Source organism: Erinaceus europaeus, chromosome 4, assembly GCF_950295315.1.
Source record: "Erinaceus europaeus chromosome 4, mEriEur2.1, whole genome shotgun sequence".
Classification (NCBI taxonomy): Eukaryota; Metazoa; Chordata; class Mammalia; order Eulipotyphla; family Erinaceidae; genus Erinaceus; species Erinaceus europaeus.
In genome coordinates this window covers 111,059,420-111,203,598 of record NC_080165.1, presented here as the reverse complement: position 1 = coordinate 111,203,598, position 144,179 = coordinate 111,059,420, and the positions used below count along the sequence as shown (strand labels likewise).

Genomic DNA, 144,179 nt, shown 5'->3' with positions numbered 1-144,179 from the left:
AAGAAAAAAAAATAAGAAAAAGCAAGAATAGACAATTATGCAAATCTACTGTCAACTCTTAATTCTGCAGCTAGTGGAAAGAAAAAGGAAAGCAGAAAAAAGAAATACACAGGAAGAGAGAGAGAGACAGAGCAGAGACAAATAGAGAGAGAGAAAAAGAAAGTACACTCTGAGTGAGATTTCTTCCACAAGATAATTCACAACAGAATGCCAATGAATACAGAAAGTAAATGAGAAAAGAAAAAAAAAGCAGCTAAAGGAAAGAGATTATTCAGATCAGCTAGGAGGAAAGAAAAAGAAAAATGGAGGAGAGAGAGAGAGTGAGAGAGAAGCAAGTTCCTCTCATAATGGGTAGCACACCCAATCACCTATCAACAGAAAAAGCAGCAACAGCTAATATTGATCAACCTGGAGAGGTAAGAAAATAAAAATTAAACTAAATAAAAAAAAAACCTAACAGTCAGTCTGTGCCAGATTGGCTGGACACAGCCTTTTTTTTTTTTCTAAACCAAGCAAAAATAAACAATTACAAGAAACAACTATCAAAAACAACAACAACAAAAAAAAAAAAACAACCTCAAAACGTACATGGAAGAAAGACAGTTAATCAAAGCCCAACAAAACTGAGGCCCTGATTGCTCAGGTATTCTGTCACTCAGAGCTCCAGGCCCCTTCGAAAAAAAAAGGTCTTTGCTTGGGGGAAATATTCCCCCTGTCCCTTGGATGACAGTCCTGCTGATCCAGGAATTTTTATAAAGAAAGTAGCTCCTGATAGAGATGACTGGTAATATTGGGGAGAATGATTTATTTGAGGTCTAGGCCCATCATGTGTGTTTGAGAATCTCAGGACTCCCTGAATAGGGCCCCAGCTGATGGGGTGGCTTAATAGTGACTAAAGAGTCATCATTAAAGTATGCCAGTCTCTTGCCCTTATTCAGATTTTGCATTCCTTGCTTTGATAATATTAACTTGCTTTGGAAAGAGTGAGGGACGAGTAATAGGAAATAGGTGAGGAGGGTATCTAAGTCTAAGTAGATACTATTTCATTAATAACTTTATACTGACTGCACACTATTATGTCCTTTTGCTTTCAGGTATATATTTTGCCCTAATTTATAGATACATGTGACAATATGCTCTATCTCGTGGAACCTGGTCTATATCTAGGTGTGGGGACTTTGTTAGGAAGTGAACCACCTGGAATGCAATTAGAGAATCCTATGAAACTAAAGGTCTCACCTGAGTAATGAGGCTGAAGGACTGACATTCCATGCCTGATGTCTCTGTACACAGTCTGAACTGAAGCATGGTGAGGTGGTATTGCTTGTGTTGATTAGGTTGGGATCAGTGGATGCAATATCATTTGGTATGAATTGAAAGAAGCATGCAGGAAAGTGATCCCCACCCTAGAGGTTCTAGGACTGGGGGAAATATAGGCTCTATAGAAGAAGCAGGAGGTTCCTGCTGTCTTTGGGTTTAAGAAGGCAATAGACAGTTATTGCTATAACACAACAGACCTCTTTGTGGGCCCCTATAGAAACTTGCCCTCAAGTTGGATCAACTAATGTAGGGAATGTTCCATTCTCCGAAGGGAAGATAGACAATATACTCTATGCTCCACCCGAGGAAGATGGGTCCTGAAATTGAGGCAGCTTGGAATGTTCCTACTCATGACCACAGAGTATGAGCTCAGATCTACAGGGATACAGAAGCCACATAGGCCCCCTGGCTGAATATGGGCCCCAGATCTGAACAAATAGATGAGATTTACAGCCAACAATATTAATACAACTTTCCCATATTTTGGAGCTACTCTCTTCCCTGATCCAGATTTCTAGTCCTTTTTCTAGCTATGACATCATCTTCCTATACAATAAATTGGATCCACCTGTATATCAGATTTCAGGCTCAGGGAAAAACAAACAAACAAACAGTATAGTCACTGGCCCTTTGTAATCTAACTAAAATAGTCCTACTAGCTATCTACAAAATGGACCCCCCCCCCAACTCTTCAACTGCACTATTCCAGTATTTAGGCTCATGATTAGTCAACAATTTGTTTGGCTTTGTATGTTAACCCTCTTTTCAGCCACCAGGTACCAGGTGCTAGCATGATGTCAACCAGACTTCCCTGGACAGACAACCCCACCAATGTGTCCTGGAGCCCTGCTCCCCTAGAACACTGCCCCACTAAGGAAAGAGAGAGACAAGCTTGGAGTATGGATTTATCTGTCAATGTCCATGTTCAACTGGGAAGCAATTACTGAAGCCACACCTTCCACCTTATGCATCCCATAATGACCCTGGGTTCATACTCCCACAAGGAGTATGAATAGGAAAGCTATCAGGGAAGGGTATGGGATATGGTGTTCTGATGGTGGGAACAGTGTGGAGTTGTACCTCTCTTATCCTATGGTTTTGCCAATGTTTCATATATATATCAAGTTCACTAGGCAAAAAAAAAAAAGAGAGAGAGAGAGAAAGTAGCTTCACAACAGGGCTACCAGAAATAGCTAGTGTGGGGGTTGTTCTTGTGGCTGGGGTAGTCCATGGCATTATAGCAAAATGGAAAACTCCCAGCTGAATCCTTGTTTCCTTTTTCCTTTTTGGCCTCTGTTTGTCAGCCCCAGGGTGAATTATAGGGCTCTTCCTTGGTGCCACTCTGACCCACCCCTGCACTCCTCCTCCACCACTGGCCCAGAACTCCTGTCCTCACCTTAACTTCCCAGGTTTAAAGCAGCCTCCTTACAGAGCTCATGCCAGGTTTTGTCTCCAAGTGGCCATCTTGGCTCAGCCCTCTCTTCTGTAATATTCTATACAAATGTATTTTCTTAGTATTTACATTGTAGACTTTGGGTGTCCTGTTTACTATATTATTACTAAATGATTGTACCATTATATGTATTACTACAAAGTAAACAAATGAGATTAGTTTTACAGAGTTATTGTCAGTCTAATTCAAATGAAAGTGTGGCGGGAGGGATGGGTCACAGTCCTTTGGTGGTGGGAATGGTGTTTATGTACACTCCTAGCAAAATGTAGACATATAAATCAGTAGTTAATTAATATGAGAGGGTGAAAATCGATTGTATGTCTCAAAGTTTCTCAAAAGACAAACTGAATCTTTTTAATATATAGGCTATGTATTTGATATGCAGACTCTCTCAAAAGCCTAGACCAAGTAGATCAGAAGCATCCAATAGCACAGCTATATACAAGATACTGGATACTGTACAGAAAACCAAAACAAAAGGACTTTTCAAAGTTAACCCAATTAACAAATAATGTGATGATAACATTAACTATCGATTGCCTTTTTGAACCCTAAGACAGCAGGAACCTCACATCTCCACTATAGAGCCTCTACTTCCCCCAGTCCTGGAACCCTTGGATAGGGCCCACTTTCCCATATGCATCTCCCAATCCAAACCAAATAATATTGCATCCGCCGATCACAACCTAACCAACGCAACGATTGCCACCTCAACATGCTTCACCTCAGACTGTATCCAGAGACTTCACATGTGGAATGACAACCCTTCAGCTTCATTACTCGGGTGAGACCTTTCCTTTTATAGTACACTCTAATTTCATCTCAGGTAGTTCACTTTCTAACAAAGTCCCATAACCTAGATATACACCAGTTTCTGTGAGAGAGAGCTTATGTGCACACGTATCCATAAACTACTGCAAAATATATACCTGAAAGCAGAAATACACTAGAGTTTGCAGTGAGTACCTCCCTAACACTTCCTCTCCACTATTCCAAGGTTGGGATCCATGATTGCTCAACAAATTGTTTGGCTTCATATGTTCACTCTCTTTTCAATCACCAGGTTCCAGATGCCACCAGGATGCTGGCCAGGCTTCCCTGGATTGAAGACCCCACCAATGTGTCCTGGAGCTCAGCTTCCCCAGAGGCACACGTTACTAGGGAAAGAGAGAGGCAGACTGGGAGTATGGACCGACCAGTCAACGCCCATGTTCAGCGGGGAAGCAATTACAGAAGCCAGACCTTCTACCTTCTGCAACCCTCAACGACCCTGGGTCCATGCTCCCAGAGGGCTAGAGAATGGGAAAGCTATCATGGGAGGGGGTGGGTTATGGGGATTGGGTGGTGGGAATTGTGTGGAGTTGTACCCCTCCTACCTTATGTTTTTGTTCATTAGCCTTTCTTAATAAAACATTTAAAAAAAAAAAAGAAAGTGTGTCAAACTTAAATTACCTACTTAAAACTTCCAAAAAAATCTTCATAACATTTGTTACATAATAATATTTCATTTTTGTGAATGTACCACTATTTATTTAAGTATCTGTCTCTTATGAGCAATTTACTTACAGCTTATCACTCATCTGTATAATACCAGTAATAATCATCTTTGTAGTTTATTTCCTGTATTTAGAACTAATGTGTTACAAGAGATGCTTAAAATTTATTATTAGGTAAAAAGAAATTAACTTTCAGAATATTGATATTTTGCTTTCCAGGAAATCCCATGGCACTTCTGATATTCTATAAGCAGTTTGCTTCTATAAAAATATTTCCTATCTTTGACTCATGCATCATAAGATACAATGCTTTATTGATCGCTATCTGGTGAATTCACTACCATACATAATTCAGTGCATTACATTTTTAATTCAATTTGTAATCTATAAAATAAGTACTTATTGTAATAAAAACAGTATCTTTTTGGAGGGCATTTTTAAAAGAGTATCCAGATTGTGGTAATAGGTAAAACTTAGTGTAATTTAAATTACTTTAAATAAGTAAAACAACAAAACAATGATGAAAAAGTTCAGCTAAAATCCCTCTTCCTGACCCATGTAAATGTGTTTTTGTTTTTGAATGAAGAATGTATTATTGTTTCCCAACAAAGCAAAATTTGCTCTTGTGTGTTTTGTGGGTGCCAAATGCTATTTGTAGGTAGGACTTTGATCACCTTTTCTGTTTCTAGGATATGCTTTTTACATTGGCAGCAGCTGAAATATATCCCAATAGACTTTCAAAGCTCACAAGTATTCTAAATTTATCTCACTCAATTTCTTTGGTTTAGAAACTAGTTTGGAAATCTCACAAGGCCAACTTGTCTTCAGTAATTTCTAGTGCTTCTTGTTTGGGGCAAGCTAGAAAAAGCTCTGAGATGCTGCTAAATTTGGTGCTTGGCAGAAACCACAATATAAAGGGAGAAATGCATGAAGTGTAAAACCTAAAATATCAAACTCTTTGACATTTCAGTCTAATTTCAAATGTACAAAAAATATAAAATTTTAACATCTACATATATCAGCTATGTGGATAACCTTTAAAGTAAAAGAGGAAATAATAACAGAAATGTAGATTTCTTTAATATACACCAATATTTTTACCAATCTAATGTTTGTATATGAAAAGGATAATTTAACCCAGGTGTGGGGAAGTCTATCTTTTCTACTGATTAAAAAATTATTTCTAGATTTCTATAAACAAAAAAACATCTGTTGCATATATCTACAGGAAGAGGACTATGCTAAGAGATTGAATTGTTATTGTAAGACCTCCCTTTGTGCCCTGGTTTCATACATGCTTTTTGCATAAATTTGGTTAATATACTCACATAGTCTACATCTTAACTGCTTCATTTATCAGATGGAAATAACAATATCCACCACCTTGAATTATTCTTAGAAGCAAAATGAGTAAATGTTCATAAAAGGACTGAAAATTTGAAATTCATATATAATTATGAGGTGCTATTTTATTTTATTTTATTTTATTTTATATTAATTGGAAATTAATGTAGAAGCCTCTGGGATTAACTGAGTGTGAAGTTCTCATGAAGTTTAATGGAAAAAATATAACTTTTAATTTTGTTAATTAGATTGGGGTGTTGTATGTGATCATGTTGTGGGTGCTAAAACTTAAGCAGCAGTTAATGAATTGCAGTTGTTTCCCTCACCCTCTCCTCATCTCCTTTCTTCATTCAGTCACTTAAAATAGGTAGTAGGACTCATTATCTAAGTCTTCCTTTTAATGGCAGCAAAGGGGACAGTGAATAACACATTTTTATAAGCATGTGGACCTAAATCTGGATTTAAGTACCAAATAATATGTGATTAGACAAAAAAAATTATAGGAATATATGTAGACATTCCATTCCCTCCTTCAACCTAGCAGAGTGATGTCACTATGAATACCACTATGAATACAGAGAGTTTGGCAAAAATGATACAATGAAAAAGTGATTGTTCAGTGTTTGGAAAAATTCCAGGTCAATTGGATATTAAGAGGAAAACTATAGATATATTTAAATCCAGATCCAGTTCTAGTCCTTAGTTTCCCAAATTCCTTAGAAGGATAACTCAAAAGTTCTCCTTGATATGCAGAATTCCATTCAAAGGCTGTGTGCCCAAGAGAGTTTGACCATGGTTTGGCTGCCTTTGACTCCAAAGCTCAAGTTACTACTAGTAATAGGCATTTATTCAAATATCTGTCTGTGAGTAATTGTAGTCAATGGAAATTACTAGTGAGTAACAGGGAGATGAATTTTGGCATTACATTTTGAAGAATGAAACAACTGCTTAGTGTTTATTCTGCCTTTGAATTTGGAGTTCAGATATTTGTTAGTCATCCAGAAAACTTCTCATTGGTAAATAATTTTATGAATCCAAATATTTTTTGTTGTTGTTGACTTGGCTTCCTAGATTTATTCACTGGTCTTTTAAAGGTATTTATTTGGGATTGACTTTTTCCACAGGATTATGAATAAGATGCTATATTCTTTTACCCTATGAAAGAACAGTTCGAATTTTGTGATTTTTAATGATATTTTAGTTTTTAAAAATTCTAGCAATACAAGAGATAGCAGAGTGGTTATTTAATATGTATAGTCTTAGTTCTCCTATAGGAGATGAGTTCACAAGATTAGTTGTGTGTATAGCTATGCAAATGTGCTTAGTACTACTCAATTATACACTTAAAACATATAAGATATGGTAGTCTAGCTATCATAATGGTTATACTAAAATACTTGCATGTCTGAGTCTCTGTGGTCCAAGATTCAATACCGAGCATTACCATAAGTCAAAGGTGAGTAGTGCTTAAAAAGATAATATTAAAATAAAAATAAAGTAAGGTAGAGGCCAAGGAAATTGTTCAGACATAGAGCACAGGACTAGTATAGATGAAGTTCCAGTTTTTGTTCTTATCTATTGTGTATGCCAGCTCTAAGTCTGTAGTCTCTACTAATATTTTTATTTTGCATCCCCAGAGCTTTGCACATATATCACTGATCCAGATCAGTGTGTGTGTGTGTGTGTGTGTGTAGATAGAGGAAAGAGGAAAGAACCAGCACCAATACTTTCCCCATGTCCTCTTAGCACTCTTGTCTTCTGTCTAGGGGACTTGAACCTGAATCAAGTGCATGGCAAGACAGGCACCCTTTAAGGTGGGCCATCTCACCAATTCCTAATCCAAAGAAGAAGAAGGAGGAGGAGGAGGAAGAGGAGGAGGAGAAGGAGAAGAAGAAGGAGAAAGAAGGAGAAGGAGAAAGGAGAAGGAGGAGAGGAAGGGGAAGGAGAAGGAAAAAGAAGAAGGAGAAGGAGGAGAGGAGGAGGAAGAGGAGAAAAAAAAACCTTATTTGCATTTTAGCCAATTTAGCCAATTTCTTAAAAAAAAGTTAATAAAGTAAAAAATGAATATCTCCTTTTTAGCCAGATCTCAGTTGTTCTTTTTTTTTTTTTCTCAAGACTGGCTTAGATGTTAGTATGAACAGATCAGCACTGTAAGCTAAGCAGGCAGTTACATTCTGCATAATTTGGGATAAAGGTAGCCCCATCATGAACAAACAAAACTTCACAAAATATCATGTTAGTAACCGTACTTAATAGCTCTTTTTTATTATGTAATCCTACAAGATATTGCAGAATGAATACATTTTGTATTCATGTTACTCTGGTGTCTGATTCATTTTTTTTTTAAATAAAGGAATTTTGATAGTCGAAGACATAGTCACAGATATCATTACTGCAGTTTCCCACTTCTGTGACAGCTAACTCTGGGATTGGGGATACCAAGGAAGGATTTAAAATTGTATTTTAGCTTCCCATCTAGTTAGTGCATGCTTTCTTTTATATAGAGGACTCATCCCTATGTAAATGTTTATTTCACATTATGGACAAAACAGTGGAAATTTGGGTGCTCATCTAGCTGTCTGGGTGGATCTTCCTGAATAACTATTGCATGTCCTGATCCTTGTTCTCTGAGTCATGCCTTCCCTAACTGTGTGTTTTTGCCAAGATGATGCACAAACAAGTTGTTCATTGTTTAATTTGTTAATGGGGTCAGAACTTAAGTTGCTACAAGCTTCAGGTATTCTTTTTTTTTTTAATTCTCTGTTTTACCCTGTCTTTTCTAGTGTTCTCAGCTTCAGAAAGAGCACATTTTTCACATAACTTTCTAAAAGGCAAAAGACAGTTCTCTCTTTGTAAATTTGCTCATAAAATGATATATGTATTTTCAGGGCTCTTTATTCCTTGCTAGAGAAAATAAATATTAATTAGGATCTGTGGTTCATACCTTCCTCACAGCAGTGTGCTCATTAGATGCTGGGTGTGAGTGAGAAGTGTGATGTGACTGCTATGCATGTCATTTGAATTTAGAGGGCAGATAGCTATGTGGTGAGAGGAGTGGGGGAGGGACACTCTTCTCATTTCCATACCTGGAGCTGATGGTCATTATCTTGCCTTCAGAATTGGAGGGGGTGGGGTTTGGAATTTTAGCAGCAGGGTGAGGAAGCCACTTCTTTCATTAAAATAATCAAACATATTGAGCTCATCTTCTGTAATCATTTTCTTTTTTTTCTTTCATTTACTTATTTATTTATTTGCTATGATTCCTTTCTTTTTCCATCCCTAGTGGATATTCAAACTACAGTTTCTTTCTTTTGTCTTTTCTAAGCAGTGAGGATTATGGGGGGAGGAGGGAATACAAAAGCCTTACTCTTCATGGAATAGCATTCTGGGTGAGGTGTAGACTATATGGAGACAAATAAATCTGAGACAATTATAGAGTGTTATGTATCAGGACAGAGAAGAGGTAGGAAATGGGAACAGAGAAATAAAGATTCTAGTTTTAAGACGGTGTTCAGAGAAAACATTTCTGAGGACCTGAGAACATGACATGGGATAACAGTAGGCAGGTAGTTCAGGCAAGTAAAAATGTCCAAAGGCAGTGCTACACACTGAATGCTTCTCTCTTTCTAAATTCATATTTTGAACTTGATCCCCAAAGTGACGGCATTTGAAAGTGAAGCATTTTGAAGGTGAATTCATGATTTGATCACATATGTAGAACCTTCATAAACGGGATTATTGCTCTTATGAAAAAGACATCAGAGATTCTTCGCCTCTTTCATCAGATGACAATATAGTAACAAATAATTATAAACCAGAAAGTGGGTCCTAACCAGATTTACTGGAATCTTGTCTTCAACTTCCAGTTTCCAGAACCATAAGAAATAGAAGTGTTGTTTTTGTTGCTTATAAGTTATCCAGTCTATGGTTTTTATTGTATAGTAAAGAGTAGACAAATATATGAAGGAACTTGAGACCAAGAAAACTTTGAAGCTAAAGTTGGTGAGAAATTATGCAAATAAATAGAATTAGAGAGCTAGCCTTTTGCCATATGATATAAACATTGCTCTTTCTTTAAAGATTTATTTATTTACTTACTTATGAGAGAGGGGAGAGAGAACCACAGTGTTATTCTGGCATATACAATGTTAGGAATCAAACTCATAAATGAGAGTCTAGCGCTTTATCCAATGCTTCACTTCCCAGGCTTCATGCATTGTTCTAGAGAAGAAACATGGTGGTAGGCTGGTGGAAGGTTTTGAGCAGGGAAGTAGTTGATCTATTTCAAAGAGCCACTTTTACTTGCTGTGCAGAAATTGTATTGGAGGAAGCCTGAATTTAGAAACATTATTGGTGTTTAGTGTGTGGAGCAGGCATATCAATGCATGAGTAGGAAGAATATTATTATATATCACTAAGCAGAATATGCTGACTTGATTTTTTTTCATATGATAGGATAGAGAGAAGTTGAGAGGGGAGGTATGGATAGAGAGAGGGAGAGAAAGATGGACACCTGCATACCTGCTTCACCACTGCTTGTAAAGTGTCACCCCTCCAGGTGGGGAGCAAGGGATGGAAGTGGCGTCCTTGCTCATATACTTGCACAGTGTACTATGCACACTTAACAAATACACTACTGCCCAGTCCCTTACTTAATTTTTCAAAAAGAGACATTTCATTTAAATTCAAAAAGGTCTAAACTAAATTTACTTTTTTCCTTCTAGATTTACTTTTGAGATTTTATAATATGTATACACACATATATTATCCACATGTATATGGGTTAATGGAATACAGTGCAGTTGTTGATGCTTAAGTACAATTCTCATTTCCATGTCTGCAAATAAGTATCTGCAAAGTACTGTCACCCCAATTTAGGCCATTTTCCACTATCATGCAACAGGACCCCAGTGTCTTCTTTATCCCTTCTTTTCACCCCTTTCTCCTCTTCCCAAAAGTCCTGTTTTCTCCCATACATCTGTGTATATATTTTTATGAAGGGAAGGCCAGACCACAGTTCATGTAAAACTAGAGGTCAAATTGGGGCCTAAGTCAAATTTTGTGATCTATCACTGAAACATCCTCTGCCCAGCTACTTTTTCTCTTGATTACAGAAGGAATACTTTTTTTTTTCAGAATGTGTGCAAGAAAATTAAAAAGTATAAATTCCCTTCATGACCATGAAGAAATAACTCAGTAATAACTTCTGGCATTTCCTCTATGTCTGCAAACACTTTTGGAGATGAAGATGCAAAATAAGATTATTTCCTGAAGACATGGCTATAATGATTTATAATTTAGCAGTTTCACTTCCAAATATACCACGGGTATTTAAACATTTATAAGGTATTATACACAGTATAGATTTTTACAGATTCTAGACATTTTTTTCAGTGAGAGGGAGAGAGAGAGACCGAGACAGAGAGAGAGAGTAGTGTTACAGTACCAGAGTTACCTCTGTTTTCAGAGAGAGAGAGAGAGAGAGAAGTGTTACAGTACCAGAGTTACCTCTGGTTACACAACATTTCCCATATTGTACCAGAGCTTTGATTTGGGCAACTTACATGACATGGTATGTATCCTACCTGATGAGCTTTTTTTCTGCCTCAAATCATATAGTTTAATTTTCCTATCTTCTATGACATACGTAAACCATCATTTATGGTAAATATTTTCTACAGGTCAGGAATCATAGGTTTTTAATGTTCTTTTTTTATTATAAATAACACTGGAAATACATTCCTGGTATACCTAACCATGATTTATAGCTCTAACAACTTCCTTTAGGTAGATTTTAAAGGTTATTTTTTCAAAGGACATGCACTTTTTATATTATTATTATTATTGAGGGGATTAATAGTTTATAGTAAATACAGTTGTTGATACATATGTCAAATTTCTCGATTTTCTCCCAAAAATAGTTTCACTTCCAGCCTAGGTCCTCTTCCACCACCATGTAGCAAGGACTGAAAGTCCCTCTCCACATTACCTACCCCCATATTCCTTTACATTAGTGCAATACAAGCCAGACCCAGTCCAAGTTCTACTTTGTGTTTCCCCTTTCTGTCCTTATTTATCAACTTCTGTCTACGAATGAAAGAATCCCATATTTATCCTTCATTTTCTCGATTATCTTATTTGGCAGGATTCCTTCAAGATCCATCCAGGATGAGTAGTAAAAGGTGAATTCATCATTCTTACTAGCCAAGTAGTATTCCATTGTATATATACACTATAACTTTAATTTTTATTTAATATTAGTAGTATGTTACAAGATGGTGAGATTACAGTAGATAGTTCCACACTACAACTCAATCAAAATTTTTATACCCATCACCCCATCTCCCAAAGATAACCAACATAGGTCTCAGAAGCCTTAGAAATAGTTTGCTTGCTTCTGTTGTTTTTATTTGGGGGTTTGTTTGTTTGTTGCAAGTTCTAATGATTCAGAACTCTAAATTCCACATATGAGTGAAACAGTCTGGTAGTCATCTTTCATCTCTTTACTTATTTTACTAACCATAATTACCTCCATTTCTATCCATTTTGTCCCCAAAGGTACAATATCAGCTGTTTTGAGTGTCCTTCAACTGTTGTTGGACACATAGGCAACTTTCAAGTTTTGGCTGTTGCAAATTGTGCTGCTATGGACATAAATATACACAAATCTCTTTGGATAGGTGTTTGATTCCTTAGGCTGTATTCCCAGGATGGGAATTGCTAGATTATAGGACAGGTCCATTTTTATCCTTCTGAGAGTTCTCCAGACTGCTCTCTATAGGGGTTGGACCAATTTATATTCCGACCAACAATGCAGGAAGGTTACTTTGCCCCTACAACTTCTGCAACATTTGTTATTACTATCCTTTCTGATGTATGACTTTCTCACAGGGGTGAGATGGTATCGCATTGCCGTCTTTATTTGCATGTCTCTGACAGTCAGTGACTTGGAATACTTTTTCATATATCTGTTGGCTTTTTAGATTTCTTCCTTGGTGAATAATCTGTTCATATTCTCTTCCCATTCTTGAATGGTGTGGCATGCTCATTTTTAAAAGTTCATGACTTTCATTGCTAGTATTTGGATAAGCTGATAGGTCTATAAATAAACATGCTTCATTCCTTCTCCACTTCTAGTTTGTGAAGGTTAAATATGGAACAGACTGTCAGGAAGAAGATCATTCCTTTGCCATAGGAGGCATTTTAGTAGGTGCTGGGCATTCACTTAGATAGGCTATTATCCAGGAAGATCTACTTGAGTATTTAAGGGTTGGCGAGGCTTTAGAATTCCTTTCTAATTTAAGAACTGGGTAGAGAAAAAGAAAGAGAAAGGAATGTTGAATATCTCTGTTGCTTGTACTTTGTTCTATAAATAAATAAATCAGTTGGTTTGTTTCATTATTCACATGAAGCAACAAAAAAGGAAAAGTAATAACAACAGTGGAATTGCTAACAACTTGTTAGCAATTTTTTACATCTTGCTGTAGACTGATATTCTAAAAGACCAAGGAATATATTAGAGGTTGGAAATGTTCTTTAATTAATTATCAATTTAAAATAAATTTTGAATAGATAAAATATGTTTGCTATCCTTTATTCCCAGACTTTCCTAAGTGCAAAACACAGTAGTATATAGTCCATTATTGCCACCTTCATAATTTACTTAGTGGCTTACTTATTTCATTATATATTAATGAAAATATAATCTAAAATAGTTTTTATGTAATCTTAAGGGTCCTGAGGATCCAATGTCAAATAGAACATGATTTTATCATAATGAACTTAATAGCTTACAGTGAGAGGCATGCAAACAATTTCAGTTTGATAAATACTATGATGCATATTCCACAATGTGCATAGATGCTGTGGAGTAATCCACTAGAAAAACATAGAAAATTTCAGGAGTAGTCCACTAGAAAACAGTATTATTTGAAATAGCAAACAAACCCTTTTGCTATAATAAAATATGTTTCCCACAAGGAGTAATTGCAAGTAAGTCTGAGATCAAGACCATGTATAACATATGAATTTTCATAAATTTAGGATACAGGGAGGTATCACAGTTGAACAAAACTCAAGAAGTCAAATTAAAGTTTTCTATTCATAGCACATGCTGGCAGGAGGAATTTCTCTTTGCTCATTATCTCATGTCCTGAGTAGCAGCACATAAATGACTTCTTTATACTTAAATGATTAAGAAGGTCAAGTTAAATTTACAGACAAATAGAGGTAAGGATTCATTCAGTGTGTCAAAATACCACTTCAAGAAAGTAGAAAAGTGCTTTCAAGCAGGGAACACTTAATATAAAATGTTTTAGGATCTATCTGTGCAGATAACAGAATTAAGGACTTTAACCTCTGAAGATGTTCCTGTGTCTTATTCCAGATGCCTCCCCCCGCCATGACACCAAGTCTGATGGTTCTATCTCCAAAGCCATGAGATATATGCTGTGAATGCAACAGAAAAGTTTGCCAAGACACAAACTTCATAGAGCATAAAATCAAACAGGAAATAACATATATTAAAAGTATAAAAGATGACTCATAGGATGTCCAGGAAACTATGAGAGACTCCTGTGCAATAGGGCCCACATAGTGGACATCTAGCTCAGAATATTTCTAAAACATGGTGTAAATTCTGCGATCTGAAAGTCTGTGGTCAAACAGACTATTTTAGTATTAACTTGGTTGGTGAGGTAACAATTAGAATCCCAGAAATCTTCACGCTGTTCTGTTTGTAGTAAAACTTGAACAATTAATTTTGACATGATTCAGTTTCAGAGTCCCCAAAATAAGCACACCCATGTGACAAGGGAAAAATAAAATTGACTGTTAATCAGATGCAAATTTAAATAACATTTTAATTAGTGATGTAATAAATGATTTACAAGATTGTGGGGTAAGAGGAGTACAATTCACGGCAATTCAGTTTCCACCATCATTAGAAGTTTCCCTATTCTATATCACTCTGGGAATATGGTCCAAAGATCTTTATAGGGAGCAGAAGGTGGAAGGTCTGGCTTCTGTAATTACTTCTCCGCTGGACACAGGAGTTGACAGGTCGATCCATATCCCCAGCCTGTTTCTATTTTTCCCTAGTGGAAATGGTGAGATCCTCTGCCCCGGGAAGTCGACAGGTTGGCGTCATGGTAACACCTGCAACTTAGTAGTTGAAAAGCACTAAGATGTAAAGCAGAACATATTGTTTATTAATCAGGAACCTATAGTTAAGAGTACAGCAGATGAAACTTGGGTTCTTCAAGCGGGAAGAAGCTAGGAAGTCCTAAAATGGTATATTCCAAGGGGCACATGACTTTACTAATTTTTTGCCTGAGCCCAACAGCTAATATGCAGGTGGAATAAGACTACTGCTCCAGAAGATGGTGTCAGAGTTGAGAATAGGACTAGAAAGCTGGATCAGAGCAGAAAGAAACTCCTAAATAAGGGAGCTTTTTTTTTTAATTGCCAAAAGGTTTATCTCTGGAACTTGTATGACAAATACACCACTCTCAGTGGTCATTTTTCTTTTTTTCACGTTTGTTTTGTATTGTCTTTTCTTTCTCAATCAGTTGTCTAGACTAAATGTACATAGGCTAACAGGGAGCTGTGCAAGCTGTAGACTCACTGCTTGGGCTTTTTACTCTGTTCTATTTTAAAATACTATTATATATACATATATATCCCTTCCCCCCTATCAGGTGACCAAAATTAACTCTTAGTATACTTTCCATTGCTAGACAACAAGAATTATCACCCACTGTGAGAGAAACTTGTCTCACTTTTCATACCTCCTCTATACACTATCGCCCTTCTCCCACCTCCAAGCCAATTAAAAAAAAATATATATATATATATATATATATATATATATATATATATATATATATACAACTCTCCTTTCATTGTTTTTTTTTCTGTTTCCTTCTTTTTTCTTTTCTCTATTTTTTCCCCCTGTCTTCCTTTCTCCCTTCCTCCTCCCTCTACCTTCTGAATTCACTGATACTTATTTGTGAACTATTTCAGGGAAGAAGTCTGACTCAGAGCAGACTCTTTTTCTGTGTGTCTCTGCTCTACTTCCTCTTCCCCTCTTGCTACCCCTAGACTCTACAGTGGACAGTAGATTTGCATAATTGTCTATTCCTGCTGTCCCTTTTTTCCTTTCTCTTTCTTTTTCATTTAGATTTGGTTGCTATTTTTTCTTGAAGTGGAGACATTGCGGGACTAACTGGTATTGGTTAAACTGCTTCAGTCATTGCTTTTAGTTACTATTGTAATTTCTGAGGGTGGTGATTGCATTTGTCATAAAGGTATTTAGTATAGTGTGGATTGTACATAAAACAAAGAAACTGAGGAACAACAGAACATAAAAATAAAAAACATATTAAAAATGTGTAGATCAAGAACAAATAAAACTGCTAATACAATGAATGAAGACAAGAGCCTAGAAGAAACTACAAATCAGCCAGAAGTAGCCATAGATAAGAAAAGCATGCAAAAAATAATAAATTTATTAATCACAGAAATGAAAACAACTTTGGAGGAAAGGAATAGCAGTAGTAGGGAAACAACAGATGAGACCCTCAAGGAAAATACTAACTACATTGAGGCAATTAGAGATCTGAAAGCTGCAATAGCTGAACTGAAGAAAGAAGTTGAGGGAAGGGAAAGCAGACAAGCAGAAGAAGAAAACAGAATTATCCAGACAAAGGATGTGCTAGAGAGAACTAAGAAAGAGGTGGAAGAGCTCAAAAAGAGATTGAGAGACACTGAAAACAACAACAGAAATATATGGGATGATCTCAGAAGAAGTCACATTCGTATAATTGGCCTGCCAGAGGAAGAAAGAGAGAAAGGGGAAGCAAGCATTCTAGAGGAAATTATAGAAGAAAACTTCCCAGCCCTGAACAACAGAAAGGACATTAAGATCCAAGAGCTCAGAGAGTCCCAAACAGAATCAACCCAGATCTGAAAACAACAAGAAACATCATAGTCACAATGAAAAGAAGTAAGGATAAAGAAAGGATCCTAAAGGCTGCAAGAGAGAAACAAAAAGTCACATACAGGGGAAAATCCATAAGATTATCTGCAGACTTCTCCACTCAAACTCTAAAGGCCAGAAGAGAATGTCAAGATATCTATCGAGCCCTGAATAAAAAAGGGTTTCAACCAAGGATAATATATCCCACTAGACTTTCATTCAAACTAGATGGAGTCATCAAAACCTTCTCAGACAAACAACAGTTAAAGGAAGCAATCATCACCAAACAGGCCATGAAAAAGGTTCTAAAAGACCTCTTATAAACAAGAACATCACTATAATACTTGCAACATATTAAATAAAAACTTGTTGAACAATGGCACTACAACACATTAAATCGATAATATCAATAAATGTCAATGGCTTAAACTCACCCATCAAAAGGCACAGAGTGGGAGGATGGATCAGAAAACATAACCCAAACATATGCTGCTTGCAAGTATCCCACTTGACCCAATAAGATAAACACAGACTTAAAGTGAAAGGATGGAAAACTATCCTACAGCCTAATGGGCCACGAAAAAAAGCAGGAACAGCCATTCTCATCTCTGACAGTATAGATTTTAAATTAAATAAAATAATAAAAGATAGGCAAGGTCACTAAATAATGATTAAAGGATCAATCAGCCAAAAAGATATAACAATTATTAACATCTATGCACCCAATGACGGACCATCTCAGTACATCAAACACCTTCTCAAAGAACTTCAAAAATACATCAATAGTAATACAAGAATAGTGGGAGATTTTAACACCCCACTCTCACACTTAGACAGATCAACAAAACACATAATCAACAAAGAAACAAGAGAATTAAATGAATAGATAGACAGACTAGACCTCTTGGACATTTTCAGAGCTCTTCACCCCAAAAAACTGTAATACACCTTCTTTTCAAATCCACACAACGCATAGTCAAGGATAGACCACATGTTAGGACACAAAGACAGCATCAATAAATTCAAGAGCATTGAAATCATCCCAAGTATCTTCTCAGACCACAGTGGAGTAAAACTAACATTTAACAACAAACAGAAAAATATTAAAAGTCACAGAATCTGGAAAGTAAACAACATACTGCTTAAGGACCACTGGGTGAGATAGACACTCAAGAAGGAAATACAAATGTTCCTGGAAACAAATGAAAATGAAGACACAACCTATCAAAATATTTGAGACACTGCTAAAGCAGTATTGAGAGGGAAACTCATAGCCATACAATCACATATTAAACAACAAGAAAAAGCTCAAATGAACGACTTTACTGCACACCTCAAAGACTTAGAGGAAGAGAAACAAAGGAACCCTAAAGCAACCAGAAGGACAGATATCACTAAAATTAGAGCAGAAATAAACTACATCGAAAATAAGAGAACCATACAGAAGATCAATGAAGCCAAATGCTGGTTCTTTGAAAAATTAAACAAGATTGACAAACCCCTAGCCAGACTCACTGAACAAAAAAGGGAGAAGACTCAAATTCATAGAATTCTAAATAATAGAAGACATATCACAACTGACACCACAGAAATCCAGAAAATCATGAGAGACTTCTATGAAGAACTATATGCCACCAAGCTAGAAAATCTGGAAGAAATGGAAGAATTCCTAGAAGCATAAGCCCTTCCAAAACTGAACCAAGAAGAACTACAAAACATAAATGCACCAATCAAAGACAAAGAAATTGAAACCGTTATTAAGAATCTCCCCAACAACAAAAGTCCTGGACCAGATGGCTTCACAAACGAATTCTACAAAACCTTCAGGAAACAGTTAATACCCATACTTGTAAAGCTTTTCCATGAGATCGAAGACACAGGGACTTCCACTTTCTATGAAGCCAACATCACCTTGATACCCAAAGCAGATAGAGACACACAAAAAAGGAAAACTAGAGACCTATATCTCTGATGAACATAGATGCCAAAATATTAAACAAGATCTTGGCCAACCGGATACAACAGCACATCAAAAATATTGTTCATCATGACCAAGTGGGATTCATCCCAGGAATGCAAGGCTGGTTCAACATCCATAAGTCAATCCATGTCATTCACCACATCAATAAAAGCAAAGCCAAAAACCACGTGAATATCTCAATAGATGCAGAGAGCTTTTGACAAAATCCAACACCCATTCATGCTCAAAAGTCTACAAAAAATGGGAATAGATGGGAAATTCCTAAAGATAGTTGAATCCATATATAGCAAAACAACAGCCAACATCATACTCAATGGACAGAAGTTGAAAGCATTTACCCTCAGATCAGGGACTAGACAGGGCTGCTCACTATTTCCATTACTCTTCAACATAGTATTGGAAGTTCTTGCCATAGCAATCAGGCAAGAGAACGAAATCAGAAGAATACAGATTGGAAGGGAAGAAGTCAAACTCTCACTATTTGTAGATGACATGATAGTATACACAGAAAAACCTAAAGAATCCAGCAGAAAACTCTTGGAAGTTATTCAGCAATATAGCAAGGTATCAGGCTACATAATCAATGTAGACAATTCAGTGGCATTTCTCTACGCAAACAATAAAACTTAAGAAGAAGACATCCAGAAATCACTCCCATTCACTGTTGCAACAAAATCAATAAAATACCTAGGATTAAAACTGACCAAAGAAGTGAAAGACTTTTGTTGCTGAGGACTTATTCTGATGCAGTCTCTGCCCCCAGGTTTTTCTATGCCCTGCTAAATCCTAGAGTGCCCCCTTTCAACCAATCCTGGCTCCGCCCCCAGGTTTTTCTATGCCCTGCTAAATCCTAGAGTGCCCCCTTTCAACCAATCCTGGCCCTACACGTCACCCCTGGTTGTCGCCCAATAAAAAGCCCCCTCACCCCTCCCCTCTCTCTCTCTGGGCTCTCGGCTCTCCCTCTCTGAGGTCTCGCTCCCTGCTCTCCCCCCGTGGTCGGCCATTGCCGGCTGGCCCCACGTGGTCTGAACCAAACCTCCCCCCCCCATCCTATAATAAAGATTTGTGTACCCCTTTGCTCTGGACGTCTGCTCTCTTCTCCGTGGTGCAGCCCGACAGCAGACCGCCGCAACAACAGACTTTTATACTGAAAACTATAAGTCACTCTTCAAGGAAATAGAAACTGATATCAAGAAATGGAAAGACATCCCATGCTCATGGATCAGAAGAATAAATATCATCAAAATGAATATTCTCCCCAGAGCCATATACAAATTTAATGCGATACCCATCAAAGTTCCATCAAGCTTCTTTAAGAGAATAGAACAAAAACTACATTCATTTATCTGAACCAGAAAACACCTAGAATTGCCAAAACCATCTTGAGGAAAAGAAACAGCAATGGAGGCATCACACTCCCAGATCTCAAACTATATTATAACGCCATCATCATCATCAAAACTGCCTGGTACTGGAACAAAAATAGGCACACAGACGAGTGGAACAGAATTCAAAGCTCATATCTAAACCCCCACACCTATGGACATTTAATCTTTGATAAGGGGGCCCAAAGTATTAAATGGAAGAAGGAGGTTCTCTTCAATAAATGGTGTTGGGAAAACTGGGTTATAACATGCAGAAGAATGAAATAGAACTACCTTATCTCACCAGAAACAAAAATCAACTCTAAATGGATCAAACACCTGGATGTCAGACCAAAAACCATGAAATACTTAGAGGAAAACATTGGTGAAACACTTTCCCACCTAAACCTCAAGGACATCTATGATGAAACAAACCCAATTGCAAGGAAGACTAAAGCAGAAACAAACCAATGGGACTACATCAAATTGAAAAGTTTCTGCACAGCCAAAGAAACAATCACAAACAAACAAAGAGACCCCTCACAGAATGGGAGAAGATCTTTACATGCCATACATAAGACAAGAGACTAATCACAAAAATATACAGAGAACTCAGCAAACTTAGCACCAAAAAAGCAAATGACCCCATCCAAAAATGGGCAGAGGATATGAACAAGACATTCACTTCAGAGGAGATCCAAAAGGCTAACAAACATATGAAAAACTGCTCCAGGTCGCTGATTGTCAGAGAAATGCAAATAAAGACAACATTGAGATACCACCTCACTCCTGTAAGAATGGCATACATCAAAAAGGACAGCAGCAACAAATGCTGGAGAGGATGTGGGGACAGAGGAACCCTTTTACATTGCTGGTGGGAATGTAAATTGGTCCAGCCTCTCTGGACAGCAGTCTGGAGAACTCTTATAAGGCTAGACATAGACCTTCCATATGATCCAGTAATTCCTCTCCTGGGCATATACCCCAAGGATTCCATAATGCCCAACCAAAAAGAGGTGTGTACATCTATGTTCATAGCAGCACAATTCATAATAGCTAAAACCTGGAAGGAAGCCAGGTGCCCAACAGCAGATGAGTGGCTGAGAAAGCTGTGGTACATATACACAATGGAATACTATGCAGCTATTAAGAACAATGAGCCCACCTTATCTGACCCATCTTGGACAGAGCTACAAGGAATTATGTTAAATCAGCTAAGTCAGAAAGATAAACATGAGTATGGGATGTCCCCACTCATCAACAGAAGTGGAGAAAGAAGAACGGAAAGGGAAACTGAAAGCAGGATCTGATTAAATCGAGAGCAGGGCCCAATGTAAAAACACTGGTGAAGGGGAGGGTGGCCATTGGGCTTCCTGGCACGGTGGAGGGTGGGGGTGTGTGGGTGGGTGGTGCGGATGGGAAATAGTCTTTTGGTGGTGAGAGTGTTGGAATGTTGTTTATGTACAATCCTATTAAAGTATAAACATTGTATAAACCACTATTTAATTAATATGAGAGGCGAAAAACTGATGATATGTCTAGAACTTCTTAAAACACAGACTGAGTCTTTTTAATACATAGGCTATCTTTGATATGTTCTCTCCCAAAAGCCTAGACCAGGGAGAACAGAACCAACCAGAACAACACAGCTATATACAAGATGCTAGGTACTATACCCCAAACCCTATCAGAGGGACTTTCCAAAGTTAACCCTATCACCAAATAATGTGATGATAACAATAACTATCCATTGTCTTCTTGAACGCTAATAGAATAGGAACCACACATTTCCACTATAGAGCCTATATTTTCCCCAGTCCTGGAACCTTAAGGTGGGGCCCACTTTTCTGCATGCTGCTCTCAATTCAAATAAAATAATATTGCATCTGCGGATCGCAACCTAATCAACACAACAGGTGCCTCCCCAGCATGCTTAGCTTCAGACTGTGACCAGAGACTTCAGGTGTGGAATGACAACCCTTCAGCTTCATCACTCGGGTGAGACCTTTCCTTTCATTCTCTAATTCTCTATTCTAATTCATTCTCTAATTCTCTAATTCTCTATTCTCTAATTCCATTCCTGGTGTTCCACTCCCCAATAAAGTCCCCAAACCTATATATAGTCCAGGTCCCCTGAGATAGAACATAGGTTCACCCATACCCATAAACTAGGGGAAAAATACCAACAAATCTATTCCTGCAATTCCAATTAACTCTATCCCCTCTGAAGATTCCTACAGGTGCTTCCGCCAAGCCATCTTCAAAGCAGCTTCCCAAGCCATTCCTCGTGGGAGACGTGCTAACTATACGCCTTGTCTTGATGCTGAATGCGAGCAACTACTAAAGCAGTATGATGAGTCGGGCGATCCAGATGTGGCTGACCATCTCATTGCCTCCCTGGATGCAGCACGCCAAGCCCGCTGGCAACAACTCACGGAAAGTCTGAACTTCACCCACTCAAGTAGGAAGGCCTGGAAGCTTCTTCACAGACTGGGTGCCGGTAGCCAACCCCCTCCCATCTCCCATCCTCCCGTATCTCCAAACTCAGTGGCCAGTCACCTAACTCAAGTTGGACGTGCTAAGATCGACCCAGTCTGGAAAAGAGAAATTTCCCATGAGTGGTCATCCCACTTCTGGTTATCTTGTCCATCTCCAAAACTCTCTCCCTTTACACTGTCTGAACTGGAAGACACTTTGAAGAGGGTTAAACCGGGAATAGCTGCTGGCTATGATAACATCACCCCAGAACTCATTCTTAACCTGGGTCTCATGGCAAAGAAGTGGCTCGCTTCATTCCTGTCCCACATCTTGGAATCTGAGTCTATGCCCAAAGTTTGGCGTCGTGCGAAGATTATAGCAGTTTTGAAACCAAAGAAAGACCCAACACTGGCCGCCAGCTATAGACTAATTTCCCTCCTCTCCGTGTGTTACAAACTCCTTGAGAGGCTGCTTCTGTCACGTATTTCTCATCTTACAGAGAAATTCCTATCACCCGCCCAAGCTGGTTTCCGCCCAGGAAGATCTACCTGCGAACAAGCCCTGGCCCTCTCAACTTATATCGAGAATGGATTCCAGAAGAATTTAAAGATGGGTGCTGTCTTTGTTTTTCTCACAGCAGCCTATGACACGGTTTGGCACCGTGATCTCCTAGTCAAGATCTCAAGATGTCTGCCTCCATGGGTGGCCAACACTATATCGTTTCTTCTCCAAAACAGAAGATTCCGGGTGCATCTGGGTGACAAGTCTAGCAGATGGAGACTTGTCTCAGTGGCCTCTCCCAGGGCTCTGTTCTGGCTCCTACGCTATTCAATATTTACATCAATGACCTCCCAGAAACTTCTTCAAGGAAGTTCATCTATGCCGATGACATCTGCTGTGCAACTCAGGCATCAAAGTTCGACATCCTTGAGGAAACACTCACGAAAGACATGTCTCTGATATCTGATTACTGTAAAAAATGGCAACTAATCCCTAGCACTGCAAAAACGGTATCATCTGTTTTCCATCTACACCATGCCTCGGCCTCGCGTGAGCTTAATGTGCATCTTGGCGATACGAGAATCCGGCATGAAGCCCAGCCTGTCTATCTTGGCGTTACTCTCGATTGCACTCTGTCATTTCACAAACATCTCATACAAACTGCAGCAAAGGTGGGCAGGAGGAATAACATCATTGCAAGACTGGCCAGCTTCTCATGGGGCACGAGCGCTTCCACACTATGATCATCATCTCTGGCATTATGCTATTCCACTGCAGAATACTGTGCCCCAGTATGGTTCCGTAGCCCCCATGTCCACTTGGTCGATTCCAAATTATATTCCTCCATGAGGATAATTTCTGGAACCATCCGTTCCACCCCGGTTCCATGGCTGCCGGTTCTTAGCAACATCGCCCCGCCAGATATTCGTCGGGATGTGGCATCATCTAAGTTCATTTCCCACGTCTACACTCGACCGGACCTGCCAATATACGCGGATATCTTTGCCCACCCTGTCCAATGCTTGACGTCTCGTCACCCAATCTTGTCCCCTATGCCTACACTGAACTTCTCTGTTCCAGTCTCTTGGAAACAGAGTTGGCAGTCAGCTGAGGTAAAGAACAAACACCTCATCACAGACCCCTGCAAGCGTCAACCCGGCTTTGACCTAGCACGTTATGACTGGGCCCTCCTCAATCGCTATCGAACAGGCCATAGCCGGTGTGCCGCTATGTTCCATTGCTGGGGAGGCAGAGATGACCCGAACTGCCCCTGCAGCTACAGACAGACTATGACCCACATAGTCAACGACTGCCACCTCTCCAGATTCAAAGGAGGTCTCGAAACTTTACATCAGGCTCAACCTGACGCTGTTGACTGGCTATGGAAGAAGGGCAAATGCTAGAAGAAGAAGAAGAAGAAGGGGAAAAATATATACCTGAAACCAGAAGTACACAAGAGCATGCAGGGAATACCCCCATACTTCATCTGCACTATTACAGTCTTTAGGTCCATGATTGTTCAACAATTTGTTTGGCTTTGTATGTTAACTCTCTTTTCAGCCACCAGGTTCCGGATGCTGACCAGACTTCCCTGGACAGAGGACCCCATCAGTGTGTACTGGAGCGCCACTTCCTCAGAGCCCCACCCTACTAGGGAAAGAGAGAGACAGACTGGGAGTATGGTTCGACCAGTCAACGCCCATGTTCAGCGGGGAAGCAATTACAGAAGCCAGACCTTCCACCCTCTGCAACCCACAAAGACCCTGGATCCACACTCCCAGAGAGATAGAGAATGGGAAGGCTATCAGGGGAGAGGGTGGGATGTGGGAATTGTGCGGAATTGTACCCCTCTTATTCTATGGTTTTGTTAATGTCTCCTTTCTTAAATAAATTTAAAAAAATAGAGAAATTGAAATGGAAGAGTGAAGTACAGAAGACTCTAGAATGAGAGACACTTATAGTATTGCTTTACCGTTCATAAATTTCCTTCCTATAGGTGGAGACCAGGAGGCTTGGACCCTGGTCCTTGCAACACTGTGTATGCACTCTAGTGGTACACCATCACCTAAGCCCTTAAACTATATTTTGAATTATCAAATTAAATATTTAAGTAATAGCAATGAGTGCTGATAGTACAAACATACTCCCATAACTGGTGGGAGGGATAATTAGTAATATCTTAAAATAAAGAAAAACTAGAGAAAAAACTTTGTAACACTTATTAGATATTGCCAGGTTTTGTTTATAATTTATTTCATTTTAACACTTTATCCTAAAAATGTATCTCTAGTATAGAGTAAATATTATTACACACTAACATGTTTGTTATAGAATTTTTAAGAAAACTTAAACAATGAAAAAAAGCTAAATTTGTAATACTAGAATGATTGATTAAATTATGTACACATTACATAAGCTTCATGGGATATGGAGCTAATAAAACTGATAAGTACAATGATACTATCCTATTATGTTAATATAAAAGCTGACTTTAATTTGCTATCAAGAGATGTAACTCCTAAAGCATTATTCTTATGCCACCATTTAAGAGTTTAGCACATTGTGTCATGTGACATCTAGTACTATGATTTTGGCTTTCAAATATGCACTGTTAATACAATCACAATTATGTCAAACAAAATAATGAGCTAAAACTTGCAAAATAAGAAAGATCAAAGAAATGTGCCATTTTATTAACAACACTTGACTTTCTGGTGGAGTGTGTGATTCCTTTCCACACATGCTTTCTTCATTGTTAAAATATGACAAACTTAATGCCTTTTTTCTTTTAGAATGGACATATGGACAGTAAGCCTGAGAAGCTTTTTTTTTTTTAAAGCTATGCTGTTTTCTGTTGGTGAAATGAGGCCTGACTGAAGCATTGACTTAATAAATAGACCTCATGTTTTGAAAAAGTCAGCGACCCATAGGCGCTTAGGGTTGAGAGGTCACTAATTTCAAGTCAATACCTCTTTTTTTGATAACAAGTAGACAATTACTTATTGAGTGCCTACTATGTGTGCAACTTTGTTTATATTAACTGCCTCGTGTACTTACCACTGATAAAAGTTTACTTATTTGTCCTAAAGAAGAGTCAAGCGTCCCCTTCATAAATATATTTCTTCAGTTTCATCAGTCTTTTCTTCTCTTGCCCTGAGGGTTTGGACAAGGGGCCCTTCTGTCTATTTCAAAGTAAATTGATTATTAAGAACTTTCTGAGGACAGGTACTATGTCCTCTGGATTTGACATTTGATAAATATGTAGACTGTTGAATGGATAATATTGAAGGTATTTTTTGTTGTGCTATAAAAGCAAAGTAGTACACGATGATATTTGCTCTTAAAGATTTTGTGAATAATTATAATGAAGGAATCTAATTAACAGTGCATATTTTAAAAGTAAAAAAGACAGCAATAGATGTCATATGGTTCAATGTGCTTGTTAAATAAATGGTAGCAGGCAATTAATAATACTTTAGGGGTTGCTTCTTAGAAATTAAAAGACATTGACAAAATAAGTTATCAAATAAATCAGATGTACTTTTTCATGTAATTAAAATATGAGAGTTTTTAAAATAATATTTAAACCAGTAAAACAATAACCTACTTAAATAATATTTTACATGCACACAAAATAATTATCAATTAAACTTTTAATTTTTTGTGATGACTAATCCCAAAAAATTAATGACTTGCTTGAAATTCATCATAAAGAAACTATTCTGGTACCTTTTTTTAATCTAACGAGAGGGGGAGAGTGAGAGAGAGAGACAGAGAGACAGAGAGAGACAAAAAGAGAGAGAGAGGAGAGAGAGGTGGAAATTTTGAGACTCCAGAGCACTGTTCAGTTCTGGCTTATGGTGGTGCCAGGGTTTAAATCTAGGACCTCAGAGCTTCAGACATGAAAGCTTTTTGTATAACCATCATGCTGTCTTCCCAGTCCAAAATACATCTTTTTCATGGAACTGTATAATGAGTCCTTATTGCACATTGAACATCTTTCACTTAAGATAATAAGGTTAGATCTTCACATGGTTTATGAAAAGTAGAACTCTACTCAGTTTAGCACTTATGAGTCAGTCTCTCTATCTCTATTTCTGTCTCTGTCTATCTTTGTCTCTCTCTCATTTCAGTATAAAGGAACCACATTATTTCCATATAGGGTGAAATAAACATTTCCCTCTCAATTTCTCTGTAATAGTGTTTACACAATGATGTGGCAAGGAATAAATAGATCTTTTCATATACTTTTTCTTCACTGAATGGGTGAATTGGCAGATTTTCTGAATTTAATCAGTTTACTTTCCTTTCTACTTCACCATGTACTCAGGGATATTAAAGGTATGATTTCCAACCTTTATATTGCTCCTGAAGACAAATGTCAGCATTTTAAGCTATATATTCTTTTATTTATGGAAACATTTATTCCACTTGCACAGTCTATAAACATAGACCTCAGCTTCATAAAAAAATCCTATGCAAATGGTAATGTAGCTCAACTATGTGGGTGTTCAGCTAACATGGACTTGTTATTAAGGATGCATGAATGTATCTGTCTATTCCTGAGTAATATAGATATAAGAATTTTTCATTCGACAACAGTGGTATTTATAACACAATCTATCAGAAAATTTAGGTGCTAACTTTAAAGCTAGAAGAATATAACATGTATATCAGTGATGCCTAGGAAAATATAACATACAGTTCAAGCAATTAGGTAAAATTATCAACGAAGAGAAACTGTTCCTAGTATTTTGTAAAAAAAATAATAAAATAAAAAGAATAATGAATTCTATTCAAATAAGCAAAACTCTGAATTACTATAAAGCAGTCATCAATTACATAGAAGGTTTAATATTTTATCATATCATTTACATTAGGTTAGCAGTAGCTGGTCTTCAGAAAATTAACTCACGTAGTTCTCTGGGCTATGGAGTAGCTTGTCTCTTTTCTCAGTAAAGGTGATATTGAAGTGATGTCTTTTGTCAAACTTGTTTCAATTTTTTTATTGTTTATAGGAAAATTAAAAGGTGTTGTAGCATGTAGAATTCCTGAGACCCCAGGAGAATGTCATCCTACAGTGGGAATTGTTTTTAGTAGGAATAAGAGAACACCTCTAAATTATTGACAAGTTAGAGTCCCAGAAGAGAAAGATAAGGTTGATGGGGATATCAGACAGAAGACTGAGGTGAAAATGAAAAGATGCAGTGGAATCATTGATCAATATTTTCCCATCCCTGAGAATTTCCCAAGTGGTAGGAGTACCTACAAAGATAATATTGTTTCAGACAGAACCCAGGTCAGTAGATGGCAAATCTGGAGAGGCAGACTGACTTAGAAATTCAGAAAACTATGGTTTTTCATATTACTTAAAGAGACAGCATGAAGCTGTGGAGTCAATAATATTTTCAAATCACTCCATTTTATTTATTTTAACCAGAACACTACTCAAATTTGGCTTATTGTGGTGCTAGGGTTTGAACATGGGACTAGGAGGCCTGGCTTGTGACTATCTTTGCATAAATATTATTCTATCTATCCCCATTCCAGAAATATTTCAAACTCTTGTTTGCATCTTACTAATCATTAATTCGTGATATGTTACTTAGGTCTTTAAAGTGTTTTCTCAACTGCAAAATAGCAATACTTATCCTGGCATTACATTGTTTTAATCAACCTTAAGGATGAAAACACATGAAAAAGCCTAGTACAATTACTATAAGTGTTCATATTTTGTGCTGTTTGTTTTATCATTCAAGTCTCAGTGGCCAGTAGCACAACATTAAGATTAGTAAAGCATTTTTCTATTTCATTTTCTCTTGCTGAGAATATTTCATTTTCTGAGATCTCAAATAACCCTAATATTCTCTGTACTGAATTTCACATGTGCAAAAGGCTTCTTATCTGTCCTAGGTGGGTTAATCATTTATTGTCCAGTCATATATATTCTCTCCAATTCTTATCCACTATGGAAATATCCATTATTGAGGCTGATAGGTGGTCAGAAATGTATAGCATCAGGTTGAAAAGATAACTTTCCAATCTTTCTAACCATGTGCCTTACAATGGATACCATCCAAGTCCGAGTCTCTAATGGAAGTGCTATGCCATTGGAGAAGTCTATGGTGCTGTGATATCTCCTTTTCTGAGTGAAAATGTTGAGCAATTTTATTGTAATATGTCTTTCTTTTCCATCTCAGTTATGACTGTCCTTTTCATTATTCAGAATCTTAGACCTGTCTCTATTCATCTTATTATTACTATTTAATAATGATAGATAAGACCATAGGATAAGAGGGGTACAACTCCACATAATTCCTACAAGAGCTCTGCATCCCTTTCATTGGAAACTTTCCCATTCCTAATCCCTCTGGAAGCATGGACCAGGATCACCATGGGGTTCAGAAGGTGGAAGACTTGGCTTCTGCAATTGCTTCTCCACTGGACATGGGCACTGGCAGGTTGATCCATATTCCAGCCTGCTTCTATATTTTTGTAGTGGGGCAGGGCTCTGGAGATATGGTGTTCCAGGGTACATTGGTGAGGTTATCTGCATAAGGAAGTCGGGTTGGCATCATGATAGTACCTGTAACTTGGTGGTCAAAAACCATTAATATTTAAAGCAGGAAAAAGTTTTTAATAATCATGAACCCAAAGGTAAGAATGTATCAGATGCAATTTGGGGTCTCCATTTTGGAAAAAGCTAGCAGGTCTATTTTAGGTATATATCAAGGGGCCCATAACTTTACTAATTTTATCTGAGTCTGACAGCTAACATAGAGATGGGCTAAAGGTTTAATCTGGGGGGCATGGTGTCAGAGTTGGAAGTAGGACTAAAAAAAACTGAATCAGGGAAAAGAATAGCTTCCAAATATTGAAATAGTATAGAAATACTGTTAACTGTAAACTCCATTATTCTCATCTGAGTCTCATATTTAGCACAGGAGCCTGTGTAACCTCTGCATCCCTGTAGGGCTAAGTTTGAATTCTGTGGTCATAGCTAGGAACATTCTAAGCTATACTCATTGCAGGCCCCTTCTTCCTCGAGTGGCAGAGTATATTGACCCAGCCTCCCTTTGGAGAGTGGTGCAGTCCCTACCATTGTTGTTCCACGTTGAGGGCAAGATCCTATGTAGACCCACAATAGGGTCCACTATGTTGTTCTTGATGGAGATGACTAGTGACAGTGGAGAGGGGGATCTCTTTTTTAATTTTTTATTTATTTAAAAAATGATACATTAGCAAAACCATAGGATAAGAGGGGTACAACTCCACACAGTTCCCACCACCAAATCTCCATATCCCATCCCCTCCCCTGATAGCCTTCCCACTATTTATCCCTCTGGGAGCATGGACCCAAGGTCATTGTGGGATGCAGAAGGTAGAAGGTCTGGCTTCTGTAATTGCTTCCCCGCTGAACATGGACATTGACTGGTCGATCCATACTCCAAGTCTGACTCTCTCTTTCTCTAGTGGAGTGGGGCTCTGGGGAAGCAGAGCTCCAGAGAGGGGGAACTTTTAGAGGTCTAGGTTCATCATGTCTAATGTGGGAATCCCACTATTCCTTGTCTAGGTCCCTGGATGATGGGATGACCAAAAGAGCCATCATTAACATATGCCTAGACCTTATATTCTTTCCAAAATCAACTTGTGTCCCAACTCTAGTCCAAACTGGATCCTTTCAGTACTACCTGGTGATTCTAATGCCTTATTCAGAAATTTTCTTCATTGTTCTATTTTTTTAATGCTTTTAAAACAGATTCATTCTGTCAAGTGTGTGAAACTCCAGGATATATATATTGACTTCCCACCCTCTGATACCACTTCCTGCCTTGGGATCATATTTGTTTCTTGAATTATTCATCAATTAAGTTAGCTTGACCTTACAAAGTCTACTAGTTTATATACACATCTGAATTAAAACCTAACATGTCTGAAGTTCTCAAGTTTAAAATCATGTTATATAAAGATATTTTTACTAGTTAGAGTCAACTCAGGAAGAATAGCCTCTTTCCAATAGAAATATGAAAATAGAAATAGGAAACAAATGCTCAGAACTCATTTGAGAGATGCAAAAGAAGTAATTTATAAAAAAAGTAGGCAGAAATGTAAGTTAACTACCCAGTAAAAGGATTGTTATCTACATTGTTCTATGACTGGCTGGGAATTTTTGATACTATGTTTGCATCCCTGACTGAATAAGTAAATATTAATAATAAAATGATTACTATGGTTGAGATGAAAAAGGACATATGATTAATAAGTTCTCTACACTTCTGTTTTAATATGCATAAATGATGCTCAGTTAATGATCTGAAGCTCACCATTTCACCTACTGTTTTATACGAAAAGGGCTCTGCTATGATTTCCAAGACTTCGGAAAAACATTTTTAATATAAGAAAAACGATTTAGCATTACTCAGGATTTTTCCTGTACTATAAAGAAGTAAATTAAATTCAAGAAAAAATAAGCCCCTGAATTCTAGCTCCATTTCTACTAATTTCTAGCCATATTGTCTTGGAAAAATTAATTAACATCTCTTGAATTTCTGTTTTTTTCTTCTGTAAATAACATTCAAATTGAGCTACAATGGTATTATTTGCTTATGAGGGACAAAGAGATGTTTATGTTCTACACTCAAAAGGTCAAACAGATGGGATTATTTTAGATTGAAAGAGCATGTGTAGCAGTCATGCCTTTTGTGAGCCACATAAATTCCCATGTGGTCTGGTAACCTGCTGTGTACCCAGCAGGAACCCAAAAAGTCCTGTTACTGTGCTAAATACAACAGCATTAAGACTACATTTAACATAGACGTACACTAAGAGGATAAATACTTTTATCTCTATTTCATCCTTAGATACGCTGTGTGACTTCGGACAGGTCACTTTACCACTGTCAGATTTTAAATTATTTCATAGGATAGTTCCAATGTTAACAAGGGGTGGAAAGACATGTGCTTGGAACCAGGGAAAGATTATTGATCCCATAAGGTGGAAAGTACAGTCCTCTGAGTGTGCAGGAAATACAAACAACTTGAGAATTCGATTTCCTGCATTTATTCTCCACAAATGGGTGGACTTCCCATAAAAGTGTTAATTCTTATCAAAGCACTTATGGAGATTATTTAGAATACATAATGTGTTTGGATTGGGAAAGAGTTTAGAGATCTTTTATGTCAATCTCTTAATTTTAAAATGACAAACATAAACTCAGCAAATAATTTGCTGAGTTTATGTTTGTCATTTTAAAATTATATATATATATATATATATATATATATATATATATTGTGAAAAAACTAAAACCAGATTCATTTGGCTGTGAGCCACTGGGGAATTTGAATCTCTCTGTTCTGACCTATTTTGTTGATTTTTTTAGTTTAAGTAGCAGAAGTTAATCTTATTCTCTTAATACCTTAGTTTCAGAAAGGGTTTTTTTTTCCATTTATTTGATATAAATTACTTCATAGAATAGTTTACTCTAGTATAAATTTATACTGCCAACTGTTAATTTATATTCTCAGATTCTGTCTTAGAAGACATTTTCTTGAAAGTATTTTACTCTTTGATAGATGTCTGTTCAAATCTGAATATATAGGATTAAAGGAAGGCTTGAGAGTGAAGAGGTAATTTGTATGCCATTAGCTACTCCTCTCTTCATCTGTGCATGGGTGTAGGAATGGGTTTAAGAAAAAGACAGCACCTGTAATATCAGGGTAATAGTGTAGGAACCTGAGTGTTATATGCAGCATATAAATGTATTGATGCTTTTAATTCTTTCTCTAATATTTGCTTGGCTGTAAGACAAGTCAAAGCAGACCTTATAGTGTTTCAAGGGGGGGGGGGAGGGCTTCTGGTCATTTGGATAAAATGTAGCAAAGAAGAGTTCTCACAATAATAGTGCAAATGACATTTTTACTTAGATCTAAGACACATGCTTTCTTAAAATATGTTTTCATCAAAGTGACTTGAACATGATAAACCGAACGAAACAATGGATTTCTAGTTTAAAAGTACTGTGTTCCTACTAACAAGCTTGTTGAAATTAACATATTCTGAAGAAAACTGGGAAGATTGAGTCCTTATGACACAGGACAGGCAAATGAAAACAATACTATAGTAGTAATTGATTTCTCTGGCTCAGCAAATGTTTTGCTCTTGTTCTGTAGTTTGACTCTCTCTAAATCTGATTTACAAAACAAATTAGCTCATCCATGAATAAAAGAATTCCAACTTACTTTCCAGTTGATGATTACAAAAGTGCCCCTGGCCACCCAGTCTGTATTCATCTGAGGAGTGAGTGTCTAGGTTATGAAAACAGAGATACCCTCTGCCCATTGTAATGTTTGCGTTGATAGACTCTATTTGGAAGATTAATTTTCAATGTCATTGTTCATGAATTACAAGGAATAAAAAAAAATGAGCAGAAGGAAAACAGTGCAGGATGTCCTAATGTTGTATTATTTTGGTAATATTTTCAAACCCTAAAATCTTCTACTAATCAGGTGGTATAATTTAAATTTAAAACTGTAATAACACTGGCTAACAGAAATATTTTCAATAATTCAATATTACTCATCACTGCTGCTAGAGCTAAACAGGGTGAAAAAATAGGATAGGAAAGAAAGACAAATTATCACTGACTAGTAATGGCAGTAACAGCAAAATACTCAAAATTGTTAAATCTAAGTTCATGCAAAAGTACTAATACAAAAATAACTTTTCAAGTAATATTCAGAGAAAGAAGAATAATAGAGATTCAGTTGTGGCACTGGTAGTTTAATCTTAACAAATGTCCCAAATAAGGTTAAGTTACTGGTAAGTCCTATTCACATTACTTAAATATTTTTTTGTAGATATTCACATTGGAAAGGAATGAATGACATCACCATTATGATGAAACTTAACTCCAAAATTGCTAAATTATTGGTAAGAAAAATTTGTCTGTTCATAAAATTTCATATTCAGAACAAAAATATTTGTATATTTTATTGCAAAATGTGTTTAGTAGGGAAAACAATGAAAGTGGGAAATGTGTCTTTTACTGGCAAAAATAGATGCAAGCTAATAATGTCCGAGTTTTCTTTTTAATAATAGACTCCAGGGAAAACAGAGAAGCTAGTGACCTTAATAAAATTTTTATAAAAAGTTCTAGAAAATATTCTAAACTTATCATTTTTGTTTTCATGAGTTGTTGGTATTGAGAATAGAAAGCAGTGATAATTGGACATTAGAGCTGATTTTATAAAACTATTCAGCCCACAATAAATTCATTGCAATTTGATAATCTTCAGTCTTCACTAAAAAATGTAATGGAATATTAAGTTTTACATGTAGAAATACATCAAAGCATAGCCAAAGGAGAGCATGTTTATATGAACTCATACCTCACTGAAGATGCAAAAAAGAGCTATAAGTGATTTATGCCTAGTTAGGACTGTCTTTACTAATATGTAGCAACAGTATATACTTGGCAGTTACAACTGGGTCTTTTTCAACAAATTTTATGATAAAATAAGAGTAACTCAATCTTATCAATTCCATATTAGTTTAAAAAAAAAAAAAAACAACCAGGCAATCTGAAGGGACATGTGACTGAGAGCATACTGGTCTTAGAAATTTTTTAACAGGAGACTTTTTAAAGTACATTTTAAGTCTTTTTTATTTATTTATACATTCTTATTCATTTGTAGTCATATAAATCACTAATTAATATGAGTGGGGAAAAATTGATTGAATGTCTCAAACTTTTAATGTACAGACCATAGCCTTCGATATGTTGAGTCTCTTAAAAGTTTAGACCAGGGAGAACAGAAGCAACCAGTGGAATAGCTATATACAAATAATGTCAAAGGACATAAATTATGCTGATGTTGTGTATGATAAAGCAAATTCTAACAAAGGGATTTTTCAAAGTTAACCCAATTGCCAAATAATGTGGCTATAGCAATTAGTATCTATTGCCTTCTTGAACACTGAGACAACAGAAATCTCCCACTTCCTCTATAGAGTCTATATTACCCCAGTCTTAAAACCTCTCCAGTGGGGCTCACTTTCCTGTATGCTTCTCTCAATTCATACCAAATGGTATCACATCTGAAGATTTCAACCTAATCAACACAACAAGTACCACCTCGGTATGCTTCACTTCAGACTGTGTCCAGAGACACCAGGCATGTCAGCCATTTAGCCTCATTACTCAAGTGAGACCTTTCCTTTCATAGGAGTCTCTAATTCCATTCCAGATGGTTCATTTCCTAACAGAGTCCCAAAACCTAGATGTAGACCAGGTCCCACGAGATAGGGAATATGTTCACATGTATCCATAAACTAGGGCAAAATAGTCTGCAGTGAGTCAGTATGAAGTTCATAATAAAATAGTGTCTATCTACTTAGACTTAGATACCCTCCTCACCTACTTCCTATTTTACTTCCCTCACTCACTCCCAAGCTATCCTTATCAAAGCAAGGGCTGCAAAAGCTGAATAAGGGCAAGAGACTGGCATACTTTAACAATGACTCTTTAGTCACTGTCATCAGCTAGGGCCCTAGTTGGGGAGTCCTGAGATTCCCAAACAGACATGATGGGTCCAGACCCCCAATAAGTCTCTGTCTCTCCATTGTTACTGGTCATCCCTATCAGCAACAACAAAACAGATGCCTTTGTCGGCCCCTATAGAACCTTGCCCTCAACATGGATCAACAAGGGTAGATATTGTTCCATCCTCCGAAGGGAGGCTGGACAACATACTCTATGCTACACCTGAGGAAGATAAATCCTGATATTGGGACAGCTTAGTCCTTTTTATAGCCATGATATCATTTCCCCAGACAATAACTTGATCCACCTGCATATCAGATTTCAGGCTCAGGGAAAAAAAATTGGATAGCCACAGGCCCTTTGGGATATAACTAAAATATGCCTATTAGCTATCTACAAAATGGAGACACCCCCCCTCCAACTCTTCATCTGCTCTACTCCAGCCTTTAGTTTCATGGTTCGTCAACAACTTGTTTAGCTTTATATGTTAACTCTCTTTTCACCCACCAGGTTTCAGATGCTAGCATGATGCCAACCAGACTTCCCTGGACAGACAACTCCACCATTGTGTCCTTGAGCTCTGATTCCCCAGAACCCTGCCCCACTAGGAAAAGAGAGAGACATTCTGGGAGTATGGATCGACCTGCCAATGCCCATGTTTAATGGGGAATCAATTACAGAAGCCAGACCTTCCACCTTCTGCATCCACAATGACCTTGGGTCCATACTCCCAGAGGGCTAAATAGGAAAGTTATCAGGGAAGGGGATAGGATATGGAGTTCTGATGGTGGGAATTGTGTGGAGTTGTATCCCTCTTATCCTATGGTTTTGTCAATGTTTCCTTTTTATAAATAAAATAAAATAAAGTACATTTTAAGTCTTATTTATTTATTTATTCGTTTCTGATAGAAAGAAATTGAGAGGGAAAGTGGAGACAAAGAGAAACACCTGCAGCACTGCTTCACTGCTCACAAAGCTTCCTCCCGCAAGTGGGAACAGGATCTTAAATCTGTGTCCTTGTGCACTATAATGTGTACACTCAACCAGGTACACTACCCCTTGGCCACAGAACTTGAAATTTATATGCAGTCCCAATTCTTACCTGTTTATAAGACAACCAGTTCCTTTTGCAAAATAAGAACCACATGAACTGTGAAGATCAAATGATTAATAATAGTATGCCAAGAGTTTAACTTGGTGTAAGCTCTCTTTTAATTTTGAAATGTGTTTTTAGAGTCTAATTAATTAATTAATTAAATTTAAAGTCAAATAGTAATGGTTCACATAGAATTTGAGTTTTATGCAAAAGCTGTTTTCATTGTTTAAATGCCTATATCATTATATACATTGTCAAAGAATACTTTATTTGTGTAGGCTCAATTCACCCATCACAACTAGTAGTTCCTAGTTTATTCTTCTTGTGTTTGTATTCATCAGAAATGCACATAAAGAAATATAAGATCTGTGGACAGAAAAATAGTTTATTTGTATTGTATGCTGCTATACTAACAGCATGATCCAAGTTTGAACTTGGTTCTTACTGCATTGGAGGAAGCTTTGATGCTGTTCTCTCTCTCTCTCTCTTTCTCTCTTCCCTCTCCTTCTTTTCTCTTCACTTTCTCTCTTTGCCTCTGCCTCTCTACCTTTGCTTCTTTCTATCTTATAAAGTCTTCCTGGAACAGGGAAACCAACCACTGTGATTACAACAAACAAATTTAAATTAATGTTTTCTGCCACAACTCCTTCTTCCTCTACAAATTTTAGTATGCTGACATCTTTGTTGAAAAATGTCAACATAACTTCTTAAGAACCATGCTTTTCATACCTAACACTAAATTCAGAAGATCAAGACACCCATACAGTGCATACTTACTTAATCCAGGCTTTGCAGAGTCAGTAAAATTTGTTTTCAGGCAGATGGTGAGAGCATGACTTTTTACTCTGAGGAAACTGAAAATGTCAAGGTCTACTTACCCACGTAAATTTTTTCAACATATGGCTACTGATATTTAAAATTTTCCAGGTCATAGGGTAAATATTTTTTCTTCATTATGTCATCTAAGTTTCACCACAGTTTTCTGAGGTAAATAGTATCATTATTTTCAGCTTAAAAATGAGGAAGTTAAGGTCAAAAAGACTAAGTACCTAAGTATCCAAGGTCCATGTATAAGGCCATATTTGAGGCAATATGATTTACTCCAGAGTTGTGCTCTTAATTATACAGTGTACATCTAGATAAATAGTGGTCATAGTTGAGAGAGAGTTCTAGATATCTGGGGGATTGGAGGTAATATAAATTCCCTGGAAGTGAAGAAGCATAAAGTGTAGAGGCACTGAAACTAAGAGTTATATTGCACATGTGAAAATATGGAAAGGTAACGTGACAAAATATTAGGTCAAAGATGCTGGTATGGCAAAGGTTTGAGAGCAATAGGAGATCTAAATCCCCTTTTTGGTGGTTGGACCAGAAGTTGATTACTACTCAAGTCTCAGTAGTAATATTTTGGAGAAAGCAGCTTTGTTAGTTCCTGAGGTTGGAGCAAGAGAAAATACTGAAGCTTCACGGAGGTAGGTTATGTGGGATAACTTGTCACAGGAAAATTATACTTAAATATGATTTGTGGGTAAACTGGAGTGGAATCTGTGATTCCCTGGAGAGTTTAGGAGCTACTGGAGCTCTCAAAAGATGTGATTCCTGCTTTTGCCTGGTTTAGGGCAGCCTACTTTAGATGCATTCATTGTCTTTGTTGACCATTTCTAGGAAAATGCCTGCTACAATTGTAACAGTGAGCTGTTATAATATTTTTCTTTAAATTACTTTAGATTCAATAGGGGAAAACTCTTTACCATAGTGACTGCAGGTTCAGTGAAATACTTTGGACATATTTAAATACTAGTTTAACTTTAGACCAGAAGTGAGCTTATATGGTAGGGCACATTGCCTTACCATTCATGTAGCTGAGGTTCAGGTCCTGACACCACATGAGACTACCATAGCTACAGGATTGAGAGGGATCAAGGAGTGGGGCTACTGTACTCTCTTCCCCTCCTCTCTGAAAATGAAAAAGTCAGTCTAAGAGTGGTGGAATCATGCATGCATGAAATGTGTCCCACCTCCCTAAGTAAAAGATTTCTACTTTTATTTCAAAGTACCAAAGGCTGTCACATTTGAATATGGTAGTGCCTCACATAAAAGTCTTTTCTGCTTTAGGAAAAGGGAGAGGTCAGCTTCACCACTCTCTTCTCATATGGTTCAACATCCTTGCCCTCATTTGGCACATGGGAGTTGTGAGTCCCTCTCAAATTGGTGATGAAGCAGTGTGGAATAATAAAAGGAGCAGGAAGTCATCACTTGCAGGACACTCTCCTAGTGTCCATGCATGGCCCTGGCTCTAAACTTGGTAGGTGGATGAAACGGATTCATTCTATCCATGGACTCTTAGTAGACCTTATTCAAATCTCCACCCCTGGACATTGAAGCATATAAATTCACCAGTTCAGTTATTTTCTTAGTTAAATTACCTTGGCTTTCAGTCTGGACTCAGATACCACCTAAATTGTAAAAGATAAACATTATGTTCATGGGGTAGTCTTATGAATTTGACTTTCTACAGTGGAATTTAAGGGTCCAAACACTTTTACTGCTCACTCTAGGGTATGCTGACTTGAGACTTGAAACTTTCTGACTAGATCTTAGGTTATTTTTATTACTCCAAACCAGAGATGAGGTGGCCACAATGCACAGCAAAGATGACTTCAAATCAATATTTTCCTCTCCAAGCATGCTCTCATCTAGTGTATGATTCTAAAATCCTGTATACCTTGACTTGGTAGAGATAATTTGAAGAATCTTGTAAAGTATATTTTAGACACCTTGAAACATTCTTGCTTTTTTGGCCTGTCTTCATTCTGGAATGTGTCTGTGCAGAAATGCACATTTAAACATCATCTAAACCTTAAACCTGATATGTGATAAATCAAGCAGCATCCTTTTTCTGTGCTTCAAAGTGTTTTTTTCTCGAGTATAAATATAATATGCTCATATGCGTCTTTGTCTTAGAACTTCTCAATGTGAATTCCATACAATACCTGCAGTGTACTTACAAGTACAACCACACAGATCAAACAAGTAAATTTTTTATAAAATACACATATGATTGTATTGAGTATAAGAAGAATTACTGGTTTTCAAGGTACTTGGAAAAATTCCTGGAATATGATAAATTCTATATAAAGTTTCTTGAATAGATGTAAAATGCTATGACTTTGCAAATTTTAGATCTTTGCTCTGACATAGAATTATTATTTTTTTTTATTTCTCTAACTACTATCCCTTCCTGGAAGCTTCAGATAATCTTCAGCATTCACTTGGATCTCTCTTTAACATGTTATCAATGTGTTGTGCACATATCAGTATCACCGCAGTTATCCCATTGTATTGCAATAGCTCTTTTCTCCATAGAAACACCCTGTTGAAAACAGGAACCAAACCTTATTCATAGTTGAATAGACAGACTATTTGATTTCCAGTAAATGTAAGATGAATGGGTATATAAACAAATGAGCATTAGAAAAATTTAAATATAAAGCTAAAATTAAATACTTATGATTTGAATTTTTATATTTATTTATTTATTTATTCCCTTTTGTTGCCCTTGTTGTTTTGTTGTTGTAGTTATTCTTGTCGTTGTTGGATAGGACAGAGAGAAATGGAGAGAGGAGGGGAAGACAGAGAGAAGGAGAGAAAGGTAGACACCTGCAGACCTGCTTCACCGCTTGTGAAGGGACTTCCCTGCAGGTAGTGAGCTGGGGGACTTGAACCGGGAGCCTTAAACCGGTCCATGTGCTTCACGCCACGTGCACTTAACCTGCTGCGCTACCGCCAGACTCCCGATTTGATATTTTTCGTCTTTGTCTCCTCCTTCTCCTCTCCCTTTTTGGATAGACAGAGTGAGGAGAGAAAGAGAGAACCACCACAGTACTGAAGCTTCCTCCAGTGGACTGAAAGCTGAACACAACCCTGTTTCACACGAATGTCAAAACAAGCACCTTACAGAGTGAATTATCTTGTTGGCCCTGTATTTTTCTTTCTTTCAAGGTGAGTCTTTCATAATAGGTTAGATAATTCATGGGTTCTACATCAAAGGTCTTCCAAGTCATTTATATGGGAAGGAACTTGAAAATTTACATTAAATTTTGACTTATTATAGTTGAGTTTGAATGACCATTATATCTACAGATTTAACATTATAATCCAACATATTGAAAGCTTTTGTTGTTGTTATTATCTTGCAGGTCTGAAAATAGGATTCAATTCAACAAATATTTATTGAGTACCTTTCTTGATAGATCCTTGTCTTAATATGGCACTGAAAATTTCTGGCTTATGATGGTGCTAGGGACTGAACCTGACTGACACCTTTGTTTCCTAAGCATGAAGATCTTTTTGTCTGGTAACTACTATGCTATTGTGTGTGTGTGTGTGTGCATTTAAGTAGAAAGAAAACTCACCTGAGTAGTATACCTATTTTGTCATGTCCACAAGTCTACCTCCCACCTGCATTGTGGAGAGATTTTGGTGCTGTGGTAAAGATCTCTTTCTCTGTTTCTTCATCACTCTTTTTGTATCTGAGAAAATTGGCTTTGAGTGATAAAATTCAGGTGATGAGAAAAAAAATAAGTAAAATCCTAATTCTTCATTACTTTGCCTCATTTTGATCTGTTATTTTTTCACCTTTTGAATTTGTTGTACCAAATACACTGGGAAAATAATTTTGCAATTATGGAATCCTCACAGAAATAAAAATGTCGTAACAGCCAATAGTCAACTTCTTCTAAATTCTATTTCAATTTCCTCTCAGTGAACTCAGATTAATTTGTACTGTATTTGGGTGCAGCATTTTCAGTATAATAAATCAATGTTGTCAGTACAGAACTTACGATTTTATCAGAAATTATTTTTCTTACTACTTCTTTTCTTCCCCTTCCTCCCTCCCTTCCTTTCTTCCTTCCTTCCTTCTCTTTTTAAAGACAAGCAAGATGGTATAATATGCAAGCTAAGCAAGTTACTAGAAAATACCAAAGAAAGCCCTGACATCCTGGTGCCCAGTATACTTATTTTTTCCATTATATCATGCTGCTTCTGGAATAATTTTAAACTATAGGAAATGCAGTCCATGGGAAGATATTTATAACATGTCTCTGGCTCATTTAGCAGACTGTTGTTTGGGATATCCAGCTGCACACTTTGTTCTTTGTCAGTAATAAATTATTTCCTGACAATTTGGTTGACAAACGGGATTCCAGCCCCAATGATTTGCACATATCTTTAAAACAGAAAAAAAAAATCAGGTTAACTGTTCTAAATAGCCTTTTTGTCCTTCGCTTATCTTCTAGCATGAAGAAAAAGGAAGATTCAAGATCTTCAGTAAGAGTGTAAATCACACACAGAGACAGGACTCTGTTTATATAACATTTAGGGTGAAGGTACCCTTTTATGAGCTTTTGTAATCCAATGGAGATTCTCTGAAAGCCACAAAATCTCTCCCCTTTCCTGAAACCAGCTAAATTTGCTTTTCTAACTTCCCAGTGGGCTAGGATACAAAATATGTGAACATTTCAAATGTTTGAAAAGCAAAACAAAATCAGGAGATGGGGGTGGGGAAGGGAATGTAGGGGTGGCAGTAAGGATTCTTTTACAACTCATATTTCGCTATTGAAAACTGAGATTTCTGGTCACATCAGAGAAGAATAATTGATAGCAGCTGCAGATGAGAAGGTTTGAGCATGCATCTCCCCAGGCAATATTTTCTTTGGTATTCTCTATGGTATGCCATAAAACATAGCAGTTCAATATTGAACCATAGTTTCTTCACTGTGCTAAGTGGACTAAGGGAATTTATTCATTGTTTCTTTTCCTCACAAAACTGGCTTTGTTCTGCGTTCTTCCTTTATTTATCTCTAGTAGCCATGATGTTTTCCTATTATCAATGATGGTGATATTGAGAATAGACTCCTGCAATAGGGTAGGAGAAGTAGAAAAGTGAATGAAAACATAGAGAGAAGCTAGACTATCATAAAGACAAAATAGTCTCTTGAAATGAAGAGTAACAGGGGGATCAGTGTGGTGAAATCAGTTAAGAACTGAACATCTTTCATTTCTCAGCAAACTAATGGAGATATAAATTGATCTTTGAAGTGTTTGAACATATTATTATAGGCAATAAACAAGTTCAAGTTTAGGAGGTAATTGTAGCGGTGGTGGCACACCTGGTTGATAGCACATGTTATAATGCACAAGGACCCAGGTTCAAGCCCCTAGGAGGAAAGCTTTGCGAGTGGTGAATCAGGGCTGCAGTTGTCTTTCTGCTCTCTCTCTCTCTCTCTCTCTCTCTCTCTCTCTCTCTCTCTCCTTCCCTATTGATTTCTGGCTGTTTCTATCTAATAAATAAAGATAATAAAAATGAAAAAAAAATTTTTTAAAGGAAGAGGTAATTGTAGGGGCTGGGCTGTGGCACACCTAGCAGAATACATATGTTTCTATGCACAAATTCCAGGGTTCAAATCCTTGTTACCCACATGCATGGTGGGGTGGGGGAGGGAAGCTTTAAAAATGGTGAAACAGTACTGCAGGTTTATTTTTCTTTCTCTCTATATCCTCTTTTCCTTTCAATTTCTCTCTGTCTCTTTACAAAAAGTAAAGAAAGGGAATACAAAATGGGAAAATGTGACTCTCAGGTGCAGTGGGCTCATTGTGCAGACACTGAATGCAATCAACTTTGTGGCAATAAAAAAAGAAGTAATAGTAACTTGAAATGATAAAAGAATATAAGAGAGGAGAATTGTGGACATTTTCCCAGTGTGGGTTCTCTTTGAAGGGCAAATCTCTGACTTCTTTAGTAAAATGTCTCCTTCACAACACATCTTATCTTTTCCTTTACAGATTAATTTTCATAAATAATCTGGGGGCGTGGATTGACCTGCCAATACTCATGTCCAGCAAAGAAGCAATTATAGAGATCGAAACTCCCAGCTCCTGCACTCCAAAAAGAATTGTGGTTCATACTCCCAGACTTGTAAACAAAACAGAAAGTTTCCAATGGAGGGGATGGGACATAGAACTCTGGTGGTGGGAAATATATGAAATTACATCCCTATTATCTTATGATCTATAAATCAATATTGAATCAGTAATAAAATTAAAAACCAGAATTGTTCTCTTTTTATATGTTCCTGATATGAGATATACAATGAAAGAGTATGAAAAGGCTACTAAAATAACTATAGGAGCTCAGGTAATAAATTATATGTTGACTTAGCCTTTCAGCAGGTAAGTCAATTGCGTTTAAGACTAATTTACTAGAGAACTGACTATAAATGATTTCAGAAATCTAGGTTGGACATACGTAAATCATTAGTTTATACTACTGAGATTCAACCTGCACTAAGAAGTCCCTTCATTTTAACAACTGACACACTGTGTCTTGTGTTAACTAGTGTTTTGTGATTTTATTATTTGATTTGATTTGATTTGATTTTTCTACCATGCCAGAAAGCATGATAAAATAAAGTGTGTGCTCTAAAACTCTATGGGCTAGAGGTGATCTTTAGTCTGGGGTTTCATCTGAGAGAACATATCCAAATCAAACAGTTAGCTAGTAAATGCTTACCACAGATAGGATTCATGAATTAAATAAGTAATTTTCTCATCAATATGCTCAAGAAAACTCATATTTCAGCAGTTTTACATGTGTCCTAAAGTGTCTGCCATAAAGCCTACCCTCCTGATTAACTTCCTCTGTTTCCATCCATTGTGGAAATGTATGTCTAAAGGCCAAAGAAATAGCTTGCTGGGATAGTGTGTTCTGCTATGTACACCACCCAGGTTTGAGTCTGGTTCCCACTGTATTAAAGAAAACTTCATTTCTTTTGTCTCTTTCAGTCTCTGCCTTCTCTGTATCTCTATTTAAAAACAAACTAATAAAAAACACTTGTGGGAAGTTTTATGCTTCCTTATTGGCATGTATGCATTTATTAATCACTTGTCTGAAAAATATCTATGGCCTTTTTGACTAAAGAAATTCTTAAAATCAAATGAATATAGGATCCAGTCAAAGAGAAATGAAAATAACAAAGTATTCTTGTCAGAGTCAACCTCCTTAGCTTTGGGATTCATTCAGCTATTGTCCTCTTTCTGTAAACATTGGTAATTGGTTAAACCAAATAGTAACAATAAAACCAGGCCATTCAACAGAATACTGCCTTACCCATTATATTTTGAACCAACAAAATATTTACAAGGTGACAACAGGCTCATTTTCTTTTAAGCAAAATGTCTCCTTTTCTTTCACTTGAACTTCTTACAACTTTTAAATTCAGAAGAATAATTGCTTGGAGTTTAAAATTACTCAACTAAAATTGCTAAGTATTTCTTTTAATTCGATTGTTGCCAATTGGGATGTTCTACATATTATTTAATATCACAAATGTATCTTTAAAAAAAGGTTTATTTAGGGGTCCAGAGGGTGACACACCTGGGTGAATACACATGTTGCCATGCACAAGGTTTCAGCTTCAAGCACCCAGTCCCCACCTACAGGGGTAAGCTTAGCAAGTGGCAAAGCAGTGCTATAGGTTTCTCTCTGCCTCTCTATCTCCCCCTTGTTCTCAATTTCTGGCTATATCTATCCAATAAGTAAACAAAGATAAAATATTAAAAAAGAGTTATTTGTTTATTTTGAGAAAGATATGATAAAGGGAGGAGAGATATACAAAGGGAGAGAGATAGAGGTAGGGGTTCAGAGCATCAGTAGCTCAGCTCTGGCATAAGGTAGTGATGAAGATTCATCCTGAGTTGATGCTCTAACAGATTAGGCAATCTTCCTGGGCTTCCACTTTTTTAACTTGAAAAATTTGAACATCTAATTATTTTATGGGAAATATTTGTCAGTATACTTGAAGCTTATCTGCATTCTAAAATAGAATTTATTAAACACAATATAACATATAATATTTTATTACTCAGGTAAACTTATTAATATAATTATATTAGTACAATTATGGCCCCCAAATTGTGAAGTTTTATCTTTCAATATATATCCATATTATCTTGTTACTATGTCTTATCTGTCTGCTTTTAATATTTTCCTATTAGCTATTGAATATTTATACTGGTGATTGTATTCCCTATTACTCAGTATATCAGTCTTCTACTTACAGCTTCTAATCTGGCATGGTCTGGCACTATGTAGCTAACATTCTTCAAATTACGTGAAAACAGAAGAAAAACACCTTATAAAGTGGATAGCCTCTGACATCTGGATGTCAGGAAAACTTACTCTTTTGCCCAGAGGTCTTATTTGCTCATGCAGTTGAGGAACAGATAATATTTGTTTTCAGATGATACTAGAATATTTGTTCGGAAATTATTTTAGATATGAAGATCTCTATTACTAAATTCCTAGTATTTTGATATTTTGGTCATAATAGAATCAATATACTCACAGTAATAAGGATGCTTAGAGACATATAAAATGCATATCCTAGAACATATTCTTAGGTGGCCATAATATGAGGAAATAATATATCAATGTGAGGGACTATTCAAGAGCTGGAACATAAATAGAGTGGTGTGTAAGTTTCATTTTGATATTCAATTAATTTTAAGCTAAGGTTGTTTGATAAAAATGATATTCTTATGGTTTTTTGCACATTATATAAAAGTACACATTAGGCAAAGTTCACTAGTAGAGAAAAAAAGTAAAATGAAAATTGGAGATGGGAGACATCACCATATACAATGATGGAAAGAAAAACACCTTATAGTCTTTAAGTTTGAGAGTGTTCCATGACATCTCCTGTTATGCTTTAGAAGACATATTTACTCAGTTGATTTATGCCCCCCCCATGCCCTTCTCAGAGCAAGTGCAACATTTAGCTTGTGTTTCTGACTTATTCACACCAAATATAACACTATCTTCTCATAAGAGAGCTATACATCTAAAATTCTAATGTCTCTGGCTTATTACAAACTTTCTAACAAGTAAATTTGTTCTCTTATTCTAATCCAGGGGATTTCTTTATTTAGATCACAAGTAACCTCAAGCTTTAATTACATTTTAAAATTAAGAACACATTCCAAAGACTAAAGTAGAAAAAAAAAACAATGCATAAAAACACCATTACCTTTTAGAATACATAATTAGGTAGGTCATTTGGAAATTATCCTCGTAGAAGAGGTGTTAATGTGCATTCTTTTAAAAAAATTCATTCTGTTAAAATCACTTATCTTAACAGTTTATACATATTTTCCTGCCATAGGATGTCAAATTGCACCAATAATGTTTAATTAATTTTAAGGTCCTATCTGCTATGTGTTTGTTTGGGGGTTGGATGGTTGGAATACGAGGGGAGGGTTATGGATGATAAAATTAATATTTGGATTTCTGCATGTGTTATTAATTTCCAGAACTGATGTCAAACTTGTGAGCTGATTGCCTTCAGCTTGACTGACAACAGTTGCTTTGTTTGTCACTTTCTTTGAAATAGAAAATCACTACGAAGTCAAGGGGTTGCAGGATCAAATTAAATATACTTGGTAGGGATTGGGCTCATGTTGCAATGAGCTGTGAGAATTGTAGGCTTAGCCAGCTATGGAATTAAGTCTCAATTTCTGCTTTGTCATCAAATACTGTAGTTGACTTCTCTTCCAAGGTTAGAATGAATTACAGTAAATGCAGAGACAGTTTGCTATTTTGCCATGTTCTGTGCATTATGCAAGAGTTTAGGGCAGAAAGTTACCAGGTTTGACTCCCAGGAGTAGTGGCAATTATAAGTATCTTATTATAACTGTTCAACTAGATCAACTTCACTTTAAATATTAAAGAGCTGCCACTTTAAGACACTTTCTACGACCCCTCATGCAATTAATTAATTTCACAGAACATGAAAAACAAATCATCAAAATAAACTTCTTGAATTGTATTTGTGAGGTAATTTTCTATCTACTTATAAATATAATTAGGAGTATTGGCTAACAAATACCACATGTTAGGGCAGAATTTGTAGAATCAAAATATGCACATCACAAAATAAATACAGTTAGCTATCATCCTTAGTTATTTGAACTTTATCCTTGTGTGTGATACATGGGGTATTATTCTGATTAAGGAATAATGAGACGTAATAATTAGTATAAATTATTAACTCATTAATTCCTGAGGTACTTGTGCTCTAAGGACACAATAGGATCTTCCTAATCCCAACTTGCTGACTTCATATAGCAGAAAATCAGCACCTGAGTCAAAAATAGAATTTGAGTCTCTTAGTTTGCAGTGCAGGGTCAAAGAGGTTTTACATGAGAATAAATTACTGGTATATATGGGCATCATTTCAATGAAGATAATTTCTTGACTTATCATAACTATCATATTTTTTATTGCTTTAGAGCATAAGTATGGTACTTTCATTTGGGGAAAAATTATTCCCTTAAAGGAGTCTTCCTCAATTGGAACTCATTCACTGAAATTAGTAATAGAGAAAAGTAAAGTTTGATGGAATCAGTACAAGCAAAACTATACACAAGTGCACTGCACGTCTTCTGGAAACCACCTGTATAATGCTTAGTGAAAATGTGGTGAGGCACATAGTAGAATTAAAACAAGTCTTTAAAGGAAAAGAGAAAGTTGATGATGGCTTTGGATCATATCTTTTAGAATTCTCCAGAGGCCTTACAGAACTATTTGGCATTTTCTGAAAGTAAATTTTCTACTGTATTTGCTGTAATGATATACTTAGTAACTGCTTGTTTTAGGTTCATCGGTGAGAAATGTTTTATAATATAGTTGGAGGATATTAAATTGATGTATAAAATATTAATGAGTTTACAAAAACAATAATAATTTAAAGGGTACATATAAAGGTAAGAAATAACAGGTACAAGAATATCCAAGTAGATGCCATTTGGTCTACAATATATTATTTCAGCTTTTATATTCTGGAGTACCTTTGGCATTTTACATTTAAGTATTTTTTAAATTTTTTAAATATTTATTCCCTTTTGTTGCCCTTGTTGTTTGATTCTTGTTGTAGTTACTGCTGTTGTTATTGATGTCGTTGTTAGATAGGACAGAGAGAAATGGAGAGAGGAGGGGAAAGACAGAGAGGGGGAGAGAAAGACACCTGCAGACCTGCTTCACGCCTGTGAAGTGACTCCCCTCTAGGTGGGGAGCCAGGGGATCGAACCTGGATGCTTACGCCCATCCTTGTGCTTTGCTCCACTTGTGCTTAACCTGCTGCGCTACCGCCTGACTCCCTACATTTAAGTATTTTTATAAAACGTTGAGGAATTCTTCCAGGAATTCTTAAGCATTATTGCTACATTTTCTTTCCTTAATATGCTTTGAACACACACAAAAAATTGGTCTAAGAATCAGTGCCATGGAGGCCCTGTTGGCACACAAGATAGTGCACAAGACCTGGGTTCTAGCCCCTACCCCTACCCTCAGCCACCACCTGCAAAGGGGAAAGCTTCACAAGTGGTGAAATAGGACTTTAGGTGTCTCTCTTTCTGTACTACTATCTCTCTCTCCCTTCTTAATTTTGCTCAGTCTCTATCTAATTAATAAAACATTCTTAAGAACTAGTGCCATTATAATAATACCATATGAATACATTTTCAGTCATGAGTGGAAACAGTTTCCCTTAAGGAAAGTTCATTGTTTTACAAGTATAGATTCTGCCCTTCAATTGTGAAACTTCATGGATAATCTATGAAAAATCAATGTAATAGATAGTGGTCATTTCCATAGAAGAAAGTACCCATTGGTTATTTCCTAGAGGAGCTAAAATTAAGTCTAGTAAGATCTACTTGGGGAATCAGTTACAGAGGTGTGGGGATATGGTAGTGAAGGCCATAGTTAACGATTCATGAAAGATGTTATTGGCCCAGTGGCTTTGTGTCTTGGCTCTTGATGAATATCATTGTAATTCACCAAAGCAGCAGCAGCTTTTAGACAATTGAAGAATCCTTCAAACATGGTGATTTCCTCCACAGCTCCCACTTCCACCATTCCATCAAATTGTTCCTATATTCTGATTTATTTGAGAGACTAGGGCAAACAAAATACTATCTTTGGTTAGATTCTCAGCTTGCAAACATTGATTTAGTGATTATTGTTGAAGTTGCTTAAAAACAGTGATGGTGAATTAAATAAATCATAAGTTACAGGTAAACAAAATATAAAAGAAAATGAATTGACAGAAACAACATGGAAAAGGCAGGCAGGCAGGAAATTTATAGACAAATGTGTCCAATAAATTTAATTGAGAAAAGTGGAAGTCAAATAAATATTCCCAGAACATACTCTTTTTTTATTTAAATAGTATAACTGGTATTTCTAGGTTAATCTTCCTGAAGCTATTTTTTTTTCACACTAGATTTCTAGCAACTGCTAAGAATTTCCACTAAGCATTCTGCACATCTCTGAAATTGTTACCAAAGAAAGCCCTTAGGCTTTCTCAGCAGGCCACAATATTCTGGATCAATTAAGTCAGGAAAAAAAAATTTGCTATGCTAAGCCCTGGTAAAACTGAGGTTATCTATGTGATTTCTATTCTGAAACAAAATAGTTCAGGAATTATGCAAATTTAGGTTTCTGATGAATCTTTATTTTGCAAGATTTGTAACATTATATTATTTTGGCTGAGGCTCCCATAAAAACAAAGTTATCAGACAGTAAAAACTTTGCACTTTTCCCGTTTTAGGTATCTGGTACTGCCCATCATTCCAAAACTGTATCAGGCCAAATTATCTTTGTTTTTGTTTTTCTTCTTAAATCTCTTTGTCCCTTTAATACCATCTTTAAAATCTCACTAGAAGGGTACATTCCTTGAATCTTGCCAAAGTTGATAGAAATAGTGTCCAGGTATACTCTGATTCAAAAAGTTTGCACATTTAATATTAATTTTTATGCTGCTCTATTTACTTATCTACATTTCCTTTGGGAGAGACTGAAAAGAACTTAAGAATTTATAGCCAAGTGCCTTGCAGAGGTACTGTTTTTAATTGCACAGGAAAGTTTACACTTCTGTTGGATAACTAGAACCCCTAATGAGAACTCAACAGATATTAAGTCTGTTTAAGTAAAGCCCTACCCCTACTTGGAAAGTTTCCTTTTGGCCAGTCCTATCAAAGCAACTTTAGCTCTGTGATTTGTTTTTGCTTGATCTTGTAGCCATTTTTTTCTTCTAGTTTTTTCATCTGTTATGTATTCTCCTGAGGCTTGTCACTGATGTTTGGTATCTGCACAACAAATTCACTACTACCAGTGAATTTTTCTTCTATTTTTTACTTAGAAATGAAAAACAGATGGAGAGACAGAGATAACTGTAAAACTGCTTTACCATTTATAAATATTTAACCCTGCAGATGGAGATCAGGTGCTTGAACCAGGGCATTGAGTGTGGCAATGTGTGCATTCTGCTGGTGTGACACAGTCGGGGCCTTCCCTATGCATTTTTTAAAAAAAATTATTTATAAAAAGGAAACATTGACAAAAAATAGTATAAGAGGGGTACAATTCCACATAATTCCCACCACCAGAATTCCATATCCCATCACCTCCCCTGATAGCTTTCCTATTCTTTATTCCTCTGGAAATATGGACCCAGGGTCATCATGGAGTGCAGAAGGTGGAAGGTCTGGCTTCTGTAATTGTTTCCCCGCTGAACATGGGCGTTGACAGGTCAAACCATACTCCCAGACTGTCTCTCTCTCTTTCCCTAGTGAGGTGGGGCTCTGGAGGAAGCAGGGCTATAGGATCCCCATGCATTTTTAAGGAGTAGAAAGAACTGATAATATTTATTAGGTTCCCAAAGTGGTCAAAGGATTCAAATATATATTGAAATATTAAGAGAGAAAAAGAAAAAAAGAAAGACTAAAGACTTCCCCACTGACTTCTATAATTAAAATAAACATTACCATATAATAATAATAATAATAATAATAATAATAATAATAAGACATGTTACCTGCATCATTATGATTCTATCTAAGAACAATATATAACACAACCAACTAGAACACTTGTAAACCTAAAAGGATTTTGGACTGAGAAAAAAATGAAATATCAATGTTAGTAAGAGTACTGGAAAAGTAATAAAATTATTTTTTCAGCAGTAAGAAGATATAGAAAATATTGACAAGATATGTGCAAGGTATCTGTCAGGAAAAATATCTCAACTTAAAGATGTAAAGAATAAATTAATACAAAGCTAATCCCTATTACTAGTCGGTTCAATATTTTATTAAGATTCTAAGTAACTATATGTAAGTCACCTCAACTTAGCCAAAATGGAAAAATAATATGATTTTTTTTTAAAGATTCAGACAGTGTGGGAGGGAGAGAGAGTGAAAGAGGCTACAAAACTAAGATGTCCTTCACTGTAGTGTCTTGAACCTGGGTTGTACACATGGCAAAACAGCCTACAGTCCAAATGAGCTAATTCACCAGCCCTCAAGTTTTTGTCTTTAACATTAACCAACTTTATAAATATTGATTTGACTTATTATGCATACATTGTACATGAGTATATATATTTTTATTTGTTTTTATTTTATCTTAATTTTCCTTACTAACTTTCCTTATAGTGGTGTCTTGCCTTTGGCAAGAAAGTCTTTAGTAGTGTAAGTTACCAGAGGATATTTTGCGATACCCTGGAAATCTGTAGCAAATTATTTTTTCTTTTTTATTTAAGAAAGGATTAATTAACAAAACCATAGGGTAGGAGGGGTACAATTCCACACAATTCCAAACACCCAATCTTCATATCCCACCCCCTCCCCTGATAGCTTTCCCATTCTCTTTCCCTCTGGGGGCATGGACCCAGGGTCATTGTGGGTTGCAGAAGGTAGAAGGTCTGGCTTCTGTAATTGCTTCCCCACTGAACATGGGCATTGACTGGTTGGTCCATACTCCCAGTCTGCCTCTCTCTTTCCCTAGAAAGGTGGGTCTCTGGCTGTAGCAACATTTTAACTTTCCATTGTTTCTAGAAATCTTTCCTCCAAAAATAATTGACTCAAATTACTATCATACTGACATATTAGACACATCAAACACTTTTTGCCAATAAGAACTGGTTAAGGGGGTTCCCGGAAGATGGCAGACTGAGAAGCTGCTAGTGGCTTGAGCTCTGACCACATCTCCTGGAAACGGTAGGATTTTCTGTCTTTAGTAGGCCAGTCAATAAGGGGTCCTAGCGGTAACACCAAGGAGGTGACTATAACTTAATTTGGGTTAAAAAATAGAGTAGAAAGAAAGGGAAAAAATTTTTTTTCTTTTAAATTATTATTCCCAAAGCATACTTCCTCCCCCTATCCCCCCCATAACCAGTCCCTGGGGACAGGCTCCTAGCAGGCTCCCCTGCTGAGCTTCTTTCTTTACCAAGATTTCAGTCCCACCAGGGAGTATCATTCATTCTAAGTCTATTCCCTTCTGAAATCTCTGGCCTTTTTTCTTTCTAAGTAGAAAACCAGCTGCCTCTGCACAACAGCTCCCCTTCCTCCCCCCCATAGCTAATCAAATAATAATAAATAAATAAATAAATAGAAACTTTCCTTTCACCGCTTTTTATTACTATTCATTTTCTTATCTTTTTCTTTTCTCTCTCTCTCTCTCTCTCTCTTTTTTTCCTTTTTTTCCCTCATTCTTGTCATGCTTTCTTCCTTAATCCTACAGCTTTATGAATTCACTTATACACGTTTTGGAATTATTTAGGGGAAGAAGGCTGACTCAGAGTGGACTCTCTCTGAGAGTGTCTCTGATCAACTTCCCTTCCTCCTTTAGCTACCCCTAGAATATACAGTGGATAGTAGATTTGCATAACTGTCTATTCCTGCTATTCTTGTCTAGTCCTGAGGTTATTTTTTTCTTTCTTTCTTAAGAATCAGCTGCCTCCCGGGAGGCTTAAGGCAATCTGGAACAGGGTGTTTTACCCTGATCTATTTTATTATGTATACTATATAAAGGCATATATCTTCCCGCCCCCCCTTTAGGTTGATCAGATTAACTCTTAGGATATCTTTCATTGCTAGGGTAGTGGGCATCTTATCTATTATGAGAGGAACTTGTCTCGTAACTCCTATTTCTTCTACAGACTCTCCCATTCTTCCTCCTCCTAGCTAATTAAAAAATAAAATAAAATAAAAAATAATCAATTAAAAAAAACCTTTCCTTTCTTCCTTTCACTGCTCTATAACTACAGCTCTTTTTCTTATCTTTTCTCTTTTCTCTCTCTTGTGTCTCTCTCTATTTTTTTTATCTTGTCATATATTTCTTCCTTCCTTCTTTGTCTTTCTGAATTTGTGAACTATTTTGGGGAAGAAATCTGACTCAGAGTGGACTCTCTATGTGTGTATCTCTGCTCTACTTCCCTTTCTCCTATTGCTGCCCCTAGAATATACAGTGGATAGTAGATTTGCATAACTGTCTATTCTTGCTATCCCTTCTTTCCTTTCTCTTTCTTCTTCACTAGGACTTGGTTGCTATTTTTTCATGAACTGGAGACATTGTTTGGCTAATTGGTAGTGATTAAACGGCTTCAATACTTGCTTCAGTTGCTATTGTAATTCCTGAGGTTGGTGAGTGCATTTGTCATAAAGGTATTTAGTATAGTGTTGCTTGTACTCAAGACACAACAACTGAGGAACAACAGAGCATAAAAAAAAAATCACATAAATCAAAAAAATGGGTAGATCAAAAACAAATAAAACTGCTACTCCAATGAATGAAGACAAGAGCCCAAAAGAAACTACAAATCATCCAGAAGTAACTATAGATAAGAAAAGTATGCAAGCAATAATAAACTTATTAATCACAGAAATGAAAACAACATTGGAGGAAAGGAATGGCAGTATTAGGGAAACAACAGTTGAGACCCCCAAGGAAAATACTGATTAACTTGAGGCAATTAAAGAACTGAAATCAGAAATAGCTGTAATGAAGAAAGAAGCTGAGGCAAGGGAAAGCAGACTAACAGAAGCAGAAAACAGAATTAGTCAGACTGAGGATGAGTTAGAGAAGACTAAGAAAGAGGTGAAAGAGCTCAAAAAGAGATTGAGAGACACTGAAAACAACAACAGAGATATTTGGGATGATCTCATAAGAAGCAACATTCATATAGTTGGCGTGCCAGAGGAAGAAAGAGAGGAAAGGAAAGGAAACATTCTAGAGGAAATAATAGAAGAAAACTTCCCAGACCTGAATAACAGAAAGGACATCAAGATTCAAGAGGCCCAGAGAGTTCCAAAACAGAATCAACCCAGACCGAAGACACCAAGACACATCATAGTCACAATGAGAAGGAGTAAGGATAAAGAAAGGATCCTAAAGGCTGCAAGAGAGAAACAAAAAGTCACATACAGGGGAAAACCCATAAGATTATCTGCAGACTTCTCCACTCAAACTCTAAAGGCCAGAAGAGAATGGCAAGATATCTATTAAGCCCTGAATGAAAAAGATTTTCAACCAAGGATAATATATCCTGCTAGGCTTTCATTCAAACTAGATGGAGGGATCAAAACCTTCTTAGACAAACAAAAGTTAAAGGAAGCAACCATCACCAAACCAGCCCTGAAAGAGGTTCTAAAAGACCTCTTATAAACAAGAACATCAGTATAATACTTGCAATATATCAGAGCAAACAAAAATCTTTTTAGAACAATGGCACTACAATACATTAAATCCATAATATCAATAAATGTCAATGGCTTAAACTCACCCAAAAAACTCACCAAAAAGCACAGAGTGGGGGTATGGATCAAGAAAACATAACCCAACCATATGCTGCTTGCAAGAATCCCATCTGTCACAACAAGATAAACACAGACTTAAAGTGAAAGGATGGAAAACTATCATACAGGCTAACGGACCACAAAAAAGGGCAGAAACAGCCATTCTCATCTCAGACACAATAGATTTTAAATTAAATAAAGTAATAAAAGATAGGTAAGGACATTATATAATTATTAGAGGATCAATCAGCCAAGAAAACTTAACAATTATTAACATCTATGCACCCAATAAGGGATCATCTAAATATGTCAAGCACTTACAGAAAGAAATTCAAAAATACAACAGTAGTAATACAATAATAGTGGGAGACTTCAATACACTTAGACAGATCAACAATGCAGAGAACCAACAAAGATACAAGAGAATTGAATGAAGAGATTGACAGACTAGACCTCTTGGACATTTTCAGAGTCCTTCACCCCAAAAAAACTGGAATACACCTTCTTTTCAAATCCACATAACACATCCTCAAGGATGGACCACATGTTAGGCCACAAAGACAGCATCAATAAATTCAAGAACATCGAAATCATCCCAAGTATCTTCTCAGACCACAGTGGAGTAAAACTAACATTTAACAACAAACAGAAAATTATTAAGAGTCACAGAATTTGGAAACTAAACAACATACTGCTTAAGAACCACTGGGTCAGAGAGTCACTCAAGCAGGAAATTCAAATGTTCCTGGAACATTTGGAAACAAATGAAAATGAAGACACAACCTTTCAAAATATTTGGGACACAGCTAAAGCAGTACTGAGAGGGAAACTTATAGCCATACAATCACATATTAAACAAAAAGAAAAAGCTCAAATGAATGACCTTACTGCACACCTCAAGGACTTAGAGGAAGAGGAACAAAAGAACCCTAAAGCAACCAGAAGGACAGAAATCACTAAAATTAGAGCAGAAAAAAACAACATCGAAAATAAAAGAAGCTTACAAAAGATCAATGAAGCCAAATGTTGGTTATTTGAAAGATTAAACAAAATTGACAAACCACTAGCCAGACTCACCAAACAAAAAAGAGAGAAGACGAAAATTAATAGAATTGTAAAAGATGGAGGAGATATCACAACTGACACCACAGAAATCAAGAGAATCATGCAAAACTTCTATAAAGAACTATACACCACCAAGCTAGAGAATCTGGAAGAAATGGAACAATTCCTAGAAGCAAATGCCCTTCCAAAACTGAACCAAGAAGAACTACAAAATCTAAATGCACCAATCAAAGACAAAGAAATTGAAACCGTTATTAAGAATCTCCCCAACAAAAGTCCTGGACCAGACGGTTTCACAAATGAATTCTACAAAACTTTCAGGAAACAGTTAGTACCCATACTTCTTAAGCTTTTCCATAAGATTGAAGAAACAGGAATACTCCCTTCCACCTTCTATGAAGCCAACATCACCCTGATACCAAAAGCTGATAGGCACAGAACAAAAAAGGAAAACTACAGAGCTTTATCTCTGATGAACATAGATGCCAAAATATTAAACAAGATCTTGGCCAAACGGATACAGCAGCATATCAGAAAGATTGTTCCTCACGACCAAGTGGGATTCATCCCAGGAATGCAAGGCTGGTTCAACATACGTAAGTCAAACAATGTCATTCACCACATCAATAAAAGCAAAGCCAAAAACCACATGATTATCTCAAGATGCAGAGAAAGCCTATGACAAAATCCAACACCCATTCATGCTCAAAAGTCTACAAAAAATGGGAATAGATGGGAAATTCCTCTAGATAGTGGAATCCATATATGGCAAAACCACAGCCAACATCATACTCAGTTTCCAGAAGCTGAAAGCATCCCCCCTCAGATCAGGGACTAGACAGGGCTGTTCACTGTCACCATTACTCTTCAACATAGTATTGGAAGTTCCTGCCATAGCAATCAGGCAAGAGAAAGAAATCAAAGGAATACAGATTGGAAGAGAAGAAATCAAGCTCTCACTATTTGCAGATGATATAATACTATACATAGAAAAACCTAAAGAATGTAGCAGAAAACTACTGGAATTTATTAGGCAATACAGCAAGGTATCAGGCTACAAAATCAGTGTACAAAAATCAGTGTCATTTCTTTATGCAAACACTAAATCTGAAGAAGAAGACATCCAGAAATCACTCCCATTTACTGTTCCAGCAAAATCAATAAAATACCTAGGAATAAAGTTGACCAAAGAAGAGAAAGACTTGTATACTGAAAACTATAAGTCACTCTTCAAGGAAATAGAAACTAATACCAAGAAATGGAAAGATATCCCATGCCCATGGATTGGAAGAATAAATATCGTCAAAATTAATATTCTCCCCAGAGCCATATACAAATTTAATACAATACCCATCAAAGTTGCACAAAGCTTCTTTAAGAGAATAGAACAAACACTACAATCATTTATCTGGAATCTGGAAACACCTAGAATTGCCAAAACCATCTTGAGGAAAAGAAACAGAAAAGGAGGCATCATACTCCCAGATCTTACACTATATTATAAAGCCATCGTCATCTAAAGAGCATGGTACTAGAACAAAAATAGGCACACAGACCAGTGGAACAGAATTGAAAGCCCAGAAATAAATCCCCACACCTATGGACATCTAATCTTTTATAAGGGGCCCCAAAGGATTAAATGGAAGAATGTGGCTCTCTTCAATAAATGGTGCTGGGAAAACTAGGAGAATGAAATTGAACCACTTTATCTCACCAGAAACAAAAATAAACTCCAAATGGATCAAAGACCTGGATGTCAGACCAGAAACTATCAAATACTTAGAGGAAAACATTGGTAGAACACTTTCCCACCTACACCTCAAGGACATCTTTGATGAATCAAACCCAATTGCAAGGAAGACTAAAGCAGAAACAAACCAATGGGACTACATCAAATTGAAAAGCTTCTGCACATCCAAAGAAACTATTAAACAAACAAAGAGACCCCTCACAGAATGGGAGAGGATCTTCACATGCCATACATCAAACAAGAGGCTAATCACAAAAATATACAGAAAGCTCAGCAAACTTAGTACCAAAAAAGCAAATGACCCCATCCAAAAATGGCCAGAGGATATGAACAAAACATTCACCACAGAGGAGATCCAAAAGGCTAACAAACATATGAAAAACTGCTCTAGGTCACTGATTGTCAGAGAAATGCAAATTAAGACAACACTAAGATACCACCTCACTCCTGTAAGAATGGCATACATCAAAAAGGACAGCAGCAACAAATGCTGGAGAGGATGTGGGGACAGAGGAACCCTTTAGCATTGCTGGTGGGAATGTAAATTGGCAGAGCCTCTGTGGAGAGCAGTCTGGAAAACTCTCACAAGGCTAGACATGGACCTTCCATATGATCCAGTAATTCCTCTCCTGGGATTATATCCCAAGGACTCCATAACACCCAACCAGAAAGAAGTGTGTACTCCTGTGTTCTTAGCAGTACAATTCATAATAGCTAAAACCTGGAAGCAGCCCAGGTGCCCAACAACAGATGAGTGGCTGAGAAAGCTGTGGTATATATACACAATGGAATACTATGCAGCTATCAAGAACAATGAACCCACCTTCTCTGACCCATCTTGGACAGAGCTAGAAGGAATTATGTTAAGTGAGCTATGTCAGAAAAATAAAGATGAGTATGGGATGATCCCACTCATCAACAGAAGTTGAGTAAGAAGATCTGAAAGGGAAACTAAAAGAAGGACCTGACATAACTGTAAGTAGGGCACCAAAGTAAAAACCCTGTGGTGAGGGGCAGACATGCAGCTCCTGGGCCAGCGGGGGGTGGGAGTGGGTGGGAGGTATGGGTCATAGTCTTTTGGTGGTAGGAATAGTGTTTATGTACACTCCTAGTATAATGTAGTCATATAAATCACTAGTTAATTATTATGAGAGGGGGAAAATGAATTGTATGTCTCGAAGTTTTTTAAAACACAGGCTGAATCTTTTTAATATATAGGCTGTGTATTTGATATGCGGACTCTCTCAAAAGCCTAGACCAAGTAGATCAGTATCAACCCAGCTTTATATAAGATACTGGGTACTGTACAGCAAACACCAACAAAAGGACTTTTCAAAGTTAACCCAATCATCAAATAATGTGATGATAACATTAACTATCGATTGTCTTTTTGAACCCTAAGACAGCAGGAACCTCACATCTCCACTATAGAGCCTCTACTTCCCCCAGTCCTGGAACCCTTGGATAGGGCCCACTTTCCCGTATGCCTCTCCCAATCCATATCAAATAATATTGCATCTGCCGATCACAACCTAATCATCACAACGATTGCCACCTCAACATGCTTCACTTCAGACTGTGTCCAGAGACTTCACGTGTGGAATGACAACCCTTCAGCTTCATTACTTGGGTGAGACCTTTCCTTTCATAGTATACTCTAATTTCATCTCAGGTGGTTAACTTTCTAACAAAGTCCCAAAACCTAGATATACACCAGTTTCTGTGAGAGAGAGCATGTTTTCTCATGTATCCATAAACTACTGCAAAATATATACCTGAAAGCAGAAGTACAATAGAGTTTGCAGCGAGTATCCCTCTAACACTTCCTCTCCACTATTCCAACCTTTGGGTCCATGATTGCTCAACAATTTGTTTGGCTTTGTATGTTAACTCTCTTTTCAGTCACCAGGTTCCAGATGTTATCAGGATGCCGGCCAGGCTTCCCTGGACTGAAGACCCCACCAATGTGTCCTGGAGCTCTGCTTCTCCAGAGCCCCACCCTACTGGAAAGAGAGAGGCAGACTGGGAGTATGGACCGACCAGTCAATGTCCATGTTCAGCGGGGAAGCAATTACAGAAGCCAGACCTTCCGCCTTCTCCAACCCACAATGACCCTGGGTCCATGCTCCCAGAGGGATAGAGAGTGGGAAAGCTATTGGGGGGAGGGGGGGAGATATGGAGATTGGGTGGTGAGAATTGTGTGGAGTTGTACCCCTCCTACCCTTTGGTTTTGTTAATTTATCCTTTCTTATATAAATAAATAAATTTTTAAAAAGTACTGCAAAAAAAAAAGTACTGGTTAAAATAACTTCTCAATCCATTTAATGAAATATTGGGCACTCACAAATAAGATGCGATAATTCTACGTTCTCAATTTAAATATTATCCTTGATCTATTGCAAGTGTGCAAATGTAACTAAACATAGTTTGCCATAATTCCATATTTCTATGGGTGAAAATATGTAAAACAGAAACATGTAAAAAGACCCAGTAGGGATAGATAAAAAAACAGTCATCTCTGGGAGTAGAGCGTTTTTATTTTTTTATTTATTTTCATTGCCTTAACTTTTCAAAACTTTAACAATAATAAAATGGTTTATTATTTCTTTACTCAGGAGTAAGCATGATAATTTTGTTTCTATTTCTTTAGTTTTTCATTTGAAGATTATTGTGGCTTCATCTCTGTTTTTCTCATGCTTAAACATTAGAACCTAAGCCTTTTTAGGGAAACAATATAAATATTCTTGGGAGAACATATAACAGTCAGTCTTTATAGTTGAGTAAAATTAGTGGTATAAATGACTGTGATAACGACAAGAGAGGGCCTGGCATGTCCCTGAATTTTTTGTCAACTTTGACATCTTCCTCTTCATGTCCCTTTTGTTTACTTTTGTAAGTAGAAGTTTTATCATTCCAGTTCATTGAATTCAAACATATGTGGGAAAACAGTCACAAAAATACTTATACCAAAAGAGAGACATATTCTTCAAGAGCCAGTAGAAAACAGAAATTCTTCCATGATGGAATTTGAAATTTCAGATTGATGGTGATTCCTGATGATGAAAAAAAAAACAACAAAAAACTCCCAAGTTGAGAAAAGAAAGTTGAAATTGAAAGCAGTGAGCAGTGGAATTTTAGAGCAGTGGAGAGTATTTAGAGCCAAGTTAATGTTCAGTGTAGTCACTACTGCTAAGGTCTCTAGATTTTTTTCATTAAAATGCTTTCTCAGAATTTTTTCACAATACATAAACTCTCAGGCACAAAGCAAATGCCTTTCTCATTACTGACAAATATGGAAAAACCTTGAGCATAATTCATCATTTCTTCAATGCTGTTGCCATTTGGATTGCATGATTATTTATTTCAACTTTTTAATATTTCTGCTTTTAAATTATCAGTGATCAAGTTCACAATGAGTTATTTTAAAACACATTCCAAATATTTTATTTCGCCCAGCTTCATGTTGACAGGTACAATAGCCCCATCTTAGCTTCTGTTCACACAAGAACACATTTTGAAACCCAATTAATAAAAGGTAGAGCTATACAAGCTCTGCAGAGCCCAGCACCTGCTGAGCAAACTGTCAAATGTTTGCCACGGTACTTAGAGCTGTATTAGGCAAAAATGAAAAAGAAAAAAAAAGCATGGAATGAAATTAAAAGCTCACAATAAAATAGTTGATTAAGAAAATTAAGTCATTTTACACAGATCCATGTCTCTGTCTCCTAGAGGAAGCCTTGGGTGGTTGCTGTGGAGCAGAGCCAGTTAAAATGTGTGTCCTCTATCGCAATGACTACTTAATTTTACTCACAAAGGACTCCTTTGGCATTCATCTAAATTTTCAGATCTCCTTTCAAATTTATTCATAAGTTTCCTAGTTCCCAATGACCTCAACATACTTGGTGCTGGGAAAGGGTCTGTGAATAAATGGCAGATCTGCACCTCAACCAGAATGAAGCCTTAGGGGTCCTGAGGCCCTATTTTAGATAGACTTTTCTGTAGACCATGAGGCTGAACTCTCAGATTCCCTTGCCAGGTATTTTAATCATATTATTACTATTGTTGTTATTATTATTATTATTATTATTATCATTTGTGTGTGTGCTATTTAGGATAGGAAGAAGAAGGAAATGTGATAAAACAAGTTTTGAAGGACTAGTCATTCGACTTGGCTCAAATTTTTCTGTTTCTAGAAAACCTCTTCCAGTTAATTTTTTTCTTACACTATCATTCAATTGTTCTAAAAGCCTAAAAAAAAAAGTAAGAGAAAATGGTCTTCATATTAAATGTTCAGTTAGAACAGATATAATGATATCTATACAATAAGTTCCAAGGATGTATATAAATGTATTCATAATGGGTTAATGTTGACAAAGGGGTTCTAGTAGATTCGTCTGTGGGAAATCTGGGTGGATAGAGACTCCATGATTTTGTGTTCACAAAAACTGGAAGAAAAATGACAAAATGCATACTGACTAAAAACTTCTGACAAAAATATATATAAATATAGATAGATAGTTATAGAAATGATATGTAATAAAATAGAAATAATAGCCCAATTCTGGGATCTTGGGAGAAATAATGTGGTTTCCAAAGGAGGTGATGGGAACATAGAATTTTGGTGGTAGAAAAGGTATGGAATTATATACCCCTGTTATCTGTCATCTTGTAGTTTTGTAAATCAATATTAAATCACTAAAAAATGAAAAGAGAAGAGAAGGAAAGAAAAGAAAAGAATTGAATAGAAGAGAAGAGAAAAGAAAAGAAAAGAAAAGAAAAGAAAAGAAAAGAAAAGAAAAGAAAAGAAAAGAAAAAAGAAAAGAAACAAAACTTCTCCCCCAGAACACCATAACATTCCTCATGTTGCTAACATTTCATGAGTTGAAGTAAGTCACAGAATCAGGTCAACCTTTCATTGGGTGGGATATATAATTCTTCTGCACAGTGGCATTCTAGTTATAATAACCACATACTTAACAACAATTAGGAAAACCCCTATATATTGGGCAGTAAATCATCCAAATTTCATTATTTTATCAATGATTTCTTGAAATGTAGAAATTTATGTTTGTGGGTAAATATGAGAACTGTTTGCTTTCATGGACAAACTAACTAGAAGTAAGAATAATGTTCCACCATAAAAATGCAACAATATTTCACTACTTGTACAAAAGAACATTTTTCATAACTTAATATATTTTATTGTTTTAGAAAAACATATTCACATTTTTCTCTAATTACAGTATCTATTTAGCTCAACATACATAAAACAATATATACAGATATCTTTTTCTATATGCTATGATGTCTTTTATAATTCTTGAATTCTTGAAAACTTTTGTGAGCTCGCTCATAAAAAATATTCAGTGACTTCCTGTTGCATTCTTAGCAATTTTGATACTTAACTAGAAGATTTTTATGACATTTGCTCCTCAGTTATACTACATAAGGAAATATTTTAATTTAATAGTTTATAATCAACATAACTTTTAATCATTTTTGCCACTTCTTGGGCTTTACCTAACCAGGCTGATTTTTTTTTTTTTTTTCAGACAGAGAAGCAAAGAGAAGGAAAGAAATCACAGCTCCAAAGCTTCTTCCAGTGTGGTGGGTGCCTGGCTCAAATTTGGGTTTCATGCAAGACAAAACAGCACACTATCAAAATGAGCTATTTTGCCAGTTTTGACTTTTTTTTATTAATTGATTTATTTATTTTAAAAAAAGGAGACATTAACAAAACCGAAGGATAGGAGGGTTACAACTCCACACAATTCCCACCACCAGATTTCCATATCCCATCCCCTTCCTGATAGCTTTCCCATTCTTTATCCCTCTGGGAGTATGCACCCAAGGTCATTGTGGGTTGCAGAAGGTGGAAAGTCTGGCTTCTGTAATTGCTTCCCCGCTGAACATGGGTGTTGACTGACCAGTCTTTGACTCTTTAATTCTAAGGTTATTTATTTTATGATAAAGAGATTAAACTCAGGATCACATCCCTACTGAGTAATTTTTTTCCTTTAAAAATAAAAATAATCTACAAAATGGAGTATCCCCCAACTCTTCATCGGCATTATTCTAGCCTTTAAGTTCATTATTGATCAAGGATTTGTTTGGCCTTGTATGTCAACTTTCTTTTCAGCCACCAGGTTCCAGACGCTAGCAGGATGCCCACCAGACTTCCCTGGACAGACAACCCCACCAATATGTCCTAGAGATCCATTTCTCCAGAGCCCCACCCTACTAGGGAAAGAGAGAGACAGGCTGGGAGTATGGATCATCCTGTCAACACCCATGTTCAGTGGGGAAGAAATGTCAGAAGCCAGGCAGTTCTGGTGGTGGGAATTGTATGGAGTTGTACCCCTCGTATCCTATGGTTTTGTCGAAGTTTCCTTTTTATAAATAAATAAATAAGTAAAAAATACAAATAAAAGTAATTTTTCTTTTAAATATATAAACAAAGAATTTTTAAAAATAAAGATATATTTTCATTTTGTATTTAAACAAACATAGAAAATAAATGATCACATAGAATGACAGAAGTAATTCAATTTATAGCTTTTTGACTTTTCATCATAGGATAAGAGAGGTACAACTCCACACATTCCCACCACCAGAACTCGATATCTCTTCCCCTCCCCTGATAGTTTTCCTATTCTTTATCCCTCTGGGATCATGGACCAAGAGACATTATGGGGTGCAGAAGGTGGAAGGTCTGGCTTCTGTAATTGCTTCCTTGCTGAGCATGGGCTTTGACAGGTCGAGCCATACTCCCAGCCTGTCTCTCTCTTTCCCTATTGGGGCAGGGCTCTGAGGAAGTGGGGATCCAGGACATATTGTGGGGTCATCTGACAGTGAGGTCTGGTTGGCATCATGGTAGCATCTGGAACCTGGTGGCTCAAAGGAGAGTTAACATATAAAGCCAAACAACTTGTTGACTAATCATGAACCTAAAGGTTGGAATAGTGCAGATGAAGATTTGGGAGTCTTTGTTTTGTAGATAGTTAATAGGTCTATTTTAGTTATATTCCAAAAGGCCCTTGACTATATTAGTGGTTTTTTTTTTTTTTTTTTTTTTTTTTTTGTGTGTGTGTGTGAGACTGCCATGTGATATGCATGTGGACCCATGTTATTGTCTGGGGAGATGATGTCATGGCTGGAAGAAGGACCAGAAATATGGATCAGGGAAGACAGTAGCTCCCAAATATGGGAAAAATGTATAAATACTGTTTACTGTCAACTCCATCGATAACCCTGAATTCTAAGGTAAGCTCAAAGATTTCTAATTTACTCTTGGATTCATGCAACTGAGTATGCATTTGTGATTGTGCCAAGTATATAACTAAGAGATTTCTGAATTAACTTCCATATAGAACATAATGAATTTTAAATGATAAATAATAAAAATGTTATAATTCTAATTTTAAAATACATTATTAATAATATTTGGAGTTGAGGGGGTATAGCCAGTGGAATGTACATATTATCATATGTGAGTACTTGGGTTTAAGTACCCATTCCCCACATACAGGTATCTCCTTCTCTCTCTAACACTCTCTATCTCACTCTATGTCTCTATCTCTCATCTTTTATTAATGAAAAAGGAATAAAAATGCCTACTAGGTACAGTGGACTCATCATGCATGCACAGAGCTACAGTGATAATCCTGGTGGCAAAAGAGCAAAAAGTAAATTGAAAAAAATCCCTCAATATTAGTGACGATGACTATCTAAAACTAAAACTAACAGGCACTTTTTTTTATTTAAGAAAGGAGACATTAATAATACCATAGGATAGGAGGGGTACAACTCCACACAATTCCAACCATACGATCTCCATATCCCATCCCCTCCCCAATAGCTTTCCCATTCTCTATCCCTCTGGGAGTATGGACCCAGGGTCATTGTGGGTTGCAGAAGGTGGAAGGTCTGGCTTCTGTAACTGCTTCCCCGCTGAACATGGACATTGACTGGTCGATCCATACTCCCAGTTTGCTTCTCTCTTTCCCTAGTAGGATGCATTGGTGGGGTCTTCAGTCCAGGGAAGCCTGGCCGGCATCCTGATGGCATCTGGAACTATGTGACTGAAAAGAGAGTTAACATACAAAGCCAAACAAATTGTTGAACAATCATGGACCCAAAGGTTGGAATGGTGGAGATGAAGTGTTGCAGGGTACTCACTGCAGACTCTAGTGTACTTCTACCTTTAGGTATATATTTTGCCCTAGTTTATGGATACGTGTGAACATATGCTCTCTCTTACGGAACCTGGTCTATATCTAGGTATTGGCCACCTAATCAACACGAGTACCACCTCAACATGCTTCAGCTCAGACTGTGTCCAGAGACTTCAGGTGTGGAATGTCAACCCTTCAGCTTCATTACTTGGGTGAGACCTTTTCTTTCATAGTATTCTCTAATTCCATCCCAGGTGGTTCACTTCCTAACAGGCACTTTTGAGACAAACTATCTTATCATTTCACTGTTTAGAAAGGTAGGATTGAGAGAATGTTGAAAATCAGAACGACTGTTTCAATGCTTTAAAATTCACTATATACAGGATGCCCCCATTTACTAGTTACTAGTAATTCCCCATTGTTGATATGATTGAGTGCAAAGTAATAAGATTTACAAAGTTACCAAAACTGTGGTCTCAATCTCTATTTTTGTGTGCTTTTCTACAGTTCTTCTTTTTGTGAAAACACTATTATCTAGAGCCATAAAAATACTGTACTCCTTCAACCACCTTCTGCTTTTTATAATAAACTGTATTTATATATTGTTCATATTTCTCCTTCTTATAGGTCTAAAGAATAGAGAATTTTAGATTCATAATTTTCTGGGTTTGAATTTCCTCCTCTGCAGTTTATAAATTGTATGACCTTGGGCAAGTAATCAAGCCTGCATAGGCCTAAGTTTTCTCACCTAGAAAAATAGTGATAAAAACCTCATTTACAGATAATACTAAATTAAATAAGAACATAAAAAGTATATGTGAGACTCTCTATTGCAATAGTGATTTTTTCATCTTTTATGCTCCTTATTACATTTTATGTATCCAATATTTACAGGGCTTTGTTCAAAACAAGTCCTTATAGAACTGGAATAACTGGATTGAATTGACTGAACTTGATGGTATACATGTTACAAAAGTCTCAGGGTACAGGTCCATGCTCCTGCCCTTTCTATAATTGCCTCAGCTGTAAGCCTTGAGCATTGCCATGAAAAGAAAATGTATGATATTTCTTATTTGACCTCAGTTACTCATCTTCAGCTGTCGTTTAGGACAAACATAGTGACAAAACAAGGAAACAGCAGAAGTTTAGCTGGGAATGGTAACCACATGTGAATTTCTATGAGGTATCTATTTCACCTTCAGAACTGTCTTAACATTTTGAGCAGCTCAGAGGTCAGGAATGCTGTTGTCATCAGGGTTAGAACTGCTTTCTGAATAAATACCATGTTAGGAGGAAGATGACTCAGCCCTCAGAGCAGCCTAAACCTCATACTCCTCTCATATTTTAAGCAACAGAGAGTGGTAAGCAGCTGTTAGATATCTTTGCTTCTTTGTTCAAGAAAAGTTTAGCCTGTTCCATTTGGAAAGAAAATGGTCATTACTTCCAGCTCTTTCTCTGAATTGTTACTACACATATAGCCTAGGCCATACAGCTTAACTTTAGACAGTTTCATCTCATTTTCTAAATATTTCCTGTTTCCAAGTGAATGTTAAATTTTTTGAAGGAAGAGATCATACCTTGTAGTCCTCTTATATTTTCTCTTTCCAGTCTTTAAAATTAGCTTTTTGTCCATTTTAGGTGGCACATTAAACATAAATTTTCTTTATATAGGACTTGAAATTGAACTGGTTGCTGCTATATGTATTTTTTCCATCAAGCTTCACTAGCATACCATAGAGCAATTGCTATTCTACTTTATAAACCCAGAAACAAAGATTTAGAGCCATTAAGTACAAAACACCAAAGATAATGTTACTGGTAATTAGCTGAGTTTGAATAAATACATATGTGTAAATAATATATGCAGAGATGTTTAATATTTATATAGAGAAAATACCATAAAACCTATGTTAAATTTCATCTTCAATTTTACATTTATTTAATTTACTTTAGTGTGATGGAGAAATAGATAGATTATATAGAGAGATAGACTGACCAAAGCAATGCTAAGTCTCCACTAAAATCCTAAGTATATTTTCTCTCTAACTTGAGGCCAGATCCATTCACCTAATACCAGTTTGAATATAACAAACAACACTAAATGCTTTAAGAACTGGGAGAAAATCCAAGTTTATCAGATAAAGAAGTGACTACAAAAGCTGGATAAGGTCAAGAGACTGGCTCACCTTACATGGACATTTTTGGGCATGATCAGACCACCCCATCACCTGGATTTCCTAGACAGGAAATACTTTGATTCTTCCATAGGTAATAAGAACCTAGACCTCTAATAAATCCTTCTTTCTACCATCACTGGTCACATCCATTGGGAATGTCATCACAAGCCCCTTTGTGGGTTTGTTTCTTCAGGACTCTAACCTCACCATGAACTAGTAATGGTGGAAACTGCCCCACTGTCTGAAGGGAGGCTGGATCAACCTACTTTGGCACTCAAGAAAGACTGGTTATGAAGTGAGTGAAGCCTAGATTCTTCCCAGCTATGACACTGGACTATAAACTCAGTCTGATGGGGACTCAGAGGTTGTACAGGCTCTAGGGCTAAATATGAGTAGATATGGGGTTCCAGTTAGATGTATGTGGTAAACAGTTAATGCATTTATATATTTTCTTCATGTTTGTGGGAAACTCTCTGTCTTAATTCAGCTTCCTAGTTCTATTCTCAACTCTGATACCATCTTCCCAGACAACACTTCTAGCCCACCTCCATGTTAGCTATCAAGGACAAGCAAAAATTACTAACATACAGACTGCTATACCTGAAATAGACTTCCTATCGGCCTTTCACTCTAAGGTCCCTACTTTGATCTGCTCTACTACTACTTAGTTTCTGTTTATTAATTTTTCTGTCCTTATTTCTATTCCACTGCCTTTCAACTGCCAAGATCCAAATGCTACTATGATTCCAACTCATCTTCGCTGGGCAGATGACCTCACCAATGCTGCCTGGAAAGTCACCTTTCCAGAGCCCTACCAAATTAGGGAAAAATAGAAACAGGTTAGGGATATAGATAGACCTGCTGATGCCCATGTCTAGTGCAGAAGCAATTACAGAAGCCAGGACTCCCACTTTCTGCAACCCGAAAGGAATTTTGGTCCATACTCCCAGAAGGATAAATGATAGAGGAAGTAAATCAGTGAGCTCTGTACCTCCATTCTATGAGGATCTAAAGCATTTGTCACCAGGAGTATTGTTTTTATACCAGCAATGAAAGGGAAGTGAATCTGGAAAACACCAGAGGAAGTCATGCACTGTTTCTCTTATCTGAGACAGGAAAAACACTCAGAAGTAATAATAGGTGTAGGTAGAAAGGAAGTGAAGGTAGCGCCATTGAAAAACTAAGTTGAATACAAAGTTCCAGCAGTAATCCTGCTGGTGGAAAAAGAAGGGAAAAAAAGTTTATTTGTACATATGAAAAGAGAAAAGACAGGAATATTCCCAAATAATAACAAATAATTATTTAATTTTATTTTAGTATATTTATAGTAGATATTAAATAAATCACAATATATGTGACCTCATTATTGATCTTTAAAGATATGAATGAATAATAAGAATGTGTGTGATTAGGAAAGAAAAATAGTATAAATATGGAAGAAAGTGAGCCCCACCCTAGAGTTTCCAGGCCTGGAAGAAATATAGGATTTTTGGAGAAAGGGGAAGTTTCCTGCTGTCTAAAGGTTTATGAAGGCAATAGATAGTTATTGTTATAGCCAAATTATTTGGCAATTGGTTTAACTTTGAAAATCCCTTTGTTATCATTTACTGTATCATACAAAACCTTATCATAGGCCCCTGTGCTGAACATGGGCTGCAGACCAAATTTATGGGGTTTGCAGTTAACAATATGTATATACTTTCACCATAGTTGGGAGCTACTCTCTTCCTTGATCCAGCTTTCTAGTCCTTTTTCCAACTATGACACCATCTTCCCAGACAATAACCTGCACATTAGCTGCCAGGCTCAGGCAAAAACTAGTTGGGTCATGGGTTCCCTGCAATATATCTAAAACAGACCTACTACCTTTTTCCAAAATAGAGACCCCAAATCTTCATCTGCAATATTCTTGCCTTTAGGTTCATGATTAGTCAACAATTTGCTCTGCTTTATTTCTTAACTCTTTTTCAGCCACCAGGTTCCAGATACTGCCATGATATCAACCTGACTTTCCTGGGCAGAGGACCCATCAATGTGTCCTGGAGCCCTGCTTCCCCAGACCCCTGTCCCATAAGTGAAAGAGAGAGACATGCTAGTAGTATGGATCTACCTGACAGCACCCATGTTCAGCTGGGGGAAGCATTTACAGAAGCCAGACCTTCCAAATTCTGCACCCCATAATGATCCTGGGTCCATATTCCTAGAGGGATAAAGAATAGGGAAGCTATCAAGGGAAGGGATTGGACACGGAGTTCTGGTGGTGGAAATTATGTGGAAATGTACCCCTCTTATCCTATAGTCTTGTCAATATTTCCAAAGTATAAATAACTTCAATGTTTAATCTTTTTCTAGTCACAGGTATTTATGGAATATTTTCTTTCATGGCTCGAAAGTGGTTTTATATACATACCAATGTTGAAGAGATCAATTAGTTTGAGATTTAATCAAGATGATTCAGCTTACTTATATAAGCAAAGAGAAACTGGAGAGCTGCCTAACTCACTCATTTTGATCTCAAGCTACAAATGGACATTATCTGTGAGACTGATGGAAGACATTCCCTCAATTACTGTGTTATGAGTCATAGATTCCTTGTATAGAATGTAATTGAGCATTTTGTCACCAGAGGATTCTTATTTCAACTATTGCTAGTATAAAGTAAATAAACATCTTATTTGTATGAACAAAATAATAATTTAGGCACATTAAGTGTTAAGGCTTACTAAAACTTTAAGAGAACTTAAGTTTCAGTATGGACAAGTATAAGAATGACAATTTTATCTTTAAGATATTATTCATTATGATGTACAAATATATTATGTTGCTTGTATAATTAATGTCCTGGGTAGCTTATCACACTTTTATTGCATTCACAAACATTGCAAAGGATTAACTATAGATGGGTATTTAAAAAAGTTTGTTTTATGTTTCACCAAAGTAGGATAAGAATGGTTCAGGAAAGGAAAGGAGTAGGGAAATGCTCAAGTGATCATTATTATGGCTGTAGAGAAATTTCTGTTTCACTCTCAATTTTAATCCCTGCATGGCACTCACTGTGCATTAACCCAGAATGGATCATTGTGCTTCTCTGTTAAAAATAATTTAAGGTCATTTAGATTGATGATTCCTGCTGTACTCAAGGTTCTGTAAATAATGATAACATTACTGTCTCACAGATATTATAGCATTACCTAAATTATAAGTAAAAGACATATCATGTCATGGTCAAGTCTAATGCATATAATCTATAGGCTTAAATCTCACTGTCATATATGTCTGTTGATGAGGACAAAAATAATGATCTTTATTAAAAAATGTGAAGTCTGTATGTTTTTCTAAACTGGAGTAGAAGAAATTGTGTAATACAAAGGAAAATCTCTTTTAAAGGAAAAAAGTATCCTCCATAGTAGATGCCACTAAGTATTTCTCCTTTTTTTTTTTTTTTGACTCCAGCATTATCACTGGGGCTTAGTGCTTGCACTAAGAATCCACTTCTCTTTGAAGCCATTTATTTATTTTCGTTGTATTGGCTAGGATAGAGAGAATTTGAGAGAGGTGGAGAGATATAAAGGGAAAGAGACAGAAGAACAGCTGCAGACTTGCTTCACCACTTGTGAAGCGACCCTCTTCCCCTTGCAAATGGGAAACTGAGGGCTAGAAACTGGATCCTTGCATGGGTTCTTTCTTCATACTATGTGCGTTTTACCCAGTGTGCCAGAGCCCTGTCCCTCCCTTTTTCTTTCTTTCTTTCTTTCTTTCTTTCTTTCTTTCTTTCTTTCTTTCTTTCTTTCTTTCTTCCTTTTCCTCTCCCTCTCTTCCTTCTCTTCCTCCTCCTCCTTCTTCTTCCTTGTGTATTTGACACAATGTTCATTATAATTACATGGTGGTAGGTGGTGGAAAAAATAAGGTAAACATCTGTGCTTTCGCATTAACACTAGCTGATTGAGGAAAGTGCAGCTGTTTACTTTTTATGAGAAAGAAAAATCCTGACATGATATTATCACAGTCCTGTAATCAACTTTTCCTCAATAAAGTGATACTAAAGTTGAAAAATAGAAAAAAAAAGTCTTATTTCTCATTTTGTTTCTTAAATATTTTGCTTTGACCATTGTTGTCATTCTCTGAGAACATGTCTAGCTAATTTATACCTTTCTCATATCTTACTATGTTACTATGTGTCTTTTAAATATTTCTGTCTTTTTCAAAGCCTCTGTCTCACTTCCTTCCTTCCTTCCTTCCTTCCTTCCTTCCTTCCTTTCTTTCTTTCTTTCTTTCTTGCCTCCAGGGTTACTGCTGAGGCGCAGTACCTGCACTATGAATCCACTGCTCCTGGCAGCCATCTTTTTTTCATTGTTGTTGTAGTTGCTGCTATTGTTGTTATTGCTGCTGCTGTTGTTGTTGGAAAGGAAAGAGAGAAATTGAGAGAGGAGGGGAATACAGAGAGGAGGAGAGATAGGCACCTGCAGACCAGCTTCACCACTTTCAAGTGGGGAGCCAGGAGCTCTGGCTGGGATTCTTGTAGTGGTCCTTGTGCTCAGGGCTATGTGCCATTAACCTGGTACACTACCATTTGCCTACCTTCTTCCTTTTGAATTTATATTTTTCCTTGGTAAATTTTTCCACCAGTATGATTTTGGAACTTTGTCTATAAACCTTTCACAACCATCACCTAACAATATTATAAGTGAGTTCTTGGGGGCCAGGCGGTGGTGTACCTGGTTAAGTGTACACATTACAGTGCGCAAGCATTCGGGTTCAAGTCCCTGGCCCCCACCTGCAGGGGAAAAGCTTCACGAGTGGTGAAGCAAGTCTATAGGTTTCTCTCTGTCTGTCTTTTGCACTGTTCCTACTTCCTTCACAATTTCTCTGTCTCTATTCAAAACCAATAAAGATTTTAAAAAAGAACTGAGTTCTTATTCTTCCCAGTTTATAATTTCTGATACATCCAGAAAAGAATCTTCTATGTCGTGAAAATCCTTACTCCATTATACACTTTTCCTTTCATAAGTAACCATGCGTCATTAATGTATGTTTTTACTTTATAAAGCTGGCATGTACAACGTGGCAAAACAGGTAAATATCAGCTATTTCATGTGGAGTCAACACTCTTTGCAATTCATATTTGTTATAAATTAAATTTAGATTTATTGAAAAATATACAATTCTTTATTTCTATTTATGCATCTATTTTATGACTAAATTCTTGGTGCCATCTATATCAAATATCAAGTCTATTTAAACATGAGACTTTCTTTAGGTTCTGTGTTATCTTCCACTAGTGTCTATTACTGCAGAGATATAATGAATAGCTTTGCTTCTTTTCTAAATGTTTCTTCAGATAATGGATCTTTGTAGCTTCTTCAAACAGAATTTCAGCTAATATTTAGCCATCATTCTATAATTTTTAAATGGCTTTCCATTGTTTGTTCAAAATTTTATGTGTAATTTTAAAATAGCTCTTTATCCCTTAATGTACTTGCTCTACTTTCCTTTAGAGTTTCTTAACATTGTACTCTAGATATTTCATTGTAAATTTTATGTTGTGTTCTAATTTAAGTCAAGATGTCTATCATATTTTCTGTTTCTAGGCAGCATATTGTTTCCATTTCATTAGTACAATCTCTGTCTCCTGAAAAATGTCAGCTTCATTTGTTTGTTTAGCTCTCTTCTTTTCACAAACTGTTTCCTATAGCTTCTCATCTCTTGTACCCTCAGTACAAGGCCAGATTGAATTGTGTAATTGGGGATAGGGGTATTAATATTAATCATCTGATGGATATCTGCCTAGGTATGTACTTAGCCCAGCTCAACACATAGGAGACTAGGACAGTGGGGATACATTTATGTTCTGGTGTCTCTTCCACTCTCATCCTGTCTATCTGTCCAACTGCCTGCCCCTCTGTCTTTTCTATTTGAAAAAAATGATCTGGTGCAGTTCACACCATGCAAAACCCTGGTGTTGAAAAATTAAAAAATCAAGAGTGGAATTTTTGAAAACTGATTGGAATGACTGTACTTATAGTTGGAACTTGTCAACTATGTTTCACAAGTGTCTGAATTGGATAAACTGAAAAGAAACCTATAATATCAGAGTTTTTTTTTCCTTTTCTCTTTGGCTTATCAGCTTTTCCAGAGAATAAGTCTTATTTCTAGCATTGCTGTAATGAAGCAGTCTATTAGCACCCTGGTAAGTGAGAAAGAAGACTCACATATTCAGTGCATTCACTTTCACTTAATTTCCTCTGTTTTGGGGATGTCTTTTTCTCATTAGACTTGGAGACATCCAAAGTTGTGGAATCCGTGTTTTAATCTCTGGAGTATAAGATTGAGGTTCTTATGATAGATGAAGTCATTTAATACTCATTTTCCTCTTTTTCATCATCTGAAATTTTGTTGTTATTCTTTCATCCCCTATTCTCTTAGTACTTACAAATTTGTACATGAAAAGATGCTTTCAACACTGTTTTATTGGGTTTATGGTAGAAGGACACATCCAATCCTTTATCTTTAAATGGAAATCTTGCTGTTGTCTTCTGCCAGGCTAGCTTCGTGGGCAGGAGAGAGAGACGACCAGAGACTCATAGGTGAGTGGTACACAGTTCAGTCTTTATTCATGTGGAATGCAGCACAATCTAAACTATCTCTAATCACAATCCTTTCCTTATATAGTAGGGTGGAAACAGGTTGTGACATAGAGAGGTTGGAGTGAAAAAAGACTGGTGGAAATCAGGGTGTACTAGGAGAGGGGGCAGAGCAAAAAGACATCATGAACCAGTGGGGATTAAACCAATGAAACAGAAGGGGTTTTAGAAGCAGAATTAGAAGCATACCAACATTCCCCCCTGTCTTTTTAAATAATGGCCATAGTATCAGGAGTGTGGGGTGAACAGAAACTTATATCATACAGGTATTTTCAAAAGAACTGGCACAGACACGGAGGAACAAAATAGGAGAGCAGCAAGAACCAGTGTGATGCCAAGGTGAGGCCTGAGGGGGGCATTTTCTGCCTCAAAGGGTCTAGCAGGAGAAAGAGCATCTATTGCCTCAAAGGGAGTTTCCTACCTCTGTGGGAATCTCTTGCCTCTAGGGGCATTTCATGCCTCAAAGGGCATTTCCTGCCTCTGTGGGCATGACCTAATAAGGAGGGGGAGCTTTCTGCCTCTGGGGCAGGGCCTGAAGGTGAGGGGGGTGTATCCTATAGAGTCCCAGGGCAGATGGCTGCAAAGTCTATTGACTGCTGCTGTCAGTCTTTGAGAAACACAGCAGCATAAAAGGAAACTACTGTAAAGTTGTGTAAAGTGTCCAAGAGGTGTACCAGTAAGTCCGATGAAAGTGTCAGTCCAAAGCAGATGACCACAGAAGAAATGACAGGGGATAAAATGCTGCATGTCTGTCTCGATGGGGAAGGTCAGCCACTGGAATTCCGCTTTTCTGTAGAGAGTGAGCTTTGGAGACTGTGAATTTGTTTCTTCAGGTAGTGCTAGGTCACATCATTGTTTTTTGGCAGTGCGTTGTAGTCATGCAATCTTGTGGGCAATGTCAGAGATCAGGGGTCCAAATGGATTTCCAGAGATTCCATTTGAATAGATGCTTTTTCATGTGAAGACTTGACAGCTATAATTCACTTACTTGTCAAACAAAATTTGTAGCAGATTAGAAGTTTACTATAATTGATAACTCCATTATAATTGGAAGTCCTTTCTAGTATGATTTTAAGGTTGTTTAAATAGTTTGAACTCAATAAAAGAACCATGGTTAGAAGTCTTAAGCATAAGAATCATTAACATAATCATTGCACTATCTGCCCCACCCATAACTCATACAGTTTTCAGGATTAAACGTTTCAGATTTATGCCAAGATGTAAAAAAAAAATCAAAGGAGGAGAAAAAAAATTGGATTGTTTCTGGATGTCTCTAGAAATCATGGCTGCATCCAGCATTATTTTTTAAGTCAATGTCATACAAAAATTCAGTCATCCAAATCACTCTCTTATGAAACGCAACTGAAAGCACACAGCAAACTTAAGATATTCAGAGAGAACACTGAGGGGGGAATGGAGAGAAAAGTGGTAGGCAGTTTTTGCTTCTTTCACCTTGAACCAGATTATCCAGATCTCACCATGTACCATCATGAGTCCCCAGAGGGCATCCTAGTCCAAAAAGCTCTTCGAAATTCCATTTAGGACGCTTCTGAAGGTTCCTGCTGGATTGCTGCAGGCACCCCTTTTTAAAAACGTCTTCCCATCGAAGAAAGAATTGAATCAGGAGGGTAGAACTAATGACGTTTCTCCATTCTTGGGGACTGCCAGGGTACTCGAGAATGCTCTTCAAGTTAGAGTAGTCCTTCTCCATGGGAAACATGCGAGAGGAAGTCCAAAAAGTCCAAGGAGAAATGTTTGCACATCTCCCATGCTCTAAGATCACAGTCATAAGGAACCAAAGTGTGGCCCAGAGCAAAATGTAGTCCTCCTCGGGAAACATGGGAGAGGGAATTGAGATGTCCAAGGAGAAATCTCTGTGCATCTTCCAAGCTCTACGATCACAGTCAGAAGGAACCAAAGTTCCCAGTCAGGGAACCAAAGTGTGGCCCAGAACAAAATGTTCCAGAGACAGAGAAACTGTCTCATGAAGAAAGAGTAGAATCTTTGGAAAACCTCTTCATAAGTAGAAAGGCAGGCCATGGCGGCTTTGCTTATCTGGTCTTCTTTGGTCTGCTGCATGTGTGTGGATCCGAGATTCCTGTCCCTGTTCAGGTGCCATTATGCCAGCTAGCTTCATGGGCAGGAGAGAAAGAAGACCAGAGACTCATTGCTGAGTGGTACGCAGTTCAGTCTTTATTCATGTGGAATGCAGCCCAATCTAAGCTATCTCTAATTACAATCCTCTCCTTATATAGTAGGGTGGAAACAGGATGTGACATAGAGAGGGTGGAGTGAAAAAAGACTGGTGGAAATCAGGGTGTACTAGGAGAGGGGGCGGGGCAAAAAGACATCATGAACCAGTGGGGATTAAACCAATGAAACAGAAGGGGTTTTAGAAGCAGAATTAGAAGCATACCAACAGTCTTCTATTATTTCCTTTTTGTTTCCTTCGTCACTCTTTTACTGGTGCTTTAAGTAATCAATTGAATTGTTAATTTAAGTCACTCTTGGCTTCGGACAAAGTAGTTTAAATTTTTTCTTTTATTTTACTTTTAGAATTTAACATGTACATTTTCATTGTTATTTAACTGGAAATGTGTCACAATTTTTCCCCTTTAGCTATAGTATTTTTAGCAACATGTTCTATAGTTTCTAGTAATATGGGATTTAAAAGCTATCACTGATTGCTTGATTCTTTGGGATATATTGAAGCTATTTTGTAGCCTATTTAATGATAGATGTTTTGGATCCTTGTGTACTTGGAAAACGTTTTTCCTCTATATTTATTCAGTGACAAAAATGTTGTGACTCAATGCAAAGATTATGGTTACTCTATCTTTCCTTAAGTCTAAAAGCTACTTTTCCTATATGGCTTGTATAAGATTTGCAGAATGAACAAAAAAATATGTATATATTGCACATTTTGAAGTTTTCCATTTTGTGAGTTCTCTGATTTTTTCTTCTATTTTATTAGGGAACCAATCAATTTTCCATTTGGTTCTTTGTTTCAGAAGACCTCTGCCCTTTATCTTTATTCATTGTAATTGTTTGTTATTTTTCTCTGATAAATATTCAGAGCAATCTCAGTCAGACACATAGTACTTCAGAGTTAATCTGATCAATGCTTATTTTTCAACTTCATTCTATGAGTGAGATCATTCCATATTTATCCTTCTCTTTCTTATCTCACTTAACATGACTCCTTCAAGATTCATCATAGATGAAATGAAGAAGGTGAATTCACCATTTTTAGTAGCTGAATAATAGTCTATTGTGTATATAGATGATAACTTACTCAGCCACTTATTTGTTGGACCACTGGGTTCTTCCAGGTTTTGGCTATTACAAATGTGCTGCTATGAACATAGGTGTACACAAATCTTTTTAGATGGGTGTGTTGGGTTCCTTAGTATAGATTTTTAAGAACTCCTTAAAAGGCATAGAAGACTATGTGTTTTATATTAAAGTATTATTTGGGGGATAGGACAATAGTGCAGTGGGTAAAGCACCCATGACATGAAGCACAAGGACCAGTGTAATGATCCTGGTTCGAGGCCCCGGCTCCCCACCTGCAGAGGAGTCACCCCACAGGCAGTGAAGCAGGTCTGCAAGTGTCTATCTTTCTCTCCCCCTCTCTGTCTTCCCCTCCTCTCTCCATTTCTCTGTTATATCCAACAACAATGACATCACTAACAACAATAAAACAACAAGAGCAACAAAAGGGGAAAAAGCAAAAAAAAAGTATTATTTGTATAATTTGTATGTAAAGTCTTTTTTTAAAACTAATCTTCTCATTCTTTGCTTGAATGTAATCTATTCATTTCTTTCTCCCAATTCATATTTCTATGGCTTATTTTTATGGGTCTGTTTTATTGTGTATCACCTAGTTGAGAGTTAAATGTTCCTTGTTTCTTTTTCTGCAGTATCTCTTTAAGTAACTCTTGCAAGGCAGGTGAGGTAATAGCAAACTTCTTCAGGTTTTGCATAACTAGTACTGTTTTATATTTTTCCTTCACACTTCAATGATAGTTTTGCAAGATTAAGTGTGCATTGCTGGTAACTATGCTCTTTTAACAACCTGAGTATATGATCCTACAAGTGCTGATGAAAAGTCTGATGTTTTATTATGCTGTCTTTATAAATTACTTTCTTTTTTGCAGCTTACAATTTTCTCTTTGCAATTGACTTTTGATAATTTTACAATGAGGCATCTTGGTGTATGCATATTTGGGTGTAAGAATTTGGGAGATCTCTCTGCTTCTGGATCATCTACATCCTGACCAAATCTCAGATTTGGGAAAATACTACTATTTTTTTAATATGTTTTTTCTTTTTCTTTTCTTTTTTTATATTTTTTTTATTTAAGAAAGGATTAATTAACAAAACCATAGGGTAGGAGGGGTACAAATCCACACAATTCCTACCACCCAATCTCCATATCCCACCCCCTCCCCGATAGCATTCCCATTCTCTATCCTTCTGGGAGAATGGACCCAGGGTCATTGAGGGTTGCAGAAGGTAGAAGGTCTGGCTTCTGTAATTGCTTCCCCACTGAGCATGGGCATTGACTGGTTGGTCCATGCTCCCAGTCTACCTCTCTCTTTCCCTAGTAGGGTGTGTCTCTGGGGAAGCTGAGCTCCAGGACACATTGGTGGGGTCTTCAGTCCAGGGAAGCCTGGCTAGCATCCTGATGGCATCTGGAACCTAGTGATTGAAAAGAGAGTTAACATACGAAGCCAAACAAATTGTTGAGCAATCATGGACCCAAAGCTTGGAATAGTGGAGAGGAAATGTTAGGGGGGTACTCACTGCAAACTCTAGTGTACTTCTGCTTTGAAGTATATATTTTGCACTAGTTTATGGATACATGTGAACATAAGCTCTCTCTCACAGAAACTGGTGTATATCTAGGTTTTGGGACTTTGTTAGAAAGTGAACCACCTGAGATGAAATTAGAGTGTACTATAAAAGGAAAGGTCTCACCCGAGTAATGAAGCTGAAGCGTTGTCATTCCACACGTGAAGTCTCTGGACACAGTCTGAGGTGAAACATGTTGAGGTGGCAATCGTTGCATTGGTTAGGTTGTGGTCGGCGGATGCAATATTATTTGATATGGATTGGGAGAGGCATACGGGAAAGTGGTCTCTATCCAAGGGTTCCAGGACTGGGGGAAGTAGAGGCTCTATAGTGGAGATGTGAGGTTCCTGCTGTCTTAGGGTTCAAAAAGACAATGGATAGTTAATGTTATCATCACATTATTTGGTAATTGGGTTAACGTTGAAAAGTCCTTTTGTTATGGTTTGCTGTACAGTACCCAGTATCTTCTATATAGCTGTGCTATTGGATGCTTCTAATCTACTTGGTCTAGGCTTTTGAGAGAGTCCGCATATCAAATACACAGCCTATATATTAAAAAGACACAGTTAGTCTTTTGAAAAACTTTGAGACATACAGTTGATTTCCCCCCTCTCATATTAATTAACTACTGATTTATATGTCTACATTTTTCTAGGAGTGTACATAAACACCATTCCCACCACCAAAAGACTGTGACCCATCCCTCCCACCCACTCCCACCCGCCACTGGCCCAGGAAGCTGCATGTCTACCCTTCACCACAGGGCTTTTACTTTGGTGCCCTACTTACAATTTGGTCAGGTCCTGCTTTTAGTTTCCCTTTCAGATCTTCTTACTCAACTTCTGTTGATGAGTGGGATCATCCCATACTCATCTTTATCTTTCTGACTTATCTCACTTAACATAATTCCTTCTAGCTCTGTCCAAGATGGGTCAGAGAAGGTGGGTTCATTGTTCTTGATAGCTGCAAAGTATTCCATTGTGTATATATACCACAGCTTTCTCAGCCACTCATCTGTTGTTGGGCACATGGGTTGCTTCCAGGTTTTAGCTATTATGAATTGTGCTGCTATGAACATAGGAGTACACACCTCTTTTTGTTTGGGCATTATGGAATCCTTGGGGTATAACCCCAGGAGAGGAATTACTGGATCATATGGAAGGTCCATGTCTAGCCTTCTGAGAGTTTTCCACACTGCTCTCCACAGAGGCTGGACCAATTTACATTCCCACCAGCAATGTAAAAGGGTTCCTCTGTCCCCACAGCCTCTCCAGCATTTGTTGCTGCTGTCCTTTTTGATGTATGCCATTCTTACAGGAGTGAGGTGGTATCTTAGTGTTGTCTTAGTTTGCATTTCTCTGACAATCAGTGACCTAGAGCAGTTTTTCATATGTTTGTTAGCCTTTTGGATCTCCTCTGTGGTGAATGTTTTGTTCATATCCTCTGGCCATTTTTGGATGGGGTCATTTGCTTTTTTGGTGCTAAGTTTGCTGAGCTCTTTATATATTTTGGTGATTAGTTTCTTGTCTGATGTATGGCATGTGAAGATCTTCTCCCATTCTGTGAGGGGTCTCTCTGTTTGTTTAATAGTTTCTTTGGATGTGCAGAAGCTTTTCAATTTGATGTAGTCCCATTGGTTTGTTTCTGCTTTAGTCTTCCTTGCAATTGGGTTTGATTCATCAAAGATGTCCTTGAGGTGTATGTGGGAAAGTGTTTTACCAATGTTTTCCTCAAAGTATTTGATTGTTTCTGGTCTGACATCTAGGTCTTTGATCCATTTGGAGTTGATTTTTGTTTCTGGTGAGATAAAGTGGTTCAATTTCATTCTTCTGCATGTTACAACCCAGTTTTCCAAGCTAATATGTTTTTTTCTTTCTCTCCTTTGTTTCTGAGACTCATATAACCCTGAATTTTTTTTTCTTTTTTTCACTCGGGGTATAAGTTGGACCCCATACCTGCACAACAACTCTATTTTGTCTTGTGGCCATTTTTCCCTCTTTCTTTCCCTTCTACTCCGTTCTCTCTCTTTTTCTTTTTAATGTTATAGTTCAGAGAGAAATTGAGAAGGGAAGAAGAGAGATCAGAAGAGATAAAGAGATATAACTACGGCACTGCTTCACTATTTATGAGGCTCCCCTCTGCAAGTGCAGGGGTTTTAACATGGGTGTTTGTTCTTGACAATATGTGTGTTTACCTCAGTGCACGACCATCAAGCCCCAATATTTACTTTTCTGATGTAGTCTTTAGTCTCTCAAAAACTCTTTTTTCCTAAACTCTTTTTTTCTCCCTCTAATATAAAGTGAAAAAAAAAAAGTGGTCATTTTATCTTCTATTCCTGACATTCTCTTTCCTACTTGGATAACCTTACTTCACTAGCTTGCTTGAGACTGCAATGCATTCAAAATGTCTTGCATATCCTGTTTTCATGTTTTTCACTTTCCTACCAAGTGAATCTTTGAGACCATTTCTCCATATTAAATTGAAATCTTTGCATTGCTTCAGATTTTCTGCCAATGTATTTCCTAAATTCTTTTCCTGGTACCTCTGGATCTGCATTGCTAGGTGTCTGGTCAACATGTTGGTTATCCAGAAAGAACTTTCCCTAGTTTTACCCATCTGTTTTCATTTCTTTTATTGGTCAGCAGTTGATTTTGGGCTCTGTTTTGTCTGTGAGTTGGAGGCAGTAGGAAGTAATTTTGAAGAGAGGTAGTATTATGGCATTTGTGGTCCTTAAACAAAGCCCTAGTCTTGGGGGTAAGGAGAAAGTATCTCAATATTCCTTCTGCTCTTTCCAGACTGCTTCCTGAAAATGGCATCTCTCATGTAAAGTTAAAATAATTTTTCCTGCCTGTAAGGCAGTATGATCCCATTCATGGGGTCTCTATGGCAGGTGGGATATTTGAGGATTTGGTTTATTTCCCAGTTTTCACCAGTGTACAATATTCAGTTTTCTGGTTTTCTTGGAAGTTATCCCTGATGTTCACTCAAGAGCCTGTGGTTTCTATAACTCTAAACAAGCTCCTTTTCTTGAGCCACTTGGTTCCTGAGTAGTTCCATGTAGGCCCTTTAAATTTGCTGCCTGAATTTGAAGCAATTGTAGCTATGGTACTTACTGGCAGTGTACTGCTATGTTTCCCCTTGAGTCTTTCTCTCACTCCCTGACTATTCCTATTGTCTACATGTAATCACCAACCTTCAGACAGTGATTTATTTATTTATTTTTTACCAGAAATTCCAGCCATGCTGTGATGAAATTTGTTGAGATATTTCATTTTAGTATGTTTTTTTTGTTTGTTTTGGTGTGAGCTAAAAGGTCACTATAGTTTTACATCACAAGTCTCTCTTTTTTTTCAATTCATTAGGTCATTATTTAGCTCTGATTTATGGTTATGCATTAAGATCCTAGAGCTTAGGCATGAAATTATTTTGTATAATTATACTATTTCCAATATCCTGACTCTGCACTAAAAATAATGTACTAGACAGGGTAAGGGATAAAATAGAGGAGTTTATCTTTCATTTTTCACTGTTCAAGGACCCATTGTTATAATTTATACCTATAACCAAATAACCTGCATTTCTCTGAAAAGCAACTACTGAATGGTATTGCTCATGCATGCAATATAACACACTGAAATATGGAAACTTATAAACAAAATTGATTGTTTCTGAGACCTTGTAAGAAGTCTGGTGGCAGAAGCAGGGGACGAGGAGGGAGCATAGAACTATGAAGGTGGGTGGTTCAGTGTGCAACTATACTCCTGTAATCTTATGATTGTGTAAACCATTATCATATCATTAAGAAAAAGTAATAAAATAGGAAATAAAAAAACAGAAGTGAAAGACAGCTACCAGATTATTGTTCCACTCATGTGAGGAATATAGAAACTAAAACAAATTTGCAAATTGACTCATATTCTACGAAAACTGTGGTGGTTACTGGGAAAAAAATATAGGGGAGAAGAAGGAGGTAGGTAAAGTGGTCCTTGGTAGGATGGCACTAGAACTTTGGTGATAAGAGGATGTTGTTTTTGAGAAGATACCATAATCTTGTAAAATTAACATATGTTCAATTCTTGTAGACTTATGCTTAATTTAATTATTACAGAGATAACAAAGATAAAGTCTCTGACTTACTAGATTTTAAACTTTAAAAAATTCTGTGATTAATATTTCTGATTATTACAGGCAGATTATGATAATATCCATAATACATATAAAGGGGGCAGGCGCTAGAATACCTGGTTGAGGGCACACATTAACTTGCTCAAGGGCCCAGGTTCAAGCTTCCAGTCCCAACCTGCATGGAGAAAGCCTCACGAGTGGTGAAGCAGTACTGCAGGTATCTCTCATCTCTTTCCCTCTTTATCTTCCCCTCCTCTCAATTTCTGGATGCTTCTATCCAATAAATAAATAAAAATAATAAAAATTTTAAAAAATACATCTAATAATTTTCTGAGCAATGAGAACAACAAGACTAATCTACTATTTAAGAATATCAGGAAATACTTCCTGGTAGCAGTATTAAAATAAACACTGAAGAATATGTAGATGTCTATGAAAACATATGGTTCCAGCATGAAATATATGTATAGAAAAAAATGTCTAGATCTACTGGAAAGTTTAATCTTATCAGGAGTAGAGATCACAACTAAAAAAAAAGTCCTGAGAGTTATTCTACACAGAAAGTAGAAACTGAATAGAAACAACTCTGGTGAGAAAGTAAGGAAACACACAAATTATTCTATAGAAAATTTCTGGGTGATCAATACATGCTTTTGAATCTAAAATGAATCAGTTGAGAATAATGTTTCACAAAGATCAATCTGGGGAGTTGTGTAATAGGACTGGAAAAGAAAAGGTGACCAGAAAACAGCAGGAACAGCAGAGAAAGGGGTTAAAGATGATGGCAAAAATGATTCCCTTTGGCAGGGAGTAGTTGATGCCAAGAGACATAATGGGTCTGGAAAGTGATTGGGTGAAGAGCATAAAAGATGAAATTAAAAAAAAGAAGTAGCAGAAGAAGGAGAGAAAGAGAGTGAAAGGAAGAAAAGGAGGAAGGGAGGAATGCAGAAATAAATTCATCTCACCTCCAGTTTATCTGTTAGGATGACTTGTAGCATGATTGCTTCACAAGAACAAAGAAGTTAGAGGAGGAGCTTTGGGGTCAGGGTGAGGGTTACAGTTGTTGAATGAAAGATTACTTTATGTCTAAACTAAATGCTTTACATGTCAATTTAAACCATAGGACAAATAAAGAATTTAACACCTGCCCTTTAGTTTTCCATAGGACCTATGTGACATTTTGTGCTCCCTTTTACTTACAGTCTGTACTTCTTATAAGCATGAACACACACAAAAAAAAAAAAGAAGAAGAAGAAGAAGAAAGAAAGAAAGGAAAGTAAAAATGGGCCCTCTCTAGTATATCTAACAATATAATAATTTTCTGAATTGGAAAACAACATTTATGATAAGGGTAGAAGTAACTGACAGCATAACAATTACAACAGTCATATCAAGGAGAGGAGAACAATCACAACAATCTTAACAAGAAAATCCAGCAAGAGCAGGAACTTTGCAGCCTTCTGTTGTTCACCATCTCATGAAATGCTACTCATTATATTGCTTCCCTCTCAGTGACTCCATGCCAAACTTCAGGCTGTTCAGGGTCAGAGCTTGCTGAGGGTGCTGCCTGCTCCATTGTGTGAGCTGCACTAGGATCAAAGCATTCCTTCCCCTTCCTCATCTACCTCTTCTCCCTACTGCTTGTCTGTCTTCTCCTGCAGGGGGTCAGGCTGGCCACATTTGCACGTCTCAGTGTAAAGCCTTTTCATACAAAGTTTTCTTTGTTAATCAAGAGAAGTAAATGCAAATCCTTTCTATGTACAAAGAACTGCTTTGAGAGGAAGGTGTGGCAGTGATATAATGACCTGGTACATTTTCAGACAAGAAAGATCAAAATATCTAGATTTTATTTTCCTAAGATTTGTATTGGAAAGACTGGGCAAGTGTGTGTGTGTGTGTGTGTGTGTGTGTGTGTGTGTGTGTGTGTGTGTGTGTATGTGTGCATGTGTGTGTTTTGTGTTGTGTTTGAGTGTGGTGTGCTGTGGAATATGTCATTTTTATGCATTCTTCTTCTGGAAAGTAATGTTACTATGCAATTAGGTTTTTGAGTTCTCTCCTTTTCTAAATTAATATCAGAAAAATCTGTTATTTTGGGGGTGTCAGTGCAAGACAGTTTTTTCAGTTGTTGAAACTTCAAAATACTTAATCTGCATTACTTCAGCTAGTTAATGAGCTTTAATACCTAACCTTAGTTTGCCACTTTCTCAGTCCCTGGCTAGGGTCAAGAGGGTTATACCAACTACCTCTTTTTCATTAGTCATGGAGCCAGAGCAAACTGAAACATAAATGCTGCCCTTCATTATGTTTCTCTGTGAAATATTAATAAACATAGTGACTATTCGTTCTACTCTATTATATTTTCATTTTTTTACTTGTCACTACTTCTTGCACCAATCAAGTGAATGGTTGATAATCATTTAGTTGAAGGGTGGGTAGGTTACAAAATGGTCTTTTCAAGAGCCCAGCAATACTTGTATGTGACTTATTTTGACCATGAATGATGTGCTAAATTGTTATTATTTAAGAAAAATATATATATGAAAGAGGTCTGTGTTGTACTTTGTTTAATTTATCCTTCTTTTGTTAGCATAGGAAAATCAAGAAAGTGATCTCTTTATCTGACCTCCTCTCCATGGGAAAAGTAACTATAATGAGTTTAATTAACTATGTGGTATTGACAAAATTACTTATCTTGATGATAATACTTCTTTAATAAAAGCACTTCATTTGCAATGCATGGTATTCTGCAGTAACTGAGCCCTACACCTATATTTCATAACTGTCTAGACACTGGAACTGTGTGCATATTTTATCAACAGCCCTTGAGAGAGGTTATCTTGTATGGCTTAAGATAATTGGGAACTAATGATTTTGCCCCCTGGTTTCAGACTTGCTTGCAACAGAGAGCAGAGAAACTGCTGGGGGGGGGGGTTGTATTCACTCATTTTGTTTAAACTGAAAGGGAGGGGGAAGGGCTGTGTTTTGGAAACCATATGCTCTTAGGGACTGTTTCTCTTTAAGCTAGCGATCAGAGAAACAGTAACACCAGAGGGAATTTGGGGTGTCTAGTCTAAGGGTGGACTGTATAAATACATTTAAATACATGTACATAGTGGATAGAGATATATGCTCATATGAACAGGAATCCTAGCTATGCACATGACTATTAACAAATGGGCAGTCCATTTTGGTATTAAAAGTAGATCACTGCTTAAGTTTGGTCAGCAGGTGACTGGCAATGTCCCTTTCACATGGTACAGTGGACAATTAAGTCACACTGTATGGAAAGAAATAGGGCAGATATAAAAGAAGAAACACAGAATGCAAAAATTACCATATGAAAATGTTAATAATACTATCACAAGCAACTCCAAAAAAGATGAGAACAAAAGCAGAAAGATTATCTATTCTGACTGGACCTGCCCACAACAAAACATGCTGCTGAACCTCCTTAGTCTCCTTACTATTCAAACTTGGGTAATGGAGGGGTAGAGAGGAAGGACAGGGGCAGGGTGGAGAAGGCCATGCCCATAGAGGCAGTGTGTGTGTGTGTGTGTGTGTGTGTGTGTGTGTGTGTGTGTGTGTGTGTCAGATGGGGGGTGGTAGTGGAGGGGGTTGGAGGGGCAGTTAGAAACCCGGCTGAAACAGACTCTACTGAGAAATAATAGGTTTTGCACACAATCTTTTTTTTTCTTCAGCTAGAAGTGCTATTTCTTTCCCAGTCTATTTTATTAGACTTTTCTTACAAAGATGTGCTTTCCCCTGTCACCCTTTTCTGTAGCTCTTCATCCTGCAGCACTGTGCCTCCTCCCCTCCACAATCTCCTGGTCTAGATATACACACTGAAATCACTGCAGGCATTTGACTGCTTTGTGGGGCTCAGGAAGGATCACTGTGGGTCATCATAACAGCCAGACCCATAAACAAGCATCACTGCAAAACTAAACAAATGGAAAAGCAGTGCCTCAGTGGAGGTACCTGCCAATAAGACCTGTTCCTCTGCCACGAGGGATGCTCAGGCGAAAGCCTCCATCCCTCATTAAATCAATAAAATCAAGTGTCCTTTATTTTAAGTCTCTGCACTGTAATCCAGCCACCAGGAGAGGGGCCCAGGCTTTTCATCTCATTGTTTCAAAATAGATCGTTTGGTTGGAATTGACAAAGGGTTCATTCCTTTACCTTTGTGAAAATGTCAGTAAGAAGGCAGGTGCTGGGTATTTGGACTCTTTTGCTCAGTAGAAGAAGAAAAAAAAGTGTGTGTGTGTGAGTGAGGAGGGGGATCTGTGACAGGCTAACCACATGTACTGAAGCTTTCTAAGACATTTTGTTTAGCTTGATATTGTGTAGCAGGGAGGAGAGAGGTGGAATCTATTGTATGCCAGCTGCATGAATCACCGGATTGAAGTCTAACAGCTCAGATCCTCCTTTTTATAGCAGAGGGGAGATTAAAGCAGGAAGCTCATATGTCACAAAATTGAGGTACAATGCAGTTCTGGTTTGCTTAGTGAAGTCAGCCAGCATTTGATCCAAATTTAGCCAAAGGGAAAGAAGGAACTTGTGCTGCTATCAACTGGAGAGGTGACAAATGTTGGGCTCTAATATACAAAATTCTTTTCTGTTTCCAAAATGTCATCTCTCCTTTGTCAGCTTCATATTATGTTTGAATCTACGTATAGTCACAGACTAACTGGAAACAAACAAAACACCCAAGCCCTTAACTAAATTATTCTATAATTTCCTTTTCTAAGATATTTAATTGATACAAGTGTTACGGAGTTTTCTTAGACCTATAATCTCACTTATTAAACAAGTATTTGCTGGTAGCATATTACAGAAGCTGAATGGGATACACAGGAATCTCATGTAAACATATCTTCCTACTTTTCAAAAGCTTGCAATATCTTTAAGCAGATAAGACAGGCAAGCAGGCAAATATACAGACACACCCATACACATTCTCACAAACAAAGACAAGGAAGTGTTTTGTTCTATTAAGAAATGTAAGGGTATAAGTAAAAAGTGTTATAGGAATTCAGAAAAAAATGAAGTTTAAGATTTTTTATTTTATTTTATTTGAAAAAATATAAAAAGAGAACAATTATGTTTGGAGCACTAAGTTCTTTTGAAATCTTATATATATTGCACCACATAATACAAAATGTTTATATAGTTGTAGACATATCATCCCTATTTAATAGACAAGGAAATTGAAACCCTAAGAAATAGTAACTTGCCTGCAGTCACACAGTTAATAAGAGGCAGAACAGGAATTTAAACTCCCAAACTATTAGCTTTTAATCACATCCACAACCTACTGAGCAAAAGCATGAAAGGGAGATCCTTTGAGGGAGCAATTCGCCTAGTATTGCTCCCCTGCTCCCTTCCCATCTGTCCTTACTGAAAGTTCTAGGCCCTTATCTGTATCTATTTCAACTGAATTATCAGGCCCTCACTTTTTATGTAGATTTACTTCCTTCCACATACTCCAAATGGTCAAATCAGTTATAAAACTTTTTTTTAGAAGGGGTTGTACTGATGGCTTGTTTAAAGTCACATAGGTTATTAACTGTAGACATGAGACTACAATTTGCCTTTTAAACCTCACACTAATGGTTTAACAGACCCTGCTGTCTTTTCCATCTCTATGTTTATCTTCCACATTGACTCCTGATACCTAGCAAATCCTTTGCTGTGCTTGCCAAAACAGTTATATCCCTTAGATTTGCTTTTCTTTTATCTTTAAGGAGGATATCTGAAGATGGAGAACCACACAGTTCCAGCCATCTGCAATGCCAAGGATTCCAATTACAACTGAACAGTCACATCTGCTCACTGACAGTGCAAGTCATCTCTTTCTGAAAGTCCCAGGAGCCATTCTAGGCTTTGTTTCTTTTAAAATCCTCTCTACAATTAGAAAATGATATCATCTTATGTCTTAATGAGAACATTGATATAATCCAACAAATGATCCCTTATTTTTAACTCAATAATAACGTCCAACTCACTGCTCTACACTTTTACTGCTTTGTTTCATGCCCAAAGAGCCACCCTTTATTGACTTACCCACATTAAATGGTGGGGTCATTGTGGGTTGTATTTAGGACATATAAACTTCTTAGGTCTCAGGGGTCCCTTGTCTCTTTTGCCTCTGACTTTCTGAGTTTCTATACCCCCACCATATTTTCCAATAAAAATTTACTGTTAGAGAAACATTTGAAGAATATGACAATGTGGTGGTCTTGTATGTGTTCCTGGAGGTGATGTACTTATATGACCCCACTGAACCCAGGTTAAAATATATCATTATTTTGTTTGCTTCTTTGTTTTTATTTTTCAGATAGTGACAAAGGTAAGAGACATCATAGAATTGCTTTACCATCAGTGACGCTCCCTTGTTGTTGCCCATAGTGTTTCCATATGGTGCCAGAACTAGAACCCAGGGTTTGGGCACGAAAAGCATGTCCTACCAGGCAAACTAGCTCTAGTACCCTAAAAATATAAACATCTTTAAGGTTCAATATGTTCTATCCCACAGCACAAGGTGTCAGACACCACTGAAATTGATTACAGAATTGTAGAATAACCATCCTAAGTAACATCACTTCTTGTAATTGGCCATCATCCACTCCATCTAACTGTAGATAGTCTTCCCTACTTAATGCTAAATTCTCACAATGAAGAGTGTTTGTTTGTTTGTTTCTTTTTAGTTTGTTTGTTTTGTTTGGGCAGAATCTTGTTTTCATGAGTATATGGCATTCATACCATTGAAAGCAAATATTATACTACACTAAATACTAAAATGAAATGTACTAACAGTATCTTACCTACTCACATTAATTCAGTAATTCAGTACAATACTGTAATTGTATATAAACAAAATTAGGTCAGAAGAGATAAGAAAGTGGTGAGAATGGGGCTTGCACACAAGAAGTGCCAAGTTTCAAACCTAGCATTATCAGTAGACATAGCCAGTCAAATAAAATGAAATAATCAAATAAAATATAAATAAGAATTAGGATCAAAGACGTTGTTTATCTTGGAGGGTGCCTGCTTTGCACTGGATGTGCCCTAAGTTTGAAACTTGAAGCCTTACCCCAAGCTGAAGCTTTAAAATAGTTATATCTCTGTCTTCATGTCTCTATCTCTATCTCTACCTGAAAAAGTTTGATTGTAGTGATGAAACCCCAGAGATAGCAATAAGTAAAAAAAGAATTAATGGAAAGTAATTTATAATATACATTAATATGTATAGTCACTATTAATACAATAAATTAAAATGTATGTTGATACAAATGTTACTGGTATATTAGCAGTATTACCATTAAAATAAGAATTTTTCCTTATAAATAAGTTTCGTTAAATATTACAACATGAAAAGATAAAAAAGCACAGGAACTGCATTTCTAGATTCAGCATGTGTAAAACATGTAAAATGAAAATGATTATGTCATAATCTAAAACAAATTTAAATAATACATATAAATATATGTTTATCCATGAATCATTACACTTTGTTTAAAGGCAGTTTTTTAAGATATAGAATTTGCTTGTACATTACAAGATTCTTTTTTTTTTTAAATAATTTATTTCTTTATTGGGGAATTAATGTTTTACATTCAACAGTAAATACAATAGTTTGTACATGCATAACATTCCCCAGATTCCCATTTAACAATACAACCCCCACTATGTCATTCATCATCTTTCATGGACCTGTATTCTCCCCACCCACCCACCCACCCCAGAGTCTTTTACTTTGGTGTAATACTCTAATTCCATTTCAGGTTCGACTTGTGTTTTCTTTTCTAATCTTGTTTTTCAACTTCGGCCTGAGAGTGAGATCATTCCATATTCTTTATGTTAAACCTTACAGAGATTTAATTTATTTTTTTTAATTTTTATTTATAAAAAGGAAACACTGATAAAAAAACATAAGATAAGAGGGGTACAACTCCGCACAATTCCCACCACCAGAATTCTGTATCCCATCCCCTCCTCTGAAAGCTTTCCTATTCTTTAACCCCATGGGAGTATGGACCCAGGGTCATTATGGGGTACAGAAGGTGGAAGGTCTAGCTTCTGTAATTGCTTCCCCACTGAACGTGGGCATTGGCGGGTTGATTCATATTCATAACCTGTCTCTCTCTTTACTTAGTGGAGCAGGGCTCTAGGGAAGTGGGGCTCCAGGACACACTGGTGGGGTCGTTTGCCCAGGAATGTCCGGTTGGCTTCATGGTAACATCTGGAACCTGGTGGCTAAAAAAGAATTAACATATAAAAACAAACAAATTGTAGACTAATCATGAACCTAAAGGTTGGAATATTGCAGATGAAGATTTGGGGATGTCCATTTTGTAGATAGCTAGTAGTCCTATTTTAGTTATATGCCAAAGGGCCCATAACTATACTAGATTTTTTTTTTTCTGAGCCTGACATCTAATATGCAGGTTGATCCAAGTTATTGTCTGGGGAGATGATGTCATGGTTGGGCAAAGGGCTAGGAAGCTGGATCAGTGAAGAGAGTAGCTCCCAAATATGGGAAATATGTAAAGATTCTTAAAATTCTATCTTCACCCACCACTACAAATGGTGTAATAATATCCTTTAACATTACTTGTCAGCCCAAATTCCTAGGATATCTCATCATAGTTGAAGTGGTTCTTCTTAAAAATTAATATTTCAGATTATCTCATCTTTGACTGAAGCAGCATTCCGCTTCTTCTCCACTTCAGGCCTTATTTTTTCCTTCAGCAGGTTATTGTTTTAATTTTCCCATTTTTTAACTGTGGATATTTATCAGGCCTTGGTTTTTGGTTTTCTGTTACCACTTCACACTACTGTGATGAGGCACAGTTTAAATATAATGCAATTTGGGGGTGGAGCCAAGATGGAAACTTGGAAGCAGCAGCTGGCATGAGCTCCAAAAAGAAACAGCTTGTGACCTAGGAGTCTCTAGATAAGGTAGGATACTGGGCCTTCAGTGGGAGAGTGAACAAGAGGTGGTCAGGGTAACACCAAGGAGGAATCCTATAACCCACTCTTGGGCTGGCAAAATGAGGGGAGGGAGACAAAGAAAGGAAAAACTTTCACTTGATTATTTCTCAACTCACTCCTCCCACTCACCCCAGAACCAGCCCCCAGGGACTGGACAGCAGCTCCTAGCAGGTTTCCAGCTGAGCTATTTTCTTTACCAATATTTCTGGTTCACCAAGAGTGTCATTCTAAGCCTTTTTCTTTTTCTTTTCCTTATTTTTTTTTCAGGTCTCAAGAGCTCTATTTGAGTGACAAAATACCTGACCAATCAGAGCCTTAGCCCTGTCTGAGAAAGACTACCTGGAGGGTTTTTTTTTTTTAATACTTCTTATAATTGGCTGTCTTTGCTCAGGCTGCCTGAGCAAAATCCAGAGAGGTCCAAGCAGCAGACTAACAGTTAGGGATTTTTACTCTATATTATTTTATTATTACTATTATAATTTATGCATGTCCCTTTTCCTTCCTCCTTCTGTAGGTTGATCAAAATTAACTGTTTTTTTTTTTTTTTGATTGATAGGTGACTGGGTGTTCTATCCATTGTGAGAGGAACTTGTTTCTCTCTACCTCTTCCCTTCACTCTCCTTTTTTCCTCCTCCTAACTGATAAAAAAAAAAAAAATCTTTCCTTTCACTGCTTTTTTTTTTTCTTCCTTCTTTTGCTCTCTGAATTCACTGATACTCGTTTGTGAATTATTTTGGGGAAGAAATCTGATTCAGAGAGGTCTCTCCCTCTCTGTGTGTGTGTGTGTGTTCACCTGTGTCTATTTTTTACCTGCCTTTCTCCACTTGCTGTCCCTATAATTTATAATGGATAGTAGATTTGCATAATTATTTATTCTTGCTTTCCCTTTTTTCTTTATCTTTCTTTTTCTTTTGGTTTTGGTTGCTATTTTTTCTTGGAATGGAGGTGTTGTTTGGCTTATTTGTATTGGTTCAACTGCATCAATCCATGCTTTAGTTGCTATTGTTGTAATTTCTGAGGTTGGTGACTGCATTTGTGAAAGGTTTTTATTATAGCATGGCTTGTACTCAAAATACAACAACTGAAAAATGACAGAAGAGAAAAATTAAAACCGCATCAATAAAAAAATGATTAAATCAAGAGAAAATAAAACTGCTACCACAATGAATCAGGACAGGAGACCAGTAGAAACCCCAAATCAGTCAGAAGTATCCATAGACAAGAAAAGTATACAAGCAATAATAAACCTAGTAATCATAGAAATGAAGACAACTATGGAGGAAAGAGCCATCAGAATTAGAGAAACAACAGATAAGTCCCACAAGGAAAATACTAGCTACCTCAAGGTCATTAGAGAACAGAAAGCTGAAATAGTTGAGCTAAAAGGCCAATTAGCAGAATGAGATAATACTATAACTGAACTGAAGAAAGAAGCTGAGGGAAGGGAAAACAGATTAACAGAAGCAGAAAACAAAATTAGCCAGAGAAAAAATGAGCTACAGAAAAGTAAGAAAGAGGTAAAGGAGCTCAAAAAGACATTGAGAGACACTGAAAACAACAACAGAGACATATGGGGTGATCTCAAAAGAAGTAATATTCAAATAATTGGAATACCAGAGGAAGAGAAAGAAGAAAGGGAAGTAAACATTCTAGAGGAAATTATAGAAGAAAACTTCCAGACCTAAACAACAGAAAGTACATTAATATTCAAGATGCCCAGAGAGTCCCAAACAGAATCAACCTAGACCTGAAGACACCAAGACATATCATAGATACAATGAAAGGAAGTAAGGATAAAGAAAGAAGCCTAAAGGCTGCAAGAGAGAAGCAAAAATTCACATACAGGGGAAAACTCATAAGACTAGCTGCAGACTTCTCCACTTAAACTCTAAAAGCCAGAAGAGAATGGCAAGATATCTATTGAGCCCTCAATGAAAAAGGGTTTTAATGAAGGACAATATACCCTGCTAGACTTTCATTCAAACTAATGAGGAATAAAAACCTTCAAAGACAGGCTATTAGCTAAAGGAATTTCTAAAAGACCTCCTATAAACAAGAACATCACCATAATACTTGCCATATATCAGAGCAAATAAAAAATCGTTGAATAGGGGAGTCGGGCAGTAGTACAGTGGGTTAAGCACACTTGGTGTGAAGCACAAGGACTAGCATAAGAATCCCAGTTAGATCCCCCACTCTCCACCTGTAGGGGAGTCACTTCACAGGTGGTGAAGCAGGTCTGCAGGTTTCTATCTTTCTCTCTCCCTCTCTGTCTTCCTCTCCATTTCTCTCAGTCCTATCCAACAATAACATCAATATGACATAAATAACAACAACAATAGTAAAAAATATACAACAAGGGCAATGACAGAAAATAAATAAATATAAAAAATTAAAAAAATTATTGAATAATGGCACCACAATACATTAAATCCGTAATATCAATAAATGTCAATGGTTTAAATGGACCCATTAAAAGGCACATAGTGGGAGGATGGATTAAAAATGCAACCCAACAATATGCTGTGTGCAACAATCCCACCTGACCCAACAAGACAAACAGACTTAAAGTGAAAGGATGAAAAACTATTATACAGGCTAATGGACCACAGAAAAGGGCAGAACAGCCATTCTCTTCACTGACACAATGGACTTTAAATTAAATAAAGCAGTAAATATAGTGTAATTTATCAATATTAAGTGTGTATTGTTTGCTTAGTAGTATATAGCTATGAACACATCACATCATGTATATTATTTTTTGTCTCTCCAAAAGCTGCCTCTACCTTTTTACCCAACTGTCTTTTCCAACTAAAGTAATTCCTGCCAAATCTAGTCAGTTTCCTGTGACTTCAATTATATGGATTTAGGACTGGAGAGAAAGCAAAATGGTCATGCAAAATACTTCTGTTCCTAGGGTTCTAAGTTCTAAGGTTCAATCACTAGCACCATCATTATGCTGTTATGAGCATAGATACACACAGAATATTTTGGATATGTGTGTTTGGTTCCTTAGAATATATCACTAGGAATCATAGGGTAGGTCAATTTGTATCTTTCTTAGATTTCTCCAGACTGCTATACACAGATGTTGGACCAGTTTACATTCTTACCAACAGTACAGGGAGGTTCCTTTGACCCCACAATCTCCAACATTTGTTGTTACTATCCTTTCTACTGTATGACATTCTCATGACAGTGAAGTGGTTGAAGTGGCACCTCATCTTTGTCTTTTTGTTTGTTTGTTTTTTGCATTTCTCTAATGATCAATGACTTGGCACATTTTTTTTCTCCATATATTTGTTGGCATTTATTTTTTAATCTCTGCTTTGGTGAACATTCTATACCTATCTTCTCCTCATTTTTGCATGGGGTTATTTGCTTTTTGTTTATGAGTTTGGTGAGGACTTTACATATTTTGATTATTAGCCTCTTCATAATGTATGGTATTTAAAGATCTCCCATTCTGTAAGGAGTCTCTTTCTTTGGGTGGTGGTTTCTTTTGCTATGCAGTTCCATAGTGTTATTTATTTGCCATTTTTATAGACTTATAGTTTTTTTTTTCTTTATGGGGCATTAATGGTTTACGTTCAACAGTAAAATATAGTAGTTTATACATGTGTAACATTTCTCAGTTTTACACATTGGTTTATTTTTGGTTTAGTCTTCCTTGCTATTGGAGTTGTATAATTGAAAAAGCCTATAAAATTTAGATGGAAAAAAACGCTGTCAATATTTTCATCTAAGTATTTGTTAGTTTCTGGCCTAAAAAAAACAAATCCTAGATCCATTTGAAGTTTATTTTTGTGTTTGGTGAAATACAGTGGTTCAATTTCATTCTTCTGCATGTTTCAACCCAATTTTCCTAACACCATATGTTGAAGGAGGTTCTCCTCTCTCCATTTAAAAGTTTTGGCTCCTTTGTCAAAGAATTAGATGTCCAAGTTGAGGGCAAGGTACTATGGGGGCCTTCAGAGGGGTCTTACTTGTTGTTCCTGATATATATGACCAGTAACAATGGAGAAAGGGATTTAGTCTAGGTCTAGGCACATTATGTCTGTTTGGGAATCAATCTCAGGACTCCCCGAATAGGGCCCCAGCTGATGGGGTGGCTTGATAGTGACTAAAGAGTCATCATTAAAGTATGCCAGTTTCTTGCCCTTATTCAACTTTTGCAGTCCTTGCTTTGATAAGGATAGCTTGGGAGTGACTGAGGGAAGTGTAATAGGAAGTAGGTGAGGAGGGTATCAAAGTTTAAGTAGACACTATTTCATTATGAACTTCATATTGACTCACTGCAGACTATTGTGTACTTTTGCTTTCAGGTATATATTTTGCCCTAATTTATGGATACATGTGAAGATATGCCTTATCTCATGGGACCTGGTCTATATCTAAGTTTTGTGACTTTGTTGGGAAGTGAACCAACTAGAATGGAATTATAGAATCCTATGAAAGGAAAAGTCTCATCCAAGTAATGAGGGTGAAGGGTTGACCTTCCATCCCTGACATCTCTGGACAGTCTGAAGTAAAGCATACAGAGGTAGTACTCCTTGAGTTGATTAAGATGGGATCATCAGATGCGATATCATTTGATATGAATTGAGAGAAGCAACTTTGATCAACAAAAGTAGAAAATGTTCCATCCTTTGAAGGGAGCCTGGACAACATACTCCACGCTACATCAGAGGAAGGTGGGCCCTGATATTGGGGCAGCTTGGAATGTTCCTACTCAAGACCACAGAATGTGAGGTCAGATCTACTGGTATGCAGAGGCCACATAGGCTCCTAAACTGAATATGGGCCCCAGATCAGATCATACCAATGGGGTATAGAGTCAACAATATTTATACATCTTTCCCATATTTAGGAGTTACTCTCTCCCCAGATCCATCTTTCTGGTCTTTTTTCTATCCATGACATAATCTCCCCAGACTATTACTAGGATCTACCTACATATCAGATTTCAGGCTCAGAGAAAAAAAAAAAAAAAAACCTAGTAAAGCCACAGGCCCTTTGGAATAGAATTAAATATGCCTACTAGCTATCTACAAAACGGACCCCCCCCCCCAACTCTTTACCTAAACTACTCCAGCTTTTAGGTTCATAATTAGCCAACAACTTGTTTGGCTTGATAAATAGGCCTGTCAAAGCCTATGTTCAGCAGGGAAGCAATTACAGAAGCCAGACCTTCAATCTTCTGCATCCCACAATGACTCTGGGTTCATACTCCCAGAAGGTTAAAGAATAGGAAAGCTATCAAGGAATGGAATGGGATACGAAGTCCTGGTGGTAGGAATTGTGTGGAGTTGTATTCCTCTTTTTTATGGTTTTGTCAGTTTTTCCTCTTTATAAACAAAAAGAAAGAAAGAAAGAAATTATATATCCATAAGTGTTATGGTTTATTTCTGGACCCTCAATTTTATTCCACTGAGCAGTGTGTCTATTTTTTGTCCCACTACCAAGCAGTTTTCAGTACAATGGCCCTATAATATTGTTGAGATCTGGACATGTGATGCCTTCTGTTCTGTTCTTTTTCCTCAAAATTGTCAGTGATTCTGGGTATTTTTTGATACTAGATAAATATTTGTAGTTTTTGTTCTATTCTCTTAAAAAAAATGGTAGGACCTTTATGGTTATTGCATTAAATTTGTACAGGGCTCTGTGTAGAATATTCACTTTAATTATGTTAATTTTTCCAATCCATGAAGATGGAATGTCCTGTTCTTTCCATCTTTTTCAATTTCCCTGAATAGTACTCTTATTTTTCAGTATATAAGTCATTTACTTATTTTGTTAGGTTTATCCTTAGGTATCTTATTTATTTATCTATTATTTTTATTTTTTTGCTGCTATAGTGAAGGAGACTGATTTCTAGATTTCTTCTTGTGATTAGCGTCTGCATACAGGAATGCCACCTTCAACTTCTGTTTGTTAATATTGTAGCCTGGTAACTTACTATATTGTTCGATAATTTCCAGAAGCTTCCTGCTCTATCCTTTCAGTTTTTCTATCATATCATGTGGGAATAATGACACCTTAACTTTTTATCTTCCAATCTATATTTCTTTAATTTCTTCATCTTGCCTAATTGCTATGGTAAGTACATCCAACATTATATTTAAAATTAGTGTTTAGTACCTTATTTAAGTGCAAATTCTTTCAGTTTCTCACCATTGAGTATGATGTTTGCTGTAGGTTTGTTGCTTTTGAACTCTAGTAGGTTAAGGAATTTTCAATCTATTCACGTTTTTAATAGTGTTTTGATCTTGAAGTGATGTTAAATTCTGTCAAAGGGTTTCTCTGCATCTAATGAGATTACCATGTGGTTTTTGCTTTTCTTTTATTGATGTGGTGGATCACAATGCCTGATTTATACATATTGAACTAGTCTTGCATTTCTGGGATAAATTCAACTTGGTCATGATGTACAATCTTTTAAAGCTGTAACCTGATGTCTATAATTGTATTCAATATTTTAGCATCTATGTTCATCAGAAATATTGGTTTATAGTTCTCTTTGTTCATGTTGTTGTTGTTGTTGTGACCCTGTATTCTTCAGGTATCAAGGTGATGTTAGCTTCCTAGATAGTGGAACAATATTCCTGTGTCATCAATATTTTTAGGACTTAGAAAGTATACGTATTAACTCTTCCTCGAAGGTTTTATAGAATCATTTATATAAACAGCTGATCCTGGACTTCTATTGTTGGGGAATTTCTTGATGACTGTTTCAGTTTCTTTGGCTGTGATTGGCTTATTAATGTTTTTAAGTGCTTTTTGGTTCAATGTTAGAGGATATATGTTTCTAGGAACTTTTCCATTTCTTCCAGGTTCTCCAGTTTGTTAGTTATTAATGGAAATCTCACATAATACTTTGAATTTCTGTGGTATCTGTATTGATATCTCCTCTTTCATCTGCTGTCCTATTTAGTTAAGTATTATTATTATTGTTGTTGTTGTTACTATTTTATTGAATCTGGCTTTTCTATTTTATCCTTTCTAACAACTAAAATATTACCAAGCCTTCCCTAAAATAAGTTTCAAAAAGTCACCAAAAATATGCCATATATCAGAACTTCCAGAAGAGTTTAGAATAACCTCATAAGAATATCTTAAATATATAACAACAATGAATTCAATGGCCTGAATTCACCATTAAAAAGCATAGAATAAAAAGAAGGATTAAAAAAAAACAACAACAATATATAGTCTGCAAGAATCTCACTTAAACAGGGTAAGCACAGAATTAAATGCAAATGAATAGAAGAGCTTTCAAATTGTTCGAGAATTAGCTAAGGCAATATTAAGAGGGAAATTCATAGATGTAGAGACATATGTTAGGAACAAGAAAAAGCTCAATAAATAGTTTGACTACACACCTTAGGGATACAGAAGAAGAACAAAAGAACGCTAATGCAACCAGAAGGACTGAAATAATTAAAATTAGGGGAGAAGTAAATAACATCAGAAATAAGAGAACCATAAAAAAGATCAATGGATCAATGAAGCATAGCAGCTGGTAATTCCTTGCTATGCCACCTAGAAATTGGCTGCAATTTATTTTTTTCTAACCTGTCCATGGGACCCTGATCCAATTAGAGGGCTTTAACTATAACTAGATTTTTCACTTAGTCACTAATGAGTCCTTGTGGACAGTACAATGTTCTTCTGCCCCTGACTTTTTACCAGTCATTAAACATAGCTTCCTGATTTCTGAGTCTCTTCTTCATCCCTTTTCTACCCACTGTTGCCAACATTGCCAAATGTTCTGCAATCACTTCTGGCTTAGTGGATTTCTGAAGATATACTGCTTGTATTTTATTGATTTTTCAGGTGATTTTCATTGTTGCCTTTTTCTGGTTTACCAGGGGGTCAATCTTAAATAGATGAAGCATCATTTTTATTATTAAACTAACCAAAGCCCAATCATAATCATGGTTGATGGAATTAAAAAAATAGTTTAATTTACATAAAAGCAAGTTTGTTATTTCTTACCAAATTACCACCATATATCTAGTCTTGCCCTCAAAATTTAGTTTATAGATATTCTCATGCACAGGAGAAAAACAAATTAGTATTTGTGGGACTTCTTTCTGCAATAATCACATAATAAATTTGTAAAAATATTAATGAACTTATAAAATGTTTATCAAAAGTCATTTGACTCCATAGAACAGAAACTCTTAGTTGTCATCATTGTTGCCCATGTTTCACTATTATGAGCCAAATTTTTCAGATAGTAAGAAAGAAAATGGTACCATGAGGGGACAAACCAGATAGAGCTTATAGGTTATCATGTATAAGGAATCAGGTTGAACGTCAAAGTCTCTATCTTCAAAGTGGAGCTTCATGAGTGGTAAAACAGTAATACAAATGTGTCTTTATTTTTACCTCTCTGTCTCCTCCTTCCCTCTCAATTTATAAAGTGTCACTTTACTTTTTTGTTCATTCTCTGGTTGATCTGGGAAACGTCCACATTCATTAACTTCACTTTTCCTTTTCTGTAAAAGTCTATTTCATTTCACTTTAAAATAATATTTTAGGAGGTGGTTGTTGGCTCACTTGGCAAAGCAAACAAGTCAGTGTGTGTGATGGCTTGCCTTAAAGCTTGTGGTCCCAACCTGTATAGGGAAGCTTCACAAGCAGTGGGAGTGACTCTCCTTTCTTCTGAGAGAAAGAAAGAAAGAAAGAAAGAAAGAAAGAAAGAAAGAAAGAAGGAAGGAAGGAAGGAAGGAAGGAAGGAAGGAAGGAAGGAAGAAAGAAAGAAAGAAAGAAAGAAAGAAAGAAAGAAAGAAAGAAAGAAAGAAAGGGGAAGGAAGGAAGGAAGGAAGGAAGGAAGGAAGGAAGGAAGGAAGGAAGGAAGGAAGGGAGAAAATATGGCTACCAGGAGCAGAGGGACTGTGCTGCTACTGAACGTCAATGATAAACTTGGTGGCCAAAAAAATGTGATAGTGTTTTTTCCTTATTTATTTATATATTTGTTTATTTTTAAATTTATTTATTTTATCTTACTGCATCTAGGCTATATACTTTTTAAATAAGAACTTGTCCTTTTTTCCCACTATGTCTATTTTTCTGTATATAATGAATATTTATTTTCTTTTCCAGATGCTGTTAGTATTTTCCCTTTACCACAAGTTTTGAGACATTTCTTCTTGATACATATTGACTTTAATATATTCATATATTGTTTGCATCAAATTTGAGAACATTTTTTCATAACTTTTAAAAGTGTCTTTCATGGTAACTTACCTGTAAGGATATCTGATTTGTCGTGAATAAGACCAATGTTTGAGCCTGGCAACGACAACACTATGGAAAGCTTTAGTGCTGTGGGTTTTTTTTCCCTCTCTCTCAACTGTTTCTGTTTCTTTCTATCTCAAAAAGGTCCCAAAACAGGGGTATTCCAGAGATATTAATAACCAAAAGGTTTTTTCAGTATATATATATATATATTTCCAATATCTTCTGATTTTATAAAACTTCATTTACATGTTTGTTCATTTACATTGTTACATTATTTCACATGTTGATAAAGCATTTTTTTATTGTTCCTAAGAGACTCATTTTAGAAGTCTGGGAAGTGGTTAAGCTAAAAGAGTTGAGACTCACCTGCATGAAGTCCAGCTTGGATTTCTAATACCACTTATACTAAACTGATGCTTTGTTCTCTTTTTAAGTAAATATTTTAGACCAATGAGACTGCTATAAACTTGAGTTATTAATAATGTTGAACAATAGTAAATATGTTAATTCCATCCTGTCATTTTCATTTCAGATGTTGTGATTTTTACATTAAATGTTTTGGAGGTTACTTTTATAATATTTTTTTTTTAATTATTTTAGTTAGCGTGTCGGGCGGTAGCGCAGCAGGTTAAGCGCAGGTAGTGCAAAGCATAAGGACCGGCTTAGCAATTCCAGTTTGAGTCCCTGGATCCCCACCTGCAGGGGAGTTGCCTCACAAGAGGTGAAGCAGGTAGCAGGTGTCTATCTTTCTCTCCCTCTCTCCGTCTTCCCCTCCTCCATTTCTCTCCATTCTATCCAACAATGATAACAACAACAACAACAATAATAACTACAACAATAAAAAAAACAACAAAGAGCAACAAAAGGGAATATATATTTTTTTTAAAAAGAATTTAGTTTCATAGCATTTAGAGAAGGAATAGATAGTTTCCATAAATCTTTAAACCCACACATGAAGAAACATGGAGAAAAGGTATTTCAGTATGCCAAGACTTTATGGCCTCAGGCTTGTTAACCCATGGCTCAATTTTTCTGCATGGCCATCAAAGAACTGTAATTCCTCATTCTTGGATAGTTGTCAATGAAACCAAAGCTCTGAGTACCAAACCATCTGGCTACTGCCAATTGGTGCCTGATGTTAATGGAGAGGTGCATAATTTGCTGGCTACTGCAGCCGTAAAATCTGCTGAGATTCCCTTAAGAATGCTACTAAAAAAAAACAAAACTGAATTTTACTTAAAGGAAACTTATCTGTGACACCACATTATATAGATTTTGCCTTTCAATTCTTTCATTTATTAAAGTGCTTCCATGATATAAGCTGTCCTAAAAATGCTTTTGATTGATTTTGATAACAAACTAACAAAGATCAGGGGACCCAATGGATGGAGCTTCACTACTTAACTATCCATTGTCAAAGGAGTTAGTGAGTGTGAGTCATGCTGGGCCACTAAAAAGACACTAGAGTTTTAAGTAATAATTTATTGGGCTATATGTCACAACACTGTGTAGATTGTATTTTAAAATTCCCATTTTCTGCACAAATTTTTATCTAATATGTGTGTTTATTTTTTTTGCCTGTTAATCATTTTACTTATACTACATATGATTGTTTCTATTGACTTTTCTACTAGTTATAAGTTCATTAAGTTTTCCCAAATGCTTGGATATAAAATTTGTGATAAAGAGTCTGGAATAGCGCAGCAGGTTAAGAACACGTGGCACAAAGCATAAGGACCTGTATATGGATCCCAGATCCCTTTTGGAGCCCAGGCTCCCCACCTGCAGGGGCGGGGGCTCACTTCACAAGCAGTGAAGCAGGCCTGCAGGTGTCTATCTTTCTCTCTCCCTCTCTGTCTTCCCCTTCTCTCTCCATTTCTCTCTGTCCTATCCAACAACATCAGTAACAACAATAATAATAACTACAACAATAAAACAAGGGCAACAAAAGGGAATAAATAAATAAATAACTTTGTGATCAATGTCTTTGGTGTACTACTATTTTTGTATTGTAGACTTCACTCTAGCTTCTCCCAACAATAATCTGACTTGCATAAAATATACTTTCTTAACTGGTGAAGTCACAACTGTAGTACAACAAATATATATTGGAGTATTTGGCATTAAATAATTCTTCTGAAACCAGTTTTTCATACTTTATCCTTCAGTCCTGACATTATTTTCCACTAACATCACAATGCTCATCATAGCTGAGTATATCTCTTATGCTATTTTTCATGCTTAGAATTTCTATCCTATTTTGTATGACTTCCATTCCTGTAAGACTGGAGTTGATTACTGGGTAAGATAAAGAAAATTTTGTGGTCTGGATAGTGGCACACTCAGTTAAGTGCACATATTTTTATTTGTAAGAACCTGGGTTTGAGCCCCGGTTCCCCATACACAGTGGACATTTACCACTTATGAGACATGTCTGCAGGTGTCTTTTTTTCCCCCTCTATACCTCCCCACCCTGCTTCTCAATTTCTTCTTTCTGTCAAATGAAATAGAAAAAAAAAATTTTTAAAAGAAAAAGAAAAGAACAATGAACCCGCCTTCTCTGAACCATTTTGGACAGAGCTTGAAGGAATTATGTTAAGTGAGCTAAATCAGAAAGATAAAGATGAGTATGGAATGATCCCACTCATCAACAGAAGTTGAGAAAGAAGATCTGAAAGGGAAACTAAAAGTAGGATCTGACTAAATTGAAAATAGGGCACCAAAGTAAAAACCCTGTGGTGAGGGGTAGACATGTGGCTTCCTAGGCTGGTGGGGGGTGGGGAGTGGGGAGTGAGGGGTGGGGGTGGGTGGGTGGTATGGGACACAGTCTTTTGGTGGTGGGAATGGTGTTTATGTACACTCCTAGTAAAATATGGTCATATAAATCACTAGTTAATTGTTATGAGAGGGGAAAAATTAATTGTATGTCTCGAAGTTTTTAAAACACAGACTGAGTCTTCTTAATATATAGGCTGTGTATTTGATATGCAGACTCTCTCAAAAGCCTAGACCAAGTAGACCAGAGGCAACCAGTGGCACAGCTATTTACAAGATACTGGGTACTATACAGCAAACCCTAACAAAAGGACTTTTCAAAGTTAGCCCAATTACCAAATAATGTGCTGATAACATTAACTATCCATTGTCTTTTTAAACCCTAAGGCAGCAAGAACCTCACATCGCCACTATAGAGCCTCTACTTCCCCCAGTCCTGGAACCTTAGGATAGGGCCCACTTTCCCACAAGCCTCTCCCAATCCATATCAAATAATATTGCATCAGCCGATCACAACCTAATCAACACAACGATTGCCACCTCAACATGCTTCAGTTCAGACTGTGTCCAGAGACTTCACGTGTGGAATGACAGCCCTTCAGTTTCATCACTCGGGTGAGACCTTTCCTTTCATAGCATTCTCTAATTCCATCCCAGGTGGATCACTTTCTAACAAAGTCCCAAAACCTAAGTGTAGACCAGGTTCTGTAAGAGAGAACATATGTTCACACGTATCCATAAACAAGTGCAAAATATATACCTGAAAGCAGAAGTACACTAGAGTTTACAGTGCGTACCCCCCCAACACTTCCTCTCCACTATTCCAACCTTTGGGTCCATGATTGCTCAACAATTTGTTTGGCTTTCTATGTTAACTCTCTTTTCAGCCACCAGGTTCCAGATGCCATCAGGATGCCTGCCAGGTTTCCCTGGACTGAAGACCCCACCAATGTGTCCTGGAGTTCCGCTACTCCAGAGACACACCCTACTAGGGAAATTGAGAGGCAGACTGGGAGTATGGACCGACCAGTCAAAGTCCATGTTCAGCGGGGAAGCAATTACAGAAGCCAGACCTTCCACCTTCTACAACCCACAATGACCCTGGGTCCATGCTCCCAGAGGGATAGTGAATGGGAAAGCTATCAGGGGAGGGGATGGGATATGGAGAATGGGTGGTGGGAACTGTGTTGAGTTGTACCCCTCCTACCCTATGGTTTTGTTAATTTATCCTTTCTTAAATAAAAAATAAATTAAAAAAAAAGATAAAGATATTTTAGCATAAATCTTTCTCTAAATTCTGTACTGATACACACACACACACACACACACACATCATATTTGGCTTTAAATATATAGTTTATTGTTGACTGAATGTGAACTCCCAGATACTCCCAAATTGCTTCCAGGCTAAACCCATTAGATCCAGGCTACAACAACATGAATGTCAGGAGAGTACAAAATCCAATATTGTAGTTTCTAACTTTGAATTAACTACAGGACTCCATGCTTTATGTTGTAGCACTTTCTTTTTCTACTATCTTACATTAAAGTATTTATAAATTAATCAATTTATGAAGGAAAAAATGCAGGGTAGAAATTTTTGCTTTTTTTGTAACAAGAAATCAATGACTTTTTATACACAGGCATAGACATTGATTGAATATAATACTGTAAGTATAATTTTAAGAAGAGTTCAAATCTTAGCTAACTATAATGATGACTAAATATACACTTGAAGAGGACTCTATTATGGAGCACTTTGTTCTTAGAAAAAGGACAGACACACTGATTAAGAATATAAGAGTACTTTATGAATTTATCTGAGTTCAAATTTCAGTTCTGAAGATTAGGAGATGCGTGACTATAACCACTCTGTTCTGTTTATTTTTCACTTTTAGATGTAAAATATGGAGGTAATGTTAATAACAATTTCTCAAAATTTTGATGAGGATTAAGTAAGATCATTTATTTTTTTCAAGTGGACTAGTAGTAAAGAAGTTGTATATTGGTGACATTATCAATCAACTATTATTTGGTAAAATGAAAACTTGTGACCAAAGATAGTTTTTTTTTTTTTTTTAGGTATAGGATGTCATTCTTGAAAGACTCTTGAAAGCAACAGCTGGCTGAGATATGACAAATTCACACTAAATAAGAGCTTACTCATGCATGTTTTATCATTTTATTGGAGGGAGGTTAACTGCATACTGTATAGTTATTGACACATAGGTGCAATTTCTTATTTTCCCTCATGATAGTATTCTGTGTAACATTCTCACTTCCAATTCCGGTCCTTTCCTACCATGATGTACCAGGACCAGATGTACCCTCTGCTTCCCTCCTCCCCTGACTTTGTTCATATGTTTCCTTCTTTTCCCATGTACTGTCCTCCAAATTCTCTTAGCTTAAGCTTAACATTTTTTTACAGTTACATAAACTCTAAAACATTTCAAATTCCTAAGGTTATTTATATCTATCTACTTTCTAATATGAAAAGGGAAATATACAGGCAAAGAGATTATGAGATATATCATTTGGAATCATATATATTATATATAGATAACTGATTTATAAAAAATAAAATTTAATCTAGATATTTAACTAGATACTTAAAATATTTCTTTAAATTAATTACTTAGTAATTTTTTACCAAAGCACTCTTTAGCTCTGGCTTAAGTTTGTGCTTGGGATTGATCCTGGGACTTTGGAGCCTCAGGATTAAATTGTATTTGCATAATCATTATGCTGTCTCCGCTACCCTCTTTCATTTTTAACTGAACTTGTACAGATGCAGTATGTCGCTACTACAATCACCTTGGTATCTTCAGACATCTGCCTTCCTTGTATATATTATAATCTTCAATCAGAAAATGAGTATCCATTTAAGTAAGCATCTGTCCACTGATCTATTAGCAACACCTTGACAACATAATCATGATTTCAACCTGGAGAAATTTTAGTGGGGGATTTTTCAATCAGGAATTTAAACTTTTAGAGAAGCATAATGCTTACCAGAAAAGACATCTAGGTCATAATTCATCACCTTTAATTTTCAGGTTCTTAATTTTGTTCTCACTTCTCATTGTTCCATCAAACTATCATAAAGAAATGCTGATTAAGTATTCCACCTGCTTACAGCTGTGTTAGCATTTTGATGATGTAAATTAATTGGTTATGGTTCCAGTCAATTTGAAATTTTCTGGAAGGCATTGCTTCTAAACCCTTTCATATTTCAATGGTAAGCTATATTAAATGCTAAAGTATGACAAGCATCCATTTAATGATAGTTTTATTTTTGTTTATTTAGGCTACCAATAAAGCTGAAACACATTTCAGTGATTAAACAGCTTTTTATAAATCAAATCAGAACATACAACTTGGAAACCACTGACAACTCATTGTGTGTAAAACATATATATATATATATTCTTGGTCAAAAGATGCAATGGAAGTAATATCTAGAAATAACATAGTGAGATATACCAAATTTCCATCAGCCAGGGTGAGTTCAGTGTTTTATATAATTGCTATTCCCACTTTTATTGTGGTGTGTGTGTCTATGTGTGTATATGAGCACTCTCATGCACATGTCTGTAGAATTGTAAGCATAGTATTTGGAATTAGGGTAATAATAACCTAAATGTTTCTGATTACTAAGTTCTAATTGTAACATTTGGTATGCATAGTTTCATTTGCTTCTCAAAAAATATGAATTAGGAAATTTGAGCAAACAATCCAAAAATTCATGTGCAAACACAAAAGATGATAGAGTAATTTTTTTATATTTAAGAAAGGATAAATTAACAAAACCATAGGGTAGGACGGGTACAACTCCACACAATTCCCACCTCCCAATCTCCATATCCCACCCCCTCCCCTGATAGTTTTCCCACTCTCCATCTCTCTGGGAGCATGCACCCAGGGTCATTGTGGGTTGCAGAAGGTGGAAGGTCTGGCTTCTGTAATTGCTTCCCCGCTGATGTTGACTGGTCGATCCATACTCCAAGTCTGCCTCTCTCTTTCCTTAGTAGGGTGGGTATCTGGGGAAGCGGAGCTCCAGGACACATTGGTGGGGTCTTCAGTCCAGGGAAGCCTGGCCGGCATCCTGATGACATCTGGAACCTGGTGACTGAAAAAGAGAGTTAACATACAAAGCCAAACAAATTGTTGAGCAATCATGGAACCAAAGCTTAGAATAGTGGAGAGGAAGTGTTAGGGGGATACTCACTGCAAACTCTAGTGTACTTCTGCTTTGAGGTATATATTTTGCAGTAGTTTACGGATACGTGTGAACATATGCTCTCTCTCACAGAAACTGGTGTATATCTAGGTTTTGGGACTTTGTTAGAAAGTGAACCACCTGAGATGGAATTAGAGTATACTATGAAAGGAAAGGTCTCACCCGAGTAATGAAGCTGAAGGGTTGTCATTCCACACATGAAGTCTCTGGACACAGTCTGAAGTGAAGCATGTTGAGGTGGAAATCGTTGTGTTGATTAGGTTGTGATCGACAGATGAAATATTATTTGGTATGGATTTGGAGAGGCATACGGGAAAGTGGGCCCTATCCTAAGGTTCCAGGACTGGGGGAAGTAGAGGCTCTATAGTGGAGATGTGAGGTTCCTGCTGCCTTAGGGTTCAAAAAGACAATCTATAGTTAATGTTATCATCACATTATTTGGTAATTGGGTTAACTTTGAAAAGTCCTTCAGTTAGGGTTTGCTGTACAGTACCCAGTATCTTGTATATAGCTGTGCTATTGGTTGCTTCTGATCTACTTGGTCTAGGCTTTTGAGAGTCTGCATATCAAATACACAGCCTATATATTAAAAAGACTCAGCCTGTATTTTAAAAAACTTCGAGACATACAATTAATTTTCCCCCCTCATATTAATTAACTAGTGATTTATATGACTTTCTGGTTGGGTGTTATGATGGAGTCCTTGGGGTATAATCCCAGGAGAGGAATTACTGGATCATATGGAAGGTCCATGTCTAGCCTTCTGAGAGTTTTCCACACTGCTCTCCACAGAGGCTGGACCAATTTACATTCCCACCAGCAATGCAAAAGGGTTCCTCTGTCCCCACAGCCTCTCCAGCATTTGTTGCTGCTGTCCTTTTTGATGTATGCCATTCTTACAGGAGTGAGGTGGTATCTTAGTGTTGTCTTAGTTTGCATTTCTCTGACAATCAGTGACCTAGAGCAGTTTTTCATATGTTTGTTAGCCTTTTGGATCTCCTCTGAGGTGAATGTTTTATTCATATACTCTGCCCATTTTTGGATGGGGTCATTTGCTTTTTTGGTGCTATGTTTGCTGAGCTCTTTATATATTTTGGTGATTAGTTTCATGTCTGCTGTATGGCATGTGAAGATCTTCTCCCATTCTGTGAGGGGTTTCTTTGTTTGTTTAATAGTTTCTTTGGATGTGCAGAAGCTTTTCAATTTGATGTAGTCCCATTGGTTTGTTTCTGCTTTAGTCTTCCTTGCATTTGGGTTTGATTCATCAAAGATGTCCTTGAGGTGTATGTGGGAAAGTGTTTTACCAATGTTTTCCTCTAAGTATTTGATTGTTTCTGGTATGACATCCAGGTCTTTGATCCATTTGGAGTTGATTTTTGTTTCTGGTGAGATAAAGTGGTTCAATTTCATTGTTCTGCATGTTCTAACCCAGTTTTCCAAGCACCATTTATTGAAGAGAACCTCCTTCTTCCATTTAATCCTTTGGGCCCCCTTATCAAAGATTAGATGTCCATAGGTGTGGGGATTTATTTCTGGGCTTTCAATTCTGTTCCACTGGTCTGTGTGCTTATTTTTGTTCCAGTACCATGCTGTTTTGATGATGATGGCTTTATAATATAGTTTAAGGTCTGGGAGTATGATGCCTCCATTTCTGTTTCTTTTCCTCAAGATGGTTTTGACAATTCTAGGTCTTTTCAGGTTCCAGATAAATGACAGTAACTTTTGTTCTATTCTCTTAAAGAAGCTTCATGGAACTTTGATGGGTGATAGAGTAATTCTAATAAAAATAATGAAAATGGAGATATTACGTTTACTGGCTTCAGTTTATATTACAAAGTTGTAGTAATTAGACCAGTGTGGTATAGGAACATAAATAAATTCACAGACCAATGAAATAGAATAAAAATCCCAGAAACAAACCCACACATATATAGAAACCTAATATATGACAGGTAGTTAAAACTATTTAATGGGGAAATACTGTGGAGATTCCATTAGCAAATAAAAATGGAAATGCTTTATAATCCAGTAAAACTCCTATGAGGCATATCTTTATGTGACATGAAGACATTAATTTGAAGGGACATTTGCACTCATTTTAATGATTGCATTATTTATAATAACCAAGATATGGAAATAGCCTAAACAACCATTGGCAGAGGACTGTATAAAGAAGTTATGAGCTTTATATTGAATGTAATTAAAAAGATGATATTGTATTCTTTTGGAGATAATGGATGGAACAGAAATAAGTAACAAGGTAAAAGATAACTATCAGATCATCTCTCATATTTGGGATACAGATAATTAAAGCATGTAAGCTTTTAAAACAAAGGGGGAAAAAGCAAGCAAAAAAAACTGAATTATCAGTCTGTGAGAATCATAGTGGTTATCAGAAAGATGGGAGCACAGGACTTTGATCGTGAGTACAATATGAAACTATACCTCTGAAATCTTATAATTTTGCAAAACACTGCTAAGTCACTAGTAAAATTATATGGCAGTTGATTGAAAACTTTTTGTACAAAACACAACTTATTAATCTATATAATTTTCTCTATTCTTTAGAAAGAACATAAAATGTAGAAAAGTTAAATAAATAGCAAAAGAAAAATTCCAATGCAGTTCTGTCAATTCTGAACCTTGAATCAAGGAGTGAGTGTATTGTGTATAGAAATATTTTTTTCCCATGAACCTATAAGTTAATAAGAGTGTATATTAACACCATTTCCACCACCAAAAGCCTGTTTCCCATGTATATTTCTATACATTTCTATTTCCCAAGCCAGATATTTTGTATTATTTTGACTATTCTTAGTCCCTTGCATTTCAATTTAATTTTAAAGTCACTTTATTCATCTAAACTTGAAGGCAACTAGAACTTTAATGAAGTTTTAATGACAATTGCATTGTCTTTAATTTAAATTATCATCATCTTATCAATTACGTGCTTTTTATTCCTTATTAATACTATGGTTAATTATTTTAAATACATAATCAATATTGCATTCCTGGAGTAAATATCATTTTATTAAGCATAATCCTTTTGTATTCTTCTGCTTTCAATTTTCTAGTGTTTTGTTGACTATTATGGCTACATTTATAAGATTTACTGCATTTTCATTTTCTTGTGAATTTTTTTGTTTTTAAATTAGGATTAGTAACAGAGAATAAAATAAAAAGTGATTTTCTCATATTTTTGGAAGTATTTAGCTTTTTTATAAGAATTTATATTAATTTTTCACTGGAATCATCTGGTCTTGGGATTTTTTTTTTTCATTTTCTTTGGTGGAAAATTTTAAATTACTAATGCAAGTTAATCTCTAACAACAGTTTCATTCACATTTTATTTATTCTTAAATCAGTTTCTGTAGTGTCTATATGTCTAATAATTTTTATTTACATTAATGAAAATTTTGTTCACAATGTTTCATAGAACTCCTTATAAATTCAATATTTTTCAAAAGTGGCCTTGTTATAAAAGTAAATATAATTAATTAATTGTTTAATTTATCACACCAGGAGCATTGGAATCACTGTGAAGGGAGAATTTTCATTGCACCTTGGTGGAGAAAAATTCTCTTATGATATATTCTTTGATTAACTGAACAACTGATTATTGATTATTCTAGTGAATTGGTTAGTTGTGAGTTTCCTTAGTTTTCTTCTGTTATTAATTTCTAATTTCATGATATTTACTGAAAAAAAATTACTGCTTTTTATGGTTTATTGGTTTGTAGTACAATTATTGACACATGAGTAAAATTTCTCTTATCCCTTGAAGGACATTTTTTACTATTTAAATTACTTTTCATTTATTAAGACTTGATTTGTGGTCACATTTACAGTCTACTCTAGAGGAAGTTCCATATTTATAGAAAAACAATAGTTTACTTTTTTTTTTTTCATTTTTATCAGGGTACCTGTACAATGAATCTACTGCTCCTGGAAGTCTTCATTTTTTTTCTTTTTTTTTTTTTATAAATATATGGAGAAACCAGAAAGAGGAGAGAGAGAAAGAGAGAGAGAGGCATAAAAAGAAACAACTGAAACACTGTTTTATCACTTGTGAAGCTGCACTTCTGCAGATAGGGCAAAAGCAAGGCTTAAACCCAGGCCCTTGTGCATGCTAACAGGTATGCTCAACAGATATGCCACATTTTGGTCCCAATAACATACTCTTCTTAGGTGAAGTAATTTTTTTTTTACCACTCCTATCATCATAGATCTATATCTCTATCTGCACCTCCATAGATAACTACTATAGTTCTCCAACAGTCCTGGAAATAGGTTGATTATTTTTTCACATTTGTTTACTGTCTATATTTCACATGTGCGTGAAACCATTCTGTTGTTATCTTCACTGATAAAAAAAATAAAAGTGGGTGAAGAACATAAGGAAGTATTTAAGAAAGGAAATGATAAGATTTTGAACATGTGGCTAGGAGCTCCACTTACTCATAATAAAATGCATATAAACAGAACAGTAAATACCAACTATTATTTATCATATTGGCAAAGAAAAAAATTTTCATAATGCAGTGAAAATATGGGTATAAGAAAACTGGTCTATTGTTGGTGGGAATGTGAATTAGGGCAGCTCTTAGTGATCAAAACTTGGCAGTATTTAAATAAATTTCTCAGCAACTGTGCCATTTAGAATATACCCAAAAAATAGAAAATCAAATGAATGAAATTTTATACCTATATATACATATATATATATATTCATCACACTATTATAATAATTGAATAATAAAATACTACTGTTTCTCTACAGGGACCTGAACAAATTCCATTATAAAATTCATACAACTTAAATAAGGGAAAATAAACAATAATAATAATGCAGAAGAGGAGGAGGAGAAGGGAAAATTCTCTATACATTCATATGAAAATCTTCTGAGATGTACTTAAAGCCTGAGAGTAAAAATACAGAATAAGATATATAGAGTTGTCACTGTGTAATAAGAGGATATAATAAATATTTTTGTTGTTTTTACACCTGGATTATTCAATTGATCATTTACTACCTATAAGGAATGTATCTAGAATTAGGGTACTGAGGTATAGGTTTTAGGTTTAAATCTTGAATACAATTCAAGTATTATTTTTTAATGAAAATATAAAAATTATAATCACCATAGCCATGAATCCAAAAATGGAAAGAAAAATAAAAGTAACTTTTAAGAAAAATAGTTTGGGTAGTAAATAAAATTATATATGGTTGGAGCAGGGCAATGGCAAACTTGGTAGAGCAAACATGCTATAATGTAAAAGGACACAGGTTCAAGGCCCCAGTTTCTACCAGTAGGGGGAAGGCTTCACAAATTGTGAGTCAGTAATACTGCAGTCCTCTCTCTGCCTGCCTCTCTCTCTCTCTCCCTCTCCCTCCCCCCCCTCTCTCCCTCCCTCCCTCCACCCCCCCCCCCCGGAACTTCCTACCCATGACCACAGAATGTGAGCTCAGATCTATAGGAATGCAGAGGTCACATAGGCTCCTAAGCTGAATATGGGCCCCAGATCATATCAGTTCAATGGGATTTGCAATCAACAATATTTATATACCTTTTTCATGTTTCAGAACTAGTCTCTTTCCTGATCCAGCTTTCCATTCCTTTTCCAGCCATGACATCATCTCCCCAGACAATAACTTGGATCCACCTGCATATCAGATTTCAAGCTCAGGGAAAAAAAAAACTAGTATAGCCACAGGCCCTTTGGAATATAACTAAAATATGCCTACTAGCTATCTACAAAGCGGAGTACCCCCAACTCTTCACCTGCACTATTCTATCCTTCAGGTTCATGATGGGTCAATTTTTTTTTTTTTTGCCTTTGTATGTTAACTGTCTTTTCAGCTACCATGTTCCAGATGCTAGCAAGATGCCATTCAGACTTCCCTGGACAGACAATCCCACCAATGTGTCCTGGAGCTCTGCTTCCCCAGAGCCCCACCCTACTAGGAAAAGAGAGGCAGGCTGGGAGTGTGGACCTGTCAATGCCCATGTTCAGAAGGGAAGTGATTACAGAAGCCAGACCTTCTACCTTCTGCATCCCATAATGACCTTGAGTCATACTCCCAGAGGGTTAAAGAATAGGAAAGCTATCAGGGGAGGGGATGGGATATGGAGATCTGGTGGTAGGAATTGTGTGGAGTTGTACCCCTCTTATCCTAAACTTTTGAGAATGTTTCATTTTTATAAATAAATAAATAAATAAGAAAAGGTAACAATGGATATATACATATGAGAACATGTGAGTTTTCTGTAAAAGAAGAAAAATAGAACCTGCTTTTTTAAAAGTAAAATAAATTAAATTTTTTCCCATAACTTCATCAGTGCTAACATTTTGTATTAAAGGAATGTCTACAAAATTATAAAGGAAAGGAACATCATCCACATATTATGTCCTGTTATATAACTATATAATAAAAACTAAGGAAAATATTTTGAAACATATGAGGAATATTGTTTCCATAAACATTCTTGTAAAAACTATCAGAACATAGACTTCAGCCAACCAAAATATGAGTTTAAATGTCAGTATACATAGAATCATCATGAGTAGTGAATCCATTTAGATGTTAAAGTAACGATACCCATTGTGGGAATTAAGCTTATGAAACTGAAAATAAAATTTTTATGCCATTTCAATGTAGACATAAAAGCAGAGGAATGGAACAATGGAGAAGGTTTATATGCAGTTAGAATGACTTAGAGTCATATTTTATAATGTTTTTAAAATCCTAATATGTTAGTAATTTCCTAACATTAGTACACTGGAAAGACTTCTTTCTCTTTGGTGCATAGTTTAAACAATTTTTTACAGAGCTAAAGCCTAATAACTAAGGTATTTGCCTATTATTATTTGAATGACCACTTCTTAACCAAATAGAAATTTATCTAATCTAAAAACTGCAGTCTTATAAGTGTCATGTGATCCATCAATTTCACCTGAGTATATTCTTGAAAGAGCTGGAAGCCAAGACTCATAGACATATTGGGATGCCTGTGTTCATAGCAAATTTAAACATTTTAGCTACATTATGGAAGTAACTGTAGGAATTCACCTACAACATGGATAAGAGCTAAATGGATAAGAAAATGTTTACATACATGGGCATGCACATGCATCCAATGGGATACTAGTTAGTCTTAAAAAGGAAGGAAATTCTGTCATATGTGATAATATAGACATTATGCCAAGTGAATTATGCCAGTCACAAAAGGAAAAAACAAAAAACAATACACCTTTAGAACCTATTTTGAGTCAGAAAACATAGAGCCAGAAAAGAGTATGAAGGAAAAGCAGTTACAGAAGCCAGAACCCCACATTCTGCACCTCATAAAGATCTTTGGTCCATATTCCCTGAGGGATAAAGAACAGGGAAGCTTCCAATGGACTGGATGGGACACAGAGCTCTGACGGTGGGAACAGTATGAAACTATACTCCCATTATCTTACAATATTGTTAATCACTATTAAGTCACTAATAAAAAGTATTATAATTATTATGGATTAGAAGGAAAAGGATTGTGGAGAATTATTGTTTAATGGGTACAGGGTTTTAATTTTGTAAGATAAAAGGGCTGTGGAGATTGTTAAAAATAATTCTTGCTGAACCTTTTGATAAGCTGGTTAGTAGCACTGAACTGTTTCTGTAAAATGGTGAAGATGTTAATATTATATTATTTGTATTTTACCACAACAAAATAACTAGGAAAAAAGTTCAGTTAGGCTGTTAGGTTTGTGATGATCCCTGGCTGAAAACAGCAAAATCTGCTCTGTTTCAAGATATACAAAGGATAGCTCATAACATCATTGAATAGACAAGATATCTGCTAAATATTAAGAGATCCACTCTTAAAACAACATCTCAATATTGGCCTGGCAACAGTGTTGCTGGGCAATCCCCTGACTGCTGCACAACAGCAATGTAGCTAAAGCCCATTCAACAATTATTGATAACTGTTAAGTATCACAACTTCTCAATTTGATCTTCACGATTGATTAGTTCAGAATGTCATTGAGTATGCACTAGTACTCAAAACAAATCCATATAAGATAACTATTTGTAGCTCCAAAAATACATATGTCCTCTAACCCACAGGGGTTATATTTTAGTCTACTTACTATCCATCAAGATGAGTTACATGTTTATGGGATGTCTTAACCTATTTTGGTGTTTGCCTGGTCAGATCATTCTATAGTCTGCTTCATATGTTTACTTCTTAGCATGTGGCTTCTTCACTTATATCTTTTATTCTTAGATCATGTTTATGTACCAATAAATATAAATCAATATAGAAGAATATTTTCTGAATGTTTTAAAATAGTGGAGATTATTTGAGTAAAACAGAAAATCATTTCATCACCAAAGTAAGGTACTAATGGGACTGAAGAGATATCTCACTGGGTAGAGGGTGTCTCTTGCCATGCACATGGTCAAGTTTGTACCCAGGCACCACATAAGAATGTCATGACATTGTATAACCTTGGTACAGAATAAGCTCTCTTTCTATCTAAGTAGACTGGGAGACATGAAGTTGTGCATGTGGAAGATGCCAGTTTTGAAAAAAGAAAAAGACTATTAGTCTAAAGAATAATTTTTAATAATGTTTAATGACTAAGGCCAAATGTCAACTTTGATGTCAGAATTTATAGATAGAAATTGTCTACTATATGATAGCAAAGTAGGAACACTCAGACATATCTCTCCCCCTGCTATTGGTACTCATCTCTTGATAGCTTATCATTATTGGTATTCCCTTTCTCCTCTACCATGTGCTGCCAACATGAAATTAATTTTCTTTTTTTTATTATTTATATAAGAAAGGAGACATTAACAAAATCATAGGATGGCGGGAGGTACAACTCCACACAATTCCCACCACCCAATCTCCATATCCCATCCCCTCCCCAATAGCTTTCCCATTCTCTATCCCTCTGGGAGAATGAACCCAGGGTCATTGTGGAATGCAGAAGGTGGAAGGTCTGGCATATGTAATTGCTTCCCAACTGAACATGGGTGTTGACTGGTCAATCCATACTTCCAGTCTGCCTCTCTCTTTCCCTGGAACTTAATTTTCTTATTTGATTGATTTCATTGTTTAACACTTTATTTCTAGGCTATTTCTTGAGAAGAGATTTATTTTCTTATACCAAAGTAGATTCATATATTTTAGAAAAATAAATATTCCTCTCTCATAAAAATGAAATATACATGGTCTAGTGTCGTTAAGGTTCGGGGGCTCCAGCTGACCAGGCTAGCTTCACGGTGGCAGACAGAGACAACCAGAAACACAAGGCTGGGCAGAGAAGCTTTACTCATGAGCGGGCAAACATGTGCTCTCCTTTCTTTCTCCTCTGGTGGCAGAGAGAGAGCCTTAAACTAACCACCACACAGATCTCTCCAGCATCCTTCTCTTTACGCAGCCGCACCAAGAATTCTCCAACTACTTAGCATAGGGGGCGGGGAGAAAGAGGGCCTGCAAAACTAGCAAGGACCAAACCAATATGAAACATACCAACAATTTCCCCCTTTTCTTTTTAACTAAATGTCCATAGTATTAGCGGTGTGGGGTGAACAGAAACCTATATCATACAGGCATTTTCAAAAAAGAAACTGGCACAAACATGGAGGAACATTGACGGACATTTTTTTTTTATGGGCATTACCTAGCATGGGGGGGTATGGCCTAGAATCTCAAGGCAGCTGGCTGCAGTCAGTCTTTGAGAAACCCAGCAGCATAAAGTGAAGCTGCTAGTTTTGTGCAAAGTGTCTGAGGCGTACCAGTGAGTCCAATAGAAGCGAGTCCAAAGCAGATGTCCACCGAAGAATTGCCAGGGGGTGAATTGTTGTACGTCTGTCCTGATGGGGAATGTCAGCCATCGGAATTCCTCTTTTCTGTAGAGAACTTGACAGCTGCAATTTACTTACTATGAAACAAAACTTTTATCAGGTTAGAAGTTTACCACAATTGATAACTCTGTTACAATTGTTAGTATAACCATAGCGCAATCTAACGTTTTTAACTGAGAAGGAATTTGAGATTTTTACATATCAACAGCATCTTTTTAACCTTTTGTTACACCCATTCAAGATGGAGACACACCCTAGGTGTGCACAGTTTTTTTTTAGACTAACTTAGTTAAAATACATTGATTTTTAACTAATTTTTAACTCAGACTTTAAATGTAAGTTAATTTTACCTTTATGAGAACTATGTTGAAAACCTTTTTCATTTAACTCTGTCTGGTAAGAATATAGCCTTACATTTTTAACCTTAAAGTTACATTTTTAACCTTAAAGTTAATGTCACCAAACTTTAAACACACACGTAAACATGGTCTTTAATACACAAGGAGAGAAACCTTTGTTACGAAGACATGTCATTTTAAACACGAATTTAGATCTGTACTGTCTTAGTTGTTGGGGGGGTCACCATCCAGAGGTGGCCACCCGCGCAGCTCCACTTGTAGGAATTGTAGGTTGTGATCTCTGCACGAATCTCTGCATATTATAGCTCGTCTGCCTTCAGACCCAAGCTGGAGATCTCGGCCAGGGGGCCCAGTTTTGGCAGGGAGCCTGCGGTCTCCAGGTGGTCCGGGATCTGTCCAGACTTCATAGTAGGAGGGCGGGCGGGCCAGCCGTGCAGAAGGCGCTGGCCGAGGTGCCCCAGGGGGGCGGCCATGATGGGCCGCCATGTCTGCTGCCTTGTTCCCAGCAGCCGAGCAGCATGGGGGGAGACCACTCCGAATGTCCCACACCACGAGGTGGAAAGCTGGCTCATGCGGGCTGGCATTGGGCTCTTGCAGGCTGGCATTGGGCGGAAACCACAGAGTGGTCCAGAGATAATTGTTCCAGAAACAGATAAACAGTCTCGTGAAGAAAGGGCAGAGGCCTTTGGAGATCTCTTCACAAGCAGAAGAGAAGGCCATAGTGCATAGGTAGCCAAATTGTCACTTATCTGAGAGATGCGCAGGTCAGAGTCACATGGGCGCCATTTGTAGTTAAGGTTTGGGGGCTCCAGCTGGCTGGGCTAGCTTTGTGGCGGCAGACAGAGACAACCAGAAACACACGGCTGGGCAGAGAAGCTTTACTCATGAGCGGGCAAACATGTGCTCTCCTGTCTTTCTCCTCTGGTGGCAGAGAGAGAGCCTTAAACTAACCACCACACAGATCTCTCCAGCATCCTTCTCTTTACGCGGCTGCGCCAAGAACTCTCCAACTACTTAGCATAGGGGGCGGGGATAAAGAGGGCCCGCAAAACTAGCAAGGGCCAAACCAATATGAAACATACCAACAGTCTAGGCCCCTCATGTCTGTTTCAGAATCTCAGGACTCCCTGACTATGGCCCCAGCTGATGTGGTGGCCTGATAGCTAACTAAAGAGTCATCATTAAAGTATGCCAGGCTCTTGCCCTTATTCAGCTTTTGCAGTCTTTACTTTGATAAGGTTAGCTTTGGAGTGAGTGAGGAAAGTGTAATAGGAAATAGTTGAGGAAGGTATCTAAGTGTAAGTAGACATTATTTCATTACAAACTTTATGGTATCTTTTTAGTTCTTTCTACTTGCTTGCTGCATATACTGACTTACTGCAGACTATTGTGCACTTCAGCTTTCAGGTATATATTTTTCCCTAATTTACGGATACATGTGAACATATGCCCTATCTCATAGGACCTAGTCTACATCTGAGTTTTTGGACTTTGTTAGGAAGTGAACCACTGGAAATGGAATTAGAGAATCCTATGAAAGGAAAGGACTCACCTGAGTAATGAGGCTGAAGGGTTCACAATCCATCCCTGACGTCTCTGGACAAAGTCTGAAGGGAAGCATACCAAGTATGTACTTGGTACTACTTCCAAGTATGTACTACTTGGAAGTAGTACTCATGGTGTTGACTAGGTTGGGATCAACATATGCAATATCATTTGGTGTGAATTGAGAGAAGCATGCTGGAAAGTGAGCCCAACCCTAAAGGTCGCAGGACTGGCAGAAATATAGGCTCTATAGAGGAAGCAGGAGTTTCCTTCTGTCTTAGGGTTTGAGAAGGCAATAGATAGTTATTGCTGTAATCACATTAATTGTCGATTGGGTTAACTCTGAAAATCCCTGTTAGGAATTGCTCTATCATAAACAACATCACCAGAGTTTATGTTCTTTGACATTGTTTATAGCTGCATCATTTTTTTTAGTATTTATTTTATTTTCCCTTTTGTTGCCCTTTTTTATTGTTGTTGTAGTTATTATTGCTGTTGTTATTGATGTCATTGTTGTTAGATAGGACAGAGAGAAATGAAGAGAGGAGGTGAAGACAGAGAGGGGTAGAGAAAGATAGACACCTACAGACCTGCTTCACTGACTGTGAAGGGACTCCCTTGCAGGTGGAGAGCCTGGGGCTCAAACCATCATCCTTATGCCGGTCCTTGAGCTTTGTGCCATGTGCACTTAACCCACTGTGCTACCACCCAATTCCCAGCTGTGTCTTATAGAGTAATGCAACCATTTGCTTCTGTTCTCCCTAGTCTAAGTTTTTAAGAGGGTCAGCATTTCAAAGACTCAGCCTATGGTCTGTACATTAAAATGTTTGAGATATTCAATCAATTTATCCGCTCTCGTACTAATTAAATAGTGATTTATATGACTATAAGCTAATAGGAGTGTACTAAACACCTATGTGTGTACATAAACACATATTACTTATGTGTCAACCACTGTACTGTAAACCACTAACCCTTCAAAAAAAGTAAATTAAAGTGGAGACTAGTCTTTATTAACTGTGAGGGAAGTTATGCCAGGAAACAGAGTATATAGCTAATATTGCTTACCTCAGCTTCATTCAAATAGACTCTAGGAGAGATTACCTACCATTTCCCAGAGCACTAGACATCAACTGTTGATTCATTACCTCTTCTGCAAAGGATTTATCCAAAGACAACAAATTACCAATTTGAGATGATCTATGTACACCTATGTTCACAGTAGCATTATGTTTTATTAGGTGAAACTTGGAAGCAACTTAGATGTCTAACAACATATGAATGTCTAAAAAGTTATGATATGGAGATTCCGGAAGATGGTGGAAAGAGAAGCTGCTAGTGCCTTGAGCTCCGAAAACATCTACTGGAAATGGTAGGAATTTTTGCCTTTAGCAAGACAGTCAATAAGGGGTCCTAACAGAGACACCAGGAGGTGATTATAACTCAATTTGGGTTATAAAATAGAGTAAAAAGAAAGGAAAAAAATTTTTTTAATTATTATTGCCAAAACGTGCCACCCTTCCCCTATTAAATAGTCCCTGGGGGCAGAGATCTGCTCCTAGCAGGCTTCCCTGCTGACCTTCTTTCTTTACCAAGATTCCTGTCCCACCAGGGGTTGTCATTCATTCTAATTCTATTCCTTTCTGAAATCTTTGGCCTTTTTTCTTTCTAAGTAGCCAATTCCAGATACAAATATTCCACCAAGCAGAGCCTTACTTCTTCTTCTAGCGTTTGCCCTTCTTCCATAGCCAGTCAACAGCATCAGGTTGAGCCTGATGTAAAGTTTCGAGACCTCCTTTGAATCTGGAGAGGGGGCAGTCGTTGACTATGTGGGTCATAGTCTGTCTTTAGCCGTAGGGGCAATTTGGGTCATCTCTGGCTCCCCAGCGATGGAACATAGCGGCGCACTGGCCATGGCCTGTTCGATAGCGATTGAGGAGAGCCCAAACATAACGTGCTAGGTCAAAGCCGGGTTGACGCTTGCAGGGGTCTGTGATGAGGTGTTTGTTCTTTACCTCAGCTGACTGCCAGCTCTGTTTCCAAGAGACTGGAACAGAGAAGTTCAGTGTAGGCGTAGGAGACCAGATTGGGTGACGAAACATCAAGTGTTGAACAGGGTGGGCGAAGGTATCCGCGTATATTGGCAGGTGCGGTCGAGCGTAGACGTGGGAAATGAACTTAGATGATGCCGCATCCCGACGAATATCTGGTGGGGTGATGTTGCTAAGAACTGGCAGCCGTGGAACCGGGGTGGAACGGATGGTTCCAGAAATTATCCTCATGGAGGAATATAATTTGGAATCGACTAAGTGGACATGGGGGCTACAGAACCATACTGGGGCACAGTATTCTGCAGTGGAATAGCATAATGCCAGAGATGACGATCGTAGTGTGGAAGCACTCGCGCCCCATGAGGAGCTGGCCAGTCTTGCAATGATGTTATTCCTCGCACCCACCTTTGCTGTAGTTTTTATGAGATGTTTGTGAAATGACAGAGTGCGATCGAGAATAATGCCAAGATAGACTGGCTGGGCTTCATGCCGGATTCTCGTATCACCAAGCTACACATTAAGCTCACGCGAGGCCGAGGCATGGTGTAGAAGGAAAACAGATGATACCGTTTTTGCAGTGCTAGGGATTAGTCGCCATTTTTTACAGTAATCAGATATCAGAGACATGTCTTTCGTGAGTTTTTCCTCGAGGATGTCAAACTTGGATGCCTGAGTTGCAAAGCAGATGTCATCGGCATAGATGAACTTCCTTGAAGAAGTTTCTGGGAGGTCATTGATGTAAATATTAAATAGCGTAGGAGCCAGAACAGAGCCCTGGGGGAGGCCACTTGAGACAGGTCTCCATCTGCTAGACTTGTCACCCAGATTTACCCGGAATCTTCTGTTTTGGAGAAGAAACGATATAGAGTTGGCCACCCATGGAGACAGGCATCTTGAGATCTTGACCAGGAGACCACGGTGCCAAACCGTGCCATAGGCTGCTGTGAGATCAACAAAGACAGCACCCATCTTTAAATTCTTCTGGAATCCATTTTCAATGTAAGTTGAGAGGGCCAGGGCTTGTTCGCAGGTAGATCTTCCTGGGCGGAAACCAGCCTGGGTGAGTGATAGGAATTTCTCTGTAAGATGAGAAATACATGATAGAAGCAGCCTCTCAAGGAGTTTGTAACACATGGAAAGGAGAGAAATTGGTCTATAGCTGGCGGCCAGTGTTGGATCTTTCTTTGGTTTCAAAACTGCTATAATCTTCACACGATGCCAAACTTTGGGCCTTACTCAGACAGGGAAAGACCATCAGAAGTTTTTTGTTGTATTTTTTTTTAATTTTTTTAAAATTTTTTATTTAAGAAAGGATTAATGAACAAAAACATAAGGTAGGAGGGGTACAACTCAACACAATTCCCACCACCCAATCTCCATAACCTACCCGCTCCCATGATAGCTTTCCCATTCTCTAGCCCTCTGGGAGCATGGACCCAGGGTCGTTGAGGGTTGCAGATGGTAGAAGGTCTGTCTTCTGTAATTGCTTCCCCGCTGAACATGGGCGTTGACTGGTTGGTCCATACTCCCAGTCTGCCTCTCTCTTTCCCTAGTAAGGTGTGTCTCTGGGGAAGCTGATCTCCAGGACACATTGGTGGGGTCTTCAATCCAGGGAAGCCTGGCCAGCATCCTGGTGGCATCTGGAACCTGGTGATTGAAAAGAGAGTTAACATACGAAGCCAAACAATTTGTTGAGCAATCATGGATCCCAAGCTTGGAATAGTGGAGAGGAAGTATTAGGGAGGTACTCACTGCAAACTCTAGTGTACTTCTGCTTTCAGGTATATATTTTGCAGTAGTTTATGGATACGCGTGCACATAAGCTCTCTCTCACAGAAACTGGTGTATATCTAGGTTATGGGACTTTGTTAGAAAGTGAACTACCTGAGATGAAATTAGAGTGTACTATAAAAGGAAAGGTCTCACCCGAGTAACGAAGCTGAAGGGTTGTCATTCCACATGTGAAGTCTCTGGACACAGTCTGAGGTGAAGCATGTTGAGGTGGCAATTGTTGCGTTGGTTAGGTTGTGGTCAGCGGATGCAATATTATTTGGTTTGGATTGGGAGATGCATACGGGAAAGTGGGCCCTATCCAAGGGTTCCAGGACTGGGGGAAGTAGGAGCTCTATAGTGGAGATGTGAGGTTCCTGCTGTCTTAGGGTTCAAAAAGACAATTGATAGTTAACGTTATCATCACATTATTTGTTAATTGGGTTAAATTTGAAAAGTCCTTTTGTTATGGTTTGCTGTACAGTACCCAGTATCTTGTATATAGCTGTGCTATTGGATGCTTCTAATCTACTTGGTCTAGGCTTTTGAGAGAGTCCGCGTATCAAATACACAGCCTATATATTTAAAGGATTCAGTTTGTGTTTAGAGAAACTTTGAGACATTCAATTGATTTTCCCCCTCTTATATTAATTAACTACTGATTTATATGTCTACATTTTGCTAGGAGTGTACACAAACACCATTCCCACCACCAAAGGACTGTGACCCATCCCTCCTGCCCACTCCCATCCCCCACTGGCCCAGGAAGCTACATGTCTACCCCTCACCACTGGGTTTTTACTTTGATGCCCTTATTACAATTTGATCAGGTCCTGCTTTTAGTTTCCTTTTCAGATCTTCTTAATCAACTTCTGTTGATGAGTGGGATCATCCCATACTCATCTTTATCTTTCTGACTTAGTTCACTTAACATAATTTCTTCTAGCTCTGTCCAAGATGGGTCAGAGAAGGTGGGTTCATTGTTTTTGACAGCTGCATAGTATTCCATTGTGTATATATACCACAGCTTTCTCAGCCACTCATCTGTTGTTGGGCACCTGGGTTGCTTTGGGGAAGAAATCTGACTCAGAGCGGACTCTCTATGTGTGTATCTCTGCTCTAGTTCCCTTTCCCCTCTTGTTACCCCTAGAATATACGATGGATAGTAGATTTGCATAACTGTCTATTCTTGCTATCCCCTCTTTCTTCACTGGGATTTGGTTACTATTTTTTCACGGACTGGAGATATTGTTTGTCTAACTGGTAACGATTAAACTACTTCAATACTTACTTCAGTTGCTACTGTAATTCCGGAGGTTGGTGAGTGCAATTGTCATACAGGTATTTAGTACAGTGTTACTTGTACTCAAGACACAATAACTGAGGAACAACAGAGCATAAAAAAAGAAGAAAGAAACACATAAGTAAAAAATGGGTAGATTAAAAACAAATAAAACTGCTACTCCAATGAATGAACATAAGAGCCCAGAAGAAACTACAAATCAGCCAGAAGTAACCATAGATAAGAAAAGTATGCAAGCAATAATAAACTTATTAATCACAGAAATGAAAACAACATTGGAGGAAAGGAATGGTAGTATTAGGGAAACAACACTTGAGATCCCCAAGGAAAATACTGATTATCTTGAGGCAATTAGAGAACTGAGAGCTGAAATAGCTGTAATGAAGAAAGAAGATGAGTCAAGGGAAAGCAGACTAACAAGCAGAAAACAGAATTAGTCAGACAGAGGATGAGTTAGAGAAAACGAAGAAAGAGGTGAAAGAGCTTAAAAAGAGACTGAGAGAAACTGAAAACAACAACAGAGACATATGGGATGATATCAAAAGAAGCAATATTCGTATAATTGGCCTGCCAGAGGAAGAAAGAGAGGAAGGGGAAGCAAACATTCTAGAGGAAATAATAGAAGAAAACTTCCCAGACCTGAATAACAGAAAGGATATCAAGGTTCAAGAGGCCCAGAGAGTACCAAACAGAATCAACCCAGACCTGAAGACACCAAGACACATCATAGTCACAATGAGAAGAAGTAAGGATAAAGAAAGGATCCTAAAGGCTGCAAGAGAGAAACAAAAAGTCACATACAAGGGAAAACCCATAAGATTATCTGCAGACTTCTCCACTCAAACTCTAAAAGCCAGAAGGGAGTGGCAAGATATCTATCGAGCCCTGAATGAAAAAGGGTTTCGAACAAGGATAATATACCCTGCTAGACTTTCACTCAAACTAGATGGAGGGATCAAAACCTTCTTAGATAAACAACAGTTAAAGGAGGCAACTATCACCAAGCCGGCCCTGAAAGAGGTACTAAAAGACCTCTTATAAACAAGAACATCACTATAATACTTGCAATGTATCAGAGCAAACAAATTTTTTTAGAACAATGGCACTACAATACATTAAATCCATAATATCAATAAATGTCAATGGCTTAAACTCACCCATCAAAAGGCACAGGGTGGAGTGATTGATCAGAAAACATAACCCAACCATATGCTGCTTGCAAGAATCCCATCTGTCACAACAAGATAAACACAGACTTAAAGTGAAAGGATGGAAAACTATCATACAGGCTAACGGACCACAAAAAAGGGCAGGAACAGCCATTCTCATCTCAGATACGATAGATTTTAAATTAAATAAAGTAATAAAAGATAGGCAAGGACATTACATAATAATTAGAGGATCAATCAGCCAAGAAGACTTAACAATTATTAACATCTATGCACCCAACGACGGACCATCTTAATACATTAAGCATCTACTGAAAGAATTTCAAAAATACATCAATAGTAATACAATAATAGTGGGAGACTTCAATACCCCACTCTCACACTTAGACAGATCAACAAAGCAGAGAACCAATAAAGATACAAGAGAATTGAATGAAGAGATCGACTGACTAGACCTCTTGGACATTTTCAGACACCTCCACCCCAAAAAACTGGAATACACCTTCTTTTCAAATCCACATAACACATACTCAAGGATAGACCACATGTTAGGCCACAAAGACAGCATCAATAATTTAAAGAACATTATAATAATCCCAAGTATCTTTTTTTTTTTTTTTGCTTTATTCTCTCAACAATCAGCTGCCTCTGCTCGGGTGGCCTGAGGCAATCTGGAGCCATCCAAGCTAAAGACAGGACAGGTTTTTTACTCTGTTCTATTTATTATCAATACAAGATAAATGCATATCCTTTTGCCCCTCTGCTTCATGTTGAAAAAATTAACTCTTAGTGTATTTTCCATTGCTAGGGGACTAGGTGTCTTATCCACTGCTAAAGTAACTTGTTTCACTCTTCCTACCTCTCCAACCCACTATATCCCTCCCCCCACCTAGCTAATTAAATAATAATAAATAAATAAATAAATAAAAACTCTTTCCTTTCACTGAAAGGAAAAGAGTTTTATTACTGTTCTTTTACTACTGTTCTTTAATTACTGTTCTGTTTCTTATCTTTTCCTTTTCTCTGTCTCTTTTTTTTCTTCTTTTTCTCATTCTTGTCATCCTTTATTCTGTCCTCCTTCAGCTTTCTGAATTCACTGACACACGTTTGAGAATTATTTTGGGGGAGAAATCTGACTCAGAATGGACTCTCTCTGCATGTATCTCTGCTCTACCACCCTTTTCCCCTAGAATATACAGTGGACAGTAGATTTGCATAACTTCCTATTACTGCTATTCTTGTCTAGTCCTGAGATGTTTTTTCTTTCTTTTTTTTTTCTGTTTTTTTGTTTGTTTGTTTTACTTTCTTAACAATCAGCTTCCTCTGCTCAGGGGGCCTGAGGCAATCTGGAAGAGGTCTTTTACCCTGCTTTAGTTCATTATTAATATTATATAAAGGTGTATCTCTCCCTTCCCCTTTAGGTTGACCAGAATTAACTCTTAGGGTATCTTTCATTGCTAGGGGACTGGGCATCTTATTGATTGCGAGAGGAACTTGTTTAACTACTCCTACCTCCTGTACCAAGTCTCCCCTTCTCCCTTCTCCTAGCTAAATAAGAAAATATAATAAAAAATAAATTAATCAATTAAAAAACTTTCCTGTCACTGCTCCTTTATTACAGCTATTTTCTTATTTTTTTTCTCCCTCTTGTTTCTCTTTTTTATCTTGTTTTGCATTCTTCTTTCATTCTTCTTTGTCTTTTTGAATTTACTGATATTCATTTGTGAATTATTTTAGGGGAGAAATCTGACTCAGAGTGAACTCTCTATGTGTGTATCTCTGCTCTACTTCCCTTTCTCCTCTTGCTGCCCCTAGAATATACAGTGGATAATAGATTTGCATAATTGTCTATTCTTGCTATCCCTTCTTTCCTTTCTCTTTCTTCTTCACTTGGACTTGGTTGCTATTTTTTCACAGACTGGAGACATTGTTTGGCTAACTGGTAGTGATTAAACTGCTTCAATCCTTTCTTCAGTTGCTATTCTAATTTCTGAGGTTGGTGATTACATTTGTCATAAAGGTATTTAGTACAGTGTTTCTTATACTCAAAACACAACAACTGAGGAACAACGGAACATAACAATAAGAAACACAGAAATCAAAAAAATGGGTAGAGCAAGAACAAATAAAACTGCTACTACAATTAATGAAGACAAGAGTGCAGAAGAAACAACAAATCAGCCAGAAGTAACCATAGATAAAAGTATGCAAGCAATAATAAACTTATTAATCACAGAAATGAAAACAACATTGGAGCAAAGGAATGGCAGTATTAGGGAAACAACAGTTTTGATATGCCCAAGGAAAATACAGATTATCTTGAGGCAATTAGAGAACTGTAAGTTGAAATAGCTGAACTGAGGAAAAAAGCTGAGGGAAGGGAAAGCAGACTAACAGAAGCAGAAAACAGAATTAGTCAGACTGAGGATGAGTTAGAGAAGAGTAAGAAAGAGGTGAAAGAGCTCAAAAAGAGATTGAGAGACATTGAAAACAACAAAAGAGACATATGGGATTATCTCAAAATAAGTTACATTTGTATAATTGGCCTGCCAGAGGAAGAAATAGAGGAAGGGGAGGGAAACATTCTAGAGGAAATAATAGAAGAAAACTTCCCAGACACGAACAATAGAAAGGACATTAAGACTTAAGAAGCCCAGGGAGTTCCAAACAGAATCAACCAAGACCTGAAGACACCAAGACACATCATAGTCACAATGAGAAGGAGTAAGGATAAAGAAAGGATCCTAAAGTCTGCAAGAGAGAAACAAAAAGTCACATACAGAGGGAAACCCGTAAGACTATCAGCAGACTTCTTCACTCAAACTCTAAAAGCCAGAAGAGAAAGGCAAGGTATCTATCGAGCCCTGAATGAAAAAGGGTTTCAACAAGGGTAACATATCCTGCTAAACATTCATTCAAACTCGATGGAGGGATCAAAACCTTCTTAAGCAAACAATAGTTAAAGGAGACAACCATCACCAAAATGGCCCTGAAAGAGGATCTAAAAGACCTCATATAAACAAAAACATGACTATAATACTTGCAATATATCAGAGCAAATAAAAATTTATTGAACAATGCCATTACAATACATTAAATCCATAATATCAGTAATTGTCAGTGGCTTAACTCACCTATCAAAATGCACAGAGTGGGGGGATGGATCAGAAAACATAATCCAACCATATGCTGCTTGTAAGAATCCCATCTGACACAACAAGGTAAACAAAGAATTAAAGTGAAAGTATGGAAAAATATCATACAGGCTAACAGACTACATAAAAGGCAGGAACAGCCATTCTCATTTCAGACACAATAGACTTTAAATTAAATAAAGTAATAAAAGATAAACAATGACATTACATAATGATTAGAGGATCAATCAACCAAGAAGACTTAACAATTATTTACATCTATGAACCCAATGAGGGACCATCTAAATAAATCAAGCACCTACTGAAAGAAATTCAAAAATGCATCAATAGTAATACAATAATAGTGGGAGACATTAACACCCCACTCTCACACTTAGACAGATCAACAAAGCAGATAATCAACAAAGAAACAAGAGAATTAAATGAAGAGATTTACAGACTAGACCTCTTGGACATTTTCACAATCCTTCACCACAAAAAACTGTAATACACATTCTTTTCAAATCTACATAACACATACTCAAGGATAGACCACATGGTAGGTCACAAAGACAGCATCAATAAATTCAAGAACATTGAAATCATCCCAAGTATCTTCTCAGACCACAGTGGAGTAAAACTAACATTTAACAACAAACAGAAAATTTAAAAAGTCACAGAATTTGGAAACTAAACAACATATTCCTTAAGAAACAATGGGTCAGAGAGTCACTCAAGCAGGAAACTCAAATGTTCCTGAAAACAAAGGAAAATGAAGACACAACCTATCAAAATATTTGGGACACAACTAAAGCAGTACTGAGAGGGAAACTTATAGCCATACAACCACATATTAAACAACAAGAAAATGCTCAAATGAATGACCTTACTGCACACCTCAAGGACTTAGAGGAAGAGGAACAAAGGAATCCTAAAGCAACCAGGAGGAAAGAAATCACTAAAATTAGAGCAGATATAAACAATATCAAAATAAGAGAACCATACAAAAGATCAATGAAGCCAAATGTTGGTTCTATGAAAATTTAAACAAATGACAAAGCCCTAGCCAGACTCACCAAGCAAAAAAGAGAGAATACTCAAATTAATGGAGTTGTAAACTATGGAGGACATATCACAACAGATACCACAGAAATTCAGAGAATCATGCGAAACTTCTATGAAGAACTATATACCATCAAGCTAGAGAATCTGGAAGAAATGGAACAATTCCTAGAAACATATGCTCTTCTAAAACTGAACCAAGAAGAACAGCAAAACCTAAACGCACCAATCACAGACAAAGAAATTGAAACTGTTATTAAGAATCTCCCCAACAACAAAGGTCCTGGACCAGATGGCTTCACAAACGAATTCTACAGAACTTTCAGGAAACAGTTAGTACCCATACACCTTAAACTTTTCCATAAGATTGAAGAAACAGGAATACTCCCTTCCACCTTCTATGAAGTCAATATCACCCTGATACCAAAAGCAGATAGGGACACAACAAAAAAGGAAAACTACAGATGAATATCTCTGATGAACATAGATGACAAAATATTAAACAAGATCTTGGCCAACCGGATACAACAGCACATTAAAAAGATTATTCCTCATGACCAATTGGAATTCCTCCAGGAATGCAAGGCTGGTTCAACATCCGTAATTCAATCAATGTCATTCACCACATCAATAAAAGCAAAGCCAAAAACCACATGATTATCTCAATAGATGCAGAGAAAGCCTTTGACAAAATCCAACACCCATTCATGCTCAAAAGTCTACAAAAAATGGGAATAGATGGGAAATTCCTCAAGATAGTGGAATCCATATATAGCAAACCTACAGCCATCATCATACTCAATGGACAGAAGCTGAAAGCATTCCCCCTCAGATCGGGGACTAGACAGGGCTGTCCACTGTTATCATTACTCTTCAACATGGTATTGGAAATTTTTGCCATAGTAATCAGGCAAGAGAAAGAAATCAAAGGAACACAGATTGGAAGGGAAGAAGTCAAGCTCTCACTATTTGCAGATGATATGATAGTATACATAGATAAACCTAAAGAATCCAGCAGAAAACTCCTGGAAGTTATTAGGCAATATAGCAAGGTGTCAGGCTACAAAATCAATGTACAAAAATCAGTGGCATTTCTTTATGCAAACACTAAATCTGAAGAAGAAGATATCCAGAAATCACTCCCATTTACTGTTGCAGAAAAATCAATAAAATACCTAGGAATAATGTTGACCAAAGAAGTGAAAGACTTGTATACTGAAAACTATGAGTCACTACACAAGGAAATAGAAACTGATACCAAGAAATGGAAAGATATCCCATGCTCATGGATTGGAAGAATAAATATCATCAAAATGAGTATTCTCCCCAGAGCCATATTCAAATTTAATTCAATACCCATCAAAGTTCCACCAAGCTTCTTTAAGAGAATAGAACAAACACTACAGTCATTTATCTGGAACCTGAAATCACCTAGAATTGCCTAAACCATCTTGAGGAAAAGAAACAGAAATGGAGGCATCACACTCCCAGGTCTCATACTGTATTATAAAGCCATCATAATCAAAACAGCAGGGTACTGGAACAAAAATAGGCACACAGACCAGTGGAACAGAATTGAAAGCCCAGAAATAAATCCCCACACCTATGGACATCTAATCTTTGATAAGGGGGCTCAAAGCATTAAATGGAAGAAGGAGGCTCTCTTCAATAAATGATGCTAGGAAAACTGGGTTGTAACATGCAGAAGACTGAAATTGAACCACTTTCTCTCACCAGAAACAAAAATCAACTCCAAATGGATCAAAGACCTGGATGTTAGACCAGAATCAATCAAATACTTAGAGGAAAACATTGGTAAAACACTTTCCTACCTACACTTGAAGGACATCTTTAATGATATAAACCCAATTGCAAGAAAGACTAAAGCAGAAACAAACCAATTGGACTACATCAAATTGAAAAGCTTCTGCACATCCAAAGAAACTATCAAACAAACAAAGAGACCCCTCACAGAAAGGGAGATCTTCACATGCCATACATCAGACAAGAAACTAATCACCAACATATATAAAGATCTCAGCAAACATAGCACCAAAAAAGCAAATGACCCCATCCAAAAATGGGCAGAGGACATGAACAAAACATTCACCTCAGAATAGATCCAAAAGGTTAACATATGAAAAACTGCTCTAGGTCACTGATTATCAGAGAAATGCAAATTAAGACAACATTGAGATACCACCTCACTCCTGTAAGAATGGCATATATCAAAAAGGACAGCAGCAACAAATGCTGGAGAGGCTGTGGAGACAGAGGAACCCTTTTACATTGCTGGTGGGAATGTAAATTGATCCAGCCTCTGTGAAGAGCAGTCTGGAAAACTCTCATAAAGCTAGAAATGTACCTTCCATATGATCCAGTAATTCCTCTCCTGGGATTATACCCCAAGGGCTCCATAACACCCAACCAAAAAGAGTTGTGTACTCCTATGTTCATAGCAGCACAATTCATAATAGCTAAAACCTGTAAGCAACCCAGGTGCCCAACACCAGATGAGTGGCTGAGAAAGCTGTGGTGTATATATACACAATGGAATACTATGCAGCTAACAAGAACAATGAACCCACCTTCTCTGACCCATCTTGGACAGAGCTAGAAGGTATTATGTTAAGTGAGCTAAGTCAGAAAGATAAAGATGAGTATGGGATGATCCCACTCATCAACAGAAGTTGATTAAGAAGATCTGAAAGGGAAACTAAAAGCAGGATCTGACTAAATTGAAAGTAGGGAACCATAGTAAAAACCCTGTGGTGAGGGGTAGATATGCATCTGTCTGGGCTGGTGGGGGTTTAGGGTGGGTGGGTATGATGAGAAACAGTCTTTTGGTGGTGTAAATGGTGTTTATGTACATTCCTAGTAAAATGTCGTCATATAAATCACCAGTTAATTAATATGAGAGGGGGAAAATTAACTGTATGTTTCGAAGTTTTTAAAACACAGTCTGAGTCTTTCTAATATATATGTTGTGTATTTGATATCCACACTCTCTCAAAAGCCTGCACCAAGTATCAGAAGCAAGCAGTGGCACAGCTATTTACAAGATACTGGGTACTATACAGCAAACCGTAGCAAAAGGACTTTTCAAAGTTAACCCAATTACCAAATAATGTGATGATAACATTTGTTGTTAAAATTCGGAGGCTCCAGCTGGCCGGGCTAGCTTCATGGGCGGGTAACAGAGACGACCAGAGACGTACAGCTGGGTAGGGAAGCTGTATTTCTTTATTCAGGAACAATGATTTATAAACTAAGACAAACTAATCATCAAACAGAACTCTGTTCCCTCTTTCCCCCGCGGCGGCGCCAAGCACTCTCGAACTCTGCAACTCTGGAATTCTCTCGGGGTTCCTTGGGGCGGGGACAAGCGGGCCCATGAAACTAGCAGGACTGATCCAATTTTCTTGGCAGGGGGAGAGCTAGAACAACCCAATGTAAAGCATACAACAATTCCCCCTTTTCTTTTTTAACTAAATGACTACAGTATCAAGGGTGTGGGGTGAACAGAAACCTATATCGTACAGGCATTTTTTAAAAAAAGAAACTGGCACAAACATGGAGAAACATGTAAGCAAGTAACAAGAACCAGTGTGCTGCCAAGGGAAGGCCTGAGGGGGCCATTTATTGCCTCTGTGGGCAAAACTTTATCAGCTTAAAAAAATTTCTTGCCTCTGGGGGGCGTACTTGCCTTGACAGGCATTTGCATGGGGGTGGGGAACGGCCTAGAGTCCCAAAGGCAGCTGGCTGCAATTTACTTACTATGAAACAAAACTTGTTATTAGCATAACCACAGCACAATCTAAAATTTCTAATAGAGAAGGAATTTGAGACTTTTACATATCAACAACGTCTTTTTAACCTTTTGTTACACCCATTCAAGATGGAGACACACCCTAGGTGTGCGCAGGAAAGGAAACCTCAGGCATGAGAATAATTAGCATAGCCATTGTGCAATCTACCATTTCTAATAGAGAAGGTAATCGAGAGTTTTACATATCAACAAGTCTATTTAACCTTTTATTATACCCATTCAAGATGGAGACACACCCTAGGTGTGCGCAGGTCTTTAGACCAACTTATTTAAAATATATTGATTGTTAACTAATTTTTACCTCAGACTTTAAATGTAAGTTAATTTTATCTTTATGAGAATTATGTTGAAAACCTTTTTCATTTAACTTTGCCTAGTAAGAATTTAGCCTTAAAGTTACTGTTTACCAAACTTTAAACATACACATAAACATGGTCATTAATGTACAAGGAGAGAAACCTTTGTTACGAAGACATGTCATTTCAAACACGAATTTAGATATGTACTGTCTTAGTTGTTGGGGGGGGTGCATTGTCCAGTGGTGGTCTCTTGGGCAGCTTCACTTCTAGGAATTGCAGGTTGTGATCTCTGTACAAATCTGTGTACTCCAGCTTGTCTGACTTCAGACCGGAGCTGAGGATCTCTGCCAGGATGTCCAGTTTCAGCAGGGGGCCCAGGGGGTCTGGGAGGTCTGGGAGGTCTGGGATCGTTCCAGAATTCATAGCACGAGGGCGGGCAGGCCAGCCTTGTAGAAAGCGCTGGCCGAGGTGCCCAGTGGTGGCGGCCATGATAGGCTGCCGTGGCCCTGCCCCATGGCCCTGCCATGTCTGCTGCCCTGTTCGCAGTGGCCAAGCAGTGTGGAGGGATCATGCGTCCAGTGCCCTGCGCCACGCAGTGGAGAGCCGGCTCCTGTGGGCTGGCCTGCGTGGTGGCATTGGGCTCCTGGGTGGTGGCAATGGGCTCCTGCGTGTTGGCATCGGGCTCCAGTGTGTTGGCATCGGGCTCCTGTGTGGTGGCATCGGGCTCTTGCGTGCTGGCGTCGGCCTCCTGCAGGCTGCAGGGCTGTGGGGCTGCGGGCGCGCAGTGCGCGGGGTTTTCTGGGCGCAGCCGGCTGGCTGGCTGTTCCACCAGGTGGAAAAGGCAGCTCCGCACCTCGCCTCCCGCCCGCTGGCTCTTCCCGACTCCGCTGGCTGTTCTGAGTGTGCCTGAGCGAGTGAAAACCACAGAGTGGTCCAGAGATAAATGTTCCAGAAACAGCAAAACAGTCTCGTGAAGAAAGGGCAGAGGCCTTTGGAGATCTCTTCACAACCAGAAGAGAAGGCCATAGTACATAGGTAGCCAAATTGTCTTTACTTATCTGAGAGATGTGCAGGTCAGGTCCATGTGGGCGCCATTTGTTGTTAATGTTTTGGGGGCACCAGCATACAACAAACATTAACTATCCATTTTCTTCTTGAACCCTAAGACAGCACGAACCTCACATCTCCACTATAGAGCCTCTACTTCCCCCAGTCCTGGAACCTTAGGATACGGCCCACTTTCCCACATGCCTTGAGTCCCTATCCATATCAAGTAATATTGCATTAGCTGATCGCAACCTAATCAACGCAAGGATTTTCACCTCAACATGCTTCAGCTCAGACTGTGTCCAGAGACTTCAGGTGTGGAATGACAACAGCTTCATTACTCAGGTGAGACCTTTCCTTTCATAGCATTCTCTAGTTCCATCCCAGGTGGATCACTTTCTAACAAAGTCCCAAAACCTAGATATAGACCAGGTTCTGTGAGAGAGCATATGTTCACACGTATCCATAAACTAGTGCAAAATATATACCTGTAAGCAGAAATGCACTAGAGTTTACAGTGCATACCCCCCCAACTCTTCCTCTCCACTATTCCAAGCTTTGGGTCCATGGTTGCTCAACAATTTGTTTGGCTTTGTATGTTAACTCTCTTTTCAGCCACCAGGCTCCAGATGCCATCAGGATGCCAGCCAGGTTTCTCTGGACTGAAGACCCCACCAATGTGTTTTGGAGCTCCGTTTCCCCAGAGCCGCACCCTACTAGGGAAAGAGAGAGGCAGACTGAGAATATGGACCGACCAGTCAACGTCCATGTTCAGCAGGGAAGCAATTACAGAAGCCAGACCTTCCACCTTCTGCAACCCACAACGACCCTGGGTCCATACTCCCAGAGCGATAGAGAATGGGAAAGCTATTAGGGGAGGGGATGTGATATGGAGATTGAACTTGTCATGGTTTCTTATTGCCACACCAATAACTCTTGGTTAAGAAAGAGGTAGATATGACTTTACAAACCCAGTGCAGAGTGGTGGGCAATGATTTAAGACATCAGTGGAACAGGCATGTTAAAAACTATTGTGGGGAGAGATAAATTGTACTAATGTAACCACTATCTTGCAAATCATTGCTTACCTAATATATTTTTTTAAATTACCCAAGTATCACTGAGTTATAGAAGCCAAATTCATACATTGACACATTCATCTGTACAATCAATGGTAACAGAAAAATTGAAGAGACCTTGGATGTTCGTATGCCTCCTAACACATAATAATTGAATGAAATTTTTATTTTGATAAACTTTTTTATGAAATATAGAATACAAAATGTGATTTCAGGTATCACCTAGAAATAGTAGAACTTCTGCACTTTTCTAATTTAAGGACATTGCTGTGATTGTGCTGAAAAGTATCTGGCACATTCTTATTCTAAGGAAACCTCATTAGAAAATAATGTTCTATGCCATCACCTTCAATTTAGTTAACATCTCTATAGAAGAGTGGGTCACAGTGCTGTCTCAAGCCTCTGGCATGAGCATGTAGTCTCAATCATGTAATACAAGAACAGTTGACAACTACACACAGAAATAGAAGATACAATGATCTATCGTGTCTGTTTCTTTTTTATAAAACAGTCTATTTTCTATGAGGAGAGAAACAAAAACAAGAAATAACAGAGCTATACTCAGCTCTTGTGTAAAATGGTGACAGGTATTGAACCTGTGACTGAAAGGGTCTCAATGTGAAAGTTCTGTTCTCTAACAGACTTATCTCTCTGACATGCAGGTCTGTGTTACAACATAAATGTGGTTCTAAAGAGCAAAAAAGGAATGAAAATCAAATACTGCAGAATATCAAGGTAAGTCTGTATATATTATTTCTGAAGACTGAATACTGACAGTAAGGAGATATTTCTGTTTCTAATCTTTACCTGTATATAACCTGATAACATTTGCTTTAATGAAGATGCTAAAAGACAGCTAGTAAGCATTCATTCAGCCTGTTTTAGCAGGGGTAGCGATTATGTTGCTTTACCAGAAGGATCACACATTCTGTTATAAAATAGATGTAGGTTTTATTTTGTGGATTTCACAGATAGTGTAACTTCTATAAAAAAAAAAAAAACATTTATGCTGGAGGTTCTGAGGTCCTGGGTTCAATCCTTTATGCTGCCATAAGCCAAAGCTGAGCAGTGCTCTGGTAGAAAAAAAAATCTAGTTTGCTTTTAAATAAAATACGGGCAACTTTGACTGAAGGGAAGATGGTGTCATTGTTGGGACATTTTCTAAGCATTCATTGTCAAATCCAAGGTTTTGGCATGTCCCAAGTGGCAAACAGTATTTGGGAAAGACAGCATACTCACACCCACTGTTTTAAAATTCAAATCTGAAAATATCACTCATTAATTTCTCTGATACCATTTGTACCATCTCAAACTCACTTCACTGCAATGGAGTTTAGAAAACAAGAGTGTGGTCATGCAATCATGGTATAATTGTGTGGAAGAAGGAGAGAACACATTTTGGTGGGTGATTTGCAGTTTCCTCCCTGATCTTGACTATGTGAAGATAAAGCTACAACTGTTGTCTTTATCCCCTCTGTCCTTTGGAGGCTCTTATAAAGCAAATTAATACTTTCTGTGTTCCAGTAGTAACAACTCAAATTGGCTTGTTAAGCACTGCTGGTTTTCAGATGATTCTGTGTGAAGTTGTTTCCTGTTACTGAATAAGTGGTTTAAATTCACAACACACACACACACACACACACACACACACAGACACACATTAATTTGCTTCCATTTCTCTCTTTTTGAAAGGAGAGTTAACTTTCTCAAAGTTCTTTATAGACCAGTAATTTATTTTTTTTTCTTTTGCAAATAAATTTTAGATCCAATGAAATAGTTCACTGTGGGGATGTTTGTTTTGTCATATGTGTGACCCAAGTTTGAAACCTGAGTATACCACATAAGAATAGTATGCCACCAGAGGGATGCTTCAGTTCTCTCTCTTTTTCTCTCTGACACTTTATAGCTGAAAACAACAGCTTGGAGTTGTGAAATATCAATAAAAACAACACAAGTAACTGAAGAAAAATTACAGTCACCTTTATCTTGTTTATATTCCTATTTGTAGATGAAAGAATTACTGTTGGGAGCTTTATTACTCAACTTGGTGAATTACTCCTCTGGTAGACAAATTCTTTCTTGGTTACAATAGCAATTCAGTTGTCTTTTTGTTCCTTAAGGCTGACTTTGACAAAAAAAATACTTTAACTTTAATTGATTCTTAATGTGGAATACTTTAGATTACCTAGATTACTTAGGCCCCTTTGGGATGTTTGGGTCAAGAACCTAACCAAAATATAATCTGTAAACATGCTTTAAATTATTTTTATTCTAAATTTCATATAATTCTAAGACAAATGATTACTAACCCTTGGCATACATATTAGTATTAGTAGTTTTCAAAGATTTACCTTACTTCATTTCTCATCTCATCTGATATTCCTCTGCAGCCTATCTCACTCCCCCAAATTCCTATTCCTCTTATCCCCTAAATGCCCGTGCCAACATCATCTTTCTGCTTCCAGATAAGGAACACTATCTATTTGTGCTCACTTGTTAATCTACTGACCTTTAAGCACAGTTGTGTTTCATTAAGAGAGCATGTACTTTGAGGCAAACATTTTTCACTGGTTTAATTTTAGCAGTAATGAAGAGAAGAGTGATGTATGACCCAAAGAGTTGACATACACAAAGGGAGAGCAAAAGGTACTTTATAGGGAGTGGATCGGTAGCGCAAGCGGCGCAAAGCACAGGACCAGCTTAAGGATCCTGGTTTGAGCCTCCGGCACCCCACATGCAGGGGAGTCGCTTCACAGGAGGTAAAGCAGGTCAGCAAGTGTCTATCTTTCTCTCCCCCTCTGTCTTCCCCTCCTCTCTCCATTTCTCTCTGTCCTATCCAACAACGACAACATCAATAACAACAACAACAATAAGAAACAAGGGCAACAGCAGGGAAAATAAATAAATATAAAAGAAATTAAAAAAGGTACTCTACAGCACATTCCTCTGGAATCATTTGGTATTTAATATTTTCCATGTGAGGGCAGAGTTATTGTGATTTTATGTAAAATCAGAAAGAGGTGAAACAATAGGGCATTTCAACACCTCTCCCAGGAGGGTACATTGATAAAATATAAAATAAAAATAAGTTTGACTGGGTTAACAGAATATCCTAATTATTTCAAGATTTTACTAAATAACTTGAAGTATATTAAAAGCTTTGTAACCTCATTTTATTTCTCTGTTAGAAAGGGATAAGAATGACTTTCTTGCAGATTATTATGAGGATCAAATATGAAAATATATGTGAAAAGTTCTCAGAGAAAGTCAATGCTTAATAAATATTTACTTAAACATTTATAAACAATAAACATTTATTTATGAGTTTCTAACTCTAAGTGGGTATTTAAGTGGTGCCTTTTCTGATATAGAGCTCAACAAAGAGACATATTTTTCATTTGTTGAAGACCTAGTTATGGGTAAATAGAATCTTCAAAGTATTACAATTCTAACTTCAAGATTTACTTCTGCATTATCCGGGACTGGCAAATATCCAGACTCTGACTGTATACAACAAGGGACAGCAGGCTCATTAGTTATAATATAGTTCATTCTTTAATAACAGTTCTTTTAGAAAGCACTTGCCTAAAATCCACTGAATTTTGTTTATCCATATATTCTGTCCATAAATTGAACATTCCTATTACAGTGTTAAAGATGAGTGGAATCATGATTTCAGGAAATAATCCATTTAAATAATAAAGACAATAGCATGTCATACTCAAGCCTTTTCCTGTTATTACTTCAGAATGTGGTCCTTTTAGGATATAATTTATGACCCTTTGCTAGTTTAGGTCACTATAGTTTGTTAATCTTTAAGAAAAACTGTTTAAGAATGAGATTGAAGTGGGACTGGAAGTTAGTTCAACTGCTTAAGCACACATGTTTGAGCTCCTGGCTCCCCACCTGCAGGGGCATCTCTTCACAAGCAGTGAAGCAGGTCTGTAGGTGTTTATCTGTCTTCCTCTCCTCTCTCGATTTCTCTTTGTCCTCTCCAACAATAATAGCAACAAGGACAACAAAAAATAGGGAGAAAGGGCCCCGGTCGTGGCGCACCTGGTTGAGCACACATTTTACAATGCATAAGGATGCAGGTTCGAGCCCCCAGTACCCATCTGCATGGGGAAAGCTTTGCGAGTAGTAAAGCAGGTTTTCAGATGTCTTTCTGTTGCTTTCTCTCCCTGTCTCTTCCTTCCTCTAGATTTCTGACTGTCTTTATCCAGTAAATAAATAAAGATAAAATTTAAAAGAAAATTAGGAGGGAGGGCCTCCAGGAGCAGTGGATTCATAATACAGGCACTGAGCCCCAATGATAATGTTGGAGGCCAAAATAAGTAAATAAATAAATAAATAAATAAATAAAATTGAACACAGTATGGCCTTTGTGACTCAAATACAATCAGCCAGTTAGTTGGATTTTTAAACTGACATTTTATAAATGTAATCTAAGTTTTCAGGCCATATTTATCTTCCACTAGGAGCATCACATAGGGTTATTTAAACTAGTACACTTTTACAAATGGAATATATGCTACTAGAAAACATATAAGCTGGCATTATTATGGTTTGCAGGAGTAAGTCATCATCTTACATCAAATATGTTCTGCCATACTGTAATACTCACTCTCTATTTTTTGAAGCTTCACCTAAATTGGCCTCTTTTCTAGTTTAGTCTGGAAATTCACGGACTTTATGTAAATGCATCATTCTATTTTACCTTAAATATGTCTAATAGATATACTTTCGGTAAGCACCATGGTCATTGCTCTATTTTTAAATCTAATAAACACATCAGGTATGTGTACTCTCTTTTGTAAAAATTTCAAGATTGCTTTTCTATAGTATTCACAGAACATTAGAATAGAATCACTGGAGACTGTTCATATTATCTTGGTATTATTTCCTGTGACTTTTCTCTTAGATTAATGCTTTCCATACATTTATCTATAGCTTGTAATTAGTTCCTGCTTCTATCAATTTATCTTTCTTTTCAAAATTCAGGTTAGTAATTTTCAGAATGGGTACTCTATAAATAATCATATCAAATTGTATTCATTTGATACTTTACATATTATAAAACTAATTTTATGTTTGCATTCAATTATCCTAATAATTCATGAAAAAGGCTCTGAAAATGTAATAAGTCTCATTATAGGGGAGGACATAAACAGCATGTTTTTCTAGAATTTCTATTCATATGCTCCATTAACAATGGCATAACATTATTTTTCTTTATTATCATTCAATTAAAACCTTTGTCTATTTTTATATCATGAGTGAGTTGTTTCTTTAAAAATTAGTATTCAACATTATCTCAATAATTATTTTTTATTTATTATTATTATTTAATAAAAGAAAAATTAACAAAATCATAGGATGGGGGGTACAACTCCACAAAATTCCCGCCAACCAATCTCCATATCCCATCCCCTCTCCAATAGCTTTCCCATTCTCTATCCTTCTGAGAGCATGGACCCAGGGTCATTGTGGGTTGCAGAAGGTGGAAGGTCTGGCTTCTATAATTGCTTCCCTGCTGAACATGGACATTGATTGGTCGGTCCATACTCCCAGTCTGCCTGTCTCTTTCCCCAGTAGGGTGGGTGTCTGGGGAAGCAGAGAATGGAGCTCATTCTTGACTATTTCATAACTTGGGAAGAAATTGATTATTTTATTGTTCTTCACCTTTCGTCTCATTTTTCTTGTTGAATGAATGATGTTTTACATAGATCTTCACCGATTCTGTGAGGGGTCTCTTTGTTTGTGTGATAGTTTCTTTGGATGTGCAGAAGCTTTTCAATCTGATGTAGTCCCATTGGTTTGTTTCTGCTTTAGTCTTCCTTGCAATTGGGCTTGTTTCATCAAAGATTTCCTTGAGGTTTAGGTGGGAAAGTGTTTTACCAATGTTTTCCTCTAAGTATTTGATTGTTTCTGGTCTAACATCCATGTCTTTAATCCATTGTAGTTGATTTTTCTGCCTGGTGAAATAAGGTGGTTCAGTTTCATTCTTCTGCATGATTCAACCCAGTTTTCCCAGCACCATTTATTGAAGAGAGCTTCCTTCTTCCATTTAATCCTTTGGGCCCCTTTTCAAAGATTATATGTCCATAGGTGTGAGGTTTATTTCTGGGCTTTCAATTCTGTTCCATTGGTCTGTGTGCCTATTTTTGTTCCAGTACCATGCTGTTTTAATTATGATGGCTTTATAATACAGTTTGAGGTGTGGGAGTGTGATGCCTCCATTTCTGTTTCTTTTCCTCAAGATGGTTTTGGCAATTCTAGGTGTTTTCAGGTTCCAGATAAATGATTCTAGTGTTTGTTCTATTCTCTTAAAGAAGCTTGGTGGAACTTTGATGGGTATTGTATTAAATCTGT

General features: G+C 37.1%; 1 long non-coding RNA gene across 1 annotated transcript; it reads right to left on the bottom strand.

Moving 5' to 3' along the window:
- Positions 1–50,199: 50,199 nt before the first annotated feature.
- On the bottom strand, positions 50,200–121,128 carry LOC132538308 (uncharacterized). Its single transcript, XR_009549704.1, has 3 exons — positions 121,072–121,128; positions 50,862–50,966; positions 50,200–50,388 (listed from the first exon to the last, which is right to left on the bottom strand). It is a non-coding gene; the product is annotated as an uncharacterized LOC132538308 (long non-coding RNA).
- Between the last annotated feature and the right edge of the window lie 23,051 nt (positions 121,129–144,179).